General features: G+C 41.9%; 4 protein-coding genes and 1 pseudogene across 17 annotated transcripts; 1 reads left to right on the top strand and 4 right to left on the bottom strand.

Moving 5' to 3' along the window:
• Window positions 1–19,519: 19,519 nt before the first annotated feature.
• TMEM38B (transmembrane protein 38B) lies at window positions 19,520–43,354 on the bottom strand. Of its 6 annotated transcripts, XR_015261445.1 has the most exons (8): window positions 43,173–43,354; window positions 37,191–37,347; window positions 33,930–34,114; window positions 32,767–32,854; window positions 27,839–27,956; window positions 24,759–26,226; window positions 22,372–22,436; window positions 19,520–21,823 (listed from the first exon to the last, which is right to left on the bottom strand). XR_015261445.1 is itself a non-coding variant. In XM_086770624.1 (6 exons), the coding sequence occupies exons 1-6, from the start codon at window positions 43,276–43,278 to the stop codon at window positions 26,020–26,022; spliced, it is 861 nt and encodes a 286-aa protein (XP_086626750.1). In that variant the 5' UTR covers window positions 43,279–43,354; the 3' UTR covers window positions 19,520–26,019. The 6 variants fall into 6 exon arrangements, 3 of the variants coding, with proteins under 3 accessions (XP_086626750.1, XP_086626751.1, XP_086626752.1); XR_015261444.1 differs by having other exon boundaries at window positions 22,372–26,226; XR_015261446.1 differs by lacking the exon at window positions 22,372–22,436.
• Window positions 43,355–59,494: 16,140 nt separating this feature from the next.
• Window positions 59,495–59,848, bottom strand: TAL2 (TAL bHLH transcription factor 2). The gene has a single exon (XM_010121526.1). The coding sequence runs from the start codon at window positions 59,846–59,848 to the stop codon at window positions 59,495–59,497; it is 354 nt and encodes a 117-aa protein (XP_010119828.1).
• A 24,625-nt stretch (window positions 59,849–84,473) lies between these two features.
• On the top strand, window positions 84,474–85,784 carry LOC147596335 (E3 ubiquitin-protein ligase Topors-like; annotated as a pseudogene). Its single transcript, XR_015261474.1, has 2 exons — window positions 84,474–84,585; window positions 84,708–85,784. The product of XR_015261474.1 is annotated as an E3 ubiquitin-protein ligase Topors-like (transcript).
• Window positions 85,785–90,585: 4,801 nt separating this feature from the next.
• On the bottom strand, window positions 90,586–106,724 carry FKTN (fukutin). Of its 6 annotated transcripts, none has more exons than XM_086770199.1 (10): window positions 106,451–106,724; window positions 105,057–105,116; window positions 102,021–102,224; window positions 100,313–100,590; window positions 98,774–98,906; window positions 97,026–97,155; window positions 95,752–95,885; window positions 94,755–94,882; window positions 93,430–93,549; window positions 90,586–92,965 (listed from the first exon to the last, which is right to left on the bottom strand). In XM_086770199.1, exons 1-10 carry the CDS (start codon window positions 106,553–106,555, stop codon window positions 92,752–92,754), a joined length of 1,506 nt encoding a protein of 501 aa, XP_086626325.1. In that variant the 5' UTR covers window positions 106,556–106,724; the 3' UTR covers window positions 90,586–92,751. The 6 variants fall into 6 exon arrangements, with proteins under 6 accessions (XP_086626325.1, XP_086626327.1, XP_010118756.1 ...); XM_086770201.1 differs by having other exon boundaries at window positions 93,430–93,492; XM_086770203.1 differs by having other exon boundaries at window positions 92,829–92,965; window positions 93,414–93,549.
• Window positions 106,725–109,683: 2,959 nt separating this feature from the next.
• FSD1L (fibronectin type III and SPRY domain containing 1 like) lies at window positions 109,684–143,376 on the bottom strand. 3 transcript variants are annotated; one of them, XM_086770196.1, is made up of 14 exons: window positions 143,301–143,376; window positions 137,874–137,969; window positions 136,817–136,948; window positions 133,098–133,199; window positions 129,112–129,134; window positions 125,684–125,805; window positions 120,600–120,809; window positions 120,176–120,274; window positions 118,352–118,478; window positions 116,787–116,819; window positions 112,789–112,892; window positions 112,045–112,296; window positions 111,634–111,722; window positions 109,684–109,899 (listed from the first exon to the last, which is right to left on the bottom strand). In XM_086770196.1, the coding sequence occupies exons 1-14, from the start codon at window positions 143,313–143,315 to the stop codon at window positions 109,780–109,782; spliced, it is 1,524 nt and encodes a 507-aa protein (XP_086626322.1). In that variant the 5' UTR covers window positions 143,316–143,376; the 3' UTR covers window positions 109,684–109,779. The 3 variants fall into 3 exon arrangements, with proteins under 3 accessions (XP_086626322.1, XP_086626323.1, XP_086626324.1); XM_086770197.1 differs by having other exon boundaries at window positions 112,789–112,889; XM_086770198.1 differs by lacking the exon at window positions 143,301–143,376 and adding an exon at window positions 142,487–142,541.
• Window positions 143,377–144,179: the final 803 nt, after the last annotated feature.

Raw genomic sequence — 144,179 nt, 5'->3', positions numbered from 1 at the left:
TCTTTGTGTATGTCCTAGTGCAGGTCCCACTAACAAGAGGCTAGGACATCCTCCCTTCTGAAACCCATGTAATGGATGCCAAGTCTAAACATATTGTGCCACCATCATGAAACATTTCAAGGGGGAGGACAAGGGTCATGTTGTGATAAGGGGCTATAAAAAGACAGAGTAGTACTGACTCAGAGATCCAGGGAAACATCACCCCTGAAAAATTCAATGAAACACTAAAAATGCAAGCTTGAATTTAAGGATTTTATGTCATAAACATACTGGTTTAAACATCAGCACAGGCATACTTAAAAAACCATGATTTAGGCAAACATTTACACGTAAATACCTAACATGTTGGAGGAAGGGGCCAACAGGCACCCCAGGCAATTGGGGCAGGAGCAGCAGGCAGTGCTGCCTCAGCAGCAGTGCCAGCAGGGTCTAGAGGAGACTCATCAAGTCTTATCAGGGCACTAAGTCCTGCTTTGGGACCTTGGTGGGAGAGAAGTCAACAAACTGATGGGGTACACAGGAAGCCACCAAGTTGGTGAGGCTGGAGCACTGCCCTATGAGTTCAGGCTGTGGGGTGAGGGCTCGTTCAGCCGGCAGCAGAGATGGCTTCAAAGCATCTGACAGCACCACAGTGCCCACTGGGAAAGGATGGACGAGTCAGGGTCGGGCTCCTGTCAGCAGCATCAGCTGAAACTAAGGGGTTTAGGCTGGAGATAAAGACACACCTCTTTCCCTGAGGATGGGTAGGCAGCAGAGCAGGTTGCCCAGAGAGGCTGTGCTGCCTCCATCCTTGGAGATCTTCAAGACTCAGCTGGATAAAACTGTGAGCACCCTGGTCTGATCTCATGGCTGAGCCTGCTTTGAGCAGGATTTTAGACTAGAGACCTCCCTAAGTCCTTTCCAGCCTGAATTACCCTGTGATCTCCCATTATAAATGTCAATACAAATATATAAATACATACATATTGTGTATAGAAGTAGAGGCACACACAAATAACTATGTCCATATGTACATGTGCAGTACTACGCTGCAGTAAAAGACCACCTTCTCCAGCTACCACTAAGGAAGTCACTGTGCAGGTTTTGATGTTTATTTGCTTTTATTTGTAGACATTGTAATGCATGCTAGTTTTGAAAGAGAGGTGATATAAAAATTGTCCTCCCTTCTTTCAGCACAGATACCTATGTTTTCCTCGTGCTACACAGGGTTTTCAAAGAGTTTGGAGGACTTATGAAGATAGGCTGAAAAAGTGAGGAGAGCATAGGAAGGTGAACAATTGTCCTGTGCACGTGACTGACTACCAAGGCACACATATGGGATGCGCTGCACTCTCATATATATAGGATACACAGCTTCTATTACCCTTTCAGAAGCACAGGCAAAATAAAATGCAATTGAATTCAACATGTGAGGTCCAATAGAAGAGCAGAGCCTCAGATCATTAGGGAAAAAAAATTATATCTGTTACATTTTTTTTCCAACTAATGCTTATTATCAGTAAAGGCAAAAATAAAACAAAAAAAAAGCAAACCCAACAAAATCAAAATTGTTCCTCAGTTACACTCACACTGTGCTATAGAAGTCTTGATTCAGGGCAGAATTAGCCCCACTCTGTCTAATAGCTATCGTAAAAGTGGAATCACTGCACCCTATATGCAATTGGATTTGATGACAAACCTCACAGTCACTTGCCTTGCTTATTTTTCCTGCTGTCGGAAGTTTCCGAACAGCTTCACTACAGTGCAGGTTAGAAGGTGACTCACTGGACCAATGGCCAAGTAAGGAAATACTGCTTCTCATCAGGTTGCATTCCTAAACTTCACCAATTTGAAGCAGCTTTTCCCTCATATTTTAAAATATTAGACTTCTGTTGGAAGAGTCTGAAGAACAAAACAAAATGGTGTTCTCTATCATCTTGTAAAAATCACCAGTGGCAGAAGATTTTTCGCATTTGCTTTAATTCTGAGTTTCTTTTAAATCAAGACATCATTCTGGAAGAGCCTGGTGATGACCCAGTTTCAACAAACAGTACAGCAACTTGGGCTGATCTAGGTTAAATGCCAAGAGGGTCATTGTTTCAAAAGTAAAATGACACAAAGCAATCGTGAGTAATACCATGAGCAGCACCTGAGAAGCGGCACAGACGAGTTAACAGTAGGACAAACACGTGCTGGGTAAGGGGTGTTGTGATCTGTCTCCTTCAGCAGCACTGAAGACTTGAAGGTAAAGGAGGAGGGGGCACCTACCAGGGTTGCTACAAAGTCAGCTTTACTGCTACTGCCTTTATGACAACAATATAAAGTAACTCCCACAACACAGTGAAGATAAGCTCTTTAAAGAAAATATAAAAGCATTAGCTTGGCAATTCATCCGAACCTCATCATGCATCGTAGACATTTTTGAAGTTTAACAAAGAAAAGCACATCATTAAAGAATACTGCTCTATCACCATTCTTATGCAAATCCTTTCAGATAGTTGGGTGGAAAATTCCATCTAACACGCAGTGAGAAATAAATGTTGCAGGGTGGAAATTTCAGCTATACTGAGTGCATCTATCACTTGTATAATCCAAACTACTGTATGTGCCCTGACTACAGAATTAGTATTGATCCATTCACCATGTAAACATCAAGTACTTTCTATTATTACTTGAAATAGCATGCTATCACAATTTCTATTTCCTCCCTCTATCTTAAATAGAAGTATTGCACATTAGCTCTTCCCTTCATGTACTTTTTTGCACAGCTATCTAACTACAGTGTTCAAGGCTCTGCTGGGTTTCCTGCAGACATCTGCAGTATTACCATCAAAGTACTTTATTTTCAAGTCATCTCTGATGGAAGACAATACAACTCTCATTTACACAGAAACCTGTTACTGTGGCTTCTCTTAGTAAAACACACAAGTTCTTTGTTTTAAGCTCTCTGTTGTGACTACCATTACAAAAGGCTACATCAAGCAGCTTTCCCAAATGTTACTCACACACCCCTCACGAGTATCACTAAGATAACAGTGGACTGCAAGAGCCTGGATAGCTATGTCATTTGAGCACAAACAGGTGAGAAAATAAAATAAGTCGTGATTTCCATCTCATCTGTCTCAACAGAAAAAAAAAGCCGATGGGGCTAAAACACAGCTTTAGAAAGTGCTGGGAGATGCTTAGAAGCACATGTTTCACCAGTTCGAATCTTGCTTTGTCTCTGAGCATGGTGAAAAATTTAAAATGGAAAGATAAGGGTTTGTCTCCAGAAAAAGTAAAATTTTAGACTTGAGAGTTGGTCCTAAAATCTAGAGACTTCAGCAAGACAGCAATGCTGCCTTACACTCTTGTGGCACTGGAGGCAGATTAGCTGTTTCTCCAGTACGCCACAACCCACGCATTTTGCATTCTGGGTGCTGGGTCACATCATCAGCACATTTCACTTATTATTCAGTGCAAAATGAAGTGTCTTCAGCCCATACAGCTGCTGCAGTCAGAGAAGAATTTGCTTCAAAGATAATTTATAGATTGTGACAGAAACTTCTTCCCAAAAGAACGGATGAACTTTGGTGCCCACATCTTCCTGCAGCCCCAGTGGAACCTGAGCCCCCTGCTCTCTTAACAGTTTGAAAATCCCCATCTGCAGCTCCTGAAAACATTCACACATCCCTCCCTCCATTTCGTGTTGGTGTCCCCATGTACAAAAAATGTATCCTGCTGAAATTTCAGTCACAGTTGAAGCTGCTGCAAAAACAGAAATGTGGTGACACCCTGTCCAGAGAAAGCCTACAAGAACTTCCAGGTAGCTGTGAAGAAAGCACAGTCTGTAGGCCAACAAGGAGGCATTATAGTTGAAAACATTGCATTGATAATGCCCTGCTGCCTCCTTTCTGGAGCCATTGATTCAAGGCCCTGTCTGAGCTCAAACACTGCGTCAGATGGCTGAGATCATGTCTCCATGGCAGCCAGACCCCAAGCCCTTTAAAGCTGTAAATGTCAAAAGAGACTCCACGGATTGCATCAGGGAGTCCTGCAGCCTCCAGGGAGAAGTGCCACATGTTGGCCAGAGTAAACCCCAATGCCTCCGCTTACCTCTCTAAAACAAGAGTGGTGATAAAGACCTCGTGTAGCACTTCCAAAAGGGTCCACTGGCAAAAATGCGTAAGGGAAGGTGGCTTATGCAAAAGCCAGCGGTCTCCTCTGCTTCATGGATGCAAGAAAAGGTATGATATGCTACCACAGTCCAAACCATTGGTACCTGTTCATCCGTGGCTGTCCCTGATCACCCAGAGCAACCACAAGCAAAAGTCACGGGCCACGACCACTCTGCTCTGGGCAATCTTCTACTCCGTACACACAAAAGAAGCAGACCCCAGCTGCTCAGGCCTCCTTTATAGACAAGCGCCCACAGCAAAAGCACCCATGCATCTCTGCTCTCCACCTGCCACTCATGTTGGCAGCACAACCCCCAACAAAGCCTCCACATGACATGTGCTTCCTACCTACCACATAGCCATGCTGTGGGCTATCAAAAAATGCTCAGTCTTTCATCTCCCCAAATTCAGAAAGATCAGAAGGCCTAATAATCTAATAAGCACACAGGTTGCAAAGCCTGTCATCCCCAGAGAAGATGCTGAGGATGGTAGGACTCTATTTATGGGAGAACAACAGTGCATCTTCCAGCTCGCCTTCTCACAAGCAACCACAATGAAGCCTCCAGCCTCAAAGGTCACGCCGGTGCTTCTCACCACATTTCAGACGCAGGCTACCTGATGCAGCAGCACACCAGCATGTCAGCTGCAGTCAAAATTCCAGCAGCTCCCGAGCCCAGAAAACGTCTGGGCAACCTCAAGCCATTTAAAAGTGATGGCAGAGAGAGAAGGGTAGACAGGGCTGAGGAGGTACCCACGGACCTCCCCTTATGGGTTTCTTTCCCTCAGCGGACCTGTACCCCTCCCTGAGAGACCCACTCAGACAACAAAGGAGTGAGATGGTAAACGACTGTGGTTCAGACATCATTCTTTTTGACATTACTGGAGTGGTAATGATTTATGCCAGCTGATAACCTGACCACTGGGCATTGGGGTGCTGGGGGGGATGATTCCTCCCCCAAAAGAAGTCCATAAGAAAGCCCCTTTTCTGGGAAAAGTATGTAAACTTCAGAGTGAGGCATGTTTCTTATTGTTTATAAAGCATCGTATAGGTCTGCGGTCCCAAGCAACTGCTGACAGCCATCTTCTGAGTGTGATTCTTTTGATATGACCCACACAAGAGAGCAGCCTCTCTCCTCAGAAAACCAAATAAACCAGGTACCTGGGATGCACCAGGGATTATCAGAGAAAATCCCAAACAGGAAGACAGACTTCTGCCTCCAACTTCTGTCAGATACAGAAATGTTCAGGACTCAACAGAAGCATCTCTTCTTCAGCTCCTGGCTTCTCAAGTGTGTCTGAAAACCAATACAAGCAAGATGTCCTCCAGCAGTTTCTTCAGGCCCTGCCTGATGGTAAATTTAGATCTAAGCACAGCGCTGGTATTGTGTGCCTTGTCATCCAGACTTAGCTGTAGGGCTGCTGCAGCAATCAGTGACCAAATATCCTTGGAAGAAGATGCTGACAGACCCTGAAAATGAAACTGGTAACCCAGCAGTAGTAGTACTCAGAAGAGATGGGCAGCTAAACCACTCTAAAAAAGTAAGGGTGGGATTGTCAGATACATTGAAATTCATTGGTAGCTGGAGAAGTAACTCCCTTTAGACTTCCTGAAAATCCCAGTCTTTGGGAAAATGATCAGAGATAACTGTGTTATGAGCACATCACGGAAGGAGCTGGAAATGAAGAGAGAAGAAACAGAAGATGTGTAAGGAAGATGCAGGGGGTAAATGCATCATGTACTCCTATGATATGGTATGGATATGAATGGAGCTGCGTTTCACTGCCATCAGAAAAGCTGACAGCAAGCATACACTGTAGCATTTTAGTATACCATGACCAATTCGGCCACTCTTATCTTTCTCACATCTTCCAAGCTTCTCTAATCATGACCCCAAGACATTCCTAAAGTATCACCTGTGTGTCCTCTGCCCAAACCACTCTTTGCTAGACCATCAGCTTGCTCTAGTTTCTCAGATACACTCCAGACACCACGAATCTCAATAGCAGAGATCTCTGGACCATCCCTTGCAATTAAATTTATCTGTTTGTTTATTTAAAGCTGTGTTATAAAACACGCTGAAGTGTTCTTTTTTTTAATTAAGCAATGTAAAAAGAAAGAAAATCATGTTATTAGAAATTACTTAATAAGTCTTGCTGTTAATCTCATGCAACTGCTAATTATAAGGTCATAAAACCATTCTCCTCCCATTTCATAGAATCATAAAATGGTTAGAGTTGGAAGGGACCTTCAAAGGTCATCTAGTCCAACCCCCCTGCAAGGAGCAGGGACATCCCCAACTAGATCAGGTTGCTCAGAGCCTCATCCAGCCTGGCCTTGAACATTTCCAGGGATGGGGCTTCCACCACCTCTCTGGGCAACCTGTTCCAGTGTTCTACAACCCTCACTGGAAAAAATTTTTTCCTAATATCTAATCTAAATCTACCTCCCTCTATTTTAAAACCATTACCCCTCGTCCTATCGCAACAGGCCTTACTGAACAGCCTCTCCCCATCTTTCTTGTAGGCCCCTTGAGGTACTGGAAGACTGCTATCAGGTCTCCCCGGAGCCTCCTCTTCTCCAGGCTGAACAGCCCCAACTCTCTCAGCCTGTCCTCATAGGAGAGGTGCTCCAGCCCTCCTATCATCTTCGTGGCCCTCCTCTGAACCTTCTCCAACTGGTCCATGTCCTTCTCATGCTGGGGGCTCCAGAACTGGACACAGTACTCCAGGTGGGGTCTCACCGGGGCAGAGTAGAGGGGGAGAATCACCTCCCTCAACCTGCTGGCCACGCTTCTCTTGATGCAACCCAGGATGCGGTTGGCCTTCTGGGCCGCAAGGGCACATTGCCAGCTCACATTGAGCTTCTCATCCACCAGCACTCCCAAGTCCTTCTCCTCAGGGCTACTCTCACTCCATTCCCTGCCCAGCCTGTATTTGTGCCTGGGATTGCCATGACCCAGGTGCAGGACCTTGCACTTGGCCTGGTTGAACTTCATGAGGTTAGCACAGGCCCACCTCTCCAGCCTGTCAAGGTCTCTCTGGATGGCATCCATCCCCTCCAGCGTGTCGAGAGCACCACACAACTTGGTGTCATCGGCAAACTTGCTGAGGGTGCACTCTATCCCACTGTCCATGTCGCCGACAAAGATGTTGAACAGGGCCTATTTTTTAGACTAAAATAGGGAAGTCTTACATGTAACCAGGTACCTAAGAAGAAATTACTGCTTTATCACTCAGTTGTAGACCACCACTATCAATATCTGCTGCTGGAACCTAACATGCTCTTGAAAAAGGTTGGCAGAGGAACACTTGTGCCGCACTGCTTCTCTTAACATTATGGCTAGAGTCTCCAAAGAGTAAAAGGCAAAGCCTCAGTGCTTTCTGGGGCACTTATGAATGTTGTCTACAGCATTAATTGTAATTTTTTTAAAAAGGAAATAATGGTGGAAGCAGAGATTGGAGGCCAGATCCTTTTGCCAGCCCAGCAGCCAAACACTTTTCACCATTACAGCCACACTCTCTAGCTTTCAATGCAGCCTGCTCCCCCCACTCTTCACCCCTCAGAAGCAGCAGGGAGTAACTCATGTATCACATGAGCCATTCCGAAAGCTCAACACCTAGGAAACCTGGGTTTTGGGGTGTCCCACTGCCTCTCCTTTCTCTTACATTTTATTGTTCAACTAAAATGCGTGTGACCTTAGCCAGTGACTTCTATCAGCACATCTATCCACACATATCCTAATTCTCACGGCTGAAAGGCCTTTTGCATTCCCTGCACAGGTCTCCAAGGTGAGCGTGTTGGCCATTACCTTGCTGAATAAAAGGCTCTGAACTGCGGCACAGTAGCTTCCCTTCCCTGCTGACTTCAAAAGGGTGCTTTCTGTTCACTCACTTCAAAATAAATGCAAGCATTTCTTCTTGGGAGAAGATTTTGGAAGTGCCTGTCCAAAGCCCTGAGTCCACCACTAGCACTCCAGAGAAGAGAGATTACAAAAACCTCCTCTTGCATTTGCAAACTGGTGGCCTTTTGGGTGTTCCTCATTCAGCATGCAGCTTCCTTACGATCCCCTTGCCTTGTCAGACACTAGAGCCCAGAGGTCTAGCTGTGGGACCTGAATCAGAGCAGTCAAACACATTGAAGTTCAAAATTTTGCCTCAAAATTTAAAGCAGCCCATGTGTTCTCTGTTGGTCCCCACCCTGATGCAAATACTCAGAGCAGATCCTCCTTCAGCTGGTGCTCAGGTGCAGAGCACAGGGTGCTGATCGGGAGCAGTCACTTCTCTCTTTGGCTGTGGGCTTCTCATCAGCTTGAATTATGTTGGCACCCTCAGCTGTGCTTACCCTTCCATCTTCTGCTGACTTCATGTACAGATCCCTTGCGTCTGAGCTCTGCAGATGTGAACTCCAGCTGCATAGCCATCCCACTGGCAAAATGTAGCTCAGTACCACCAATTGCCCAGCCGTTGTGATCACTACTGCAATGCCAATTAGTATGAGGTTTCTGTGGGGGTATTTTCTGTCATGTAGACGTATCATGGACGTGTGTCTACACAAAGGCTTTCCCCAGGGAAGCCTCCATGAGGTTATTCAGGATCGAGTGACTACCAGCCTGCATCCACTCTAAAAATCAGGAGCAAGTGTAGAGGCAATGAGTTAGGTAGCTCCTTTCCCTACAGCAGGACTAGGACATGCACATAGGTCAATTAATTCGGCACAAGTCATAGAGAATCTGTAAAACAGTAATTGATAGCCCAAGCTCTGGAGTCTTAATAACAGACTGCAACAAAGAACTAAAGTCCAAATCCTCAGAGGTATTCAGATGTCTAACTTCCTTTGGTTTCAGCACCATTAATTATCCGGGCCTGACCTACAAAACTTTGCCTGCAAAAGCAAGGCCGCATTCACTGATAACATGATTTTCTCCATCAAGTTCATGAAGACTTCAGAATCAACTTGCATGGAACCACCGTAGTAGGTGGTCTTTAACAACCCTGGGACAAGCTACAAAGGCAGGCTAATTGAGAAGCATTCTTTTTTTTTTTTTTGTATAACAGAAAAACAGGGGTTTTTTTTGATTGCTGCCTGCGCTACTCTTTAAATGAATCCCACATAGACAGTTAGTTGGATCCTATGAAACAAGAAGGCTACACTTGGCACCTGCTGCTTTACAGATTGTGCCTGTGAAGTGGAATTTACAAGGACAAGACCAGAGAGAATGGCAAAAAAAAACAAGGAGCTGTTGAAATTATGTATTTGCTTACACTATATTAAGAATTCGTCATTAAGAATAAGCAAAGACTGCCACACACTTAGTGAAAAAGGTTACCTTGTGAGTGACTGGTGGCATTACCAATGTAACTTCACTATGCAGAACTGAAACCCAGGCACACGGCTAATTCATAGGTGTAAAAATACCACATCCCTAAACAAAAGAAGTACAAAGACTGGCAGACAGCCACCTGATGTTCGGCTTGTCCGTTGAGAGCGAAGAAGAGATCTCGGTAGGCCACAGCTGACCATTCACTTGAACATTTGTCAGTAGGGGAAGAACTTTGGGTCAACTAGCAGAAGCCTCCAGGGCAGGTAATGTGTGCGTGCCTGTGTGTAACACAAACGGGAAAGAGAACTGTGTTTGTGTAACCTGTTCCCAGTTTGTAAGCTTGCTCACATACACCTCACGTGAGTGAGTGGGCAATCATGCCCAGGGCCACTGACACAGTTGGAAGGATCTCCAAAAGTGCAGGATTAAAACGTGTAGCAGCTCATGCTACTGTATGTAGCAGTGTCCAATTTGTTGGAAAAGCACCAATGTCTGGAGTCATGTGTTAACATGGGATGCAACTTAAGTGTGAGGAAATTACATCTACGCTTAAAAACATATATATATATATAAAAGAAGGAGGCAACCAAAAGATTTGACAACATGAGCCTCCAACAAGTTGTGGAGCCACGGGAACAATGCTCCATGACTGGTGGGAGCACAGAAGACCCCCCCGGGCAGCTCCCAGCTCTTCGCGAAGCTGCTGCCGCAGCACGTGCTTCGCGGGTGGGCTGGCGGCAGCGGTGGTGCGGTGACACCGCCCCCTCCCCCCGCAAAGGGACGCGGGCGTCCCCGGGCACGAAGGCCCTGGGAGCTCGCTCGGTTTCCCCACCACAGCGCTCGGCCCTCAAAGCGACGGCAGAGGGCGGGAGGGAGGGAGGAGGGAGCGGGGAGAGGAACCGCCACCCGCTCCTCCCGCTTGCAACGCGGAGCGGCGGCGGCGGCGGCGAGCAGGGCGGGGGCGGGGGCCGTGCTCGCTGGCAGCAGGAGCGGGCGGGGAGGTGCACGGCGGCGGTGCGACCCCCGCAACCCCCGCCCACCGTGTCCCCCGCGGGGTGGGCAGCGGCCCGCTCGGTCTGGGTCCGGGTCCGGGTGCGCGTGCCGGACCGCGCCGTGCCCCGGCGGCCGCCCAGGCGGCGGCGGCGGAGGCAGCGGGCGCGCGCCACCTGCCGGTGGGCGCGCAGCGGGGCGGCCACGTGGCGCCGCCCGGGCCGGGGCGCGCCCGCGCGCGCGCTTTCCCGCGCCCGCCTCCCCCCCAACCCCCTCCCCGTTCTTCCAGCCCGCCCCTCTTCCCCCCGCTACATCCCCCTTTCCTCCTTCCCCCTCCGGTAGTGGCGGGCCCCGGGGTCCCGCGGGGAGGGGCCGTGCGGGAAGGCCGCGGGAGGCTGGAGGCGCCCACTCCCCCCGCCCCGTCCCCAGCCATCCCAGAAGTTTTTCCTCTGTTCCCAGCCCGAACTTCCCAGTTGCTCTTTGCAGCGTTGTTACAGCCCCACCAGCCTATGCTTTCATGCCTGCTGGACTTGCATTTCTTCCAACCCCATGTTGGTTCCCCAAAACGCACGGTCCCCTTTCAATTTTAGCCACCCGGGTGTCCCAGTTTTGTGAGTTTTTCCAAAAGAACAGTGACTGCACCATCCGGGGTTATCAAAGCGTTTGCAGCTTTTCTGTTAACGCTGAGGATGGCTTCCAACCCAGGGTCCTTTGTTTCAGCATCTGCAATCGGGACAGCACAGATTCAGAGGCCAAGGTGGCATCAGTTGTACTCTAAATATTCCGGTTGGATTGGCTTTGGGTGTACTTTTTAGTGTGGTTTGCTTGTTTGTCTTCCTGAAATAACAGCTCTGAGCTTCAAAATAAACAAAAACCCTGAGGCCATCTAGACTGTCTGTGGGCACAAGAAGATGCTGTGGCAGATCATATGCCATCGAGCAAAGACTTTTTGAGGGGAGAAGAGTGTGCAGAATTCACCAAAACAAATTCTGCAAAAAGAAGCCAAAGTAGACGAGATCAGCCTGGGAAACTTAGCCAAGTAGGTTATTTCCCACCAACTCCATTGCCAGTTGTTGGAGGGGGCTTAAACAAAGCTCATTAATCCAGTACAAAGCTTTAATCCAGTACTACTGCAGAAATAGAGAATTAGCAGAGAAATAGCTGTGCTCCAGAGTCTTGCTTGTTTTAAATCAGGGCAACAATCAACCGCAATGTTGGAGCACAGCCTTACTATCAAGAGATAATTGGAAAATAATTTTTGATAGTATCCATCTTTTAAGGTCTTTATTACAATGGATTCCCACCTGAAATTCCAGTGCACAGTAATTTCTAAGAATCAAGTGTCATATCCACAGAGATACTAAGGTGACTACCTCCCATTTATCAATCAGTTAGTGGGAGTTTCAGGATCAAAAGAGACTTGCAGGCAGGTTCCTCTTCATATCCCCAAGGCATTGCTTAAAAAAAGGAGCTTCAGCATGCACAAAAATCCTTGACTTCTGCTCCGATAACCGAAGGACGTACACCAGAGCTGTCATCTGTAGAATGAAATATTGGTGGTGAAGCTTCCCAGAGAGATCTTCCAAGAAGAGAGACTGTTTCGGGGTGGCAATCGATGCTACTTCAACCTGATCGGAGCCAGTAGTAGCAGTGGGGCAGGAGGAGAGAGTGGAAGAGGAAGGGTTGGTGGAAGAGGTGTTGTTACAGTTAACTTCTAGCATAGCCATAACAGCAGAGGTCCTTAGGTTCTTGAGACACCTCAGTGTTAAGGGTCTGCTTGGAAAAGTAGAAAGCATTGGCTGGTGAGGGAAGGTAGGATGGGAAAAAAAGGACACGAATGCAATTGTAGTGTAAATGTTCTAAAAAAAAAATCCTAACAAAGGCATATTTTAAACTTGTCAATTTTACACACAGGTCTTGGTAAGGTAAACAAGTCCAAGACCTATGTACAACACCACCACTGCCCTACTAAGTCAAATACACACGTCTGTGTACAAAGGGAAAAGGATATCTTACTTACACTGCATGGGAAGTACTGTCAGCATTACGCACAGCTCAGCCAAGTTTGTGGCAGACCTTGCAGCCTAGCAGAATGCCAAAATACATGACCTAATGAGTTTTGCAGTGTACATGGTCTCATATTTTATTTGGTGATGAATGTTTGCCATAAAATGTTTGTGGAGACAAAGAGAATAAAGCAAGAGTGGTATTCATGTTGTTTGCCAAGAATAATACCACAGTATTTGTTTATGTACTGTGCCAAAAATATAAACTATCACAATATATAGGCATTAGGCCAAATTTATCTGTCACTGACACCACCTATCCAGCTGACTGCAGCTGAAACCGGAATTTGGCCCTCTGTTTTAGATATTTCAAAGAATACACGGTATCTCTTTTTGATTTTTAAGTCAAATACTCTTTGCATACATATATATTATACATCACATACACACACTTTACTCTTGCAGGATACAACATGAACAGCCCTTCCAAAGAGAATGACATAGAGCCAAAGCCTGCTCTAGTTAAAATTAACAAGGAAGCGTAACCAGTACCTAAAGTGAACGTGTTCACGAGCACATGCAAATGAGAGTGGCATAACAGCAGTAGAAAGTTACTTTCACTGTTCTCCATCTTCTCTGGGATCAGCCAGCCTTGTCAGCAGGATTGTGAATGAACCTTGTGACACAGATAAATTTTGTTTACCTTGATTTACTTTTTTTTTTTTTTTAAACAGAGAAGAGGTATGACTTCAAAACAAAACTCCAAACTTGAAAAATGAAAGGAATTCCAAACTTGAAAAACAAAAGGAAAATTTTTACAACATAATCCAAGTTTAAATATTTTGTTCCTTTTTACTCTTTTTTAAATAAGAGTCCATAAGGATCAAGCTCCCAGATACAATTTCTGACAAACCTTGGAGCTAGACTGAGATTTTGTGACTGGACATTGCCCCCAGTGAGTTCCTAGATGAAGTACTACCACACTTTCAGGAAAGATGGTTTTATATCCCTGCCCAGAATGTGGAACTGAAAATTACAGCTAGATGAGGAATGAGTAGTGTTAAAAATTGTAAATAGGACCAATGCATTTCAAATTAGATTCTCGTAGAATATAAAACAGTGAAGAGGGTGAAACATCATTTGCAACAGAAAAGCAGAAAGAAATGAGAGAAAACCTGAATAACAAGCAATGGAATAATCACATCTGACACATAGCTGTATGCTGTAGAGGGTGAAATGATTCAAAGGATCATAGTTGAGCTGTATGACATAAGGTCCACTTCTGCTAAAGTCAGAGAAGACTTTGCTGCTGACTTTACGAAGCTAAGGATCATGCAGCTCAGAGTTTGAAGGCCAAGTGCCAGATATCTTTAAACTGATAACCTTGGAAAAAGATCCCTTATCCATTTAAATCACCTTGACTTCAAGGACTTTGGGTGAATTTTGCTAGCCTGCTCCAGGTGAGGATATGATCATCAGTGGACAAAATGACCATGGCAAAATGTGTTGCGAGGAAAGAAACTCATGATGTAACACAGTTTTAATTGTACTTAGTTAAATCGAGTATTTCTTACTGAAGCTGAGTAATATTTTCTGACACGGCTACTGCTGTCATGAGCAATGAGGAAGAAGAGCATTTGGTTTGGCCACAAACAAGGGCTGCTGAATTTCATCATATCTAAAAGGGAAGTTCAAGAGAGGCTTCTTGGCTCCAGATGGGCACTTGGAAGTGATGGGAACCCTCTGTGTCCACTGAAATTTTTTTTCTGAAACTAATCACTTTCCCTTTTTTAGGTGTGCACCTTAAGCACAGCACACGCCTCCCTCTCAAAGCTTTGCCATCAGGCTGTCCTTTTCAGCAAGAACAACTCAGGCTTCCCTTGAACAAAATATTTGAGCTTGAAGTCCTAAAATCCATTCCTCTCCCACTTGCTTGTCTCTTATTTTCCAATACTCATAAGCTATAAATAGAGACAGGTGAAGAGAAAAAAAAAGCCACTCTGCTCCCTTGAAACTTTTTGGGCTAGAAGAAGTTTCTAGCAGGAAGCGATGGAAGAATGATAACTATTTTGCATTTAAAAACTTTTGAGTTGTTCCTCCTAAGTGAGGCCAGCTGATGTGCAGGGCAGACAGCTGTTTTAGTACTGTCATGGAATTGGCCAAGGAGTTGCTGAAATACTAATTTCTTTTGACAGAAGCCCTGTAAGTCAGCTCCAGACAATTACCTCCAGAACTTCCGAAATGACAGACTTCAACCATGGTCAATTTTATGCGCGTAAGGGAAGGCACAGAGAAGGTGACTGTTACTTGCATTATTTTACCAGTTTCGGTGATGCGCAATGCATGTGGAGACAGGCTTTCACAAGGCCATTTTCACATCCAGATACTCATAGTCAAGAGGAGATTTGTTTTGAAAATCTGCTGTGGAGGATTGTTCTGAAGACCTGACGCTTGTCCTCTGGAACATCTCTGATGTCTGGCTATGCTTCAGCTAGTTCTGATAGTGCAGATTTCTATCTGCCCTTAAATTTCAGTGAAAGACAGAACTTTTGCATGCATATATGGTTGGAGACAGGTTGACCATATTTCTACTAGCAAAGCTGCTATATGAAAGGTTAATTGTAATTTATAAGCAACTTAAATTATATGCAATTTACATACTATTTAAGTTACATGTAGGTCTCAGTTCTAACATAAACCTCTTCTTTGGAAGTAACAGTTCAACAGACATGTGAATCAGCCATCAGATCTGCATTACTGTTGATGGTTTTCACCTTGCCTATTTTGTACTGATGTCACAAATGATGTGACAGGAGATGATGTGCAAGGCTTTTGTTTCTTGAGACAGGACCTCTATGCTGTTTGGTCATCGTATTTTCCATTCTGACAGCTTCTGGGCTAGGTCATCAGCCAAAATGAACAAGCCCAGCTGCTTTTAAAGCAAATACTCTGTTTTAGAAGAGAAGTAAAAATCAGTCTCTAGTTTTACCAAAAGAAATGATAGATTCTATGACCCCTTCAGATGGCTCAAGAAGCAGCTTTTACTTGCGTATGCAAGCCTGAACATGCTGCAGAATGTACGTACCCATTTCCTTTCAGACCGGGGCAGCAGTTGTATATGCAAAAAGTGAATTTACACAACTAGACAGTTGGTTAAGTTGGACTAGTTATCTCTCTCTGAACTGACTAGTTTCATGTTAAACTTTTACTCCCTGAATTGCTTGACATGCAATGCACAGTGCCATGTTACTGCCAGCTCTGTCATTACTGTCTAGACTGCCTGTGTTTCAAATTCGGTGTTCACGCAAAATGCCACAATGGCTTTTACCAGCAGATGTCTCTCCGGCTGTGCAGAAGCGCGCTCTGAAAGCATGTGCAGAGAGACAGTAAGGAACCTGAACAGCCACAAACCCTGTTACGGTTCCAGGATGTGACATATGGAAATTTTAATGAATGTTCTTCACAACGGCTGTGTATAAAAAGTATTGGGGCAAAGCCTAGTTCAATACATCTGACGCTCTACGCTAGATCTTGAATACCTCTTGCTGTTCAGCACCGGGGTTCCTTTGCTCAATTAATAGCCACCACTGCTTGTTTGCAACATACTCCACAATGGCTTGTGGCCAGACAAGTTAAAAAGCTAAACCAAGCTTTCTGCTCCTGTTTTCAGGGCTGACAGGGATTCCTCGGTGTTGCTCAGAGTACAATGCTGTATTAATACTACTGCCCGGAGAAGGCTGGAAGTGCCTGGACTCTACAGGTATTTTCAGAGCCATGGGAACACTTTGGAAGGTAGGAAACACGGTAATAAGGCAGAACAGATGAGAGTCTAGATACAATCCAGACATTGGGGTTTTTCTACTATATTTTTGCATATGAAAGTTAAAAGCCATCATCAAGGCTGTGTGTGCAGAGAGCATAGCGACGCAGACCTCACCAGGAGAAACGTGCTCTCTTGGCTGCAGACGCTTCCTCCCTCCGAAGTATGGGGGTACTGAGACTACCGGAACTGCAAAAACAAGAATGGAGCTTACCTCCCTAAATGAAGAGAGCAGCTTAGGGGTGTACTCCACTACCTCAAGCTCAGCCCTTCCCTTACACAGGTCTCAGTATAGTCCAGAGGGTATGTGTACCACCTCTTATGCTTCTCACCAAAATCCGTATCTTGCCAATCCTAACTTTAGCTTCTGAGGTGAGGGAATGCTCAACTGTGGAGGTGAGCCCTGCAAGACAAGTATTTATGGAATACTCCATGGATAACATTTCCCACATTCTGGTCAATGCTGTCCTAATTAATGATTACAAAGGTACCTGTGCTAGTGTAATACCTTCCATGCTGGCTAATTGACTTACTTGGTCTCTACACGCTGATCTTCAGGTTTACAACTGCTCCAACTGATATCAAGATAACTCCTCACTTCTTAAATCAAGCCTGTTGAGGGTTTACAGGCTCATGGCTTTACTTTCATGTTCCTTTTGTACCTTTCTCCCACGTCTTGCAGGATGACACTGTTGCTTACCACCCAACAATGTTTTGTGTTGTTAAAGCTCCTAAGATAGAATGTCTCACAGGCAAAGTCATTTCATTCTTTTTAAAAATAATTACCATCTCATTACTTTGTAATGTGAATGTCAAAGGAGATCAAGGAAAACAACCATGGGAAGGTAGAAAGAACAGTTTAATTTATCAAGCAATTAAAAATCCACCAGTCAGAGTGTGGATAAAGGGTTGCCATGGCTGTTAAGCAATAGCTCGTCACTTGAAACACGTTTAACTAGGCAAGCTGCAAATACAAAATTGAACAGGTTAGTTTAATCTGGTTTTGGCTTAAGACTGTCTTAGATGATGACAGTTAGGGGAGAGAGAGGGTAAAATGAGAACAGTATGTAAGTGTTGATGGAGGTAGCATGGCTTTATTACCAGCAGAGAAAATACGAGAGGAAGACTTTCTAAAGGACACTTACGCATCCAGCTTCGGTCCATGCCACTGGGAATTGTGGATGTCATTTCCCACTGTTCTCTTTCCCTCTCCAAATCCCCATGAGTAGCGAGATGTTCACAATAAAATGGAGCCAGGAATTGCTACAGCAAGACCTATTCTCCAGCTGGATCCTCAGCTATCCATATGGGCTTGTAAATACATGTTGGAAAAGCCCTAAATAGAGCGGTTACAAGACAGAATGCAACCACTCAAAGAAGATTTCTTGGCTGAGGAAAGAAAGGCTTTAAAATGTGCCCAAACATGCATATATAGCAGAGACTGTAATGGCTCCAGAGAACTGTCCTTTCCCTTTCCCAAATTATTTCTAAAAGCAGAGGCGGATGCAAACTCACAACCCAGCACCTCTTCTCACCTGACTGTGAGCCAGGGACATACAGTCCTTCAGAAAATACGCTTGGTCCTCGATCTCCAGGCCAAGATTATGAAAGCCTCTTTGGAAATTTGCACACTCAAGGTGAATAAAACACTCAAATGCTTTCAGCATCTCTCCAAGCATCCTCTGTCAAGTGTTCAGGCTAAAGCTTTAAATGAGCATAGATGCATCTAGAGCTTTCAGTGTACTGCCAATGTGTAATCACACAGAGATCTGCATTTTTTTATCTTACTACTGGTAACACATCTTAAATATTCTCGGGGCACATGGGGGCAATTTTTTTTATTTTTTTTTTTTTGCTATAGGAATGCCATCACAGTTGGTGATGATCATTCCAAAGGAGAATTTGACTCAAGCTTTCTCATGGTTTATAGATAGTTCCTTTGGCAAAGAGCTTTGGGAATAAAAGCAAAACTGTTCACATGGGACAATTGAACAACAGCATTCAGGCTGTTTCACAGGCGACATTGGAGGTGCTTAACCCACTCGTTTCACGCTGAACAGTCCTGCATTTAGTGGCTATACGAAAGAGCATACTTTTGTGTGAAGGGGAGCACACTAAGCGGCAAAACAACTGCACACCCACTAACCAGTCATAATAATAGGAGGCAAAATAATATCAGGCAAGTAAAGGAGAGGTTTGTAGCACTCTTCATAGCTCAGATTCAGTAAACGTAACAAGATAAATACAACAAGAGGTCAGGTACTCTAATGAGATCAAAGAGAGGCATAGAGGGTGACCCATGGCTTTTCACAGTTCATATCCAGGCCGACCTTCATGTTTAGCTAATGCTAGGTGCAGCAGACTGGCTCCCAGCCCTGGCTCCACTGGAAAATGGTTCCCAGGCTTTGCAGCTGTTCAGATCACACAAGCCACAATCCTGACAACCACCAGTTGATACCCTTGAGAGAGGCACCACAGGCCATAGAATAAAACTCACCTTCCTTTGCTGCAGATGTTCCTTCTGATTGCTGAGCTTAGCGCTGCGTCCATGCCGTTTCAACACTTGTCACATTTTGCTTTGTCTGCCAAGAGTGTTTATATTTCCATAAGACCAACCACAAGGCAGGTATGCAAATACTTTTCCCACTTGCTTGAGATACTCTCATGCCATAAAATGGGAAGTAGAATGGCATGAGTTTGTACAAGTTAAAAAAATCAATACCCTGTCACTATTAACAGCACTATGTGTACTGGTACTTCTAGCATCAGCTTAACATTTGAAGGGAAAAGGGACAGGATGTTGTAAATAAGACTAAGCTTTTTGAGGCCTTCCAACATGAGAACAATACTTATTCAATGTAGCTTGTATTAGAATATAACAAAGCCTTTTTAATGACCAGAGTATTGAAATAAAATACTTCTCTGCAACCTAAATAATCAAGGCAAGTCATTTGTAATATTACCACACGACCACAGCCTGAAAAGGTGAGAATTTTTCTCCTCACTACCCAAGATTTCAAAATAATGTATTATCACAGAAAATTTCCATCTGCAGTTTGATTATTATTTCAAAGACATATTTGGTCTGAAAATTAAAAATAAAGAAGGATACAATTGAGGAACAGAGCAACTACATGCTGAAAATTTTTGTTCATCTCAAAGTCTGCTTTCCCAATGAGATGAGAGTTTCAAAGTAAATTTTCTGCCAATACCCCATAAAATGAATAGAATGCAATTGAGGAAATCACTTTTCACCAAAAAAATTATTTTGTTTAAGATTTTTACCATTTTCCTGTCATGAACTAAACATCAGTTTTCCATTAACAAAAGAATGTTTTTAATTAAAACAAAGGGGAAAATAATTTTTCCAAAACAAAATCCAGTTTTTTTTTTAAAAAAAAATAATTTTCCTGGCTTTATTTGCTACTCAGTGTTAAAAAGAATTTCCACCAATATAGTTCTCTTGCAAAAAGATACTTCCTTTCAGTCAACCCCATTTTCAGCTGGAAAAAAAAACTCTCAAAAAACCCCCCATGCTCAACACTAATAGTAATAATTCATATGTCTAGAATGCCCCTTTTGCCTGGGCTCCTGAAGGCATTCTACAAATAATAGACTGAACTGCACAGAGGCAAAAGAAAGATTTGTGTTTCACAGGAGAGAAAACACTAACAAAGCAAGGGCTTAGTTTTCAGAAGCAAATATAAACATGACTGCTGCAATACAGGATTAGCCCAGCAGTCTCTCTAGCCCCGTAGCCTTCTGTTTGCCTAGTAGGGGAGACACCATGGTTGTGCAAGGTGGGTTTGCTAGGGTGAAGCCAATTCTTCACACTCCAGATGTGCTGATCCCTGTAATTTCCCAGGAACCTCAGCTGCATAATTTTTGGTAGGAGGAGATTGTCTGCACCTTTCCCTGGCTAATAGAGTCTGCTGTGAGTAGATGCCAAGAGTACAAGCCTAGAGAAAATCTAAGAGTAGGTCAGGCATGTACTATATAATGTACCCGTCATACTCTTCTACTATCTGACAAAACACCATGAGGTCTGCCTGAGTTAGAACTGGTATCTAATTGATTTCCATTTCTAGCATTTCTACGTGAGGCAATGAGTTCCACAGCTTAATTATATGTTGTGCAACTTAAGTAGTAGCGCTTTTTTTTTGTTTGCTTAGGGTCCATTACCTACCAGTTTCACCTGAAGTTGCTGTATTATGAAAAACCATTCTGTGTGCATCAGGTTCAATTTTGATTTTACAGACCTTTGTGACAGCTAGTTTTCTCCTCTCTCTTCTCTAGCAGTCTTGATTTGCTGAGTCAGTCACTCTCTGTGCCAAAGACAACCCATAATTTTTGTAAGTTTTCTTGCTCTTTCCTTTCACCATAAATAAGATCTAGTAGCCACACCAGTCTGATGCCCCTGGAGGAACAATAAGAAGCTTCATATTGCCCACACTAGAGGTGGTTAAATTCTTGTCAGGTATTGCCGGCCATGACTACTTTACAATGTACCAAGAAGCAAGGATGCATTTTACTAGGAGCATCCCGTTCAACACCCTCATTTATTTTTTTTTCTGACGTTAATGAACTGCTCAAACATAATCCCACTCTTCTCCACATCATTTCAGCCTGGGTTAAAAAAAAAAAAAAATCAGCACTGTTTAAAGATATCAGAAGAAGATCTCATTAATAACTTGAAATGCCTGATCACATTATTGTAGTTCATGCTGCAAACATATCCCCAGGGGTCTTACCCCGCTTGACCTTCTTAATCATTGCTTTTCCTTACAGCATTGATGCTCTAATTTCCTAGACATTCCATATAGACCAGCTACAGGCTCAGAAACACAGCATGTCACCTCTTAGGTCAGCACCAATAAGGTTGTACTAGTATTAGAACCATATTCCTAGTTCATTTCTGACAGCAGTCTGGATTTCCTCCTCTTGCTATAGTAATAGCATGCTCTATAGCATTTCCAGGAGTTACTCCACTTTGTCCTGCCTCCTTGTGTGCTTGCTTCAGTTTGGTTGGAAGCTCATTAACCTTGTGCTCCGTTCAGTTTGCGTTTGAGGACAAGAACACATACATAGCAATGCCCAATTTGGAAACTTGTTTCCTGTGTCCACATACAGCGACTCAATGGCGATGCATGGGTTTGTTTTCTGAAATTTCTCTGCTTTTCTTAAGTACAGCCTTTTAGCACTAAATTTTTGTTGGTTTTTCGTGAACTGTTTAGCATTTGGCATCTGTATCTTCTCACTTAATAGATATTAGCATTTAAACTTTTTTTTTTTTAAACAGCCTTTGTGTTTCAGTTTCTTCTAAATCAATTATGATCCAGTTCCTGCCAAACTTACCCACATAAAGCTTCAGTCTGAAGTAAGCAGGAGATTTAAGTAAAGATAAGGGAATTAAGAAAAACATCAGCACATTTGATTTCTCAGGAACTATTCTTTTGGGAAGACCACCTACAAAACATCTGGATTACACTTGGGAGAGAGGGATTCAGAAGAATCCAACTTGATCCTGAACTTTTTAATCCAGAAGGTCCACTATAAAAATAAAGCACATGTGTACTAGTTACAGGAGATGATACTCAATCCAAATTATCAGAACATAGATCTTTGGAATCATGCAACATTGCTTCAAAACTTGGATTCGAGTTTGGTGATAAGGTCACCAGCTCTCCTTAGCACATTATCAGACTCTGAAGCCTGAACTGATTTTAAAAATCCACAAACCCTATAGAAGAGGCTATTGTTAAAGGGACAATTCACTGCTGATCCTTCCTCCTGACATGCTGGTTCTCAGTGCTGCTGGTGGGGTCTGCTGTGAGCTAAACATATACCATAAGCTACCTCTCCTTGTTTTCAGCAGCTATACTGAATTCAAGGGGCCTAAAAATATATTGGATAATTGGATTGAAGCCAAGGAACATGCCCCAGCTAATACAAAGGCAGCTGCTCAGAAAGATGTGTCTATCTCCCGTGCTCCATTCTTTCCCTTGGCTCAACTTGAAAATATCAAGTAAACCACTAAGCCTCTCTCCTGCTGTTTTAACCTTTCATGAGCTGGAAAGCAAACATCAAAGAAAAATCACCTCCTTTGCAGGACAACGGCTCCCTTTGGGAGAGTCAGAACCAAGCTTTGGTGCATGATAGGTGACTGTTAAGTAAAGACAGCAAAGTTTTCTTACAAACAACATTTGAACTACATTAGTCACTCCTGTGAGAGAGAAGTTGCCACAAAACTGTACTCTTTTCAATACAAAACTAATTTCTTCACCTTTTCTGACATTCTGCTATGAAAATAGAAGAACCATGTAAGTTTATGTCTTCAGCTTGCTCAGCATAATCTTCTTGTTAAGTGTCATACTCAAATTCCAATGACAGACACTCAAAAATACTTCCATATAATTCCATAAATGGATGTAATTTTCAGAAAACAGAATGTGTGCCAAAGAGCTTAGGATTAAAAAAAAATCTTGCCGTGACTTTATTCCAAATTTGACCAGAAAAGCCCAACCAAAACTAAGAATCCATAAGACTCTCTAATCCAACCAAGTGTTTGATAGTGGTCATCTTTTAAGGGAAGGAAAAAATCTGACCAAACTAAAGGTGACTGATTGAAGTGACTACCACAAGGAACAATTTATATATAATTTATCATGGAAAAGTATGCCAGAAAGCTTGACAAACTTTCAGCCAAAGACAATAGAGTAGATGCATATTTCTTGCTTTTAGGATCCTTTGATAAGAACTACATGCCCCTGCACTATCAGCTTCTAGGGCCAGTAAAGCTGTCTCAACTACCTTGACAACATGCTTCAACAACTTTGAAGAAACTTTTTTTTTCATAGACTCTAAGAATCATAGAATGGTTTAGTTGGAAGGGACCTTTAAAGGTCATCTAGTCCAACCCCCCGCAAGGAGCAGGAACATCTCCAACCAGATGGTATGGAAATGAAGGGACTGTCTATATGATATCCTCCTACCTCCACTTCTTTCCAATAAAATGAAATGTAGAAAATACAGAAGAGGAAAGCAAAATGCATTTATCATCTAATGCAACTTTGGTTCTATTAATTAATCACATCTTAATGTATTTCTTTTTACAAAAATTGGGCATACTTAATAGAAATTAAGATCCAGAACAGCAATTGGATTAATCAGGAATAGGCCCTTCCAGCCAGAGAATTGAGCTGATAAAACAACTCCTTCAAGCCTTAGTTTATATTAGCACAAAAGAACTACTTCTAATTTTACCAGGCTAATGACAAAATTAGATACAGTCAACTAGTTCACCTATGCAGTTCTGCTGAATCTGACAAGCTTTACCAGAACAGATATAAGGCATTCTTACCAATCTCACACAGAAAAGTTTAGCAGAGATACAGAACTATAAGCAAGAAGTAATTGTTTATTTAAGGCATTCTGGACAGACTGTATTAAAGACTCTTACAGAATTCAGGTTAAACTCTGTGTAACTAGTTACCTTCTTCTGTATTGAAAAAAAAAAAAAAAAAAAAAAGTAGTTCTCAAAATACTTGCTTGTAACTTATTCAGTATGGAGTTCTTTCGAGCACCCACCGAAGCCCATGAGAACCTTAAACTGTACGTTTGTTTTCATGGTGCTTACAATGGGATTTCTTTCGGCACAACTTCTGTTCTGTCTCACAATATACATTTTTCATGTGATTTGTATTTCTTTTAAGGCATTCAGTCAAGAAAAACAACTTCTTTTTCATATTGTCATCTTTAAGTCCAAAATGAATACAAAACCATGTATTTTCCTTCAAATTGTAATTTTCAAAGAATTAGTCTAAGCATATTTTCACATTTATTAAGGCTAAGGGTAACCAGTATTTCACAGTTGTGCAACAAAGTTCCATACCACAATTCTGTATGGTTCTTGTGATCTAGTATACACAGTTCACTTTTTGAAAAAGATATCCAGAAGTTTTAAAAACCATGGACATACAACTTTTGCTGGTGTTGCTGAATAACTACTTGATCATTAACTAGTTAGTTGGCAGCTTCTAGTTTATCCATACATCCATGAAACCAAGCTACAAAAAACTGAGACACCCTGCAAGTGAATACTCCAAGCATTTATAACTGTACACCAAGTTTCAGGATAACATGTTAGGAATCTGACTGCTATTTTATCCAAAGAGGTGGGAGTTGGTTTTGGGTTTTTTAAAAATTCTTCTCTGTTTAAGAAAATACTCTTTTTAGCTTTCAGGCACATTTGCTATAAAGTTGGATTCCAAACTGAGAGTTCAGTGGTTTTAGTCACTACCATGGGAATGTGACTAGATAGGCACAAGAAATTTCTTGAGTACTTTTTACTTTTTCTTTTGTCTAAGCACAGCACTGGTGACAGTTTTTCTAAATTTAGATGTGTACCTGGAACTAGAACTTTGTCTTTTCAAATCAGATCTCCCTCCACATTCTCTTTGGCATCCCTGCACAAAGATTAACCTACCTGCTCTTGCTGAAGAATACTCTTCAAAGCAATACTCTCTGAAGACAAATTATCTAATTCTGTAAAAACAGTTTATTTATTCTAAAAATTGGCACATCAATGAAAGAGTCCTCTGAAAAGATTCTATTTTTATGAAATATAACATCTCTAAAACATCAGCATTCTCAGTTCCGAAGTGTATGCCACTTGGAATTGCTCCACATCATGTGCAAAAAAGATGTAATGAGCAGGAAGCAGCAGACTTCAGCAAACACTAATAAATAGTTCCAGTACTTCTGATATTAATAGTTCTTCATCAATAGCACCAGATGTAACTGCTACAAAATAGTGCTGGTATTTATTAACAGTAGGCATAATAGGGCTGAACTCATGAGAAACAAGGTAAAGTATTCTTTTTTAAAAGGAAGTTTGGCTTTGAAAATGAAAATAAAAAAAGCATATGCTTGGATAAAAGCACAGGCAGAGATGTCTAGTCCTGGTCAAACTGAAAGGTAACTACAAACAACATGTAAATCGCCGTTTAACACGAAAAACAGCTACATATCAAATGCTTGCAAATAAAGTGTCAAAGTAAGCCAACACTGAAAATATTGAAACGTTTCTACTTGCTAACTGTAAAGGGTTTTAAAAGTGCCAGATAATTCATTCTTATTTTAGAAAATATAAAAATTTGAAAAATATTTACTTAAGTAAATTAAGAAAATCTAGACCAGTGCAATGTGAATTACAACAGTAATTCAGTTATTTTTCTAGCTAAAGGCATTAGTTTGGTACATTTTCATGGTTTTACAGAACAATGTGATTAAGCCTTACTCAGCTGATGACGTTCTTATTTGGGACATGCTACTGTGAACACTTGGCAGTGCAAAACCATGCAATCCCAATGAAAGATAAGAATTTGGGGGTGCAGGGAAGAGGTGAAACAAGAAATATATCAGAAAAAATACAAAACTGATTGTCATATTTTGAAACTATCTTTTTAGCATCTTAGCATTTAAAGTTATCATAATACATAATATCATAATACAAAATTTAGTAAACTTACCACTAAAAATTTGTAGGTTTTAACTTACAAATCCAACATGTGCATTTAGACATCTGAACAGTAGTTTACAAAACACATTCCAAAGATGAAAAACACCACAGTAGTATACAGCCCTGTTCTCTCCTCACATGCACTTCTTTAAACAAATTTCTCAGCCAGCCTAATGTGAAACACAAACATCTTCAAAGGTTATGACCATCAAGGATTTTAAGCCACTTAATCAGTTTTTTTTGCTTGTCTTTTCTTAACACCATTACGGGGCTGTTCAGAAGACCGGTCACAGACTGAAGAGCCATTGGAAGATGTGGAACCTTCACCTTTCACTTTAGATGGCGTCTTTGGCAAGCCGAAGAACATATAGCCTAATGCAGCCTCAAAGGGAGCAAATGGAGAAGCTGAAGATCTTGTCAACATCATTGTTACCTATGAAGAACAAGGATCAATAAAAGTTTTAATTACTTCACAGCAACTGAAACCAAGTTCAAAGCTGAATGGATGTATGGCATTTCTCACTTCCTACACAAGCATAAGGCCATGCCACCAAGAATGAAAATACGTTCATTTCAGCTTGAATTGATCAAAGAATGTTTTTCTTTCTGACCTACACTCTTCACACAGTTACACACAAACAATGTGCAAAAAAAAAATTTCTATGTAAACTTCTATGTAAGTTTACTAAAACATCCAAAGAGTACACTACATTTAACGTCATACAACTAAGGTGAATAGCAACTTTTATGTCTAAGTTTTGTATTTTGTTCAAACTGAAAAACTGTAAACAGAGTGGCTACTTCCATTTAAATTGGAAGAATGCAATGTAAATACCTAAATACATATGCACAGCCAGACTTCAGTTAAAATTCCAACATCCACATTCATTCCATAAATTTGAGAGATTTAGGTGGAAATTCCTTAGAATACATAACTTGGAATCAGGATATAAAAAACTGTTTTGTAGATCCAGGTACCTGAAGAGTTTATATTGCAACAGTTTCTACAGTTTTCAGAGACATGAAAAGTTGCTAAAACAAGACACTACTACAGGACTATGCCAGATTCACAACTGTTGCTGTATTATTTAAGTGGATGCTCAAGCTCCTGATAGTCAGTATGACCATCAGTTTAAGAACTTATTCACTTCCATGCAGTGTGACAGCCAGCTTCTAAAGACAGCTATGATTTTTTTACTTCTAGAATAACATTAATTTCCTTCTCCATTCCCAGCATCCCCAGTTCACAATGCCTTTATTGGTTTAGGTGGAGAATCACGAGCATCAATCAGCTTGAAGTCCTGGCTTCCTAAAGCAACTTCTCTAGAATTAAACTTGTCTGCTACTTCACAGAAATGAGACTGGCAACCACTACTTTAAGACAGTCTCCAGTCTGTTCAACAACAGCTCTGAAGCTCTTAAAATTACCAACTTCTGCTAACACAGAGACTACACTTTCTTATTAGCTAATAATCCTGAAGACAGGCATCATCCTGGAAATGAACAACGCTGGAGGGATTAAAGGATTCAACAGAGAAGTAGTATCTATTTTATTATAAAAGTAGTTACAGCTCCTTCAAAGTGGTTTTGATACATTTTCTCTTTCCACCTAAACACTTAGGTTGTGGACACCTTAAGGTAGATGAGAACCTCGTTGTCTTGTTTTGTAAGCCCACAGATGACTGCACAAGAACAAGGAAGGCGTTAAGCAGCTAGCAAAAGGCAGAGAATAGGAGAGTTTCTTTGTACAAGAATAAGGTGTTTTTGAGATTATGGACATACAAGCTGGGCATATCAACTGTAGGGTGCCAAATTCCCCCCCACCTCATACATTGAACAGTATCAGTAACAGAACAGGTCTTCTGTTCTGCTCATGTAGAGAAGACTAAAAACAGTTTTAAGACTTCAGTAAAGGCTGGCCTTTCCACCCAGAAGCACACATTCTAACTTGTGGTAGAATGTTTGAAGGCATATTTTTTGCTCTGAAATAAAGAAATAAAATATTTCCTGTTATTCAGTTATTAGCAACACCTTCACATTCTTACCTTGGAGACAACAAGAAAGATGGTGTATGAAAACACGAGGTTGTGTCTTGCTATTGGCAAGTACTGGCTGTGTTGCAGGGTGAAAAGAACTGCTCCTATCAATGTTACCTTCACAGGGCTGGAAATCAAACAAACAATGTTAGTTTCTCTTCTGTACTCTACAGTGAAAGCTGCCACGGCCTAGAAAGCCATAAATGTTCTTAGTGTGCAAGGTAATTATTTCTGAACACAGCTAATGAAAACTCATGGTAACAGTGACAAGGTCCAAAACCTAACTATAATCAAACTAAGACTTTCACTTTATATACTGTTACTCTACTTTCTGTCTATAATATGCACAAGCCATAAGTTCAGTACTACTTTAAACACCCAGCATACTCATATTTGACAAATCCTTCTCAAATAATTTCCTCTATTTAGACTCTATACATCAGCTTGCTCCCCTTCTTCCTGTCCCAGTACCTTACTGAAAAGTTAAATCACAAATCTTGCACTACTCGGGATACACTTAAAAACACGTTCCTCTCCTGTCCTCCAGGTGCTAGTTACTCCAAGGAGTTGCTTAAGGTGTTGAAGAACAATGTAGTCCAAGTCTCAGTCCACTGTGACACTCAGCAGTTCTGGGATTGTAGTTGTAGTCAGCTTATATTTGACCTAAGTCAGGCCTATGTTACCAGGTTTTGCCAATTTGTTGACTTGAGACATGCAAAGATTTACATCTTATAGCTATATTCATTGTGGTGGGAAATCCCTTGCTGGGTATGCAGTCAGAAAACAAGAGAACCATGGTCAGTTATCTAAAGTCATCTGAAGAGACAGCACTCATATACTGGCAGAAAAATTCTGTTCATTTCTTAATCTGTATCTAATGTGACACTTACAGGTGACATTCCTGTTATCACAGAGCATCTAGCATAGACACATTCTTCACTGTCTTTTTAGTAACTCATAAGATTTACTGCATGAACTTCCTGCTTAGGAAGTCCAAAAAACAACTCTGTGTACACAGAGTATACATCAATTTGCAGAATGCTTTATCCGTTTAACTTTGTTAACTTACTTCTATTTAATATTCTTAGGTTTTATAGATTGAAACAAAATTTTTAAAATCCTTTTTGAGTTACTTTGAGTGACATCCACCATGCAGAAGGAAAATATACAGTCAGTAAGCATTGCTTTAGTGTTGCACCTGTAAGTACAGTGTTATTTGGGTTTACAGTGTTATTATTGACAGTGACCTCTTCCTTGTGGAAGTCTGCTTTCAAGACTGCCACTTAGGCACTGACAGAGGGAGAGAAATTCTAAATACCTGGAATTTCAGAAAAAGCCAGCAACTAACAAAAGCCTTAAAAAGTTGAAATATTGCCAAACGAAAGGCCACAAATTCCTCTTCTGTTCTGTTATTCTGTTGCTAAGAGTGGCTGCAGAAAAGAAAGATAACTTTAAAAAAAAAAATGTATTATTTCTAAATTTTGCTGATTTGTTTGCAACCTCAGACATTCCCTTTTCCAGTGTCCATCCTCTTTACAGTATGCACACTGATTTATTCCTAGAGGTGCATTAGATTCCAGGTTACCAAAGTTTTTAAAACCTCCTCTTCCCTGAATTCGTCCTCTTCCCCTTGTTATGCTCCCTGTTAAAACAGCTATTAACCTATTGTCTCTGATGCTCTTCTTTTGTTCTTCCTCTTTTTCCCAATTATTATAAACTTTCCACGCTGTTTCCAGCATTTTAACCAAATTTCTTGAGTCTTCTCCCTCTAATTTTTGAAGCTTTCACGTTATGTCAGGCGCCAATTGTGCCATAAAAATTAAGGCTAGTTGTTGTTCTGCCTCTGTTTCCAATTTCAAATCAGTATATTTCCTAAAGGCTTCTTTTAATCTTTCCAAAAATGCAGAGGGCGACTCATTTTTCTCCTGCTTTATCTCATATAATTTAGACCAATTCAAAGCTTTTGGCATTGCATGTTTTACTCCATACAATACTCATTTCTGATAACGGGTTAGCCTTTCCCAATGTACAGAATCATTCAGATCCCACTGAGGATCTCCCGAAGGAAAATTCTGCTCCAGTGTCTCAGAGAATGCTCCACCCACACCTATCGCCTCTGCTTGTGCTTTTTCAACTTTTAAAACCATCTGTTTTTCCATACTATCTAATAAAGTATACAATATTACTTGTAAATCATTCCAATCGGGATCCTGAGTTCTAATAATTGTTTTGACCACTCTTCCTACCTTTTCTAGGTCCTCTCTGTAAACCCCCGCTGCCTGTTTCCATGCCATTAGATCTGTGACAGAAAATGGTGTTCTAACATATACCAGCCCATGTATTCCCACTCCTTGTCTTAAGGGAGCCAGCATGTGAGTTCACTGACAAGTTTGTCTAGACACCGGAGTGTGAATTACTACCTCTGATATTTCATCAGCTTCTTTCCTCATACTATCCAGTTCTATTCGTCCCAAGTCACTCTTTTCCCCTGGATATAACGGGGAGAGATTCTGCTTCCCCCTTTCTCCCTGCAGTGGGGCTATATCTAGTTCTAATTCCATTTCATCCTCTTTTGGTACCATACACCTAATGCATCTCCTTCCAATATCACAAGCTGAACAACAACTCTTAGTTTTCTTATTCTCTGAAGTTAATGTCATCACCAAATTATCTCGGCTTATCAACTTGCACTCTTTTTGCCAGTCTGTTCTTTGTCTCAAGTAAAACAACAAATCCACATACGGCACCTCACTCCATTTACCTTCTCTTCTACAGAACAACATTAACTGTAAAATAGTATTATAGCTCAGAGTCCCATTAGCTGGCCACTTCTCCTGGTCTTCCAAGACATATAAAGGCCACCAGAGATCGCAATATTCAATCATTTGACTCTTATGTAAATCATCATGTAGTTCACCCCAATGTGCCAACAACCATCCCAACGGTGATGTTTTTGGTATCTTTTCATCAATATTAATACTTCCCATACTCTTACTCTTAAACAATTTAGACAATGCCATTATATTTGTATATCAAATATATCAAATATCACGTGCCAAATATTAAAACCCAAATGTCAATTACCAAATTCCAAGTTTCAAATACTAAGTATCAAATGCCAAATACCAGATAAATGCAAATGACAATTGTCCCAAATACAAAAACCAAACAAATGCAAATGACAATTGTCCCAAATACACAAATGTCCAACCCAGCAATAGCTTTCGCTTATGACTTACGGGCAGACGCCTAGGCTTCCAAACCAAATGGGTACCCTCTGAGCCCTAACCCTGCAAAGCTTTCGCTGCGCCTTACAGGCAGGCTATCCAAACCAAATTCCAGAAAAGAAGTGCCTTACCCTGATCCCAGGGGTCTTGCTTCGAGCTCTTCGGTCCAGGGATCGGAGGTTCTCCCCGAGAATCCCTCGGTGTGCGCTGGAGTTCCCGCGATCCCTCGGATCCGTTGAGGTTCAGAAGCAGTGTCCCATCTGGGTCGCCAAAACTGTTACCGAAATCCAGAATAAAACTCCTTAACAGCAATGTGAAGTTAAGAAGCAGGCACTTCTTTACTGCAGCACAGCGGATCGCTCCACCTAGCATGCGCACCTGTTCAATCCAACAGCGCAGTTAAATACACATTCGATATACATATTCACTAGATTTACGAGAAATGTTATACATAAACATCAATCTTCCGAGAAATCATTATAATACGTCTCCTCCCATTTGCGCATGCTCAGTCTTTTGAGTCGAGGGTCTTCTGGTGGTCTTGGGGGTCGTCAGAACGCCGTCTCCTCGAATTCACTGGTCAAACTCCTCCTTAAATCTTCCATATATAGTCTTGAGAACAGGGTCGCCTTGCCCTTGAATCTTCTGGCTTGAAAGTGATGGCTCAAGGCCCAAGCTGCATAGTTGGTACCTCGTTCTACCACTCTCCTAACTACCCCAGACATGTTAAGCTAACTTCCAATAAACGAGGTGTTGTAACAGTTCTAAGACTCCCCGTTCCCTCTAAGGATATTTCATATAAAATTTAACCCATGTGACTATAGTTCTATAGTTAGCAAGAATCACCCCATATTGATATACCAGAATCATATTAAGTATTTTCCTATTATCAATCATTGGTTATATCATTAATTATAATTCTATTGATTAAAGTCCTTGATACCAAGATCGAGATAGGAAGGGCGGAGAAGCAAACTAATAATCAGCTTGCTTTAACTCATAATACTTGTAGCAACATAAGAGTAACATTGGAAAGATCAAACAAATTTTAGCAAATTACCACAGGGAGCTTATCTTGACTTACAATAATAGTTTCTGGCTTTCTAGCCTGTCTCAGTTCTCATTTTACTGTAGAGACTAAATGGGAAGCCATGTAATTTTGTCATTCTTTGCTTCTGCAAAGAAGTAAGATTTCCTATCTTGCAGAACATTTTTGCTATATTGAATATCAATTATTTGCAAAGGTGCAAATTGGTTCTCTATGGAGGAAAACAGTACTGACAGAGAAAGTAAGAGTTACAAGGCTCAAAGGGAGACATCTTAGTGATGCTAAGAACAGGCACCAAAAATGCAGACTTCACTTGCATACTTCTGATACCACTGTCCTTTCATTTTGGATAGAAGACCATGTCCCTGTAAGAAAAATTGAGTCTATATTGCTTTCTGACTGACTCGGTGCTACTTTCTGTCAAATAATTTTTGTTGACTTTTCTTCACATTTGGTGCCTGTGCTGTGAACCTAAAATGATTTAAAACATCTGCTGAAGTTACCAAAGATCATCAACCAATCTTTCACAAGATATACACCAAAACATGGAGTACAAACATGTCCTATTGTTTGGGTTTTTTTAGTCTGAACCACTGAAACTGTCAACACAAGGAGTTAGCAAAACAACAGTTAACACATTGCAGTCTTTTTTAAAAACTTACTAAGACATCTTCAGTAGTTCATTGGTTTCAGGTTTCCACACTCCTCTCACCAGCTGCTCAAAGTTGGAAATTAGGCCACTACCAGCTCCTGAAATTGCAAAGATTTAGGATAAGCCCTCACCGATTGCTACCACTACTGCACAACCTATTATTGCTCCCAGCAAAACTTGTTACACCAGGTGCCAAATGTGACACCCAAAACTCAGACCTAAAGAGACTAATCCAATCTTTTATATGTACATGACTAGAGCGACCAAGATGAAACCTCAGAGGTTTAGCTACTTAGTGAGAACCTCAGGTTTACCTTTACGTGATAGCATCTTAACTGATGCACACATTACTACAAAGAAATGCCTGAATTGCCAATGTAAATCTCCAGAGAAGCTTAAGTAATTCCGTTCTTCATGTGATCATATAAGTACAGAGAGTGTGTCTATAAACTACAAGGACTCTCTGCGAGAAAAGTGGATACGTATTTTTACAATAAGAGCATACAAGACCATAAGAAGGTGTTAGGCACTCCGGCCAATGAGACTGATCTGTATTATAACCTGGGAAAAGCATACATTAGATTATCACATTAACACATGCTGTTTTCCAAAGCACAACAGAATCAAGCAAATAGAAACAAGACATGCACTACTACTTCCTGAAGTGGCTCTAACACTGTGACTACAAATACAGCTGCTAGGAAGGTAGCTTCCAGAGTCACAGTTCAAAAGCAGGCAAGCAGGAAGATTCATTCCTGTGTTTAAAATCAGCCAATGGTTACAACCCAAAAAGCTAAGAAAACAAGTTCTCTTCTTCAGCCACATGCAGCGAAAACAGCTTTGAGGAAATATGCTGTTAGAAAGTTTAGTAGTAACGCTGAAGCTACATGGGATATCTATTTCTTTATTGCCATCAACTGCCCATCCTACAAGCCCTCATAAGACCTTCTGAAGGGATAAGATGAACTTCCCTCAAAGGCATTGAATGTCACACTTAATCCAGGCAGAAAAACTGCTGCACAGGCTTTTTCCCTTGAGGGGATAACATACTTTTTTAGGACTATCATATCTAGCACTGCAAAGAATGGTGTTACAGTTACACTGAAGGGCTAGCCATTTAAATACCACTCCAAAACATCACAAACCATCAGAACAAGATGTTATGCATGTTACCTCTGGCCCAGCCCACAGCTACCATTACAAGCCAGGCATCTTTGAAGTGGCTGTCTGCATGCGCAACGCCAGCTGTTATCTTCCAAGTCCTAGTCACTTCTTTCATTCCTGCAACTAGAAGCCGAAGAGGCAGAAAGGCAAAGCACCGGTAGAATACGTCTTGTGGGCAGTAAAAGACAAGATACCTGAAAGGCATGAGAAAATCCATTAGCAGCATTCAAAAGTTTTTGCTAAGGAATTAACTTTTTAATAATCTTTAAAGGTATTTTTGGATTATGACTAGCAATGCGTGATGTAGTACTGATAACTCACTGTCTTGTGTGGTAGACATATCGGAACAAATGTGAAATGCTTTTGAGCGTGCTGGAGCTCTTGCACCAAAATCATGAAACATTATTTGAAATTGCCCTTACTGCCTCATCGTCCCAGAGAAGAATCCATTACTTAAATCCATTACATAACAAACCACTTAAATTTTACCAACAGTTATATAGCTTACATGTCATGTTTTTATAAGCAAAATTATTAAATTAGTGTCTGACTGACTTTGTGTGGATTGGTGGGTTATTTTTGTTTGGTTCATTTTTGTGGGGTTTGGGAGTTTTTCTTATAGGATTACAACAGGGTGGTAAATTACATGCTGGCACCATGCTTTCATATTGATGGCTACATGGAGTTATATAACTTCAGCAAGAATGCCTCCACTAGTTACTGTAATGCTAAATGAAATGCACAGCTATTTTCAAACACATTTCACATCTTAGTAACTACCAATTCTAGCTTTTCCAGCTTGCCAATTACATTTCTTTTTTCAAAGTACTGAAAGCACAGTATTCAACACTTAATAATATCTTTTATCAATTTGCTTTTAAAACAAAGTAAAGTTAAAAATGGCTAACAATGAAACCCTAAGTTGACAGTAAATTTTAATGTATTAGATTATGTGGTGTTTTATTATATCTCTTAAATCATAAAAACAATGCAGTTCTTACAGAGACATTGAAGGTCTCAAAAAAAACCAATATTAAGTATCTAGATTATTTCAGCACAGGAATAAGAGAGGAACAATTAAGTAAAAGCAGAGAAAGCCTTTAAAAGATGGGGAGAGTACCTTTTCATCTTCTAAAAGAACCCCTACTTTCCTGTTGGTTTAGGCTTCTGAGCTCAGTCCTGTCTACCAAGAATTTCTAAGGCTGTATCATTCTTCTGTTTACACAGGCTGCAATGCAGATATGTACCTCTTGTACCCAGTTTACTTCATTAGAACTACTAGCAGACACCGCAACTAGCAATAGTCATGCTTCATGGTTAAAGATTAGAAATAAGGAGAGCACTCAAAGTTTGGGGATTTTTATTGGGGAAAAAAGAAAAGCTTATCCTTTACAGCAGAATGCCAGGAAGTTCATCCCTCAGAAAGGCAAAGTTTAGCTGCAGTCCTGTCCGAATTATATATTCTCTTTTTCTGCAATGGATATAGTACCTTCCCAATGCAAACTTCTAAACCTTCTTCTTTTCAAGACTTCCCAGAGTAGAGCATGAAATAGCCTATTTCTCACATGCAAAAAAGTTATTGGAATTTACATTAATAGCTGACTACTGCTCTGGTGTTCAGTTTTAGCTTTACTTTTGAACTACTTATAGTCTTCCTTTTTCTCCTATTGTAAAATCAATCGCCGTTGTATGCAACCAAGCTTCAGCTGATAGGAAGTCAAAGAGGTATAGAAACTATGTATTTTCATAGCTACTAAAAGTAGCCGTTTAAGCCATGTACTCAACAGACAACACTAACCAGAATTAATTTACAATTGCAGAATGTGGGTTTAGGACTCTGAAGCACAGGTAACTGGATTAAACCTAGCCTTGCAGTCCCACCACGACATTTTTGCCTGTAATTTCTGCTGGCAACACCTGCTAACAGTAGATGTCGCTGTCCGACAGTCTATTTAGGAGTATTTCCTAAGCGTAGCCCACAAGCCCTTTTATTTTCGTTTTATGTATGGCTTGGGGAATTTCGTTTCACGTGATTTGGGACGGAGAATTAAAGTCATTATACTCATGAAGAGAGAACTTTGTAAAACTAGAAGCTTAAAAGGTTTCATAACATTCATAGCTCCTCATTAAAACTTCATTTTATTTGTGCACAGCAAATCACATTTGACTATGTAAAGTTCAACAGAAATCATGTTCTGTTTATGTGTACTCGTAACTCGTGTCATTTGTTAAAACAAGCAGTCATGTTGCCTGCACCAGGCTACTATGAATCATAAACAGATTCTATAAGCTTTGTTAATACTGCGCTATTTATTGCACATTATGCATTTCATCGATTTGCCTAAATGAAATCTGTCATCTTCCATCGCAACATGAAGATCAGAAGACTAATATATAGATATTCATAGATAGATAGAGTACTTAATTGAATTTTAATGATTTGCAATTATAAACAGGTAGTAAGGAATTTCAAGCAGATAACACTTTTCTAAGACAGGAATTGAGATTTTTTAAATTCAAAAATACACTGCTGCTCACAAATTTCATTAAGTCTGCGAGTTTCTTCAAAGAGCACCTTCTGGAACAAATGGAGTCCCACTGGAAGGCCACATTTATGTGAAAATAACTCCAGTGCTTTTTCTGAATTCCAAAGCAGGCCAAATTGCTGCCTCATTCACACACCTGACTTCCCAGTCAGCTCTCTACTGTCTTCCACTACAACACCCACCCATCTGGGAAAAGGGAAAATATAGAAGAAAAATTATGTCAGGAAGCAGAAACTAGAGGAGGGGAAGATGATCTGTGTCTTAGATCTCCAGTTACAGAAAAGTTCAAAATTTTTACATCAGCCAGGTTCTGGTCTTCAAGAACTACTGCTGAAAAAACTATACTGCGTTTTGTGACTTACCTATACCCACAAAAGCAGTAACTGAAGTCCACTTTATTCTAAAATAATGTTTTCAGCTGTTTGACAAGGAATATTATTAAAAAAAAAAAAATCTAAGGCAAGCCTAGTCTAGTGACTGAGCATTTTGTTATACAACAGCCCCTGCAAGATGCTCTCTTACAGGCATTTTATTCCCATAGAAGAGGATCATAACAGCTATTTTGCTTCAGTGAATTTCAGGATGAAGAGACATCATCCAAGTCTGTATCATTTTAAAGTTAAACTTCTGATTTACAAGGAAGCTTGATGGTATAATCTCAGTTTACAAAGCATAGCTTCCTCAGAACCAACGCTACTCATCTAACTCAATTATGGCTGCTTACCAGACTGAAGATGCCAGCAGAATATTTGTGCCCTTTGCCAGAAATGCTACTGGAGGTTCTGCAAGCATTAACGAAGACAAAACTGAACCACCAAAGCAACAAAGCATAGCACTAAACCAGCAGGCAACTGGACTTCGGACTGACACTTCCACAGCTCCTGAAACAAAGGGAAAAGATACATAAATAGAAATAAACATTTGAGAATCATGTCATGTTTTGAACATCAGAATTTTTCAAATTATTCAGTCCAATATTGTTCCTCTAGGTAATGAAAAATCCTGTAGAAATCCGTAGGTTTTCACGGGAAAAGTCTTCAGAAATGCAAACTTCAGAGTACACCAGTTTAAGCATTTGTTACCTAAATAAAAGTGAAAGAGTGACATTGTGTTCTCTAAACATCTTTTGTGGGTTGGTTTATTAAAACTATTTGGCTACCAAGAAGAAAAAGCTTTCAGAGCACGGCTGAGAGGTCTCATTGTTAATAATTTGGCATAGATATACACTTGCTTTCAAATTTATATTAAAAATACACAAGTGGCTTTGCTGACCTGGACAGGATTGATACTGGTAACTTTGGGGCATTATTCTACAAATGCCATTTCTGCTTTTGAGTGTTCATTAATTCAAGGTAATTCTTTTCCTTTTTCTTCATAAAGCCCCAAGAAATGTGTTTGCTGACCAAAATGAAAGAGTATCCAAAACAATTATTACATTTCACCTGCAATCCTGAAGAGAGAAAAAAGGTTACCTGAATAATGCTAAATATAAGTTTCCTTTGTTATTAAAAAGTTCACAGTTTGGTTTATTTTGTTACCTTAAAGTGAATTATAGAATCATAGAATGGTTAGGGTTGGAAGGGACCTCAAAGGTCATCTAGTCCAACCCCCCTGCAAGGAGCAGGGACATCTCCAACTAGATCAGGTTGCTCAGAGCCTCATCCAGCCTGGCCTTGAACGTCTCCAGGGATGGGGCTTCCACCACCTCTCTGGCAAAGATTATGCTGGAGAAAATGGGAAGCCTTAATCAGTTTCAGAAGGAAACACCACTATCAAAGCCAGAAATATCCTCAAGTACTTGGTTTGACGACTCCCTTCTACTTCAAAAATCCAATGCTGCCAAAGCTTCCCCTTTACACAGGTGCAGAGCTCTGTTTGCCTGAACTGGTTTCATTTACCATTGTTCAAAGGCTGAAGTTCACAAAAGCAGAGATGAAACCTACTGTCTGCCTCAAAATGAAATTTCACATATGTTCCTAATTCAGAGGAGGAGCTTTTGGTTTTTCAGGAATTTCTGTGGGAAAAGAAACTTCTTACCCAAGATGAGAAGCTCAAATGTATCAAAGAGAATATAGCACTCTCAATACAATTCACTTCATACGAAAGTTAACAAGATTGTTCCAGTTTTAGCGCTGGCACAGCTATCACGTATTGCAGCACTATCTAAATTCCTATGTAACAGCCAATTTATAAAATTGAGCACTCCTAAGTATTACAGAATATCTGAATAAAAAATAACATCTCAATTTTTTTTAACTATTGCATAATTTATTTTCCATACTGCAGTACATGGTGCTCCAAGTTGATCATGCTCAGCTTTGTTACTGCATATTACCACTTCTCCAAAGTAGCTATGAATTATGTTCATGTGCATAAAATTAACAGGAGAAAATTCTAAAGCCTGCTAATGTTACTTAATAGCAAAAGTAAAAATACAAAGTGGCTGTTACATCCAGATCTCATCTAACTGAATGTGGACCTATTTTCACCAGCATCTTTGAAAAGGGTAACCACTTGTAGAATATTAATGGTTTGTGCTTACTATACTGAGGTTTCCTCAATTAAAAAAAAAAAAAAAAAAAAAATCTAAAAATGCTGACAGCCATTACATTCAGAAAAAAAAAAAAACAACACAAAATTATACTAAGTAGACACTCACTAGTTCAAAAGAACTACAGTAGCTTCCTTCTCGCATGTAATTATACTCTTGTTTGAAGACACAGATGCATTACATGTACTACTTTATACCTACTTTAGCCTGAAAGGACTGAATTCCTTTCCTTGCAACAAGAGAATATCCTACCCCCACATTGAGCAGTACTCTCTCTCTTGAGTAACTCCACTAAAAGCTGCTGTGGTATTTTTAGCATAAAGTGACCATATAGAGAAGAAACATCTCAAACTTTACAGGAAAATGTGAAAACCCAGCTAACAGTGGCAGCCAGTATAAATCACAAATCAGAAGAGAACACGTGCTGGAACTGGTGAGTATTGCTAACAGATCAGCTGTTACGTTATGCATGAGCTTTAACTCCTGGAAAGATGTAATACTGGATGTAATCTGCACAGTAATCTGGTCTTGGAGTGAGATCGGTAACCAGATCATGACAGGACGTTCCACATCCAAGAACTGTTAATGTCCAGACTAGGTTAAAAAAAAAGTATCTACACTTCAGACACCCATTGTCACCTGGGTATGCACCAACCTCTCTTTCATTAGCATCAAGCTTCCCACCTTGCATTAACAGAAAAGTAACCATCTTAACATCTTGCTGGTGGGCTTCATCAGAATATCGAACGACCTCATCCCTCCACACAAAATGCAGCATGACTGAGAGCTAGCTAACTGAAACTCAGCTCCTTCTTCACTTCACCAGGTGTTTGGTCAGATTACTAACATAATGAAAGGAAACAATTGCAGGTGCTATGTCTTTGAAATTAACACATTGTATTTTCTTCTCTGTTGGTCAACATTAGAATTTTCTTGGCTCAAACACCAGTATTTAACAATTCATAACTGTTTTCTAACAAGGAATATACACAATATAGAAGGTAATGAGGCAAAAAAAATGCTGATACTAATTTAAGCCTCATCTTAGTGTTGCTACTTAAATTATGCCTGGGATGTAACCTTTCAGAAAACAACTCAATTTTAAGTGGGTCACATGTTTTTAAACAAGTTGTCATTTATATTTGTCCTCTGATGCATCCAGTAAAGCTAATGAGGCATCACACAACCATGCAAAATATGATCTGCCAAAAGGCCACTAGTTCTGCAAATGATATACTATGGAAAGTAAAGATAAGGTTTCAAAATGCAAGGACTATTGTTGAATACAGTTTTAAATGTCGTTTCTAGACAATAGTAATAAAAAACACCTTGCCAGCAAACTATTTCTGTCAATAGGATAAGATCTGCTTCAACCTTTCCAACAAGTTCCAGACAAGCAATCAGGAATATATATCATATACACATCTAACGAGCAAACCAGAAGGACTTGCAGAAGTTTTTCTAGCACTAAACTAGTGCTATTCAACTAAATAACATCAATTAAGCTAAAGGATTTATAAAGTCAGATTTAATTTAGCAAAACTATGCCAAAACGAAATAGTTCCCTTCAAATCACCAGAATGTCATAGAAAACTTGCAAGAACAAAACCAGCATATTACTTCCAAATATGACACATCCTCAACCCTCAACACCTTTTGCTGCCTGTCCATCCCAAAAAAAAAAAGAAAATTGCCAGTTCTACAACTGAGTGGAGTTACAAATGAGCAACTCCTAAGCAATCCTAACAACATCCTAACCAACAACTCTTAATTTAAAATAGGCAGAAAGCAGCATGTTGGTTGTCACTGCTGTAGTTCACCAGAACTCACAAGTGAGCAAGAAAATCTAAACAGAAGGACTGGAAAAGTCCCAGTTAGTGTGCAGCCATCCATGTTACAAATACTTACACTTAATCTGATTTTAAGCAGTGCAAGGGATTAGTATTTTAATGAGACAGTAAACTGGAATAAAACAAACAGGACTCTGACTTGACCACATAGTTCTTGTATCACTAGTCACTTAAGGTTACCCAGTTATTCCCCTGTGAAATATAGCTACTGTTTTAAGTTACTGAAAAGAATATATAGTAACCCCTAGAGAATATTAATCAAAGATAATATATCCATCCTGAGTTTTCAAACATGACTGCTACTTCAGTTATGCTTAATATTCAGTTCAAACTGCTTGCAAGTGAGCAGCAGACCAGCATGCAGTCATCTGAATTACAGTTATTAATTCAAAGTATTAGAGGATCCTCAAGAGTTCTGAACTTTCCAGCTATTAAGCCAAGAAGAAAAAAAAAAAAAAATTATCGGCATGGATCTGACCAGACTTCTGACAGCACTACTGTTCAGAAGTGATATCTCACTAAAGCTATATTGATGATAGCAAAGCAGAGAGACTCCTCTTGGTCTTTAAAAATGTGTCCATTCCAGAGGAAAGTTTAAAGGTAGTGCATGATGATAACATCAAATAGGTTTATATCTAAAGTCTTTTTTTTTTGAATGGAACAGTTATATTACACAATGGCAAAGTCAGCACCCAGAAACAATTTTAGCAGTAGTAACAAAATTTGGTGACAAAGCTAGCAGATGTAAGCATTTTATATCAATCTTCACACTTTGCTAAGTGCAATTCACTGCCTCAGCAGGCAGTCAAAATTCACCTTGACACATTTAGGAAGGGACCAAAGAATAAGTTCTCACTAAACAAACAGCACAGAGTCTTAAAAATCTGAAGCAAGCAGAAGCTCCCAAATCTGCACTATAATACTAAAAGTCAGCTCAGTTTCCTACACAATTACCATGTGGGATTCACAGTTATTGTAACTGTCCAAAGCTACACCACAAGCAGTTATTCTAAACATTAAAACAAGGCTAACGTCTACATTTGTGACAACTGAAAAAAAGGCTTGAGGTTAACAATCACAGTGCAGAAAATTTTCTAGAAAAGAGCGTGCAGAAATGGAAGTGTCATTACGTGCACTCATACAAAATGCATAATCCTGTTAGCAGGAGTGAAAACCTTTCCTAATTTAATTTTACAATCTATGGCTACAATGTGAAAAGTTGCTAGCATACAACCTACCCATTAGATTCCCAGGATATGTGTCCTATAAGATCGAATTACCTTAACAGCTTCCTGCATATCCAGGGTGTGTGAAGGATATAAACCTATGAGTTGAGGAGCTCTTCTCTCACCTCTCAGATGTAAAACCAGACAGCAAGTCACTGGCCTGTGATCTGCATTCCTCCTCTGCATGCATAAACCTGACTTCAAGAGGTTCAACCCTTTTGTTCTTGGGACTTTCAAGCTCTTAAACTGCAAAAAAAAAGGTTTTCAGCAAAACGCCTGGCTGATCTCACCAGTGCCTCTAGTTCTGAGGAAGCAAGAGAAGTTCGGCTGGGTGCTTCCTATGTGGTTTCTGCAGTCAATTAGACGTTGTTTATTGACAGATGGACTAACGAAGACTGCAGACAAGCCTATTGGCACGCTCACGGATGAACATCTGGATTTTGATGCAAGAGGAGGACCCTCAGCAGCACCTGGCCGCAGCTCTGTGCCACGCTTCGCCCTGAAAGCTGAAACTTTTGCTGACGGGGCTCCTGCTTCGGAGGCCACGAGAAGCGCGGACAAACCTCTCGCTGCACCAAATGAAACACAAAGCACCTGAGATTTTGTGGAATCTGGAACTGAGGCTTTGCCACTCGCCGCCATTAAAAACAAATAAAATCCCAAAGTAAATAGAAGAAGAAAAAAAAAAAAAACAAAACAAAACAAAAAAACAACGCACAACCCAGCACCCTGGCGTTTTGCAGGCTGGACGGGCCCCGAGGCAACCCCGGCGGTGCTCCAACCCCCCACTCCCGGTGAGAGACCTACAGCTCCGGCACAGACCCAGCGGCAAAATCCGGGCAAACGCAGGTCACCCCGGCACCCCCCGGCCCAGCCCCGCTCCCCTCAGGCACCCCCCGCCATCTTGCGCGGGGGCCACCCTCGCCCAGCCAGGGCTGGGGCGGCCGGCGGCTCCCTGGCCCCCGCCTCTGCGCTGGCCCGGCTGGGAAACGGTGGACACGGAGAGGGGAAACACGGGGGAACGACAGGGGAACACGGACGTCGAGGGGGAGGCTCGCCCCGCCCGCCGCCCCGCTCACCCCGCTGCTCCTTCAGCGCCATGACAGAGGCCACATAGTGCGCCAGGTCGAAGAAGGGGAACATGGGCAGGCGCGAGAAGAGCAGCGGCACCTGCCACAGCTCCATGGCCGGGCGGCGGCCGGACGGAACACCGCCGAACCACAGCCCAGCGCGGCGGCGGGCGCTCTGGAGGAAGCTTGGCCTCTGCCGGGCGCCGTCAGCGGGGGGCGGGGGGAGCGGCTCTGTTCAGGCAGCGGCGGGCCCAGGAAGGGGGCGGTGCGGCAGGCTCGCCTCAGGCGGGGCTGTGGCCGTGGCCGTGCAGCCGTTCTTCCTCGGTGCCGGTGCCCTGATCCATGTGCGCTACCTGGCGCCGTTGGTCCGGCCGAGCCGGTTCCGAGGGATGATCCCGCCACCCTGCCTGCTCGGGGACAGCGCTGGCTAACCCCTGCAAAAGCCGGGGCGGGGGGCTTGCGCAAGCGTCGCCGTTACCTCTCTGTCCAAACCGCCACGGTAAATGTGATACTTTACCTTTATCCCTTTTTCTTTCGCCCACCCCCCACCCCGGCCCCCCGTACGATGTTTCTTCAGTTCATCAAGAGTATTACGATTACCAACGCGGATGCTCCAACGTGGTCTTTCCCTGGTTGATGTCACCTGTTTATCACCTGCCTAATAATTAGTGAGGGTGTTAGTGTATACCAGATCCTGGTCAGACCTCAGCAGGAACTCTTTTAATACATTTCATTGATTTTCATCTTACCAGTACCATATTCACAGAATAAGTTCTCCTGATTCTCAACGCCTCTTCCTTTCTGTTTGTCCAGTGACTCATTTTCTCCCTAATGCTTATGCCATATGCTTGTACCTGGTTTCTCTTTTCTAGACATCTCCGCCCTGCATTTCTTCATGAAGAGCTCAAGATTCAGCCAAAGTAATTTCTTACTAGTCTTGTTATTAACATTTCTAATTCTTACTTTCTCTTGTGCTTATGTGCAGGCATGGAAACCACAGTTTGTTTTCTGGAGCATAATATTGCTTTGCGACAGTTGATAGATGGTAAGACATAATAAACTAATAAGCTGCATTCTCTGGCAGAAATCGGTTCAGCATCATTTTGTTTCCCACTGAACAGTGACATGTGTCTATGTAGCTACAGGAACAGAGGAGCTACTGACAGAGTTTTATACAATGTAGCAATCCTCTATCCAGAGGCTGTAGAGATGTTAGCTCGTTTCTACTCCTTGCAGTACTGGTGTATTCCCACTGGGTGGCATCAGGTTCATTGCTAGAAAGTGAAAACTATTCGGACTATCTCGTGTATGATGACAGAAGGCCAGGGAGAGAAATAAAAATGGCAATGACCACAATGGAGCTATAGTGACACGAAATAAACTCGTCATTTGGGCCAGCAACGTGTTGTGCCTGATGGCAATGTCTGCACTGCAGCTAACACAATGTCTGTAACTCATGTAGATATACCCAAGTTCTCTGAAATGCCAGCAATGATTTCTGCCACTGCTGCTATCGTGTAGCAGATTGGCAATAGCTACCTCAGGCTTTAGTCGGTCGTCAAATACATACTGCATCCTCTTTTCAGGGGGTCTTCACTGGACCTGAAGCATTGTGTTCCAAAGCAGAGATAGCTAGTGTGAAGGTGGATCTCCACAAACCACCTTGACAACAGTTAGGTGGGAAATGTGTGTTAACTGACACAGCTAAACTAGAAAGAAGTTCTGGCGGGTTTTCTACCTCCAGTACCATCAGGAAATAAGAATAGCAGTTTCTCTAAGTTTGCTGGTAGCTAAGGAGAGATTCCTGAGCTTTCTGTGCATTCAGGGTAGCATCTTAGCAGAGCATAGGACAGAGGAACCCATCAAAGAGAAGCCAAATCAAGGAACACAGTCTGTGTAATAAAAGTAGAGTAACAGATTAAAAAAAATATATAATTAGTTTTCCAGCTATATGAAATGTTTCGGGAGTAATTTAAAGATAACAGAGGTTAAGCACCTCTGAAATAATTCTGGTCATTCTTAGACCAAATATGCTGATGCTGAGAGAACTGTATCAGTGTGAGAGGATGGTATTAGGGTGTATGCTAGGTACATATTTATGTGTCTGTATTAGACAATTTTTTGTGTTTTGCTGATTTCAAACTGGAAGAACAGATACTCCTTTCTTCATTTCTTGGGGGTAGGCTGAACACACTATGCATGTAAGAAATTTAAAGATGGACTGATTAGTATTCTGCTCTGTTGCATGAGTGTAAAGCTCAACATGAAAACAAAGCACAAGCCTGAAATTACTCTCTTGCCCAAGGAATGTTAGCATGACCTAAAAAAAAGCACTGTAGACACCTGATTAGCTAACCTACTTCCACATGCACCAGAGTACTTTTTGGCAGGATTAGTTGTCCTTTCCAGGAGGACACTGATAAATTAATATAAATATTTTTTGAATTTGCTTCCAAAAACATTCCAGCTGTTTATGAAGTCACTACATTTTTCCATCTGAAACGGCTATGAAAGCCTAGGATGTTACATGCCTGTCATCTCTTCCTGCCCTGCTGCGTGTCATAACTGATCCTGGATAGACAGTTGTTCTTGGTCCATTCTAGGCAAAGCTGAAACCACCACATAACACCTGACAGTAATAAGAAGAGAAGTAACAAAGACAGTTGGTTTTAAAGTGAGTGCATATGCACATCTTTAATCTCCATGGAGCATGAAATCCGTAACCCATTAACCCCTAGATCTTGCAGAAGTCGTGGGTAATGTGAACTAGAGCTGTCATACCTGATGTATTTGTTGTGTCCATTTTGTATGGCAATTAAGCTAATTTAGTGTTTGAAAAGAGCGTCTGTGTACCTAGCATGGAAGCATGGCTGGTGAAGTTGTTACTAAATGTGGGATATGTTTATTTAGTGTTTTATTTCATAATGTCTGGGATTCTACAGACATTGACCTGGAATTCAAAAATGATGCCTTAGGGAAAAAAAAAAAAAAGGAGGAATTCTTCAGTCATCAGTATGCCTCAAAACTCATACATCTGTACTCTACTTCCCCAAAATAGAAAATTAGAACAATTCCAACTTTATGGATTATTAGATTAAATTTATTTACGTTTCTTAGAAGGTCTCTTAATCTCAAGTCTATTCATCAATATCAATTCAGGTCAAAATGGTAATCTTTGCCACATATGAAAATGGACATTCCCATTGTCAGCTCTCATACTGCCATGTTTGTGATTTGTAGTCATCTGCCACACTGCTATCTATCTTCATCCAATCTGCTCCATAGATTTCTGCCTCTTTCATATTTCCCCATTTTCCAGCAGTCTCGTATACCCCTCAAGCTGCTTACTTTGATCTTCTAGTACATTTTTTTCTCTTTCCTCTCTCTTTAGCACCATATATTCATCAACCTTGCCTATTTCTTTCAGTGTCAATCCTCACAGTTACTATCACATTCTTAGTTTCCCTGATTTTCTTTGTGTTCTCCATGCCATCTTTAGCATTTAGTCATGGCTTAGTACACCTCTTAGTCTCTTGTCCCTGTTTGAGAATCTGCCTGGTCATCCCATCCTTGTGACCTTACTTGTGCAAGCTTTCAAAGAATGCTTACATATTCCAGCCTCACCTTTACCTCTGCATACCTTCCAACTTTGTGTTTCACCACTATTACCCTCCTTTTCTACAATCCTCCTCCAGCAGGTGACCTTCTCCTGCCTCCTTTCAGTTTTTTCTATGAACTTGTTTGCTAAAGTGCTTTGAAAAAATTAGCTGAGAAAATAAATCGTAGGAAGTTCACACAGCCATTTATCTTCTAACACAACATTGCTTTGGTTTATTTTCCTTATATATATCTAGATTGGTTGGTGCCAATCTGGATTGCAAAGTGAAGAAATAGAAGTTTTTCTTAAGCTGAGTGGTAGTGTTGCTTAAACTTGCATCTGCCTCAGATCCCTCCTCCTTCACACTAGATTAGATCCTCAGAAATATTTAAGAATGTATTTAAAATTTATCTTCTCCTACAACCTTTAAAGCAGCAGCATTGTGTTGATTCCTAGGTGAAGCCAGGGACTGGGAACTGGAACAGCTTGTAGGCAGTGCTGCTGGCTCTATCTAGGAGCTCACTAGCATATAGCCTTAGGTTATGTCCACACAGTTAGGCAAAGCTTGTGCTTCAGGCTTCTGAGTTACATACTCCATGTATTTTCTATCTTTATTGCAGCAGTAAACTCATGACTTTGTGTAGAGGTGAATTCAGGTACTACAGGTATCCCATACAAAAGTTATGATCTTTGCTGCAGGGCTGTAGCTCCTCCAGAAATTATGACTAGACTCCCAAGTGCTCAGTTCTTTTCATCTCTGCTTAGGTTTCAGTGTTGGGTTAAGACGCTTCTTAGCACATCTTGTTCCTTAACTGTGTGTTTTTTGAACAGAACTGATTTCTGGAGTGGGCTTGAACTCTTACATTCTTTATCTCCTCACTCCATCGTTAGATGTATCACTAGATGCTTAGTTCACAGGTCTGAAACAGGTTCCAGCACTCTGTTGATCCAATCAAGGTTCAAAGGTGTCTTTCCTTACAGTCGTGACTCGCCTTCAGCAGACACATGGGCTGAGGCAGGAGTGCCACAGTGTCACTTTCCTGTAATGTTCTCTGGTTAAATTTCTAGCCATAGTATTGACTTGTGGTTCAGTTCCAACAAGCTCTGAGCAGCCTCTCTCTCCTCTCATTACATACATGATTCCCAAGAGTGTGTGCTAAATACACCGTCTGTAACTTTCATCTCTACACGACTGTCCCCGTAGTTAATTGACCAGTCCCACTCTGTCCACATGGGTCTGCAAGTTGTGGGCCTACTCCAACCAACTTCTCTTTTTTTCCTGGAAAAATCCATGTTACTAATAATCACTACTAGCTAGATTCAAGGTTTTTTCTAATAATGGTGTGTATATATATATATATTCCTGTTACTATAATTGTTACTGTATTAGTGTTATATGTCATATTATTACTTAGGAGTTTCAAATTAGGCCAAAGGCCATTGCATTAAACTCCCTATATATACATAGCAAGAGAAACATCCTTACTTTTTATAACTTGCTATCTCTCTGAACAAAAAGTTAGGAAAAGCAGTGGTCTGGGGAAGGTCATCTCTCAGGTCAGGAGAAAAACAAGGTGACGGAGCAAGACCTTCTCCTCTAGATTATGTTACTTATTCTGTTTATCTCCTTTGTCAAATCCTCACTAGTCTGCCCTCACCCAAGACCTGCTGTCGAAGGGAAGAAAAGGATACAATAATACCTCATACAGTACAAATCACCATGCCTCAGACTACTCCTGTCCAGTAAGTCCTGCTGCATGTACTGACTTTTCTCTGTTAGATGTATCAGTAGGACAAAAGCCTAGGTCTTTAAAGTTCGTTAGATACCAGTGGATTTTAGGTGTGCCAGTGTCTTCAATAATCTGGCCTTCAGGGAACATAGGATCTGGGATTACTGATTGTCTCAGATTTCAAGCTATTTCTTTAATCAGATGTATTTACGTATGATATGACACAGTTCATAAAAATACTGTTTGGTTTGGCTCACATCTGATAAGCTTCCCTGCTTCCCCGCGAAAAGAAGAAAAGCAAGGGACATTTCCGTGCATATTAGGAACATAGCAAATGAGATCTTGGATATAGAAGAGCAATGCTGACCAGATACTGAATATTTTCTACCCTATCAAATGAATGACACGTAATCCTCTCTCTGAAACATAATGCAACTGCGGCTGAACCTGAGACTGGACCTGAGACAACAGCTTTAAGACAGTCATTTTTCCTCCTCCATTTGCTTTCATAAAATGGTGTCCTGAAATATTATGCTTAGGGCTGCAAGACTGAAAAAATAGTCTGCTTGGCATGAGAAAGGAGAGCCATCCTATGCAGAGCAAATGTCTTCCTTCCATCTCACCTTTTCCCTCTCATTTGCAAATTATTTATCTTCACCAGAGGCAGGAATTTTCTCTCAGAAACTAACCTTCTGAATTTCTGCCTGAAAGGAAAATAGAACAAAAAAACAGACATTAAAGAAACAGTCAATATTCCCTTGTATGCCTTTGGCTAGTAAACAAAGTTCACCATAGTTTTAGGGGCAGCAAGTTCAAGCCCATCTCTTTCTGGAAGTGTTGGAATGCCCCCTTCTCTCTCTTGTCATCTCTGCAGGCATGTACATATAGACAGTGCATTTACTATGTGTGGAAACAAGGTGCCTCCCTCCAACGATTTCCAGTTTGAAAGACAAAGTATAATTCTGGTTTGTGACAAATAGACTCAGCAGAGGCAGTGGTAGAGTTGTGCTCACTCACACTGTCCTTGGAACGCGCTTGGACCAACACTCAGTCTTGATCCCGCACTGATATCAGTATCCAGAGGAGCAATCAGGATCCTGCAAACAGGTCAAGGGAGGTGATCTGTCCACTCTCTTCAGTATTGGTGAGGCCATATCTGCAGTATTGTGTCCCGTTCTGGGCTTCCCCGTACAAGAGAGACATAGACTTCCTGAAGCTAGTCCAGTGGAGGGCCACAAGGATGATTAAGGGACTGGAATATCTTTCATGGAAGGAGAGGCTAAGAGAGATGGGACTGTTCAGCCTGGAGAGGAGATGGTTGAAGGGAAGCTTCTAAATGTATACTGATATGTGTTAGGAGGGCTTGACATATAAGGAGCCAGGCTCTTCTCAATGGTGCCAGACAAGAGGCAATGGAAATTAATTAAAAAACATGAAAATCCATCTGAACACAAGAAAAAATCTTTTTTAATATGAGGGTGGTGAAACATGGGAATGGTTTTCTCAGAGAGGTTGTGGGCTCTCCATCTGTGGAGATATTAAAAATTTGACTGGGCACAGCCCTGGCCAGCCAGGTGACTTGAGCAAGAGAGTTGGACCAGATGATCCCAGGAGGTCCCTGCCAATACAAACAATTCTGTGATTGCCAGAACTCTACCATGGGGTTGCTATTATATTGAAAACAACGTTTTGCATATCCTTTATGTATTTCTTCTCAGTACTGTTTCTTGACGAATTCCAGTTGTAGCAAAGGTAATGGTGAAACTAGACTGGGGATACTGTCATCTCCTGCAGAGGAGGGGTCTGTATTTAGAATTGTGAGCGTGTGTCTGCAGAGTCACTGCCCATTATTCAATAAATCTCAAGTGCAGCATCAGTCTAGTTGGACAGATGAGGTTGTATGTGCTCAGAAGCCGTCTGGTGCCATAGCTACCCTCCGATGAACAATTTGTGGACCATACTTCAACTACTAGATTCTGGGAAGGATTAGTTAAGGAGAAAGAAAAGCAACCTTCAACAGGAAACAGACTTCTCATTGTGCCTCTTCATTGTATATTCTTTGTGCTGCCTTTTCTGCTCAGTAGCACAGACCAGTTTGGGACACTCTAAATTGTCAAGAGCAGCAAGGGGCTACTGGGAGTGTGCTTTGTTTGGCAATAGGGATGGCTTTTTTTGTTAACTGAGTTAAACCCATTGTCTGTCGCCGCCTCCTCCTCCCATACCCTCTCTCCTGTCCTCACCACCCTCATCCCCAGCCTAGCTCACCCTCCACAGATCCCCTTACAGTCTTCAGGTTCATGAAGTACAAATTAGCATAATCAGATTAGCTGCATGGGGTTGTTCAGCAGGGAGCTGAAAAGGAAGAAAAAGAAAGTGATTCACAAAGAGAAGCCCTGAGGAGGGCAGAAGGGGGTGGTATTGCTGTTGTGCTGTGGTGCTGAAAACTTGCACCTGCATAGCAAGCAGATCATCTTCTCACTAAGGACTCTTAGACGGTAATAAAGCATAGGAATTAATTGGGGGAGGGTTAGGAGGTGGAGAAAGGATGACAGGAGAGCTGGGATGGAGAGGAGAGTTTCGGAGAGGTTCAGAGAGATTCAGAGAGGAGAGGTTCAGAGAAGTTTGGAGAGGAGAGGTTCAGAGAGGAGAACAGAGGTTCGGAGAGGAGAGGAGTATAGCAATAAGGTAATTCAATTATCTCAACTGGGAGTATATAGTTTGCTGACAGTGGGAAACATAGTTTGATGCCTATTCATCATGGAGAGGAGATCAGCTTGGAAATCTAGTCTATCAAGATATGAGTTTCAGGGTCTCTGCAGGAGACTGATAAGAAACACGGAGGGAAGAAAGCAAACTGCCTAGGAGCATGGAGGGTAGGTTTTTGGGGTTTGTTGGGGTTTTTTTTTGTTGTTGTTTTTGGTTGTTTTTTTTTTCTGAGTGTTTTCTGTGGTGGGCTTGCATCGCTAAGAGTAGTGAACAATCTGGTTGATTGCCTTAGTGCCTCCCAGACTTTCTCCTTTCTGTCCTTGCTGGGAGAAGAACCATCCCAGAGGACTCAAGACACAAATCCATAGCCACACATTTTAAAAGCAGCTAGGGGCTTTGTATGCTTATGTATTCAGGAATACGAGATGAAATGTGTTGAATGTGCTTGTTTTAAAAAAAAAAAATCTTCAGATACTTTCCAAGGCTGCTTCCAAACTGTCAGCTCTTCCACCTGAATTCCTTGACCAGTCACCCTCGTCTTTCTTAGGTAACTTAAAAGCATGCACAGTCAAGGATTACAAGAAAAGCATCCCAAAAAGCAGTCATGACAACCCTAAAATGTTTTAAATTGATCCCTCAAGATCAAGAGTCTTACTGACAGCCTTAGCCTTAGACTTTTTCAGTACTTCACCGAGTCAGGAGAAAAGCAAACATAAATGTCAGGATAAGTCAAGCTTTGAGGCAAGCCCCTGGCTGACTTGAACCTGCAGTTTTCAAGAAGAAATACTATCTTTGGTTTGATTTACCTTAACAGCACATGGCATAGAACTGCTGGAAGTATTTAACTGATGAAGTTATGATAAATAGAAAAAAAAAAAGCTTTTTTTTTGCTATTTTAACAGCATTTTTATTTCTTTTACTTTAGACATAAGCAATTAACTTACAACTATATCGTTAATGGAAATATAAGACATATTTAGATAATCTAAAACATAATCAATGTTTTTATGTGTTGGTTCAGCAGCCTATACTCTTGGGAAATATTTGAAATTAAGAGGAGCCCCTATATCAGAGCTTTTAGAATTATCTAACTGGCAGTTTGACTTGTTAGATGTAACAAGTAGATGTAGAGAAGTAATATAGAGGAAGTCTACCCCCCCTACAAGAGTAGTGTCCATCCAGGTGTGTCAGACATGGAAGAACAATCCTACACGCTTTCTCCCACTTCCACTGACAATTTATCTTGTTTTCATTCTTGTCATTTTTCTTTTTCCTTAGTCTGAAAGAAGAATAATTTGTGGTTTTCCTTCTGCATGTGACCTTAAGTGAACTTCAAGGCAATGATAAGGGTAAGATAGACTGATAGAAAGACAGACATATATATATATGTATGTGCACACACATATATATGTTTTCTAATTTGCTCAGCTCTTCCGTTCAAAATTGATAGGTAAAATTATACTGCTGAAGTTACCTTCCATGAATGTCTCCCCTCACTTCCAAATCCGAGAGCTGAGGAACACCCATTTGCATTCCACATATCTGTGCAGAAATGTGGCCTTTGAGATTGGCCTATCCTGTGCCAAACAGTGTCTGGCATGTTCACCAGACAGCAACTGGCCTCTCTTCTGTGCCTGAAAATTGAGGGAATTTGCAGCATAGCTCAAGAGGAAGAGCCAGATTGGGCAGCTCCCTTCAGCATTGAGTTATTTCAGTTCCCATTGAAGTGGTGGGAACATTGCCCACCCAAGTGGGCAAGTCCAGTCTGTCAGGCTCACTTGCTCTGCCGGGAACTCTCAACTGACAACCAGCTTTTTGCCATTCAGTCACACAGAGATCACTGCAGAGCCTCTTAGCTGGGCCAGATACTTCCTTCTTAAAGACCTTTTAACCTACAGGCAGCAAAACACTTCAGGTCACAGTCAGCTGGCCGGAGCTTCTATGGTTGGCTAGGTCTAATAGCCTGCACTGAAGGTGCTTTTAGGCATTGTAGTTTCCTCTTGAGAGTCTTCAGGTCTTTGCAGTTCATGTAAAGCTTTTTGAAGTTTGAATTTAATACTGTGTAGTCTTGAGTTAGCGGAATCTGTAGGTTATGTTTTGGTTGGTTGGATATCTATGTATCAGAGCACAATAATTCTGCTGTGACTTGAAGGGAGATTTAATATTGCCTGCTCTTAGCCTTTCTCAGCTCCAGGACTCAGTACTTCTGTCTACCATGGTTTGCCAAATACAGTCACCAAGAGAAAATCAATGCTAAATGTTGTCTACACCCAAGGCTGAAGGCAGAATGCCTCCTTGGAGATTTGCTGACTGTGGGCCATCATCCTTTAGCTTCCCATTAAGGTTTAGGCTACCTAAGAAGGAGTCTGTGTTTCAAGGCACAGAGTAGGGAGTTTCAAGGAAAGTGAGTGATCTTTGCCAGGTCTGAGATACTCAGTGTTGTTCACTGTGCTCCCAGCCAGCTGTAATGGGACAGAAAGGTGGGTGCATGGGAAACCTCTCCTGCCCTGTACTTGTGAATATCTCTCTGCATCGCTTGCCAGCATAAAAGCTGGAGACTTCATCTGAGGCCCAATGCAGTCTATGCTGAGATCCACAGGAGTCTCACTGACTTCTTTCTGCCCTTCATCCTGGGCCACTTCTGTGCTATTTTGTGGCGTTGATGCTCAGCAAAGGAGATGTACCCACGGGAAGGTTGGTTGCTCTTTGCCTCTCTTTTTGGCTCTCAGTGCCTGGGGGGTCCCTCTTCCAAAAGAGGCTTATCATAGGGTCCTCAGTTGTGCACTCTTGGGATTGCAGTCCATGGCAGCGAAACAAACCATGGAGGGACAGCATGTGCATTCGTTTACACACATGGGAAGGGGGTAGGAGGAGAATACAACGGGATGAGACTAACTCTTTCTTGTAGAAAAGAGCTGGACCAACTCAGTGTGCAATGAAAATGCTACCCATGGCTTATGGACAGAACAATAATGAATAAATTCAACCAGATACATGTATCGACCAGATATAGGGCAATCTCTACCTTCTGTAACCCAAATATTTGTTTGAGCTTCTTCCTCCACCCACCTTCTCCCCTCTGATTGTCTCAGCACCTGCTGTATTAAAAATACAATTTTATCCCTGAAAAGTGATGGATTTAGACTCTGACACTTTGTCAATGACTTAGATTTAAGACCAAGTGACCCATGCCCCACAGGTCAGTAGTTAAGTCTCCCATTCTCTCCACCTCCTTTCATCACCCAGCCTTCAAAGAACAAAAGTCAGATCTGCCTTGCTCACACTACTTTAGCCATGGTCACTGCATATCATTCCCTAGCAGCAAAGAAATTTGTAGGAGCCAGTTAGATATTGGAAGATAAATTACTAAATGTTTTATTAATTGTACGCCTCTGAAACACATCGATCCTGCAGCTTCCACTTCTTGCTCAGAGCAAGATGCTAGGATGGATCTTGGTGTCCTAAAACAACTCTGGCCATTTAATTTTTCTAGCCCAGGAATCCTGTGAGACTCCCTCTGCTATGCTCATTGTACCCTCCTCCTCCCTGATTTATACACAGTACAACTAACAAGGCTGCTGAGTATATGCCTCACCACAAAGTCTTCCTCAGTGTGGGCAACACTCCAGAAAAAAACAAGGCACTATGCAGACCTAGGATTTTGCTGTGCAATGTCCAGTGCTAGGTGCAGTGTGTTCACAACAGCCAACATTTGAATCCACTGAATCTCAGGCCAAAACCCTCATTGCAGATCTGCCCTTCCTCTAACCACAGGCTGGCCGTCACTAGGATTCATGCATAAGACTGCAGCGTCCTTGCAAGACACAGTTGCAATATATTTCATTCCCTACCCAACCCAAATATCCAACTTCAGTTACACTTCACAGCCACAAAGGAGATACTGAGAAAGTGGACATGTGAACAGCAGTCAGCACAGCAGACTTGGTCCTGGTGATGCATGGGTTATTTTTAAGGATGGCGTACATTTCACCTCTCCTGGCATCAGTTCTCTTAGGTTCTGTGATAGCTGAAGAGTGGCACTTGTCTCTAGCACCCAGCCTCTGAAGAAAGTAACCCTTGCTTGTTCTCAAATGTGGAGCTATATTCTTCCATTGATCATGTTGGAAATTCCAAGTAAAGGAATATTTCACTGGGATTTCTGCATCACAAAGACATGGAAGGACACCTCACACCTTCTGTGCAGGCTAGGAGTACCATGGGTTGGAGGGAGCCATGACTCTTCTAGCTGCATCATGCCTTTTTGTATCAGGAGACACCAAATATGCTTCTAGAAGATACCACCTTAGCTGATCTTCCTGGCGATATTGACAGCCATATCCTCACCGAAAAAAAAAAAATATAAAAGTAAAACAAAAGTGCTATTCTTACAACTCTGTTTAGCACTGCTAGTTACAACTAGGAGACCACACAGAGGCCTTAAGACTAGGGACATTTTTGCCATTTATACTAAGGTTTTGCCACTGCTGCAACGTATGTGAGACATTTTCAGCCAGCTCCAAATGACTTGGTACATCTCTGTGCCACAGGTCCCATTATCTCACAGCACAGCACCATGTTAACATGGCTATACGGTGCCCGCTTTCAGGGGAAGCACTGCCACATGGTCCTGAACGTACTAACTCATCTGGCATCACTTGCTGCATGCAGAGGGTCGTCTCTAAGGTGGCATTGCCTTGCTTAATATAAATACATATTTTGCACCTCACATTTGCTGATTTTATGACTTATATGTATAATCTCTTGAGATTATACCCTTTTCAGGCACATATTGTGCAGAAATCCCTCTCTTGGTGTATCACTGAGCAGTGTCAGGGCTGTGAGACATCCAGTTAACCATGAAACTGAAACTGTGTCCTAGTGATCTTTTCCTCACAACTTCTGCATGTGTCATCCTAGTCCTTCCTTTCTCAGCCTCATATGCAACTGGGGATTAGGTTGTTCCCACCAGGTGTTAGCCAGAAATAGCAGCTTTACATCCTAAGCTTCTCTCAACTTTGGATGAGTTTTTATATCTGAACCTGGACACAAGTTTGAATCTGTAGGTTGTGCCTATCTGAATATCTCCAGATAACAATAGACTCAAATTAAAGTCCAAATTAATTCTTTAAGGTGACTTCTGCTTTTTAAAATTGAGTTGGTTAAAATCTATTGAATTGTGAATATTTGGAAGACAAACACAACAGTGTTGCACAATGAAATTTTATTTATCTGCCTTTTTCAAGAGTTGGTAAAAATCTTCTTATCATATAGATTGAAATGCAATTCAACCAAAAAGTGTAAGAAATTGTAATAAGCAAAGAATTTCTGTCATTCTTCATCATCTGATAACGTTGTTTCTAACATCAAGACTCTTGCATGTGTGCTGAATAGTAGAACAATCCTCTACTGGAAATTACACTGTAAAGTTTTTGGTATCCTTTACCAAGTGGTATACAAATGTAAAATGAAATTTTAGAGAAGTTTAAAAAGACAAAGATTAGTTTCTCAAATAACTTATTTGGAATATATTAGATGTTAAATAACATCATATACCACAAAATGTGGTCAGTTATACCTTATTTGTTCATGATCAGTCAGGTAAGAAATCCACAAAACACAAAGGAGAAACTTGGAAAAACAAAAAATCTTTGGTAGATAGATCTAGATAGATCATGGGAGTCAGGAGCTCCTAAATGGAAAGGAGAACAGAGTGCTGATATGAACCAAAGCAATAACAAAGAGGAAAGTTTCTTAGGATAGAAAATATAACAAGCATGTTATGTTACAAAATTGCCAGGTTTTCTTTCCCCTTCCCTGGACAATAACTCTGCTCATAAGATGTGTTGGCTTGCCTTGGTGACATGTGTTTCCTAGGATAGTAAGTGTCTTATAGACCAAATAGCACCACCACACCTCACCAATAAGTGCTCTGATTTATTATTTACTTGACTAATTTATCTTGCTGTAGCTCCCAGCAAGTCAATGGAAAGCTAGGAGGAGGACTTGACTCATTACCTTTGAGGCGCTGTGCAGAAGAGGCTGTGACTCCATTCAGTAACATTAAAGTGGGCAGAGGCAGGGAGAAAGCAGTACCAATTTCATGAACCGGGCAAAAGACTGTTAGTGCATTTCCAGTCAACTGCTCGCCAGTGCAGTTGTCAGCCCAGATAGCTCAGAAATGCAGCGATAAGCAAACTGAAGATTAGCAGTGTTCAAAAACAAAATGAAATCACCGTGAACCCTTTCAGCTTTTTTTTCCCCCCTTTTTGGTCAAAATCTCTCCACTGGCACACCGGTACCTTAGAGCACCAGCCCTGGATGGGGTGAGCTGTGTTCCTGTCAGACGTTGGTCTTTGTCAGTGCACAGGACAGCCCAATACACGCTTAGCAGGAGCCAGCCTTGGCTTCTTTGGTGCAGCTGCTGGTTGGTAAGTCTTTAAAAGCAGCTCAGCTTTGGGTGCCAAATCCCCTCATGCAGAAAGTCTATATGTGTTACATGCACAAACCCTATCTCTGCTTCCTGAAGGCAGCTCATTGTCTCACGAATAAACAGAAACAGCCCAGGAACATGCTTTGGCACATGGGAGCTCCATTTCTTCACCAATGGTGAATAGTTGTCTTTCCTAAGCATTGATATGTACCTTGGTCCACATGGAAATCAGAAGGACTTGTAGCAGTGGGAGCAGGATCTGACCAGGAAGCAGTTCTTAAATCTGGTGTCATTTTTGTGGCCGCTCCAAGCAGCTTTATAACTTGCATAAGCAGCCCAGACCTTTGCTGGCACAGATTATAACTCAGTTGGGAAATTCATTTGATTTGTGGGCAACAACCCACATTAGTTGTCTTCATTAAACCTTTTTTTTATCCTGCTTATCATCTAAACACCTACAGCATGGTTCCTTACAGGGAACTGATCCACTGAATCAAGTGGAAGACATTTACACCAATTTCTTTGTCCTTGCTCCAGCAGCCTATTTGGGATAGTGTCCAAATGGAAGAACCTCAACAGGTTTCCACAGGTGAAAGTGGGAATTTTAAAGGCAGTCAGCTGGGTACGCAGGCAGCATGCCTCTAGTCTTGCCCATGGTCTTGGTACCCACCTGGGGCAGACATTGATCCAACTTCGTACAGTCCAGCATCACAGCACCAGGGTCCTACAGGAGACAGCAAGGATGTGTGCACCTTGGTTCTGCCTCATGCAGCAGCAAAAGGAGGGCTGGTTCAGGAACTCAATGCCCAAGACCTGTGGCACACAGCCCTGTGCTGAAGGGGCACTGCAGTGCACCAGCAGTGCATGCCCAGCTCCTTCTGCCAGGCTCAGACATGCTCCAGCTGCTCTGCACCCCAGCACGGGAAGGGGCACTGCTCACTGCCATTTCCAGGAAGCTTTTCACAGTGCACTATTGAGGCCTTTCTCCTGACACCTCCCTCCCAAAACGAGACCTCCCTCATTGCTACAGCAGCTGAAGAACAAAGGTGTTTAGCCACCAACTCGTTTGATGGGCTTCTAAGGCAACTGGAGCACAGCTGACCAGATACCTTAACATGCACATTGTCACTGGTGTGGAGGAGGTTTGCTCTGTCTATTGAACCCACCAAAACCCACCTATGACTATGTCTTCTTTTCTTTTAAATTGGCATTTTTGCTTTAACCTAATGTTTAATTTTGTTTAATAGCATTTCGCTCTGACACTAGGAATCCCTCTGGTCTGATGGAGAAAGATGTAGCCAGGTTCAAGGGCTAGGACTTGTATTTAAAAAAAAAATGAAGCAAGCTGGAAATAAGATTCACAGGCTCAACAGTGAATGCAATTAGCCCTGGAACCACTGGTGGATTACTGTGGCAAGTATCACATCTCTCCAAATCTTTCACTACCGAGGCCAGATGTCTACCTTGGACAAATTTTGTGGTGCAGTCATAATTTTGAGCTCAGTAGTGTTTCCTTGAAACAGTATGGGAGAATAACCTCTTTCCCTACCAGAAACATTGGATGAATTGCTATGGCCTGATTTATGGAGGAGACCAGGGCAGAAGGCCTGTCTGGCTTGGACTCTGCTGTGACAGCAGTTAGTCCTTCCAAGTTCCCAGGGGCTGCAAGTTCTCTGTCTGGTCTTCCAGGTTGTTGGCTGACCAAGGATCCAATGACCAATCCTCTCCTATTAAATAAAAATGCATACCAAATAAAACAGTAATAAATATAAATAAATAATCACAATACATAGAGAAGCAACCCACAGATTCTGCAAAAGGAGGGAGACTATCAGACTAGCACCAAGACTGGGTGTCTTATTGTCTGCTAGGGAGATGATGTCTCTGACCAACACTCTACTATATTGCTGCTCATGCCAGGAGAGGAGACACCACAGTTTTCGATCAGTGCCAGCTCCTCCATGCTCTGCAAGCATGGGGCTTGCTGGAAGAACCCCAGAATGCTGCCCCGTGCTGGCCCTGCAGTCTGCTGTAGGCCTGGCTCTCCCAGGACCTTGACAAGGAAGTTGATATATCTCATAGCTAACCGAAGTGTCTCATTCTTGCTCAGTTTTTTGTCTGGTGGGTGGGTGGGAATGAGTTTCCTCAGCTTGGCAAAGGCGCTGTTGACATTTTGCTGCCTCCATCGCTCCCTGGTATTGGTGAAGATCTTCCTTGTCATTCTCAAGGTGCTGCAAAGCAAAGGAGATGGTGAGTGAATGCTAGATACCCCTGGCTTTCATGCAGGCTGCTGCTCTGGGGAGCGAGGACACAGGGGTGGTGCTAGCCGTTTCTGATTTTTGCCCTCTGTGGCTGATGCCCTTGTCCTGCACATCCTGCACAGATTCACCCTCTCCCTAAAGTCACGTCCTCTTTCACAGCCATGATCATAAGCATTGCAGCTGCAACCAGATGCCAGCGTCCAGTAAGGACTTCACAAAGGAATACAACTGTTTGGGTGCTGCTACGAGCCCAGCTTCTCCAGGCTCCTGACAGTTCCCCTGCAACAGAATTTCCAATAGTCAATGCATTAGTCATCCCACCAGGCTGCATGAGGGACACCCAGGTGATTTTTACAGGGAAAAGTGTGCAGGGCCAGGGCAGAACATATCCATGCTTTCCCAGCCCCAGTTCACACCTTCGTGGAGGCTGTTCCCAGCTTGTCCAAGCTTAGTGACTCATGGCTGGAGCTAAGCCAGGTGGACCTTCATTATGGGCCTTTAGTGAGCAGACAGCCAACATTACAGGCACATGTGATCATGGTTATTTCAGAAGTCTTCTCCAGGGAAGCAACAGTCTGGTGCCCTGCCCAGCCCACACTGACTACTCGCTGATGGTCGCAGAGACTTTTCAGGCTTCTGCTTTAGCCTCTGAGAGCTGCCAAGACTAAGCCACTTGTCCACCCTGCCTCACAGAGCTCAGCAGCAAAGGGAACCGAGTGCCCAGAGCAGACCTGGTAACAGAAGAGTGCTGTGCAAGGATTGCACAGTAATTTTAAATGCCAATTACCAGAAAGGTTGTCAAAAGCTCTTGGGGTTGTCCTAATCCTGCTCCCATGACCACTGGGAGGAGTCCTCCCTTCTGTCCCACAGCCCTGCAGGAGACACTCACTTCTCCATTTCCAAAGCTGCTTTCTATGCCAATGGCACACAGACAGTTGGAGCAGGGAAAAACGATCCACAGCCAGGAGACTAAAGGACAAATGTTCCCACTTACCCTCTTATGCATGTGAAAACCTCGGCTTTTTATATTCATTGGCAAACCCATCCTTACAGCAGTCCCACAGGGGACTGGGGAGCAGGAGGGATAGCACCCTTCACCCCTAGAAAGAAGAAACTTAGGGATGACAGCCCAGCTGTGATCCCGTGTCCATGTGAAGCAGCCTCATACTGTGCAAGATGCTCAGTGTTCAAGAAATCCCACTGTGACTCAGAGGTTAATTGGGGTGTCCTGGCAGGGAGACAAGACATGCATGGTAGACAGGGAAGTTCCCTCCCAGCTCCTTCAAGTCCCAGTCCAGCACTGATTACAAATCACCAGGGAAACACAGTTACAGCATCGTAAATTATGTCAGAGCCATGTTCTCGGTCAGAGACGCAGCTAATACAGATGCGCCCATGTACACTATATATGGCTGTGCTCAGGCCAGCCATACCTCATGGGCTCCTCTTGGCTGTAGCTGTTACCGAGCTAACACATTTCTATTTTGGTAGAAGGCTGAAATGACTGTCAGGCCCAGTTGTCCGCTCTGCCTTTAGGAGACGAGAAAATTGTCTCATCAAAATGTCCTTGCTTCATGAGAGGCTCATTTAAAACCAAATCATCATATTTCATGTTGCTGAGTATTTTTTGTAGAATTATGTTGAGACCCATTGCTTGATCTGAATGGGGATTTTATCTCTCTCTTTTGGTTTTTTTTTAATTATTCTGTTACTCCATGTTTGTGCTATGGGAAGACATCCGCATCCGTGATACAGATTTTACACTTTGTCTTCCAGTGCTCCTCTGTAGTGTGGTGCATTCACTCCCTAAAGCAAAACTTTTGCCTTTACAGTTTTATTCTTCCAAGCAGCTGCTTGGATGCATGTGAGATTCAGAGTACCACCTGCTTCTCTCTCTTCTGTTTTTGGTGTTCGGTATTTTGTTGTTGGGTTTTTTTTAAAAAAAAAAAAAGACAAATTTATCTGTGTACAAAGGCAGTTATAACATAGGGAAAGTTATTTGAGTTTCCTTGTTCCTTCTAATGGGTTGGGTGGATTGTATTTTGCCAGGCCTTTCAGTCTCTGCACTGTAATTCTGGTATGTGGGTCTGGGTTTGCTGGATGCCTGCTTACATCTCAGCTACAAATACCAACAGAGGTATCCTTCTCTTTCTCCTGCTGCCGACAGTCCCTAGCGCAGCACTCCAGGGAAGCAGGTTAGCATCCAGCCCTGGTGCTGTAAACATGTCATCTTGTCCTGTTAGCTGTATTATTGGTGGAAAAATAACCCCAGCCTGCTCCCTCACACTATGCTTTCTTTTGTCTCTCTTCTCTGGCCTTTGGAAAGGACAATACTACATTTGTGGTCACAAGCCTTGTTAGCAAACAGATGCCTTTGTGAGATCAGCTCCTGCTTTCCACTTTGAAAACGTGTGTGTGTATTTCTGACATTTATTCAAGATCAGCAAACACAGCTCCTTCCCTCTCCCAGTGCCTGCTCTTGCACTGATAGCTCTATGGGGAGCTGCATTTCAGGGGTAATCCACCTCGGTACATCTCTCCACCTTAAATTCCTCTCTCCTTTTTCCCTTTACTGGTGTAGGTTTCCTGTTGTGCTCAGAGTTTCAGCTAGAAACATAAGAGAAAAAAGGAGCCTGGTCCAATCCTGCAGTAATTGTAATGTTTCAGCACAGCTTCTTTTCTCGTATCGTCACCTACACATCCCTTGAGTTCTCTGTAACCACAGCACCTTCCAGTTAAAATGCAGCTGGTTTACTGACAAAGGATCTGATTTTTATTTCTTTTGTCTCATTCCCTTCCTCCTCTTCCCTCCTTCTCTCCAACCCCGCTCCCCACCCCCCACCCCCCGCCCCCAAGCTTGGCTTTCAGCATGATATTACTTGCAGCTTCAGGTCTTTGCTGATGTTGCACATCTGAGCAATGTATTCTCTAGCTTTCTCTGCTGCATTGTATAAAATATGTATTGTCTAGTGCCTGTGTGTGGCTTATATCCCACGGGTCTATTTTAAATCTGTGCAGAAATCACTCATTTGTACAGACAGATAGATTGCATTAACCTGCAAGCCTAGATTCCATGCTTTCTGGTCACCTTCACTAACCACAGATTAACAGCTCCACTTTTAGCTGACAATAAAGAAACCCAGGAAGACAGCAGCTTAAACTCAAGAGGATTAATTCTGCTCTCAGGAATGTAAATCTGGAAGGTTACACCATTTTTACTGGAGGAATTACTCTGAAGGGCAAAATGTTGCCCCTGAGGACAGGATTTAACTCACATCAAGAAGACAAGTCCAGAAGTAGTAGCTAAGTGCAATTTCATGAGCTAAGATATACATCTGCAGCGGGTAAAGAGAATTGTGCAAAGAAATAAACCCCAACCCAGCAGTGAATCTGCTCCAACAGCCAGAAAGAAAAAAAAAACAAAACACCACCACCCACCAAACAGATAAGCGAAGCTCTTTCCACCCCTCAGCCTATCCCTTTGAAAAATATAAAAACTGGGCGGGGAGGAGGGGGATGGAGGATGGAGCAGGGGGGTGGGGAATAGTGGCTGTTGGTAATGCAGCCACAAGTGCCACCAGACAAAATACTAAACAATAGAAGATGAAGATCTCTCCCTCGATAGCAGCAGTTCTCACAGCCTCTCTATGTAAAAGCCATTCAGGCAATTCTGACAGCAGCCGCAGAGCAGCTTAGGCACAAAGCACCATCTCTGCTAGGACACTCCCTGGCAAACGGCCCCTGAGCCAGCGGTTAATGTCTGAGGGCTGGCAGGGGACTCACCGGGAGCTTGGCACTCAGTCATAATTAGCAGGCTGCTATTAAATAAAGATCTTGGATGAGAAAGTTCCTCCCTCAAGCTATACCTTTGACCTCGGTGAAGTTAAATCCATGTTGAAACTGGCCACTGGAGACCTACTCCTGCAAATCTTAATCAGACAGCAGATGCCTGCTGCCAGCAAGAACTGGAGTGCTTCTAGTAAACCTGCAGTGCCACACAGTTACTCCATGGGAGGAAACCCACTGCCTGCTAAAACTGGTTATTTAATACATTGCATTGGATTTTGTGAAGTCCCCTCAGCCCTTAAGTAAATGGCAACAGAAGAGCAGATGGTGCCTGTTTCCTATATCAGGCAGGTGTTTGTGAGCCTGATCTGCCACAGGGAGCAAAGATTCCCCAGCTATCACTCCTTACTGCTGTGCTTTGTTCACTTTGCATCAGTGTGATCTGGAGAAGAGGAGAAAGAGGAAGCTCATTGTTTCTCTCTTCAGATTCACACAAGCCTCGGAGCATGGGATGCCACTGCCTGCAGAGGAGATTGAGCATGGATGTCATAAGACATTACACTGCCTATCTGTAATGTATGACTTTTTTCTCTCCCCACTCCCTAGGAGGAATAAGCTCAAATTCTTTGCAGCTGAACCATCCTCTGTTTGCTGCACAGTTGCTTGGGTTGCAAGGACTTCCTTTGGGTTGTGGGGGGAAGGAAAAGCAAAGGGAACAATGCAAGCTGGGGCTTGACAGCTTGCAAGAGAAGCAGCGCACCTCTAGCTACAGGCTCTTCCCTCCCTGCTTTACTCAGGTCCCTCTCTCCATCACCGCCTCCGGATATCTCAGCACTGTACCCCTCCCCAAGTACTTCCCACCTGAAATCCTACAGATGCTGGTGGTGGACAAGGACATAGAGAGCGAACACAGCACAGTGAGCCAAACGCTGGGCTGGCAATCAGGGAATTGAACTCCTGTCCTCATTTCTGCTGTACCTTCACCTCAGGCAAATTCCGTTTTGGTTTTTTTTTCTTTTCTTTCTTTTTTTTTTTTTTCTCTTGCACCTCTGTATTCCTCCTGCCTGTAATTAGTTTGTGTTAGCTGCAAGGTTTGTGGAAAGGAAAGCATTTGTGTGTGTGTGTGTGCGTGCTAGAGTGGCTGCCAGCACACGGTGGCCCAGCCTTGCTCAGAAGAGCTCTTACAGGGCAATTCCTAGCACCAGCAGTGAACTTCATTTTATTTCAAATAAGATGTGGGAAGAGGAGCTACTTCAGGAGTAAACAAGGGCTCCTTTCACTGCCTCACACCTCTGTTGGGAGTGTTATCTGACAATCATGCCACAGTATAAAGTACAGCAGAGCAACAAAAGCACTGTAAAAACCAGTCGGTGCTGACAGAGTGATTTACCTTTTTAGAGTCTGTAAATCTGGGACAAAACGCACATAGTCGAATGTCTGCTTCTGGGTGCCCTCCCGTCTAAGGGCAGCATTTACAGAAACTCTCACAGCTGCACTGTGCTCTCCTTCAACCTTCAGAAAAAGGAAATCACTGGAGTCTTCAAAAGGAACTGTGGAAAGGTCCCAAGCTTAAGTTGGCCTTCATGTCTGGGGATACTAGTCTGTATGGGATCACAGTTTCAAAAGGCAAGTTTTTCATCTAACCCATTGTTGCCCCTGGGTTGCTCAGCTTTGTGATGCAGTTGTTCTGCAGATCTTCAGGAGGGGAGCAAATTTGCTGCTGTCTGAGAAACCAGCCTAGCCTGCAGACTTCATAACCTGGAATCATGTCCCCTGAGGCTGCCGCTGGAAAGGTGGGTCCATAGAGCAATGAGCTAGCACCCAGCAGGCACTTGCAAGGGCACAGAATATTTGGTTAAGAATTTACCAATAGTGATGAAGCTATTTACTCAATGTGCAGAGTAAGCACACGGGAGTGGTTTGGAGTTTTTTTTAGTTTTCCTGTGGCTCCCTTCTTGTCAATGCTTTTTATGTTCCTTTGCAGTAAAGTCAAATTACACCACAGCTCTGTGCAGAACAAAGAACCCACTCACAGGTGGCAGCAGCTCTTGCTAAAAGGAGGCCTAGCGTATTGGCATGGAGAGGACAGCTCGCAAAGCTCAGCAAGGAGCACTCTGCCAGGAGATTAGTTAAAATTGCACTTCTGTTATTTTCTGTTCAAGAAGATCTGATTGGAAAAGTGCTTCTCTGTCCTCCGGGTGTCATCTCCAGTAAGGCACTCATGTCAAAATCTGAACTACCGTTCCCCTGAGTTTCCTTTAAAAACAGTCTCTGCCAAACTAACTTCCCAAATATGACATACAGACACTATCCCTATGCTTCAAGGTTGATACAGAGAAGAAAAACAGCTTGGTGGTCTTCTGCGAGTTCTTCAGGGACTCATTTTCTCACATATCTGTTCCACACAGATACCTGCTCCCACCATGTTGCGCACTCATTCCTACATTCCTCTCTCTGTACCTGCCACTATGAGGCAGCCAGGTACCAGTTCATAGCAGAAACACATCCGTTTCCTCTAACTTCCTTGCCTTGCCTGCGTATGTAGAAAAGTCCACATCCTCCTTGCTGAAAGGCTGGAATGTGAAGGAGGGGAAACCGGGTGCTTACAACTTGGCAAAGATCTGTCTGCTCATGCTCTTAGAAGAATTGTTAGGAGCAGAGAAGGGAAAGTCCAGTGCTGTAAGGGATATTTGCATCAGGGGAAGGTAGATCTTGTATTATGTTTGGATATGACCCCTAGATAATATTTGCTTCTGCATTTTATCCAGGTTTGCTCTGAGGCTGGGGGGACCTGATAGTTAATCTCTCTGTGACTTCAGCAAAAGCAAGACTGAAAGTTTGTCAGCATCCTGATAGCAGCATGCAGTGCCCTGTCTTCCTACCAAAAACAAGTTTAAACCAGTCTACTGACCACCATGGCATCACCCCAGGAATTAATTGGGTCTGCTGTGCATAAGACTAGAGGTCACCATAAGCACAGAGAAATGTAACCACCACAGCAAATCATAACTTCCAAAAGTGTGATACAAACCACTGCAAGACAAGGACCACAATCCTTTTTTTTCCCTAAATGTCATGCCACTAACCTCTGTGGGAGCTGCACCTGATAGAAAGATCAGTATGATCTTTCATCATCATCCCTGCATCAACCACGCTCTCGTGGGCACGAGCATTTAGTCCCCAAGTCTCCTACCTAGCATGCTGACTCTGTGAGCACTTAATTTCTTGGATCAGCTGCTCGTATCACAACTACTTTAATGATTTATGTAAACAGGCAGTAAAAACAAGTTGCATTTATTGTAGTTATTTTTTTGTGTGTGAAACTATATAGAAACACACAGTGAAACGAAGTTCTAAAAATTGTATATCATCCTATTCTGTTATATGGAAAACAGAAGGGATAGAGACAGCTACTTCAGAAAAAATGCTTATTTTGTTGTTTATTAACTTTCTCAGGCAAATGCAGCTTTACATAGAAGGCTACGCCTGGAAATATAAATGTTTCATACTGGCAGTTTTGAAAGTTTTTTACAAATCTGAGAGTGAATAATATTTACTTGCAGGAAGGAAATTAATAAAATTGCTAAGCTTTTCCTCCTGAGTGAACTTAGGAACAGAGCAAAATTCAAATGCCTGTGTATTTTACTTATGCATCAGCTGTAAGAAAATCGACCAATAAAGTAGCGGAAATATTTTTAAATATGTGAGGAGTGGAATTTAAAACTGTTTCTTTATGTTTTTAACTGTTGTCACTGTCACAGGATTTCCATACATTCTAGTACATAAGCATGCAGTGAAGTCTAACAAATGCACGATTATCTCTGTTTTGCAAATAACTTATTTTAAATATCAAACACCATTGGAGAATTCTGTTAAATTTTAGTTCTAAGCTCCGAGAGTCTGTGATGCTCTATGCAAATATTTTGCACCAGTGCAATAACTCTGATTTACAGCACTTTGCAGTGGTACAAATGAGTTTGCTTAGTATATGTCTTACAGTTATGATGTAAGAAAATCTAGGAATAGTAGGAACAGTGATTTTAAAATCACATTAGTTTTCTCCACATCTAAGCATCAACATTTCTTACAAAAGCAGTAAAAGCAATTAATAATTTCTCCTGGCATAAGGTCTGATTCACTGAGTCTTTGTGGATACTAAGAATTTGGAAAGTCCAGGCACAAAAATAGGGCAACACATTTACTTTGCAGCCACCTGTAAGTGGACATTTCTGTAACTATTCTCTTTGTCAGATCAAGTGCCTTACTCTTAACTTTTTGATGACAAGACTGAGAGGTGCCATGATAATAAATAAAAATGCAGTGGATGGGAAAAGACTATTGCAGAAATTCATTTCTTTAAGGATATTCCCTGCTCCAAGAAGAAACTTCATCATTCCTAAGAAAGTTGCAAGATAAGCCGAAAAGCAGGGAGGCAACACTGTAAAGAGAAGAGGCCATTGTTACTTACTTTTCTTGTTACAGGTGCTTCTGGTTATTGAAACCTGGTCAGCGGGTAAATGGACAGCAAAACCAGATGCTTCCTATTTTTCTTTCCCAACTGGTCTCGCAATGCCTGGCCACAGAGCTTGCCCTCGCTGGAGTCAGCATCGCGCTGGTCCCAGCTGCCTCATTTATAGAGTAGCAGGTCCTTTGTCTGGCGCGTGTCACCACTAGTCCTAGCAATCCAGGGAGCTTGTTTTGCATCTCCCAGGAGATTCTCTCTATCCTGCCTTTCCCCTCCTCACCACACACCCTCTGCCCTTTTCTGGGGCTGTTACGGGGCAGTAGCTGACAGTGTGCTTACTGGCCTTAGAGCGACTGCAGCTAGGTCAGGTGCACTTTGCGGGAAAGGATGGAAGCTGCTTGTGGCAAGAATATAATTTTTCTCTTTTTTTTTTTCTTCTTTTTTTGGGGGGATTTTTTTTTTAATTTATTTAGTCAGCTCTGAGCTTATAAATGTTTCCAGAGACAGAGATGTAGTACATGCTCATTCAAAAGCCATCTTTAACACAACATACTACTGAGGAGCAGTTTGTGTATTTGTTGTATTCCTAAGGAGGAGATTCCCTCTCTGCTCTGACACTTAAGTGCTGTGAGGTTGTGGGGGTAACTGCGTGCAGGCAAATAGATCCTGCACAACTTTTTCTGTGGAAAGCTCTCTTTCACTTAAGAGTCACAGCCAGCGCCTTCTGCAGCCTGGAGGACAGCCACAGCTGCTGCAGTCTGTGCTGCCCCAAGCCCTGTGCTGGCCCTCTGCCCGAGTCCGCGTGACAACAGGAGGCTGCAGGTGTGAATTCACACATCTACCAGCTTGCCCTTCATTTTGAGGCCTATGCTGTGCACTAAGGGTAGGTTTAATTCATGCTTTTACAGCAAAGATGAGCCAGCTCCATATGCCTGTGGCTAGGACGGAGGGTCAGTGAAACAGAGACTTTTTTCTCTGCTGCTGAGGTGCCCCTAAAACTTCCTCTCAGCTCAGGAACAACAAGCAAGCAAGCTGGCATCTGATTGCGAGAAAAAAAAAAATTGCAGACTACCGTCTCCATTACTGGAGCACACACCTCTTTGTCCATGACAGAGACTGCTCCATCCAGCCTTATCCTCCCTCTGGGTAACAAGTCTCTTCCTAGGAAAATAGTTGTAAAATTGTCTTGTCACAAACATACAAAGCCTTTGGGACCCATATAATCTTATCTGCATCTCCATCCACTTCCCCATTAGGTGCTGGGAGTTTGCTTTGGGTAGGTATAAGAGTAAATACGGAGAACAAGAGGAAGATACCTACTTTCACACTGCGAGCCTCAGGATCCTAAAGCGGAACAAGGGAAGGGGAAGGAGGAGCTCCAGCTAATCGCTGCAGTCACGGGGCAGGAAAATACCTGTATCCAGGATAAGGCAGGTTTAAGCACGCTCTACCACTTTTCTCTACAGCTTTCCTCTGCCACCCAAGAAAGCTCAGCTGTTACCCACACCACCTCTCCCAAAACAGCAAGCTGGCTAGGTAGGGCTCACCTACTGGGTTTTTAAAAGCACTGCAAGTACTTCAGTTAACAGCATTGCCCCCATAAATATTAACAACTCAGTGGTGGAATGATGTGGTTGCTCTCCGGAGGGAAGGAGCCTCAGGTCCTCGCTGGGGCAATTCGTTCCCTGCAGAGCTTGACTGGAGGTTCAGCCCTTTCACACGGTAAATTAACAGCGGCACTACAGCCTGAAAGCTGTGTCAACCGCTTCATTTAGCACAAGTGTTATGTTAACTAAAGGCCGTATTCCAGAGGGGCCTTTGGCCTCACAGAAGCCTAATTTCCATGTAATTTACATTGGAAAGTTGCAGAGTGCCCCTCCTCTCTGTTACTTCCTTCAACCCGCTATTCACCCACAATCTGCCCTGAGATGCGCCAGCCAGCACACAACACTGGGAAAGGGTGCTTGCCAGTCCAAAAAAGGGAGGGAGTTGAACCTCTTTATTCCAAATTGCTTGTATATTTCACTGCCTAGGGCTTTCAAAACCTGGCCAGACAAAGCACTATAAAATACACAGCCAGGAAAGTGTCTGTCCTTGCAGGGAGAGGGGCTGGATGGGCTGCTATTCATTTTCACTCTCGTATCCATGCAAGAGTACTGGATCCTACTCCTGTTGCTGTCAGATACGGGTTTCACTCATACCCTGTCCAGAGGCAGGCTCATGGCGAGAAATCTGCCTTACTGGGGAAACATGAGGAGAAAAAGGGACATCCTAGCCCACTCCCAAGTACTTCAGAAAAGCCATCACCACATCTCTTTAGTGCTTCAGCCACATCCCCAGGTCTCCCTGTCTTCCTCCTGCTGTACAAGGGATTTGCTCCTCCTGAATACCACTGTAGTAGCTGAGCTGAGGCTGTACAACCCACAGCATCTGGGAGGTCCTCACCTTCCCCTTGCTCTCCTGCTCCCCACTGTCCCCGCCTTGCAGCCCCACTGCACAGTGGCACTTTCATCTGCACTGCTGGGACACTCTGTGACCCACTGTCAAGTCCTGGACAGGAGGTCCCAGGTGCCAAGCTAGCATTGGTGTGAAGTCATTGGGAATGCTGATGAGATGGCATGGGGATTCTAACATTTACACCAACTTTAAGGGTCTTTTCCACACTCTCAGGTTGCTCTGGAAGGGTCGTACATGACAGTCTGCTTCATGGTCTCTTTACTAAGCTTCCTGTTGAACTGTGATTACTTGGCACCGATGAACCACACCAGCCTTATTCAGCTTCCTCTGCATACTTAGCAGTAACATGGCAGCAGGGAGAATACATTATCAATATATCCCTGCAGTCCTGGGATTACTCTTCCCTAAAGCAATCCACATCTGCCAGGATAGTACAGCTCAGCCAGGGGCAAGGAGAGAGGAACAAGAGCAGTGAAAGCAATATTGTATCCTGGGCATGCTGTTGCTCACAATAATTTCTTCCAGGATCCATCCTGACAGTTTCCTGGGAGTCTGGGGCAATACTTGACCTGCAACAGGTCTGTTTTTTAGCAGCCACCCATTATTGGTTCATGAAAAGTCAATGGGAAACAAAATGTATTTTGTAACTTACACACTGCCTCCAGACTGCAGCTGACATTAGCGTGTTTGCTGGTCACATTTTCCCTCCTCAGATGCTTCTTTCAGAACGTAGGTTCCCAGTGCCCTTACAGCACTGACGGGGAGAGGAAGGTGAGGAACACAGGGTGTGCAAATGGAGTAACTAGGGACACACAGCTGTTGTTTCTGCAGATGCAGAAACTGCTGTTTTATTGTAGCAGTGCTGGCAGACCCGTGCTGAAAGGCACACATTCTTCCAGCAGAGAGAGAGTCCTCGGCAAGTTTGATGAAACAAAAGCAGAGAGAGAAGAGAAAATGTAGTCTGAGCCCCCTCATGGGTAAGAACTGAGGCTGAAGAGGAGAAGGGGTACGGACCCCCTCTGGAGGACACTGTCTTTCCCTATTTGTGCTATCCTACCCAGCATGTCCCCCCACCAGAGGCAGTGCTGAACCCACATTTAGTGCTCGCTTTCTGAAAAGCCATACTTTGGTCAGCTCATCAACTGGCCTCAGCACCGCAGATACCGGTAAAAGTTAGACCCAGATAAACCAACAGACTGCCTGCATTTTCTGTCATTTATGCATTTACTTGTGTAGCCACTTTGAAGAAGTCAAGAACACGTGGGTGGTTGCAAAGTATGAACATCCTCAAAACTGGGTTTCTTACATCCCTTTTTGAAATTCCGTGTGCCAGCATTTAAATTCCAGCCCCTGAAAAATCCTAGGGGAATAAATATCAGTTATTCCTATTTCTAAAAGGAAAAAAAAAAGCTGTTCCTGGCATGTGTGACTGTGTGGTATGCAAGCAGGAGCAAAACGCTTTATCCGGCTGCTGCACAGCTTCCAGGGCCAACAGAAGCCCCTCCAAGATAGAGTACTGGTCAGACAGGAGAAAAAAAAAAGTTTGCATTTCACCCTGGGCCAGACCTCAAACCCTGTCTTCTCCAGCAAAACTATTACTGCAGATGAACAGGAAATAAAAAAGAATCCTGCCTAAGTCTGGGCAGAGATTTCAGAAGACGAGCCTGTGTTCAAATTATGTTTCCCCCTCTGTGGGGTGATCCCTTTCAGTATGATGAAAGCAGTACACAGAAAGTGATGGCCAGAAAAAGGACAGCAAGAGGCTGCAAACACACAGCCACATTATCGCTGTGAGTTCAGAGCCATGCTCTACAGACGGAAACAATAAGAAGCAATTATACACATCTGGGCTCCTGCCCTTTACAATAAAAATTTAGATCAATAGATTTTTAATATAGCGAGCTGGAGGAGGCTGCATGAGGTCCAAACAGCAGCTGCATGCAGACTGCTGAAATATTAAACTTCCATCATCTGAAGTTTTTTGTAATGTTTTGAGTTTCTTACTAGTGTTAACAAACCACTCACAACAGGAGGTGCTTTGAATTCTGGCCACACTTTTCAGCTTAATTCCAGAAGCCAAAAATCTTCTCCTTTTTAATAGTGAAACTTGCTGATTGCCTTGAAGAAAATGTTTAGCCGCAGACAAAAGAGACTGAAAACCTAATGTTTCTCTAAACCTTCCACTGGGAGCAAGAGAGAAGAGACAAGCAGTTCATTTTCCCTTTGACACAGACGTACCTAGATATTAAAAGTTCTCTGGAAATCACCTAAAATAGATAAAAACAAGGCAGTCATCTCAGAGAATCGGCAGCTGCCATTTTCGCTGGCACACAATGCTGAGCTCAGCCAGGTTGCATGCAGCAATAAGGCCACCACATAAGCACTGCTCAAAGCAGGGATTCAAAGAAACATGGAGTTGAATGTAAGAAAACCTCCCTTGCCAGATTATAAACCCCGAAGGGTCTTTGCCAATGATGTGTTTGAGCCTTCTACAACAGTCTTTTAACTAATGACAAAAAGTAGGAACTGAGAGATTTAATTTCCAGTATTACTTGGAGCAAAACACTCAGCCCTCAGCCATGTGCATTCGTTGCGTTGGGAATCACCAGGCTTTTGCACATTCTGACAAGTTCTCTCTCTTCATGTGCAAGTCTCTGAAAACATGAGGCTTGCTCTTTGAGATGAGCTCTTTCAAGGAACAAAGGAATTTGCTCTGAATCTCCCTAACGTATCTTCTTCATGCAAGTTGCTTCTTGGGAATGGCAGAGTTGAAATTCTTGTGGGAGAGGTCACATATTTGGTGCTCAAGACCACTCCGCTTGCAAGATCAGCAGTGCATGTATGTGCAAAGGGAAACCCCAAGAAACCCAGCCTCTCAGGGGTTCATTATGGTCACACAGTTCATTTCAGATAGGAAACCCAGGCCTGCTCACTACTCTGGCTCTGAAAGGTAGCTGTCTTCCTTTGCTTTTAAAGTTTTGCCATCCTATTTTTTCTCCTTTATGAAGGTATGCCCTTATTGCTGCCTTGATGATAGAGAAATGGTAAAATTGATTACAAATTTCATTTTCAATTGCTTTGTTTCCATTGTTTTTAAATACATCTCTATATTTCAGATGCTCAGCTGGTTTAAGGTGATACACTATCAGTGGCTACTATAGAACAGCACTGATTCGCAGTATGCAGAAACCACTCCATTACTCTTCCAATTCACTTGTATTCCATCTTAGAATCATAGAATACTTTGGGTTGGAAGGGACCTTTAAAGGTCATCTAGTCCAACCTCCCTGCAAGAAGCAGGGATATCTCCAACTAGATGAGGTTGCTCAGAGCCCCATCCAACCTGGCCTTGAATGTTGCCAGGGATGGGGCATCCACCACCTCTCTGGGCAACCTGTCCCAGTGTTCTACCACCCTCATTGTAAAATTGTTTTCCTTATGTCCAGCCTGAATCTGATTCCTTCTATTTTAAAACCATTACCCCTCATTCTATCACAACAGGCCCTGCTAAAGGGTTTCTCCCTGTCTTTCTTATACGCCCCCTTGAGGTACTGGAAGGCCATTATAAGATCTCCCCAGAGCCTTCTCTTCTCCAGGCTGAACAGCCCCAACTCTCTCAGCTTGTCCTCATTGGAGAGGTGCTCCAGCCCTCTGATCATCTTTGTGGCCCTCCTCTGGACTTGTTCCAACAGGTCCATGTCCTTCTTATGTTGAGGGCTCCAGAGCTGGACACAGTACTCCAGATGGGGTCTTACAAGAAGGGAGTAGAGGGGCCAAGTCCTTCTCCTTAGGTCTGCGCTCAATCCATTCTCTGCCCAGCCTGTATCCACGATTGGGACTTCCTGATCCATCTGCAGGACCTTGCACTTGGCCTTGTTGAACTTGATGAGGTTTGCATGGGCCCACCTTTCCAGTCTGTCAAGGTCCCTCTGGATGGCATCCCTTCCCTCCAGCATGTTGACTGCACCACACAGCTTGGTGTCACCACCAAACTTGCTGAGGGTGCACTCTATCCCACTGTCCATGTCACCAGCAAAGATGTTGAACAGGGCTGGGCCCAACACAGACCCCAGAGGAATGCCATTCATCACCGGTCTCCATCCGGACATTGAGCCATTGACCACAAGTCTTTGAGTGTGGCCATTCAGCCAATTCCTTATGCACTGTGTGATCCATCCATCAAATCCATGTCTCTCCAGTTTAGAGACAAGGATGTAATGCCGGACAGTGTCAAATGCCTTGTACAAGTCCACACAAATGACATCGGTTGCTCATCCCTTTTCCACCAGTGCTGTAATCTCGTCATAGAAGGCCACCAAATCAGTCAGGCATGATTTGTCCTTAGTGAAGCCATGTTGGCTGTCACCAATCACATCCTTATTTTCCATGTGCATATGACTGTGCTATACATCTTTTTATTTTCCACTGGCTCTATAAAAGCCAACAGCAGCCAGAGGAAGGAAGACAAACTTTCGGCAAAATTCCTCAAGGTGAGTATTGTACAATCTGCATGTCTGACCACTTGCATTTTCAAAATTATTTTGCAAGATAAGCCAAAAGCTCCTAATCGATTGGACCAGGGTGTCCATTCCCCACCTGACAATGAGTATTCTTCCTGCAGAGCTAGTGTCCCAAGCCTCTTAGGTCAAAGCACAGGGAAACAGCTTAATTAACACCAGTGAAGTCCTTTGTGGACACATTAGTCTATTTTTGCCCCAGCGGTGTCACCTGAGCCCATGAAACCAAGACATGCTCTGTGATTAGCTTGACCCATCAAACCAGCAGGTTCTGAGCAATATTTTTGCAATATTTTTAATAGCCTGTAAGTAGCCCTTCAGATAGTTTTGCCTATCCACTGTGAACAAGAAGTGAGTATCAGGGTGTGGGTTCACAGTGTGGAGAAAGGCTGGGGAACAAATTCTCTTGATCATCTGTGAGTACCACTGGAAAACCTCCTCTCCAGTGTGTTGCATCTGCCATGAGAGAGGCAGCCTCATCTTTGTCACAAACAAGAGGAATTGCTTTCAGCCAGGAGTATTTTACAGCAAATGTAGGTCAGCTCAGCTTTCTGGGTGGCTTTCAATGGCTGCACAAAGAATAAATAACCTCTCAGCTCATCTGTTTTAGCAGTAACTGCCCTCTCTTGCCTTCCTCAGCTTTCTACTCCAGCTTGTAAAAATAACCACCACCACTCCTGGCTTTATGAAAATGTGACATCCTCAGAGTCCAAGTGCCATAAGCCACGTTTTGAGTAGTGGTGAAACTTGAGTAAGATGCTGTTGTGATTTCCCAGCCTCCTGGCAAGTGTTTCGGGAAGACATGATTCTATATGAAACCCAGAGCCAGAGGTTGTAATTACCTTACATGCACTAAAGCACAAGTGCAGGTTTTAGGTGATAGAGTGCCTGCGTGTCCAGGCTTTGCAGACACAGCTTCCATGGCCATGGTCCCTTCCATTCAGTTTGGTCACTGTGTTCAGTGACTAAGTCCAGACTGCTGACAGCACCTCTCAACCCAAACCTTGTTTGGGGTACTGGGCTTTACACTATGAATGAACTCATAACACATAAAGAACACAAAAGATATGGCAGGAACTCACTTTGCTCCAAGGAGGTCAGGGATGCTCTTTCCGTGCACCAAAAGTAACATCCTGGGGCAAAGCGCTGGATGCTGGGAATGCACCAGCATTGCCCTCCTCAACCCAGTGCTGAGGCACTGTTAATACACAGGCAGCACCCACTCCTGACCTTTGATTTGCTGGTGTCTCCCGCTGCTTTGCCAAGCTGGAACCCCATCTGCACAGAAACAAAGCCCTGCTCCACTGCTTCTTGTCTCGGCAGCCTCTGCCCACCCTTTTCAGCAGCACTGCCTTTTTGCAGTTTAAATGTTTCTTTTTAGAGTGCCTTTTATTTCGAGCTTGGAGAGCAGGGGGACGAGAGATGGGATAGAGATGCTGAAGTAGTGATTTACATAATCTGATTAACAGAGGATTATCCAATGGCTGCTGAACAGCCTTAGTGTGCTTGAGCTAAAAACCTTACTATTCATTACTCTCACCACCCTGCAGGACAGCTGCACCTGCAGCACCAGCTAATTCTCTCCTGGGGACTTCAAGGAAGGAGAAAAGCGGGGGCATATTTTTATTATTATCTGGGGGAGGGTTGAGGAGCTGCAGCTTCTTGTGTGCAGTCCCTAATTGATCTGTCTGCATTAGTCTTCAGGAAGCTGAAATGAAAGCTGAGCTGGTTGGCATTATCAGGAACAGACATCACCTTTGAAAAGGGCCAGCTTGTGTGGCTCTTCCCAGTTTTCCTGTGGGTAGTTCAGTGGGGCCCATCCAGACCCGCCACAGAAAAGAGCTGGGTGGAAGGGTCCTGCACATGCAAGAACCAAAAGCACAATTTCCCCTATTCTCACTAGTACCCCACTCAGCTGGGAGCAAACCAAACCCAACCTTTGCTCTAACATCACCAGAGAGCTTTTCAGGGTGTAGCCCACACCTCTCCCTGGGGTGACATGGGGATAAGTTTGCTCAGGGCTTGCAAAGAATCACACCCAACTTATCTTTCCATTGCCCACGAGCTGCCACACAGTCCAGTTATCCAGGGACTTGGCTGAGGTGTCAGCTGTGGGAAGGGCAGCAGGACCCACTAGACCAACCCAGCTGTACTCTGGGGGAGAAGGAATAAACCTGCAAAACAAGTCTCTCACAAGCACAGCCCGAGATCCCCACAGAGAGGAGCCACTAACTATCCTGTAGCAACTCAGCAGGCAGGCTAAAAAATAAAGAGAAGGGAAGATGAGTGCCATAGCCCCTTAGACGTACTACAAAACTCAGCAACAAATAAGGGCATCAACTGGGGCTGAGTCAAGCTCTCCCAAAAGGAGATGGGGAGATGGATAAAGTCCACGTCCTGGCAAGACAAGAAGAGTTCCACTGCTGGTTCCAGCAGAACCAGATCTGCACCCTAAATGTCCACCCATGATGAAGGGTTGAGACTCCAAGCTGAGAAATATGTTAACTGCAACTGGAAAGAACTGGGGACACAGATCTCCAGATTAGGGGAAACAGCAAGTAGCATGAGCTGGACCCTCCGAAGCACATTCACTTCAAAGCCAGGGAAAGAGGAAGAATTGGACATTTTTCCATTATACAGAGGGACATCTGTAAGACCAGGCAACCGTAAGAGGTTTTTGAGCCTTCCAAGGAAACAAAACCTGGACTTTCTATAAGGAAAGAGGCACAATTAAATTTAATCCACCAGTAGAAGTGCTGCAATATAATCACCCAAGACTAATTGTAAGTCTTTGTTTCCAGAAGCACACTCCATCCTCACAGCTAGGTCTGGAGATGCTGGTGTTGCTTTACATATTCACTCATGCCTGCTGTATTTGTCCAGGGGTCTCTGAAGACCTGTGTGACAGCTGCCATTCACAGATGCCACCTAAAGAGATTTGCAGTGCTATGTATCTTTGTTACTCCTGCCAACAGCAGCGTGAATGAAGTGGCTACAGAGTGGTCTAGTTAAATGGGGAGATTGCAGAGTGTAATGAAGTCATCCTGCCCTTTTTTTTTCTTTTTTTCCAATTTCTCCTCCTCTTCTGAAGCAAGAAGGGGAAACCACTTCTGGGGAAAAAGCACAAGAACAAAAGCTGGGAAGCAGCCACCAGATGAGACTTTGTGTGCGCTGACGGCGCATGCAGTCTTCTCCACTGAGTGGGTTTTTTTTGGAGGAGCTGCCATACCAAGCGCTGCCCTTTTGCTGTATGTTGCACAGAGACCAGGACTCAAACCTTAGTGCTGCCTACAAACAATAACTCCTCCCAGCTGCTGGCTGATATGATTTGGCTTGTGTAATGTGCAAAGCTGGACACCAGTTGCACCTGTGGGAGGTAGCATGTCGCGCAAGTGTTATTGTATGGTAGCAATATCTCCATGCTCCACGGTAGAGGCATCACCAAGGTATTTCCATGCTTTGATGTAATTAGTATTCCTGGATTTAGCAGTTAACTAGTATCCATATAAGGGATAAACTGCATCCTGGGGTACAAAAACTCTCCTGCTTTGTGGAAATTCATCTCTGTTGTTAAACTAATCCTTCATATTGGCATCTGCTCAGATGCCAAGAGGAAGGAGAGACTGACAGCAGCTCTGCTAGCGTTTCCCTGTTCCGTGTGCTGTGGGAAACCTGTTTCTTGTAGAACCTTATTTCTCTGAGCAACTGTGGTTAGTGAGGTCCCCTTGCGTCAAATGCTGAATCTAGACCCTTCCCTCTTGAGCAGAAAAACATTCAAAAGGGAAAGAAGCAAAATAGAAGTGAGGGGTCTTGCACATGTTGATGGATAAAATTCAGGCCCCTTCTCCACTAGGTCTTGTCACTTAGTACAGCCCCATTCTGTGTTTTGGAATTAAAGGGCTAGGACCCGGTGCAGATCTTCTAGCATCTCATGGTATCCCAGGAAGGGAGAACATTGCCACAAATCACAGACACACAGAGACAATAGCAGCATGTGTTTGCTCCATCATGTGTTCCCAGAAATGGACTTTGTATAGATATTCCCCAGACTTCAGCAGCCAGAACAATAAAACTTCCTCACAGCTGCTATTGTTTTTTTCCATGCTTCTGCTTCCAGAAAAGGCAGAAGAGCTATTTAGCTGCCATCCGTTCGCCAGGTACCCAAACTTGACCCAGAGGAGGTACAGAAAATACATTTACAGCATGGACAGAATGAAGAAGAAACCTTCTCCTTAGCAGTGGAGTTTCTCATCATAAATCTTCAACACAGAAGCAGCAGCTTCTCCCCAGCACACAGTAGGCAAAGCTACGGAGCAAAAAGCATGCTAAGGAAGCATATTCAAATGTCAGGGGCTGGATTCACTGACAACAATTAGAGGAAGGGATGCATCTGTGTGTGTGAGGTGATCACGCCATCTCTAGCATTAAAAGCTGGCCTGAACATCGACTGTTCTTTTCAGAAAGGTGCAACAAACCAGGGACTTCTTCCTTTTTTTGTTCTCCAGCCCTGTCCCCATGCACCTCCTGGCCAACTCAGGCTCCCTGCACAGCTGAACAACTGCTTCAAAACACAGGACAGCTCAGCTCTGAAGCCCCTGCGTTATTTATGAGTTTGGAAATCAGAGCCATTCGGTTCACTGCCAGTAAATGGCAATGATTGGAAGAAGGGAGGGGTAGGCCTGTGTGCCGCTCTTCATTCTCTATTCATTGTGAAAAGGGGATCACTCCAGCTAACTGGCCCATGGAGATAAGGATTTCAGACAATCTGTATTAGCCTGATAAGCCAGGTTTTGCATTGCATAAAGATTATTCGTTAAGAACCTCAATAAAATAAAATACAGTCAGAAGCTTATCTGCACGACTCATTTCCACTTACAACCCCCTACCCCCCTCGCCCCGCCACTGACATTTTTTTCCCCCTGTGAATAAAGCTCTCTGCTTGTCTCCCAGCTCTCTGGGATGGAGCACAGACTCGGGATGAGAAGTAGTGGGGGAGGGCCGGGGAGGACAAGGAAGAATAGCCTGAAACCTCCCAGCTGCGACTGGTCACTGTTAGAGCCATGGTCCTGATCCGCACTAGGTGGGAGGGTGGTGGGTGGTTTGGATTTGCCCCTCCTGGTGTAAAGCAGAGCAGCTGGGCTAGCATCAGCAGCCTTCCCTCTTTGTGCTAGCTAAGGATCAGATCAGGACAGAGGAGTTTATACATGTGTCCTTCTACTTCATATTCCCCCCTTTCCTCACATATTAAAAAAAAATGTCCCCTAACATGCAAAGTACTGGGGAGTCCCAACCCCCTGGCAGTCTTCTCTTTTCTCTATACAAACAGGCATTTTGCTGTAAACCAGCCTTGCTGAATAATAGAAAACTATTAGAACAGCCCCCTGTGCTCCCCCTTCTTTTCTTCTCAGCACTTTCAGAGTTAGCAGGGAATGTACCAGACCCAAGACTGTTCCATCTTGAGCACTGTTCAGGTATCACGCAGCAATTCAGATTAAGTCCATCTCCAGTCCACCCTGGATCTTGAGTCTCAGGGGAAAAGCAGACACCCAAATACAAACTCAAAACGATATTAACAACACAAGCTCTTCTGTGTTTTGACAGCCAGCTCAATTACAGTCACTTAACACATATAATCTGTTGTTTCCAGCTGCCATTGCTGCACACGCTTTTATTAGGGTTTGTCGGCAGAAAGACCTTAGCAAGACAGAAAATGTGCTGGTAGGGCTTAGCATTTCTGCCTGAGTACTTGCTAACATCGTGGAGTAATGCATCAATTAGCATTACCAGTGGAGAGAACTCTGTCTTACTCACATCTTCTGTTTAAGGACTCCAGCTCTTTGCATGAGCATCAGTGACCATCCACAAGACTTGCTTAGCCCCATTTCAAACACAGGTTCCTCCATTTCAGGTCTGTACGTAGATGGAATCTGGGCTTGTGTGGCACCAGTGACAAAGCCTTGTATCTCTTCAGTGGAAGTTCTGCTACCTTCTGGACCCTTCCTTGTCTTGCCACAGGAGATATTGTGGACTTCTAGGTTGGAACAGCTCTACTGTACAACAGGGAAATGCAGGTCTGAGGAGCGCTGAGGGGCAGCAGATTGATTGGGTGACTTCATTAGCTGCTTGTAGTGAAGTAGCCATAAAATACCTGTAATGAAGAGGCTAACAATGGTCTCAGCACCTTGTCCCCTAGCAACAATTTCATCTCAGCAGGAAAAACAGCTACTTTTTCTGAACAAGCAATGAATGCAAGCAGCCACAGGGAAATGCAAACATCAGCAGGATGCCTACAGGCAGCACATGCCATGGTCTGTGCCGGAGGTAGGCCCAGAACTCCTTAACTGGTGGTGATCCTGTGTTCCAGGTATGTTACTTCTCTTTATTAGGCTAACAGAGCAAAATGCCAACATCCAAGAACATCGCAAAGTCACTTCCAACTCTCAGCCAAAAACCCTGCTGACATCCTTTTCCCCATCTGTGCTAGGACTACCAGTCACAGAAACGTGCCTTTTCTTTCCAAGTGCAGAGCAGGACACCATTTCCTTGGGATGTAGAGGGGTAAAGCCTACACTACACTGCTGCAGAAGAAGTCAGCCCTGGGCCAAGAAGGCACACACCAAGAAAAATCATAGAACCATAGAATGGTTAGGGTTGGAAGGGACCTTTAAAGGTCATCTAGTCCAACCCCCCTGTAAAGAGCAAGGACATCTTTGACTAGATCAGGTTGCTCAGAGCACTGCCTCCTTTTCTTCCTAATAATGCACCAGAACCCACTGCATACCCTTACCTGGCAGGATATAGGGGTATAATCTGTCCTGGTATAACTCCTCCTTTGTGGACCAGAATCTGAGTTCAGATTGCAGCTGTGTGCTTGGTTTACTCCTTCTCCTACTAAAGCATATCTGCTCTGGAATGAATGCCTGCCACAATCATAATGGGTGTCCTTGGGAATACTATTGCTTACTTCAAGCAGTGTCTTTTCATGCACAGACAAGACCTTGGGATTTCTGTGTACTTCCTCTGTGAATATGGCTGGAAAGGAATGTGCAAAAAAATAAGTTTGCAAGGCATCCATGTTGTAAAAGACTGTGTCAAATATTTGTCTCAACATTGTTGAAACATCAAACCACCACCCGAACAATGGAACTTCAGTTGAACCATAGGACTAGAGTCTTCCTGTTATCTTGCAAGCCAATTCCCATTATCTTGCAAGCCATCTCCTGTTGTCCTGTGAACCTGGATGCAGGGCTGATTCTGAGAAATCTAGCCTTAAACTCCCCCCCAACCCCCCCTACCCTGCCAGAAAAAAAAAAAACAGAGGGGCCCAGAGACGGTAATGGGCATGCATATCACCGCCAGGTGAGGGGTGCGGCCAAGCAAACCCGCTCTTGGAATACAATGAATATGCAACAAAACGAACAATAAAAGGACAAAAGCAACCAACATGAAAAAGGGGAACAAACATCAAGGAAACAACACATCGACGAAATCAACATCAGACAGAACGTTCCCCCACCGAGTGAACTGGACTGTCAGGACGCCGCAGCTCCGTGATGGTAGCTATTGCAACTGAAACTCTTTTCTTTTCTCTCTCTTTCCTTTCTTTCTCTCTTTTCTCTTGCATTTGCGAACTTTTTCTCGGGTAAATAAAGTTACCTGGCACTTGTCTGCATTTTGAGTCTTAATTCTGTTCCTGAGAATATGAGCAAAACCACGCTCGCTGTGTGAGAGGTTGGTCCAGCCACCCCTCGCCTCCCAGACTCGTCTGTGGTCGGCTAGAATGCAAGGGGGCCTTCCTCTCATCCAAAATTGGAACATGACACATGTGTATAGATAAAGAAAAACAATTCTCCCAGGGGATAAGGCACCATATGTCTGGTCAGTCATGGAGGGCCCCCTCCCCCATGCCACAAATGTATCTTGGCTTCCCAAAATAAAATAATCTATTACGGAATCTCAGCTCTGGCCTGGCTCCTGTCTTTACCGGCTGCCACCTATTTAATCTTCTCTCCCTTTCCGTGTTTGTTCAGAAATCCCTCTTTTTCAGTGCAGCTGGAAAGGTTGTTACTAACGGGTGATCAAGCCTGAATGCTGACAATGTGAGATGATTACAAGTGCCCAAAGAGCAAACACACAGAATTTTCAACAGAAGATGCTCCTGCTGCCCCAACAGGCTGCTGAGATACCGCTCCGGACAGCAGCAGTGATAAAAAAGGGTTAGTGTCAACTCAGGAGTAATCACTCTGTGTGGAAGCTGCTATACTCAAGAGTTTTTACTTTTCGGACAGAAGGTGACTGGGTAAAAGGTCCTGTAATTAGTTGCTTTGTGTCAAGGAGGGGCACTTGCTTTGTGTTAGTTTTGAAGTGGTAGGAAAGGAAATCACTGAGCTGGAGAAAAGCAAAGACACTGAAGCACCATGACCGTCCAAAGGGAGTAATTTTGGCACTCCTGGTTATGAGTCCACACTGAGGGCCTAAACCAAATAATAGAAGAGTCATGGCCTTGAACTGATTGTGGAACAGAACGAAAACCCATGGGACATGGCCTGCAGTGTGGGAGTTCCTGCTGGAATTTCACATGATAACGAACGGGGAGGACTGTTTGATTCATGCTGCCATCCAGAGGGACCTCAGCAGCTGGAGAAATGGGCTGAAAGGAACCTCATGAAGTTCAACAAGAAGAATTGCAGAGTCCTGCACCTGGGGAAGAAGCCCAGGCACCAGCAAATGCTAGAGACTGCCTGGCTAGAAAGGCTCTTGGCAGAAAAGGAGCTGGGGATCCTGGTGGACACCAAACAAAGGTCCCACAAGAATACCCCTGAGAGCTGCCTGTGACCTGACCTCCCACATAGGAGGAAGCAGGGGAGCCCAGAGGGCTGGCCAACAGTGCTGGGGTGTGGAGAGAGCCTGTGGGACCTTTTGTCCTGCAGGGAGGACAAAGGTGTCTTTGGTGCCAGGGAGGCAGGGGGTGTTACCAAAGGGAGCCTCTTGCCGCATGTGCCTGGAGACATCTGCCCTGGCCAGAGTGACCTGATGGGGCTATGGGAAGACCCAGTCAAGGCCTTGGTGACCGGCGTGAAACACGGCGTGAAACAATGCTGAGCACAAGACAAGCAATGAAGGGATGGATGGGGCAACAGCGTTGCAGTAAAACCATGTGCAAGCCACCATGGGTAAAGAAACTCCATTGTGGTGTCCCTAAGTCTGTGACACACAGAGCGATGGATTGTGACCACATGTGCATTGCTGCTTGTATCTGGGCAACGAGTCTCACCCAGCCGGCCCATGTCCAGACTCCAGCTGAGTGAGCTTGCAAGGTTTGGAGTCTTGAGCAAGGCCTCGGTGCTGGTGTCATGCTTAGGGGTTCACTGCAACTCTTGGTGTCCAGCCCCAGAGCCACTGAAGGATTTTCCCTGGCCCTGCCAGATTGAGGCAGCCAGGACAGCCAGGAGGCTTGCTCGCCGCGGCAAAGGTTTGCTGGGAGGGGAAACCTCACCTTGGGAAGCTGGGAGGGTTTCCTTCTTGAGGGACCTGGGCATTTCTTCCAGCCCTCCCTGCACCACCCAATGACTGTGGCCTCTCCTCCTTTTGTAGCGCAACACTCGCCGCTGCAAGCCAGTGAGAGGGAGCGGTTCGACATCGCCAGCTCCTTACAGCCCACCGCACCCCAGTGAGTGGAGAGCATGGCCACTCAGCTGGACAACCGCTGTCCCATATGTCTGGAGAACTGGAAGGAGGCCAGCTACGTGATGCCATGCCTCCACCAATTCTGCTATGAGTGCATCCTGCGGTGGGCTGACAGCAAGCCTGAGTGCCCCCTCTGCAGAAGGAGGGTGACCTCCATCTTGCACTTGGTGCAAGTGGAAGATGACTTTCAGGAGCATGCCATCCCGCCACCTTCAACACCATCCGTTGTTGTCAGCCTGACAGGAGGAGCTCCTGGGCACCCAGCTGCCCACAATCTCCATCACCCTGCAGCACCCCAGCCATCAGCTGCGAGGCTGGTGCCCAGGGCTCCTGTGGGCAGCCTCCAGCCCCTCATCCGGGCCTTCCTCTTCTGAGAGGACCCAGCTCTGCTGTGGCCCCTGCTGCCCTGGCTGCAACAGGAGCTGTGGCTGCTCTTTGAGGGTGACCTCTCAGAAACATCAGCAGCACAGTGGATCATCTGGGCCACCCTACCACTCTTTGGCCTGGATGAGGAAAGCCTGTTGCAGCTGCTGCAGCCATTCCTGGGCAGGCACACAAGCAGCTTTGTGCGTCGGCTGATTGACACTGTTGTGCGCCGGTACAGTAGAGGGCCAACGTCGCATGGGCCTGGGGAACGCCCGTGCTGCTGAGGAGCAGGAGGGCAGCCCCGCAGCTGTCCCCAGCCCTGCTGCCTCCCAAGGAGGGTCACCTGCTGCCAGCCCAGCCCATCTGAGGCCGAAGATCCCAACACCTCATCGGCTGCCCTTTGCAGGGGTCCTGGCAGCCCCTCCTCTGCCCCCATTCCTGCCAGCGGGGAGCCAGAAGAGCAGCAGGAGGACTCAGAGGAGGCTGTGCCCAGGGCCTTCACTCCCAGCCAGGGAAGGCAACACCCCCCTGGGGGCCCCTGGCGAGCCCCGAAGAGGAGGGCTGGCAGCCCTCAGGACCCCTCCCAGCCTCCCAACAAGCCACCGCTCTATCGGTGACAGTGGGAGGCTGCCTCAGGGGACAGCCAAACCACATCTGGGACAGCAGCTGGCACTCAGGCTGGTCCCCAAGAGATCCTGGCCCCCCAGATCTCATTATTTCAAAATAAAATAAAGGCATTAGAACTGCAGAAAAACTCTCAGTATTGCAATGGATCTCCGTGGTGTTGCTATCTCCACCCATTCCACCCATGCTGCCTTCTGCCCCTTCTCCTGCTGCTACACACCCACCCTTGCCTCACATGTTCACTAGACCCTAACACCTCCTCCACTCCAAAGCCTTGCAAACTCAGGACAGAGCCCACGGTCTGCTCCTAGCAGCGGCACTGCCATGTTCCTGGGCTATGGGACTCAAGAAACTGGGGACACCCTCTGTGTGGTCCTGTTACATCGTGGGGCAAAGGAACAGGGGCAGGAGACTGAATGCAGCTCAGGTCCATGAAGGAGCATAGACACAAGCCTCTGCCTCTCTCCCCCTCACAAAAAGTGGCAATGCCTGGCACCTTTTCCTCAGGGGTGCTCTGCTTGAAGCACAGCTCTTGTTCTTTGGAAACAGCCCCACACCAGTGCAATCTGTCAGTGTTACAAATGCTTCAGGGAGGTGTGTGTGGAGCCCTGGCATCGATGCCCTTTGCAACCCAAAGGGAGCGAGCACTGTGGGTCAGGGACCCAGCAAGGCTTTCCTCATGCCTGCCAACATGTAGACATTGCAATGTCATTGGGCCGCTCTGTCTTCTCATCTCTGCAGTCTTTCCAAGTGTCTGGGTGAGCTTTCCTGGGAAGAAATCCATAGCTTATGCTTGACTTTGGGTTGGAAAACCAATGCCTGCGGCTGGAAAGGACACGCTGGGGGCTTCTTCTGACCTGGCAGTGGAAAAGCTGGACAGGTCACAGCCAGAAAGGAGATCAGTAAGCTCTCAGTAGCAGGCTGGGTCTGATTCTTAGACAGTACAAGAAAGGAAAGGATCGAGGACTGCGTGAAAAAGGCCTCAGCTTGCCTAACAGTGTTGAAGAGTGGGATGCTAATGGTGATGGTTTCTACGGGCTCACATGAGGATCTCGCTGGCATCAGTATGATTTGCTAACGTGCATTCCATTCTTGCCCTTTTTTCTTTGTCATTTTTCTTCTTCAGGATTGAGATTAAATATGACGAGCATTCACACACGTCACTGTTCTGTGACATGTTTTGCACACCCTCCAGCATGCTGCAGGCCCCAGGAGCTGGGGCTCTCTTTGCTGCACAGGACCATCTGTGCTTGTGTAAGGTGGCAGTGCACAGCGACCACGTCATACCCCTCACCTGCGTACCCCATATTTCATTTTCTGATTTTAACACAATGTATTATACACCAGAAATTCGTTCCAGAGCAGGGGAATCATGGCTTCCCTTTGTGCACAAGATAAACCAGCTCCAAGTATGCACAAGTAATTCCTTTACCTGCCTTACATCTCTGCCCAGTTTGACCTTTTTAAATGCATTCTATCACTTTCTCTTTGTCTTTCCAATACTTTTGAGCCCACTCCTTCCTTGTTTGGGAAGGAGCACATTTGTGTCTTCACAGCAGTCTTTCTAAGGCTATCCTGCTGACTACAACAATTTTACTGTCACAATAAGACACAATACTGTGTCGATAGAGGACAGAGTGGGGGGGGGGTTACCTCGAACCTGCTTAAATTTGACCAGCCTGCCAGTTTCCCAAGAAAGACGAAACCATTGTACCCGACCAGCCTGCCACACTCTGTTTGAGGAGAAGGGGGGTTTCCTCGAACCCTTTGCAATTTGGCCAGCCTGTCAGGCTTATGCTGGCAGCAACATGAAGACAAATCCCTTGAATCTTCTATATCCATTACTAAAGTTTCCAGAAACTTGTATCCATAGATATATAATTTTTTTATGTATGTTTGTGACAGGATCAAGATTTTAAAATACCTGCTGATAAGACACTGACTGCAAAAAGTAACTTGAAACAACATATATACACAGAACTGAGCATAAGTTTTAATAGCTAGCAAGATGTAAATATCTAAGTGCGCATAACACAGAGCTCTTACCCAACAGGCGTCCCTGTGGTGAGGGAAAGAGAGGGTCAGCCCGTTGACTGGTCCCAGATGTTCTGATGGAGGTCTTCCCCAATATCCCCCTTTCCTTAAGCCATTTTTATACTGGTTTTTACTTTTAGGTGGAGCTCAAGTGACTCTAGTCATGCATACCTTTGTTAGGATTGGTGTAAATTTTTCTGGCTTTGCTTTTAAAGTTACAGGCTAGAAGAAATTCAGAATGCATGCTCAGTGAGGGGTGGTCGCACCTCAGAGGCGAGTAGCTTTCGGGATGGAGGTGTGTTTTGGTATTATAATGACATTATAATGAGCACAGTTCAGATACAGGACACAATTTCACCATCATTCCTGAGAAAGTAGTTGTGTTTCATCTTCCTTGATAGCAGCTGTGTGGTTATCTTTGCCAGTCTTGATAATAGGGATGAGCTGTGGTACCTCCACATCACTCTGTTCCCCATTTCAAGGGGGGGAAACACCCACATTCCGTTAGGCCACAGTTAGCCTTGCCCATGGCAATCGCATTCCGTTCCCACGAGCAGCAACTGCATCCTACCTCAAGACTGTTTTTCCTATTATAGCTTATGTTAAGATTGTAGGCTGAACTTTGGGAAACACTACTTTTCAATTCCCCCCATTTCTGCTGGTTTTCCATATCAGCTGACATTAATCAGCTGCTGGTGCTTATTTACCAAAACAGAGCATGTAAATCATAAAATGCAAGTGCTAGCCTTGTACATGTTTGCATGCACTTTCCCAAGTTCCCACATTTGTTCTGCAACACATAGTGTTCATGAAGAAAAAGAAAACAAGCCTTCACAGTGAGGTAGCTGCCCCTGATTTTCTTGAACTCCTTTGTGAACTCAAAGAATTCTGTCAATGAATAATAAAGGATAGAACTAAATTCCTCAAAGTCATTACACTGTGACAAGCCAGCCCTTGAAAGGAAGGAAGGTATTATTACACAGATGCTACTCCTTTAACATCTCACTCATCTGTGCAAAATAAACAATCCCAAATAACAGTGCAAAGCAGAGACTGTTTTTGTCTTGAGTTGACAGACTTTAAGACTTACGACAAGGGGAGAGAATTCTAAAGCAGCAAAGGATGCAAGCGGTTTGTTTTTAACACTGGGAACCAGCAGCTCCCAAACTCTGTTCCAAGGGAAAGGGTGTAACAAAATCAGCTACTTCTTTTTCATTTGGACAGTAGAGAAAGACTCTACCATATTTTCAGGACGCTTTCCTATCTGTAGCATCACAGTTTGTCTACCTTCCATTTCTGACTTTAAAAGGAGTAGGGTAGAACATATCCAGGCTCCTCTTCTATCAGAATATCCCTTTTGGACATATGAAAAGAGCTGGCATCTCCCTTGGATGCTCACTGACCTGTGCAGCCCAGCATCACCTGTTCTGTGCAGGAATTACAAGATTGTTCTACAGCCTCAGTTTGGTTCAGGCACATCCCTCGGAAAAGCTTCACTACACTCTTGTAAACAATCACATTTGCAAGTGTTCAAAATGCTGCGTTTTCCTATAATTTCCGCAGCATGGCGATTCACCATCACTCCCAATAGGAGCTAAGTGGGTACTGAGCTCTAGTACCTGATTCTAGAAATATAACTTTTCTTAAGCTCATATACAAACGATTATTCCAATTTCCATTTTGTAAAAGTAGAAAGTTATTGAAAAGTGCTACAGAGTCATGGAAAATAGGAACTTGCTCCAGCTGGAAGATAGGATTAGCTACAGTCAATCCTTAACTGCAGTCAGACTTGTCTGACATTTATCCAATATGTTCTCAGAGACTCCCTTAGTCAACAACTTCACACATTTCCATAAGCAAAATACTCCAGCAGTCTACGCAAGTGACCTCAGTTTGCGTTCCTCCCAGGGAGCACATACATCCCTTCCTTTTTGTAACCACCTTTTATGGCTTTTGAAATTGGCTCTTTATGGTCCCTTCTCTTCAAGCAACCCTATTTCTTCAGTCTTTCCTTGCAGTTATTCTGAAGTTTTGAACATCTTGCTACCCTCTTCTTGGCTCATGGGCATTCCTTGAATAGGCTCTGCTACCCTAACGATTCTACGATTCTGTCTTTAACAGCAACACACATGTAACATGCTTTGCTACATGAAAGTCATGCTTTTGTTTGCAACATGAAAGTCAAGGTACTTTGCATGTTGTTGCTTAAGACCTTAAATGCATGCCATTAAGAGAATTTAGAAATTTCCCTCCTCTCCAGAGCACTTTCAAAATGAAGGTGGGTAGTAAGTTATGAAGGTAACACAGAATTAAGAATCCATTTTGGATGAGGCAATTCAGGAGACACTAAGAGGAAAGAAATGCCTAAATCTGGGTGTTTCTGTGGTGAACGGTAAGGCTTCAGCCTCACAGCATGCCTTCAAAGAGCACCATTTCTATGATGTTTACACTGCTCCTTGGGACACAATACTACAAGGAAGAAATCTGCAGTCAGGGCACTGCACAAAGCATGACAGGAGACACGCTGAAGTGCAACATGTTTGTGCAATTGCAGGATCCTTTTTTCTACATATGGGCACTTGCTTTATACCATTTTGTTGTGCCCTAGTACCCCTATTAAAAAACAAAAGCTCAAGACAGACAGTCAACAAGTAGTGCAAGAAACAGTTCAAGAATTTTCTCTCTGCGTTATGTCACTGTAACTGTAATAAAGTGTGGTAAATGCTGCCCAAGATGACAAAACAAAGGATGAAACAACATCTTGAGTTGCAAATTAGACTCTCCCTTCTTTTAATGGGTGTTAAATATACATTTGGATCTTTTGAAAATATTTTAACCCAAAGAATAATTTACAGGTATAACCAACTATTTAAGATATCCTCTCTTTCAGGGACATGCATTTCTTTCAGTTTTTCAGTCTACAAAGTCAAAAATTTGACAGGATTCTCATTTTCTGATAGTATCTTTTCTTGCACTGTTAAACATCTGTCACATTTGAAAAACTTACAGGCTTATTGTACGTTATTAAACAAAGAAGTTCGTGACAACAGAGTTATGAATGTGAAAACCATAAGGATGTTAGCTTTTTTCATTTTAAGGAAAAAATACAAAAAATTCAACCTGAGAAATTATCCCTTATGATGTAATTTTTACAGAGTAAATTACAGGTTGCCAGAGAGGTGGTGGATGCCCCACCCTGGAGACATTAAAGGTCAGGCTCTGAGCAACCCAGTCTGGTTGGAGATGTCCCTGCTCGGGTTGGACTAGATGACCTTTAAAGGTTCCTTCCAACTCAAACCATTCTATGACTCTATGATTAGCAGCATTTTATATCTCTCTCTTTTTAATTAGGCAAAGCTAACAAAGTTACCATACCAATTAAAAAGCCAACATGAGAAGCTGTTGCCAGAATAACTTACTCCACTGCTTCAATAGCAGGAGACCGCTGGAACTGACAGCATTGGCAGGAAATAGCATGCATCACACTCTAGGACAAAAACAGCAGGGAAGCCCCAGAGCGCACCTGGAATGATACAGTAGTAAAACCGCTGCACAGCAGTAGCTATTTCATCTCTCCAGAACTGTAGACATTTGAATACATAGACAAAAACTGAAGATCAACAGAACACAAACCACAGACTCAACTGACCTCTACCCAGTGAAAGGTGGAAAAGCTGCCCCATAAGCCTTCCTGCTTTAGCAAGGAAAGAACAGATACATATTTGTTGCAAGTAAGCATGAGCTCCATTCAGTACCTTGACAAGGGTTCATAAGTACTCCTGGGTCTCTACCGTATATTATAGTGGTACCTCACTAGCAGCTCTAGCACCCTTGTCCTCACTGCTCAGCAAGACTGGAAGAAACTTGGACACACATGCTCATATTTTCCCTCTCCAAAACACTGAAGAAGAAAGCTTACTTCAGCTGGTATTTGTACACACTTCTGCTTACACTTAAGATAAAAGAGCTGCAATTCTCTGAGATCTCTGCTCTGTGAGTCCATGTTAAACAGAAAATCACTAATACTCTCATTTCTATCTACTCGTAAGAAAGCAGGGATAGCTATAATTTTCTAAAATCTAGTCAAAACTTTTACATGGAGAACACCATAATTGGGGCATCAAAACCAGAATATTTATTTCCTTATGGGAAAGACATCCCTGTGGCATACACCTTGATGTTCTTAAAAAAGAAAAAAAGAAAAAAAAAAGCAGGTAACATTTCCTGTCATAATTGCATGTAGTGGTTAGTTCACAAAAAACCCAAATGTTATTGGAAGATCTCCAATGTGTATAGTTTCTCCTTCCATTCATTTAGTATTATACCATTACTCAGTACCTCCTACATGTAAAGCAGCTGGGTCACAGGAGTTCTGTGTAATAGAAAGAGTCCATTCCCAAGAGCAATTGTTACACTGCATAGGGATATATCAGTCTCAAATCAAGCATATTTGAGGTACCCATAACTCTGGTGTTTAAAAGTTGAACATTCACAGAATTTCATCTGAAAAAAAGAGGAACTTTTCTGGGATTTTTCCATCCTATCCCTCTCTTAAGTTTGAGAAATGAACAGTCCCAAGGTTTTGATGATCCCAGGAAAGTCTAAACCACTTGGCCACTATTTACAGTTAAACAGTCAACTCCCCATAAGTTTACTACAACACTTCTTCTCTATTCCCTTTGTCTAGCTTTGCTTTCAGCTTCCCTTCTCTTCAGTTGCCAGGTCCTAACTTTAATCTTTTAACTACTTGAAAAATGCAGGATGAAGGTGAAAGAAAAAAAAAACCTGTTAAGCAGAATGGTAAATGCCTTCTTAGAAAACAAATGAGAAGTTGTGAAAGGAATGGATCTTGATGCCTTCGAGACATAGGAAATCACAAACTGACAGCTTGAAGGATAGCAGGCATTCTCTATTGGCAGTCATGTGATTAGTAGATTTGAATGACATCGTCCCATTCATCGACAGGCCAGACACCATTGTACTGCACGTTGGATGGCGAGCTCTTCCAGTCCCACGTCTTCACAGGAACTTTCCAGTCTGGGCCATAGTTGGCTTCAACATATTGAAGGGTTTCACAAGGCACGTGTACCTTCAGTTCTACAAATTCAGTCCAACACAGAGTAAACTTTGGAAAGAGATACCTGTGTCATAACAAAAGAACATGGTCACTGGCAGAAAACCGAAATACACCTCTAAAGAAATTCATGGAGAAAGCAAGCAATTGCAGTGAGTGGCCGTGTTACATTTATAATAACTTTTTTCTTATTTCACAGCTTCTTATCTATAAAATATTATTTACATACTGGGCAGGGGTGGTGTTATCAACACTAACTTGTTAACATTTGCCACATGTTCTTAGGAAGGAGCATTTCTAATTCTTTTGCTGCTTATTCCCATATCATTCTGCCACCTACAGGAAATCACTTAGTCACTGTGTCTACTTTTCCATTTACAAACTGGATTTAACAGTTACCTCATCATAGAAGAGCGTCAAGACGATGATACGTGTTATGTGGTAGGGGAGCTTTTGAAAAAGCAGTGTTAAATACTTTATTATGAGTCAGGCCTTTTTTAAAAGCAAGTTTTTACCTTTCTTCAATCTTACCAAACAAAGCATGCAATTTCCCTTCTGTACCCATGTTTAAATGTGGTGCCAGACTTGGAGCAGCTGCAAAGAATTAAGATACAGTTGCCACTCTGTACTTTCTGAAACCATCTCAGCCCACTGAAATTTAAAAAAAATATATATATTCTACCAAACTGGCCTTGTTCCGTACCTGCTTTTTTTTTCTGTAGAAGGGCCAATATAAGCCCTGCCTATAAGTATGCTTACACCAGTGGAAGTTCACAGGTAAATTTTACAGTTTGATCAGAACTACATCCTATAGGAGTCCAGTATCAGAGTCTATGTGTTAAACATAAACTCCTGCAGAGGATCACTCCCACTTCTGAAGCTGTGAATATTTCTGCAGGAAAAAAAAGTGACCTTAAAACTCCTTTTCACAGGTTAAAATGAAACTATAAGCACTGAGACCTTTTGAAAAAGAAGAGGGTTAAAAGATCTGTGCATTTACATGAATTAGAAACTCAACATATTCCTCCAAGCATAAGGACTCAGACATTATCACCACCTGGATGACAGTGTTCACTAAGTTCCCATTTGCTAAATATAAGCAAATACAGCTCAGGCAAAATACAAAAGATAATGAAATCCTACAGAAGTCAACAAGGTTTCCAACTAGTCTGCAACTGTCTCTTTTTGAGTTAAGATCGGTGATGGAAAGAAACAAATCTAATTATCAAAACCTATATTCAGTTTGCTGAGTATTTTAGGAAGCTGATGTACTTATTTGCTGATTTAATACTGAAAGGTATGAAGAAAGAAATGTGGGATCCTATTTCAAATTCCACTTTCAGAACACGAACAACAAGGTCTGCAGTAGTCATCTGCATTGCTGTCACAACATTATAGTCAGTAAAGTATTCCAAATCAGTTCCACAAAATCCAAAACAATGAGGTTGACTTTCTGCCATAATGGTCCATCTTTGAGATAGATGCCTAAGGATTCATTTTTTACTGCAAAATGTGTTTGTGCAACAAATACAGTTTTAGAAAGTTCTTTCTCATCTTAGCTGTTTATTTAGTTCAGAGCTTGTCACAGCCCAGATAAGATCTGCTTGATGTATGACATGCCAGCATTGCTTTCAATTTCTTGAGGGAACTGACATTTGACAAGCCCAGCACCTCTCTAGTAAGGCACAGTACTGCTCTCCTTCTACTTCTCTGGTCATAAAGTGCAAAATCTTCACTGATTCTCCTCTTTCCAACAAAGAGCACAGACTTTGCCAGGCAACAACACACAACATGCCAACTCTGAACACTGACTTGTTCAATTTCTTTCCTATTAGAGGTACAAATCCAGTTCATACTTAAATTTCTTGCCCGATTTGGCCTGAGTTCCTCCATTCCATATGTGGTCAACCTCTTCATAGAAGAAAAAAATATCAAGTTTCACACCATCTTCTCCCTGGAAAGAGAGTTCCAAGCTGTCTTCTACCTGCAACACAAAAATACACACTGTATATACTCATAAAAATACAAGGCTACTTATGTCAGCAGGTTTCAGAAAACAAATTTATTTTGGTCAGGTATGCAGAGTGACTCCTATCCTCACCTTTTTTTTTTTTAGTGCCTTGAGAACACTGGAAATTTTCTGCACCTCAGTGGCACTACCATCTCTCTCCTCCCTTTTGCCCCAAAAGCCTCAGCACTACCTCCTTGTCCTCTGCCACAAGCAAAACAATCTCAGTCTTCATTTAACAGATTTCCTCTACGATAAAACACTCGCTAGAATCATCAACGGTATTTGAACTGTGGCTGAACCTTCCTATTTTCATAATTTTGTTTCTTCTCTCTACCATTCTGCAGCCTACACTCCAAGAAAGCTAAATAAAGATCCATATAAGCTAATAATGAAAAGCCCAGTGCCCATCTCAAGCCATCCTTCCCTTTCTGCTAGTTTTATATACATAATAATCTCAAGCCATCAATAATGTCAAAGCCATCACCAATCCTCCTGTAAAATGAGGCTCACCCAATCTCAAAGACTAAATTTTACCGTAGTTCTTAAGTTTCCCCAGCAGCACTGACATAGATTAGACCCCTTTAAAATTTATTAAAAATGTCTTCTGAGGTGGAATTCAGTTTCCTCAAACAGGGCTGAAGCTATTAAGAAAGGTGCTTTCTCACACTGTCCAAGAGAACACACAAAAATCAACATGTTTATATGTTTAGACAAAACCCTAATGAGTAAATGTCTGCTGAGGAGACCTCAGATACCCACTTCTACCTAAGTGATCTGCAGCTGTACTTAAACTTATAAACCTGCAGAAGACAGATGAAGCAAATTGTTTGCTATCTATGTACCTTGCCGAATTTGTGCTTCAGTGGTAACCCGGCTTTCTGAAAGGCTGGAATGATATCTGCTTTGTAGTCCTCTATAAAGACTCCCAAATCCACATCTTTGCTGTGAGGAATCACATTGCACTGCCTATACCAGCCTGAGGGAAAAAAAGAAAAAAAAAAAGGAAAAAAACAAACTAGTTAATTCAGGAACATGAGAAATATATCAACAGAACAAAAGCAACATAAAAATGAACTGCTAAGGTCATCAGGCAGAGATCTTTGAATGAGGCCATAAATAAGATTTCTGACTTTCTCTTGTACGAAATGAACTACGGTGAAGCAAACAAATACTACTGCACATACAGTCAGCTCCTTCTTCCAGAAAGCCAAGAATGAAAGAAAAAACACTAATTCTTTCAAAGATAAAATATCTTCAGTTTTCTAATTTAAATGTCTTTAAAAAAAAATAAATTCTTTATCTGGGCCTTAATCTAATCAGCAACGAACACTTACAGGGCTACAGCTGTGCTTTTAATTTGAAACTATTATTTTAAGTAGCATCTGAGACGTTAATAGTCTTTCAAGTACTACTGCAAAACAGTAAGACAAAGAGTGTGACATCCTTTTCTATGTTTAATTAAAGCAGCTTTTAGTAACTGTTCATTCAGAAAATTATATTCCCTAGGACTAAATAAACACAAATGCACACACATGAGTTTTCAAAATCTACTTCAATAATAAAAAAACCTTCACCAGTGACAAGATACTACTTTTACCTTCAGCAGAACTGAAAACTTGCAGTACCTACTCTAACAGGTTGATATTTTATTAAAAGGATGTGGTTGAAAACAAATAAATAAATGTAAACTGTATTTTAAAAGTCAGTTATAAGCACCAAATTGCATGGGAAGAAAAATCAGGTGAGAGTCTACACGGACAGCAGAAATACATGCCCATCGCTGTGTTTTCCAGCTAGCACTTCAGTAAATTCCAGGTCAGCAAATTCAGGGAACTGCTGATTACGTTCTAAGCAGTGATCAACACAACACAGATAATTGCTAACAACATTAAATGCCTCACTGGAAATTTGCTCAGTATCTCCAAGACTCAGGTTTCTAAAGAAAAAGCATTTTGTCAGGAGCAAAAAGGCCTATTTCAAAATAGCTAATGCCACATATTACCTTCCAACTTGGTACGTTTAGCTGCTAGCCTCAGCTGATATCACAAGCAATATAGGATGAAATATTTAAAATTTCAGATGAGTTTAAAAATGCAACTTAACAGAAATGTTTTACCAAGACATGTTCCACTGCTGAGCCAGAACTTTACCCCTAAGTTATTCAGTGTCAGCGCAGCCAGATGGAGCAAGGATTTTGCTTTTTTTCTGAACTCCACCGCATCGAGAGAGGCATCATCAGGATACAGCTGGAAGGTAAAGGAAGAATAAGCAAGCTATTGTCAGACAGAAAACTTCTCCCTTCATTTTTCAGTGTCCTAAAAATCTACCTAACTAATATCTGGGCAGTGTCTGTTTTCACATATACAGTCCAGTTTGAGAACATACACTGGAATGACAAGTTAAAATTTAAACTCTGAAAGATCAATCCTCACTGTTTCCAAATTAGCAGAACCTAAAATGCAAACCAGCAGAATGTAAAGTCACAGTGAATATATGTATTAGACATTGATCCTCAGCACTTGGCAACAACTAGTTCTGCACATACTGAAGTCCATGGTCCAGGGGAAAAACAGGGATAGAATCAAAGTTACTTCCAGCACATTAGTTTATTTGGTGCCACCAAGTGTTACAACTGGATGTTGACAACTTCTGCCATAGAGCAGAAGCAACATGAACAGAAAATCATGCTCATCTTCCAGCTACAACTCTGACAAGATCTTCTGTTAATCCAAAGCCAAAAATAACACGGCAGTCTGAACAAACATTACCAAAGCAAACACAGGAATAATGCACCACTCAGCTTCACAACGGATTTTATTAAGAGCTCTTGCACGACAAACAGTTGAAATAAATACTTTTCAAAACAGATGCCAGCTGCTTATTTCAATATTAAAGCTCCAGTAAAGTTCAATAAACCACATTTTCTCTGCCAGTGGCAATTACTGCCTGAAGGTTTTAGAGCTGAAGTGGAGCGTGCTTACAACTTCTGTCCTTTACAGGTGACTTGGCAACACACAGCTACTCTCGGGTACAGTAACCCTCTGGCTACATGTATAGAGAGCTACGACCTACTAGACTGAACAAGGATGGTACTCTCTTCCCTGAGAAGTCTCTTACCCAAGATCTCAAACGTCTGAAGAATGGAACCTCTAGTGTCTTCTTTTTTCCCCTTCCATTAAATCAGAGATGAGTCAAATTCAGTGACCTAATTCTCACTTCACGGTTTTAACTGTGGTAACTCTTGACCACTTTATACCTCGGCCCTTTTCAAGTTAGGACAAAGTGCTCCCTATATCGCAGCAGAAAGTTTTCGACAATTCACTACATCAGGTAGCAATATTCTAAGAACAATCCTCTAAATAGCGGTGAAAACATTAGCTCACATGGTGAAAAAGCAAAGAAGTAAATAATTTCAGAATGAATATACTATTCCAAACTAGGAAGGTGGAACTGCAGCTCACAGTTCAAAAAAATATAAAATGAAATATTACTCAGAACTTAATTGCCGTAAGGAAAATGTTCAGCCGCAAAGATACACAAGATCTTAGTCTTATTTACATGAAATCTATTTAACAGTAACAATGTCTGAGAACTATGGACATGTTGGTTACTTCTTTTCAACATTTTGGAAAACTGAACAAAAATGTGCTCACAAGTGAAAAAGAAGATTGTGACTTTCAGTTAAAAGTTTTAATTTTATTACCACTTAACTAAGCTCTGTGGATTGAGTCTCAGAGGCTGTATTCAGCTTTATGTGTGCAAATAGTCCCATCTAGGTTAAAAACAACGAACTGTTTGTACATTTGGGTCAATCAGTGAAAACACACATGTGCATCTCAGAGAGACTACCTGGTTACCACTAACCTGAAAGAAAGCCCGAGCTTCTCTGTACCTACATTCAAGAAATCTAGAGTGTGACATCTCCTCTAGAAAACTGGATGGATTTTTTGGAATTTGAACTTTTAAGTCATCAATGGAAACAAGCAGAAGTTCTGGCCTGCAGGGAAAGAAAGACGATCCATTAGCCCATTCAATTCCTTTACAAACCATAAGGCACTATTTCCTCTAGCTCAGGTTAAAATCCTCATACATACTACTGGCAGTGGTTTCTCTGTCCAAATACACCCAAAACTGATTATAAAAGAAGAGCAAAAAGAACGTTAACAAATTCCCCATACAGTTCCAAATTTTGTTTGAAAATAAATTCTATGCCTATAATCCCATAGACAGATTGTCACATCACTGATTCCTTTACTGACTCATGACTTGTGCTGAATTTGTTCAGAGCTGAGTGTATTTGAAAATTCAGGCTATTTATTTAGTTATGTAAGTATGCTATGAACTAAAGAACCAAATTTTACCCTGTACATTTAGGGTATTTGCATTTACAATTTAAAAACTGTCCAGCCTTCACAATGAATAAAGGGTGATATTTAACAGCTTACACAGTTGACTGCAAATGCTTAGGCACATAATTGGTACAGATTCCATGTACGAAATGAAGAATGGTATCAATTTTAAGGAAAAAGTTAAATAGATTTATTTTGACCTATTAAATGGCTGTTTTTCTCTGATTTATGGCATATACACAGAAAAACTGGTCCCAAAGCCTAGTGCTTGGCTTTGAAAATAGTGACAAGTTTCACCATGATCTGTATTTTTGAAATACTGCTATTGAAAGCACTGTAAGAAAAGGCAGACAATTACAGTAACTTTACCAATGTAATACACAGTTTAAGGATAAGATTATGGACAAATAACACCACCAATTCCAACACTTATGCAAGAAAGGAATCCCCTCAGCATGTTAAGAGCATCGGGTAGATGCAATAGTTGGCACATGTCTTTGTGGGACAAATGTCACTTCTCTTTATTCAAGTTTTTTAGCACTGATTATTTGGACTATTACTGAATGGATTTCTGTAGCTTCTCCTTTCACTTAATACATCACAACTGTACTGAATTTTCAGATACGTATGGTTATAGAAAGAGCACCAAGTATCTATCAGCCAGTACTAAAGCTCTTACCACTTCTACCTTACCCCTGTTGATAGCACAGACAGCCATCAACAGATTTCAAACTTTAAATATATTAATGGCAAACCACTGACACTAGCAGAAGATCCTCTGGAACACTGAACCTCAGTCATGACTTCTTTGACTTCTCTCATCTTTCTGCCTGCTTCAACCTGGCAATACAGCAACTTCCTCTAAAACATAGTTCTTAATTTATAAATGGTTGGAAGCTCTTGTTTTCAGTTTTACCTGCACTTTGAGGGCTGAACCATACACGAGCTAAATGTTACAACCCAACTTCAGGAAAGAGAGTAATTTTATATACAGGAAAAATAAGTTATTTTCAAATTGCATTATGGCTTTTTCCCTCCTCTGTTTTGAACTCACTTTTCATACGCTCCAGGGTAGCGACCAAAGTGGAGTTTCCGGAAAGGCACAAACTTTCTGTCCGTATGTTGCTTGAGCCTCAGGGGGCCATGCCAGAGATAATTACCACTCCTCTCATAGAAGATCACCAGGTGAATGGCATGAGATGCCAATTTAAATATGTAGTGCAATGGAATTTCAATCCCAGATAAGTCATCCATCCCATCCAAGCGGGGGTCCTTGTTTATAATCTTTAGCCATTGGAACCCCATTTTCTCAGCAGTTCTAAAAAGGCCTGCCTAAAAATGAGAGTGGCAGGGGAGGAGAGAGAGAGAAAGACAAAAGCTAAAGATTAGAGAAACAAAAACTGAAACCAAACTACTCAAAAATTTCTAAGACCTTTAGGATCAGCAACTACAAGCAATTCCAACCACTGTATTTCCTTGTCTTAAATTTCACCCTTCGAACTATTCAATTAAATAATAAATGAGTGTTGTAAGTCACACTTGAACTCAGTTTGCTCCTTGCCCTATTACCCTTCTCTGCATCCTCAAGTTGTTCTCTAAAGCTATTCTTGTGCCAAACTTGGCTTCTTAAGTCCTTGAATAACGATGCCACTAATACAAAAACAATTACTGCAAAATCTTATTTTATTATGTACAAAAATATTTGTCTAAATCTCACCAAACACCGAACATTGCACTAGGTAACAGGCTTTCCTATTTCCATAGAAAAAGGGAATGAAATTCTGGCTGGTAAGAAAAGAACCAATCAGCATCTGAAGACCCTTTCAATTACCCTCCTTGAAGTGTTTTGTACAGGCATATCAGTTTCTCCTCTAATGCTAAAGACATCACTAATGAGCCACAAAGCAACGGGGAGAAGGATTTATGTTAGCTTGCTGTCACACAACCTTATTCTCAGTTTCTTTAATTCCCTTAAAGCTATGGGAAAACAACTGCCTGATCAGATCCAGAGTGGCATCACTCTTCACTTGAGTGAGACTCCTTCAGTAAACCAGTCACAGACCATTTTAATGTCTTCTGCTTTTTCTTAAAAAAAAAAAAAAAAAGAAAAAGAAAAAAGAAGAAAAAAGCTGTTTGTCACTCATATCTTTAGTCTGTATAAATTACTCTATTAAATATTTCCAGATGATACTTAGTCCTTCACCACATGCTACACCTCTATTTTTAACACATCCATTTAAAATTCTCAGAACACCAAAGAAAAACACAGATACCAATACAGTAAGTGACAAAATAAAATGGTGTTAAGTACAAGGATGTACTAAAAGAAACGTAAACTAGCAGACTATGATAGTCTTTCCAGCCTTGTCACATCAATACCCACATTTCCTCCTTGACAGATCCCAAAACTTGAGATTTATTACAGCTATACCTACACTACAAGCTTAAGGTTTTCCTTCTTCCTTTCTAACAGATCACCTTCTTTTTTCTTTTTGGCATGGCCCCTTACTAAAAGTGTTTCTGAATATTGCAGACAGCTTCTAAAAACTTTTAATTATCTGTAAATCACTCCTAATGTATGCAGGCTAGTGCCTGGATATCTTTTACTTTTAAAAAAAGCTTCCTCTAAGAATACCTTTACAAGATTTCCACATAATGAATTGCGAGGCCTTGATACAAACATGAAATCCTTTTGTCAGAAAATCATGGAACAGCTGAATGCATTACAATACACAAAAGTGAACCGAACAAAAGGCACTTACTTCATGTTTCCATGTTTTGTCCAGTAGTGCAAACGTAGTAAAGTCTCTTGGAGCACAGAAATATTTGCATTCTGGACTAGGGCCATTAGGAGAACTTCTGATTTGTTCAATGTCTTTATCAACCAGTCCCAGAATCAAAGGATCGATCAAATAAACTGGTATATTGTGACTAGATATTAAGCCTAGGAACTTCTTAACCACGTGCTGTTTGACAGAGGATAAAATTAGAAGTTAGAAACACCATCTTTAAGTGTACAAAGACTAATACATTAAAACTCTTTGAGAAAAGGAAAAAAAACCAACACACTGACAAAAATAAATCTTATCTTCCAATACATTTTCTAAGTGCACACTTTACTTTCAAGAGCATTTCTGGAAATGGAAATTTTCTCTTTCAGAAGAACAGGCTGCTCTCAGGCTTTAAAGGTCTCTAGGACTAGAGGAAAAATCTTTCAACTCCGATTAGAACTCTCCACAAGTAAAAGCACTCTGAGCATTAGACCTGAGAAAGAACTCTAAACTCTAGATTCTTTCCAGCTCTAGATTGAGTTAGAAAGCACTTGAGTAAACTAGGGATTACAGGATGAGATGTGATGCACGTGTGGGTGCTGAGTGAGCTGGCTGATGTCATTGTGAGGCTGCACTGCAACAATTTGAAAGGCCATGGTGGTCAGGAGCTGTTCCGCAAGTCTGAGAAAGACAAATCTCATGCCATCTTCAAAAAGGAGGATCTGGGGAACTCTGGTCACCTTATTCTCAGCCATCAGGAAGCTTCTGCAGCAGAAGTCCCTGCAAAATCACATCCAAGCACATGAAGGACAAGGATGTGATTGGGAAAGCCAGCCAAGGGCAAACTGCACCTAATCACACCAACTGCCTTTGAAGAAGTCTTGGGCAAGGCGAGAGCAACGGACACTGTTCACACCTTGACTTTAGCAAGGCTTCTGACACACTCCCAAACAGTATCCCCAGATCTCAGGCATGATGCCTACTGTATATGAAAGGTGATTCAGTGAGAAGGTAGGAAGTGAGTGCTATCCAGTCTTTGGATATTAGTGTACCCAGGGCACTGAACCACAGCAACATTGCATAAGCGGTTAAAAGCTGTAGCAAGAAGGCCCTGTGACTGGTGAGAGGATTTGTTAACTTGACTCAGTAGAGTATTTTAATCAAGTACATTTAAGTGTCCATGGCATACAGAAGATTTACACCAATCATAGCCATGCTGCTATTTAAAATGTAGCCTCTGCATTTAACTGTAACAGTTAAACTTAATGACTTAGAAGTACCATTCTAATCAGAAAAAAAAATATTGCTTAGAACAGCACCGTCAGGCTTTCTCTGTTATATCTCAAGGTTTCTAGAAGAGGTGTGATGAGGGAAAACAACAGCCTACTGCCCAAGCTACCCGTCCAGCAAGCTGATCCTGGCTTTCTAACTGAAGCTCTAACCTTCCTCCTGCCCAGCTGCTGCATCTCTTCAGACTCTACAGGCCAAACTTCAATTCTGGCATGGAGCTTTGGCTTCAGACAGATATAAAAGTGTGAATGAAAACAGAATGTGGATCATAAATAGAATCTAGGCAGCAGCACTACATGTGCTGTACAGGCAGAGGCAAGGTCATTCTCTTAGTAATTTCAGCTATATGGAGCTGAAAGGTAAGTGATATGCTAGTATTATTTCTGTGACTAAAACAAGCAGATCTGACTGATGAACAGGAAGCACACCTGTGCAAAAATATCTACTTTTTTTCCCCCCCGTCACTTCTCCAGGGAAATAGATGCTTTTAGTTGACACTTAAATAACAGGTAGAAAGAGATGGCAATGATGTCAAGTAGCTAAGAGAAATGCATTCAAATAGAGTATTTTGGACTTGTCACACAGGGACTCTGAAGAAAGCCTGGAGTGCAACAGGTCTCTAGCAGGACCATGGAGCATTCTGCTTTTTTATTAATGATCCCATAAGATCAAGTTAAAGCTTAATGAGAACTTGGTCCACAGACCAGCAGACTGGAAGCCCCCTGTGACCATGTCACCTAACACCTAGTAGGTAGTTCCATGGGGCCACCTCCAAGAACAGTGAGACATTCCTGGTGCAAACAAGCAGTCCACAGAGCAGCTGGTTTGGATTATTCCCAAGAACAGCCCTTAACCAGAGCAGCTTTCCTCTTGCTTAGCAGAAATAAGGCATTTAAACAGCCATTTTGCTAACTAGCAACATTATCATACTGCACCCAAAGCGAAAGGCAGCCAGCTCCCAGCGGATCTTTCTCTTTTTTTTAACCATCTGTGCTGTTCCTCTGCTGCGAGATCTGTTAACAAAAGACTTCTGTAAAAGTGTTTCCAAACAAATGCTAACTACAAATATCATAAGAGACCTTCTGATTCCCTGAGGCCAACCTGATGTTTTGGTTTCACTTAATCCTGAAAACCTTAAGTAAGACACAACAAAAAATACCCCATTTCAAGTATCTGATTGCACTCCTAACACTGCTCCTGAACGCTGGAATACAGCAACTGGTGAATGCCAAAAGGTAGTATTTTCCTGCTTGAAAAGAGCTTATGACCCAGCATAGCCAAGTGACACAAAACAATGAGCAGCACCTTAAACAACAGTAGCAAGCGAAGAGGTATTCTGTGATCTGAGACCTGCAGCCAATTCTTTTACCATGCTACTCACTGCCAAATAAGCTGCAAGTCAAATAAGTCAATCTTTTCAATACTCAGACTGAAAGAACACAAAAGTGTTGATCAAAACTTCTATCAGAAATAACAAGTTTTCCTTCTTAAAATATTGACAACACTGCTAGGGACTACAAAGGCAAAGGCTGCTAAGCTGTAACAGTTTCTCAACTCCATTTTAAACTGATGTTTTGAAACACCTCATAGCTTTACTCAGTGAAGAAACTAGCTCTTAGTCCTTAATACTAGAAAATCTCCAGTGAAGAGATACGAACTGGACTCTGAGTTTGCAATTCCATATCAGTTCTCTGAGACATACAAAAGAACTGTATGAATCAATGATGCTGTACATACCCATCTAGTGCTGTCTTGGCCTGACTGGCCTCCTCTGACTTTTGAAAGAACTGCTCCATTCTATCAAAACCAAAGAAGACAAGGGAAAAAGAAAAGGAAAAAAAAAGTAAGTTTCAGTTTAATTCTTGCTTAGGATTTCTTAACAGGACATTCAGGGGCATTTACCCAGCTAGCATTTTATAATTAAGGCTGTGGTTATGCCTCTGGTCACTCAACTACTGTACTGAACGTGAAGTCACAAACAACTGCTCTTGCTTAGTGCATTTAGAAGGACAATGCAAGCCCTGGGGACTTACAGACACGCAAGGACAGCATGATCAAGTCTCAGGTTTCTAAGTCAGTATGCCAGTAAATGTAAAATAGGAAGATGACAAACACAAACACTGTTAGGCAAATACCACTGGAGAAAGACAGCAGGACAATGTCTCAGTCTTTCCAGATGTAATCCTAGAGAATTAAATTTGAAAGAGAATGTATTCATATCATAAAGCCAAGGCAGTTAGTGGCCCAGCTTCTAGCTTTTCAAAAGCATTAAGAATTTCTCATTCACAGCTTTGTTTACAATCAGAAACTGCACGAAAGAAGTCAAAAGTTCTGGCACCATCTAGCACTAAGACTGTCTGCTTTTATTAAGAATGCCCTTACCAAAAGAAAACAAACTCCAGAAATATAATACCTATGCAGTTCTTCGGTAAAAATAAAATGAAGGCACACAGTTGCAAGGAGTTCATTTGTTGAATCTGCATGCAACTGCAAATTATGAAGCCATCAAAAACTCAGAGTATTTTATAGTAACATTTATCTCTTTTCCCATTACAGAAAAGCATACTCAGCTAAACATTCCACAGGTGGTATAAAAAGAGGATTTAAACTACAACTTCTAGGAAATTACAAACATTCAATCACAAAGCCCTAAGACACATACAAAAAATGCTACATTTTCTTCTAAAAACCCCGCTATTGAAAAATCTGCAGCCAATAATGCTATCTTCCTTGTTTCTTCAGAAAAGCCACAAGATAGCGCTTGGTTTGCCTTAACTATCAATAAAAGTTACTTAACAACAAGAGCAGGAAGGCTTGTGAAGACTGAAAGTCTTGGTGGCTGAAACCTGCAGCCAAGGACTCGGAATGGCATCCCATTTTAGCATTAGCGTGATGGCTCTTGCTGACATAATCACTCGATTATCAGGCTGACAACTGAAATCTGCCCGTACCCCTGCTGCCAGAAACGCACTCGGGCTCCCTAGCTTCTTCATGTCAATACTGTAAGAACTGCTAGCCCCATGAGGGAAGTCTGGGGGTGGCATTAATGCTGCTAAAGGGCTCTGAAAAGCGCACGTATCATACTCGGTTATTCCACACAAGCAAACCTGTGCAGGACAGCTCTCTCTTACCTTCTGCGACAAGTAGAACTTGTAATAGTACAACTGGAAGAGGAGGAAAACCAGGCTCGTCAGGGACAGGAGCGCCAGGACCACGTTCTTATTGATTTTCTGCATTAGTCTTCGGGGCGCTCCCGACCACCGCCTGGAAACAGCGCGGCGTCGCTCATCTTCTCCGGCCTCCCAGCTCCTCCCTGCGCGCCGGCAGAGGAAAACAGGGCGCTGCGCAGGCCGCCCCGGCGGCCCACGGGAGCCCTGCGGACCGCGGCGAGGGCTCAGCTACCAGGCCCCCGGGGACTGTCACCTGCCCCGCCGCGCCTCGCCCAGCCCTCCGCGCTCCCACCCCACGGGGCCACGGCACCGCAAGCTCCCGCCGGCCCGGCCACCCCTGCCCGCGGCGGCACTTCCCCGCCGTAAAGCGCCACCCGCCGCCGTATGCGCATGCGCGGCGGAGGCCGAAGCGGTGTCCCACCGCAAACCCGGAGGCAGAAACAACAGAGGCAGGTGAGATTTCAGATTTCTGTATTAGTACAAAAAGCTTGCATCACGCACAAGTGAAAGACACCACAACACTCCGCGGGCGTCCCCTTCAACAGGGCCTTCAGACTGTTCGAGTGAGGCTGGGGCGGGGGGAAGTGATCAACGGTCTACCAAAACGTGAGTCACGGCCAGAACCTGTGATCCGTACCAGACTGGGGTACCGCCGAGACAGAGGGCACCGGCTAGGCCCCTCCGTCTGTCTGAGCATGAAACTGCAGTATGAGGGGAGAAGGAGTGGTAGGAGGAAAGGGGATTCGTAACTTTAACCCTCCTCTAAAGACCACCAGGGTCCAAGCGTGCAAGTCTCACTCCCTCATGTACTGCTGAATTCATACCAGCTGAGCCCCTGAACTGCCAGTCGTGTGTTCAGTGCAGTAAGAAGGGGAAAAAAAAAAGTGAGGAAGAAAAGTTTAAGATTACTACACAGACCATTTGGATAACAACACTTGTCTGAGCCTGTTTCACGCATGATCTACTGGGTTCATCTAAGAACCACGTGACTCTCCAGTAGCTTTGTTTCAAAACACTAAACTGGCCGAGGAAGGTACAGTTAATCAGGGAATGGTCTTGCACTTCTCTCTGCAAAAGAGATTACAGCTAACATTGTTGACAATGCAAATATTTAGAGATGCTCAATTTCCAGATATTAAGTGAACAGTAAAGATCCAACGATCCTGTCAACTTAATGATTTCTCAAGAGAAACAAAACTTGCTAGAGCATGTATTTAAATTTTCTTAATTTAAGTTTTCCACTGAACATCATAGCTTATTATCAGTTGTTTCAAAGAATTTCTCCTTCTCTTGAGAGATCTTGATACACACAAAGGACCCATTGATGCTAACAAGATTTAACATTATTAGATGGTCATGTTTTCACAGACTACAAGATACACAGAAGAAAAAGTACTTTGGCCCCAAAGGAAAGGAGCCAAGTCCTGATGGATCCTATCAGCATGAACTTGAAACAGTTCTCAGGTGATACTAGGAAAAAAGTGTCAGTTAGGAATCAGTTGATTCAGGTCTGTATCTGAAAATTATTTCTAGGCTCCTGGACTTCATCAGAGGGAAGAAACCAGATTTAAGCAGTCTATAATACACAAGTAGTACTCACTGAAAAGTTGAGATTTTCCACAAAGAATATAACATGATTTTTTTTTAGCTCTCCCACTAACAACACAATTTTTTTTTAGCTCTCCCACTAATACCAATCATTTGACTATTTTTATTAAGCTTTCAACTAAGAGCTGAGATGATGGAACAGGCAGTCTCAACATTTCACTTCATTTGTGAACAAAAACATATAAACTGTACATCCAAAAGCAGATTGTATGTTAGCCAGCAAAGCATTTGCTCACTTTCCATTTTTTCTTCCCCTTAAAAAAGGGGAAGGTGTAAGTTTGGAGCCTATAAAGAGATCCTCTAGAATATGATCCTCTGAAAGCCAGTCTCATAGCCACATATACATGGCATATGGTAGAAGCTAGCAAGTTAAAAGTAAGATGCTAGATATATAAGCTACATTTCTGCTGGATAAAGAAATCATGCAATTTTTAGACTTCTCTGGTTACTCACTAAGTTCCAGGAATCCTCACTAGGCTAGTCAAAAGCAGGTAGCAAAAATGTGTGCCTGACCTCAGAGGGTACTGCCCTATCATGAGGGATTTAGTGCCACTTCTGCTCAAAGCCAGCCTTGATACTGACACAGCTGTTTGAGAAGCCTTAGCCAGCCTTGAAGTTGGCTTGAGAAAAAGCTACAAGATAGGAGTAGACCCCCCACCCCCAATCTTCTCTGGGGAGATGCAGTTAAACTGAAGCTCTCACACCCTTGTTCCCAGCCTTGACTGCATTGCAGCTTTGTTAACTGCCAACAATGATTCTACTTGTCATTTGCATCCGATGGAACAATGCAAATTGCTGATCATCAGAATCCAATTAGAATAATATCACAAAATTGGAAAGCCAAGAGATGACCCAAAATTAAGAGCTTCTGAGACAGCAATACCATGCTGTTGTTTTTTAAGAAGTTCTGGATTTTTGGTTCTGAACTGCTTAACTGAAATACTTCCTAGCTCAATGGCTGGCTATCATAATGCATCTTCACTGAGGATATAAGAATGTTTTTAAATACCCTTGAATTTTTACATTTTCTGTAATTTGTGATAAACAGGAGTCAAACTCTTAAGTATATGGTATTTAAATGAGTTACTAATGGGAAATCAGAGGATTTTGTAACAGAAAAAATATCACAGATTGCTCTTATTGTTTCTTCATATCAGGCCTACGACTTCTTATAATATTATTTTGAAACAATACTGCAGTGATATTTTTCCAAGCTAGGCTAGCAAATGGATAGTCTTTTGAAATGCATGTCTGACATAAGTTCTTATGGGAAGCCTGGTAACAATAAAAGCTATAGTAAAGTAATTCATGTTAGGAGAGCTAAGAAAATGCTATTTGTTACATTCTTCATAGAAGAATAATAGTCATAAAATTAACATTCAAGTCCATAACAAAATGCTTAAAATACAGTATTAGAAAAGTACATAGTTACAGCTCTTGATATCCCCACTTATTTTTCAAATAGGCAAACAATCAGTTTTCTGTCTGACATTTCTGTCTGGATTCACAGTAGGTTCCTAACACTTTAGCCCCAAACATTTGCATTATCAAAGTAAGTACTTAAGTACTCAGGCCTTAAAACAGCAGTAGGTAGCAAACTCAGTTTAGTCCAATGCTCACAAGCTTCTGTGAGTAGCAGCTACACAGAACCATTCAGCAACAGAAGTGTTTAATAGACATTACTAGGCAATACTGTTTAGGCTGCTTGTTGAACCACTCAATCCATTTTCACTCTTCTGGAGCGTTATCATAGCAGTTGGCACCTGTAGTCCAGTACTCACTGTAAGCCCACCACACCAGATCTAAGGGAGGGGGAAAAAAAAAAAAATTCTAAACATTATGAAGCATCTACATCTCTCTTCTCCCATCCCACAACAGAACTAACACAAAACTTCTCACAGCTGCTTTTGTCTTCTATCTTGCTCTCTAGTCACAACACTCTGTAAAATCTTTTTGATCATACAGAAGCTAATGTTTAGGACCATAAAGTCTAAGATGCTTCACATACTATGCTTTATGACTCTAAGTGTATAACCAAGTCCATGATCTAATACTAAAAGACTTGCTCCTAACAGGAAAACTTATTTGAAGACCAGCGTGCTAGCAGCAAGTACGTAGAATAACAATGAAGAGCAATATGCTCACTCTGCTCTAGTGTCTGAAAGCAATGCGTAGTCACTGTACAAAAAAAATTAAGTTCTGAGAAGCTTCAGGGGCACAGATGCCAGTGACCTCTATTCTACAACTGAGTTACATAAAATAATGTATCTCCATGTTTATAAATACATTTGATAGCTGTAATTAAGTAGTTTGTCATTTTTATTTAACTGTTCAGGCTAACACAAGTAGTGTCTGTAAGACTGCTGTCACTACGTACTCAGGGCTGTATAAGATGCACACTGAAAGGCAGAAGTGTGATAAGCAAACGTTTCCTTGGATGCCTTTGGAACTGACTTGAATCAGTCAGCCTTAGCAATACATTCACTCAAGAGCTAGACAGATGAGTAACAGACATATCCTTACAGTTCTGATCAGTAAGGCAACTTGCTTAGTCACCTCCAAATAAATAGCTATTGAAAACCTAGCCTCCTATTGTCAGTACATCTAGCCAGTAGTAGAAATTGTGAAAGGAATTATGTCTGAAAAGTGAAAACTCAGGTGTTTGGAAATGCTAGATGTAAGGCTGCCTGGGCAAGTTATACCCTTCCATTCCTTTTCCGTGCCCGAAAGAAGAAGAACTTTATTAACTAACCTAATCACACTTTAAAATTACCATGCTGTGTTTTCTATGGGCTGAATTACAAGAGCTAGAGATCAGTGCCTAGGCAGCTGAGTTGTCAATATGAACTAGCATGCTAGCCTCCTCCAGATTCCTAAGATTGCAAGCAGGGTATAGGTCTAGGAAAAGTATGATGCACTTGATCGCACCTTAACACAGCTGAGGCCTCCAAATTTAGTTAAATTACTTAAATCATTAAAGGAAAACAAATATGCAGTAACTAATCCTTGTCCTGTGCATTTTTTGCAAGGTTTGAGTCTTTAGAATTGCAGCAAGTTTTCATCAATTAGCTTAGAGCCAGAAAAAAGTTAAACAGACCACTGACATGACTGGCAAGAAAATCTCACTGACCTTTTAAAGATCTGAAAGCTAGAATCTTGTAACTCAGAGGGAAGCATCTGGTGGTGTTCTGTCTCATGACACCTGCTCTGACAGCTCACAGCATCTTGGGCTCCTATCTGCATCACTTCAGTTATTGTAGCAGGTTCATCACCTACCAGAATGTGCTATTAATTTACCCTACAAAAATTTAATTACTTTTATTTACATAGCTAGGACATCCAGGCACAGGGTTTTCTTATCAGAGTGCTATTATAAACACCACATGAAATAAAAAAAAAGAAAACAGTTAAACATTTTGAATAATTATTAGTCAGTCAAAAACAGTGCTCCCGAGTTTCCTTCTTGAAAAAATAATTATGTCTTCAGGAAACTGAGTTCAGTGCTAGAAACTGAACAAAATTTTATAGATACTGACCATGAAGGCTGGAAATAATGGTTGGGTAAACTTTGTTCTGAAGGTGTGTAACCGCTTCTTTGAGCTTGCATTACAAAATGCGAGCTGACCTAGAAGAGGCAGAAAACAAGCTGAAATACATGTTTGAATGCTATTGCTATGTAACTTTTTGTAAAATTGACTTTTTTGCAGGGAAAAGTTTCCAGAACACACTAAATACAGTCCATGTAACTGAAAAATTCTCAGTTAGTAGCTCTGTCACATAGATGAACCCAAGTCATTTGATATTACAAGCACTATTACACAAACAGCTCTGGGCCTTATTTTCACAAGAGACTATATCAATCTGGAAGCAGTATATTACTTTAGCCTTATATTGCTTTCAGCTTGACACTGAGCACTAAGTAAGTTTTTAGCCAAATCTCAGTTTACCTCCATCAAAGTCGCAGTATATTCCTAGTCTGTCTGGAACAGGTTTATCTAGAGTCTTGGCTTTATTATTATGTTTTGCTGAAAATGTGGTTTGCAGCCAGTTGTTAACATGGATGCACCAACTCGATTTAGTCTTTCCCAGCTGGTCAAATTTCCCCAGGCTTTCGTATGCTACTCCGATGCTGTAGGATTTGCAGTCCTTCTGGGCTCTCACCTCCCAGTAATGCTGTCCACTCTCAATAGTGTTGTCTCCTACAAAAAGAAAAAACAAAACAAAACATTTAGTCACTATAATTAAGTGTACCTTACAATGCTTGCTTCCCTATAGGGACCAGTGATGTGTTCTCTGTTTTATTTTAAGGTGAAGGCTTAGGAATACAAAAATCTGACCTACAAGGAACAAAAACAAACAAAAAAAAAAACAACAAAAAAACCTGATGCACAAGAAAGTATCATACAAACATAATGAGACAGTTTTTACTTACTGAAACAAGATACTTTTAACATCAATTCACATTTAACAGCAGTGAATGTCAGTCACTAAGAGCCTTGTAATAAAGTGCTTCAAAATACTTGAAGGCACTTGCTGTAGGATGAAATTCTAGTGTTATATAGGCAAAACTACCTCTCTATAGGACATCATCAGGTACATAGCCTTGAACAATCACAGTTTTTCCCCTGAAATTCTATGTAATTTGCTCTTCTACAGCACTACACCTGTAACAGAAGTAAAGTTTTCCTTACCCAACACTGTGTATGATTCACCAGTAAAACGATCTCTGGTGCCTGTGGTTTTTGTTGAGGATTTTGCATTAACAGGTGTCCTCTTTGGAGAGGATGGACCACTTCTAAGAAGAAATGAACCATTCAAGATTTGGATGCAGTTACAGATGTGCATACTCAAACAAGTTTTCTTGAGTCAATTAGGGTGCAATAAACATACATAAGCTATTGAAATGACACATTAGTTCAGCTCCTTAATACCTCTAGCAGTATGCATGCACAAGAACTGAGCGAGATGACAGCCAGAAAAAAAAAAAAAAACATGAGATACTAACAAACAAGTTCAGAGGCAGCTGACAAAGGAAATAGGAGGCAAAAAAAGCAGATATGTGGCATGTGGTTTGAATGAATGCCTGTACTATGCAGAAAGAACTTAGGTTTCTGGTTTTCCATATAAGATTTCTAACAAGTCTTGTAGGTCAGCTACAGCAGATACATAGAATACACTGCTGACATTCAATGCCAAAAGACCTAATTTTCAGTAGAATTTAAGCATCACCGAATGGGAAAATAACAACAGTTATGTTAAAGGTAGGTTTTTCAGCACATGTATGGATTGTATAAGCAATGACTGAAATCCTTACAAAAAGTGTCACCCAATGAAGAATGAAAGGAATAAAATTATTATAATTTTACTTCAAAATACACAACTGAAGATGATACAAAACCCAAGAATGGATTTTATGTTAAAAAGAGATGAAGTGAGACTTCCAGAGTTTAATGCATCACAACTCTCCTCCTCCAAAAAAAAAAAAAAACCAAAAAAAAAACCAAACGACCACCAAACAGATATTGAAGGGTAGGGATTTTGTTTAGTATTTTAACTCTATCAAAGACTACAGAAAGGAAAATTGTATCACAATACATTCTGCTGAGAAGCACACAGCAACTCCAAGAGTCATTATAAAATTTAAGAATCTATCCTAGATCAAGAAAGGCTTAGATTTTGTAATCATACTTTTCAAAAGCATTCTCAGGAAGAAATAGCAAAATAAATGAAGATACATTTCACTCTGGAGAATACTCTAATGTGCACTCAGTTGCATAAAATAATACTTTGAACTAATAAGGTTTTCAAACATTTTATTTTACCTCAGTTATGCCCTCAAAAATAATTCCTAGCCATTTAACCATTAAACAAAATGAAGGCTATTTGCAAATTACAGTGAATATCAAACCTCAGTATCCAGGGAATCATGGCTGGTTATTATTCTAAAGGCAATCAGTTGTAAAGAATTTCAACTTCTTAGAAATCCATGTAGTTTACAGTTTAATTTCATTGACAAAAAAAATTAGAAGTACAACTCAAACACACGTGAGAAGTCACTTTCAAATCCTCATCCTCTGCAGTCCATCATACCTTAGCCTTAGAAGAGTAACCACACACAAAAAGTTCTCTCCAACTCTCCTTTCAGCTACAATTCAGTAAAGCTAATTGCTTCTTAATTGTCCATTAATACATTGAAGTTTAGCTTGTTTCCTTTCTGATTCATTTAACACTGATTTCAAGTCTTCTAGAATTGTTCTCAAATACCATTTCATAAAGGGTTAGAAAATGTCCCTTTTGTCTGATCCCTTCATTAAAATAAAGTCACATGGGAATCAAAAGTTGAGTGGTATTTAGCTGTCATACATAAGTATACTAGAATCTCTGGTTCATCTTTACGACTAAGTTTGTTTTATTCCAGTAACAGAAGTCTACAAGAAATCACTGATAAAAACGCTGTCTACTTTAACTTCACATATAAATTTGCCAGTACTGATCAGAAGACAGTTAAGCTTCTAAACTGTTTGCAAGAATAACACAAAGGGGGTAATTGTATATTGTGCAGGTGTGCCACATCAAATGCTTTTGATTTTTGTTAACATAGAGGAAGCTGTAGTTTACTTACCAGAGAAAAAGGTAACAAGTGAAAGCATGGGGAAAAAAAAAAAAAAAAGCAATGCCAAGAATTAAAGCATAATTTCAGGGGAAACCATCACCTTTTGCAGATTCCATCCTGCTTCAAGTGCATCAAAGACTGATCACTCACACTTCAAACAAAAGCTGCTGATATTTTTCCATTAGATTCAGTATAAATGAGTTATGCAGAAAGCAAGATGGCCATTTAGAGAATCACCATGAGAAAAAATGCAGGTGCTTTGCTAGTATTTTCTCAAAGTCAGGAAGACATTAAAAGGTCCTCAATGTCACTTATTTTCTTCAAGTCTTCTGTAAATGGCTGCTGCGTGTGCTTTTTCTGCTCAAAATCTAACAGCCTTTAACAGTTTAAACAATGATGTTAAATATTTAGCATAAATGTTTGAAAAAAACCCAGTTTTTTCCTGCCCTTCCCCAGTGCTTAAGTCTCACTTCCAATAGGGAAAGGTGGGAAATTTTAGAGCAGAAAGTCAGTTTGGTGTCCATTTTCCAATACAGTACAGTTTTCGTTACCTAGTAGAGTAACTGATGCATTTCTTCCACTATTCGGTGACCAGATAGTCTCATCTTATGGTTAGGACTGCAGTTAGTCTCAGTTTTCTTAACCACTTCAGCAAATAAAACATTCCAAACAGTATATATTCTCTTTTGGAGGAGAAAGGCCAAGGAGCAATACCAGACATCATCCATGGAGGAATAGCAGAAGTTATCGAGAGGCTTTATTCTAGTCTAATCAATATGTTACAAATCATTAAGCATGTTATCACCATCCTGTCTTTCCAGCCCTTGAAAGCTGCACATTTGATGTTTAAAACAATTACACTGCAACTTTTTCCACCAACTATGGAGCTAGCTTCACATTTTCCTGCTAATGCAGACAACATTGCAGATACTCTTAACAGGGAACCAAAGTCTCCTGCAAGAAGCAAAGATCATCTAAATCTTCTGCTAAAAAAGGTCAGACTGAGATGCAAAGCTGAACATGTGACCATGTCCTTCTGCCAAAGCAAAGGCCCGAACTAGGGAAGTTCTTTACTGACAACTACAAAAAGTGATCAAGCTACAAGACTCTCAGTTTGCTGAGCAAGTAGCAGTATCTCCAAGACAGTTTCAAAACTTAAATCTGCAGAAATTGATATACTTTGCATAGTAGAACTATGAATACTGTACAGCTTCAAGAGCTTGTTTTGTGTACACAAGTGGTTTTTTACTGCTGATCTCAAGCCAAAGATATATCCACCTGACGGATGAATACAGAGGAGTAAAAGCTGTGAGAATTTAGGAACCCGGGCATTTGATTTTGTCCCACAACTTCTAAACCAGTGAAAGAGCAAGAGAGCAAAAATAGGAGGAGTAATTGCTCAAAAAGGAGTTTTACTAGAAAAATAATGAAAAAAATTACACTCAAAAAACAATTGCAGAAGGAATAGGACAGTATTTTAGCTGCCTTTACATAGCAAAAAAGAGGCTCTCTCATTTGAACAATTGGTTCCGCAAGTAGAACTGCCATGAAGCAATCATTCTAAACTTCATCCTCTTTGAAAGTGTAAGAACATTTTCTACATTTCTCTGATGTCTAGTAACAGCTATAGCACAACTTCAGAGGCAAAAAGGTTTTCAGATTCAAAAAGAACTAAAAAAAATTAAAGTTCTCAGAAGGGAACTCTTTACTGCATTTCTAAAAAATTTAGCGTGCTATCATGTGCCAGAAAGGTAAGGAAGCATCAGTGTATCTGTAAATAACAAGAGATCTTTGGATGAACACTGGAATACATAATACTCTTCCAACCATTGCAAATCAGGTACCTCACACACTAGGACACATCCTTCCAGGAAGGCTGTTTTCCTGTCACTGGAAAATATATACATAATCTCTATGAATGCAAGTTAAACTTTTAAGTATTTTTTAAAAGTATGTGTGTACTGTTACCGATAAAGGCTGCTAGATTTATTTCTCATTATATCAAGCAAAGGAAAGTAGCATAGGCTCCCAGCAAAACTAGGTGCTAGATCCTAGGAATAAGAGGTATATTATCACCTTCTATTGCTCTTCAGCAGACGATTCTGGCCACTGTCAATAGAAATAAGGAGTCATTAAATGACTGTTACATTACTACAGTAAATTATACCCATTTTTAAGATGCCACTAAATCTTATTCTACCATGCTTCCAGCAGTATATGCCCACAGGGAAGGTATTTGTTCATAAATTATCTCAAGCAGTGCTCTTTATACCAAAAGCACATGTTTAAAGTCTATTAATTATCTTTGAGGAAGAAGTAGCCAGCTCTGCAGACACGGCAAGAGCAATGGACACTGTTCACATCTTGACTTTAGAAAGGCTTTTGACCCATTCCCACACAGTATCCCAATACTGAGTATTGGGCCACAGAATGTGTACAGAACCAGCTGAACACCAGGCTGACAGCTATGGATAGCTTTCTCCAGATGAGAGAACCCCACACAATAGGACAGGCTGGGGGACAACTGAAGAAAGAGGAGTTCTGCAGAAAAGCAGCTGGGAGTCTTGGTGGACAACAGGAGCTGACAACAGGTGGACAACACGATGCACTGTGCCCTTATGGCAGAGGTGGCCAACCACATCCTGGGCTGTAGCAGTAAGACAGCAACCAGGAGGCCAAAGCAGGTGACAGTTCCTCTTGATTTGGCACCTGTCAGACCAAGCCTGAAGTCCTGTATCCAGGTCTGGGCTACTCAGGACAATATCCTGACATACCAGAGCAAGTCCAGTGGAAGGCAAACAACACAGTTAAGAGACAGGAAGACAATTGGGTTTGCTCAGCTTCAGAAGAACAAGCTATCTTTAATGACGTAACAGAAAGGTACAGAGAATAGAGCCAGGCTTTTCTCAGAGGGGTGCACACTGATAGTTGAGAGGCACCTGGTACTCACTACACCACAGGAAATTCCAATCAGAGATCAGGATATTCCTCCCCTTTCATTAAGGTGGGCTGGAATACAGGCCCAGCAAGTTAACACATTCTTCATCCTTGGATATATTCAAGGCTCAGAATATACTGATCTAGTGATAGTAGAGGGGTCAGGGGAAGGTATTTTAAGATTTATTCTTATTTCTCATTGTCCTACTCTGACTATTGATTAGCAATACATTAATTTAAACTTCCCCAAATTGTGTCTGTTTTGCCCGTGACAGTAACTGTGGAGTTATCTCCCTGTCTTATCTTGACCAATGATCCTCTTATTGTATTTTCTCTCCTACTGTCCAGTTGAGGAGGGGAAGCAATAGACCAACTTGGTGGGCACCTGGTGGCTAGCCAACATCAACCCACCATATCTACAAGTGTATTCTAGTACCTTGAATGATACAAGTGTATTCTGAAGAGACTTAAATTCTATTTAATGATTCAGATACATTTCTAGCAGCTTCCATAAATAGCCTCCACCTTTGTGTGACAGGGGAAGGGAAAGAAAAAAGTTAAAACTTCTTCCAGAGAAAGATTTGAGTGAAAATTCCTTTGGTATCCCACTGTCCTCAAATGCTTTAATTGCCCCCTGCCCCCTTCCCCAATTGCCAGATAAGGCATCTCAGACAATGTAAACGTTTACCAAACAGAGCTCTTACCTGCTTCTGTTCTCCTTCCCTTTTAATTTTTCTTGGCCTTTGCCTCCAGTAGCATCCCATTCAACATAAGCATCTTCAATTCTCAAGTTCAGATGAGATGAAGTACCGTCCAACCTGAACACAAATGCTGGTCAAGACAAAATGTGAAACAGTGAAATGGCATAATGCTCTCTCCCAACAGCAGCTATTCAAAGAAAACAATAGAAGCAGTAGTAAAAAATTGTAGCAGAGCACTATTCAACTTAATAGAAACATCAGGTATTTAGTCTGATACTTGTCATTAAGGTAAGAAGCCCTTTAAATAAAGCACAACTATCTACCTTCAGCATATAGGTTACATCAAAGTAAGTTTTTTTCATCTTTATAATGCTGTAATATCAGTAATTAAATTCAGTTAGTGCTTTCTGCTAGTTACAGCCTACTCCCTAGATGATAATGATTTTTAAAGGTATGCTTATTTTCCACACTCTGCAGCAAGGTGTTTCCATGCCCTTCTCCAACATGGTGTTTATAAGGATTGCAAACTTGGAGAATATTAAATTGACAGGATAGCACGTACAGGCAGACAGAGTTGAAATGTGAAGTCAGCTGCAGATACAAGAACCGTACAGAAAGCATGCAGCCAGAAGAGATTTGGTATTTGCTGCAGCCAAGTATTTCATCCAAGAAAACAAAACTAATACAACATGCCAAGTCCCCTGAACATGTTTACTTACAGATTATTCTGTAAGTGTCCTAATACTATCAGATATTATAGTCTGATTCTGGAATAAAGTATACTTAAGACTTTAAGCATTTAGAGCTCAACAGTACACAGGTCTAAAAAACAGTAAGGTAAGCACATGGACAAGAATATTGTGTTTCCATGGACTGACTATTAAATAAAGTTAACTAAATCAAAACAATCAAAAGCAGACTTACTTTTCTAGTACTGGAATAAGGAATGTAAGTGGCTGTTATTAAGTGTATACCATATATCTGAGAATGACTGTTGCTTAAGAAGATCAAAAGTGTTTTAGAAAAGTTATCAGAATGCAAATCAGCTCATTCAAATTGCATATAGCTTTGTTTTTATGAAGTAATATTCACAAGTAACAGAATTTATATTTCAATTACTCAGTTCATATCCATCATTTTGCCCTTTACACTACAGGCTTGGCTACAGCTAAAGCCTCGGGATCATTATTTCCACCATAATAGTTAAGATTTGTGTTGTCACAAAACATCACTTCCAATAAATTTTTCTTCTAATTTATTTTCAGAATGATGTTAGGAAGCCATCCTCAGACTAAATGATTTCTAACACAATCACTTAACATTAGCAATTTGGAGCTGCCTTTTTTGGAATATTGACAGTGATCAGAATCTGCAGAGTAAAAAAAAATTATTGGTACCTTCTATTTACAGAAAACTATTACCTGTCACATGCTAAGTACCAATAACCAGCCAATGATACAGCAAATGTTTAGATGCCCTAAGAGTCCTACTGATGCTCAGCCACAACATTTGCCTTCTCTTGCTATATGCTGGCATGAGATAGCAGCACATAATACTGTCAATCCACAGTTCAAAACAACCAATGTCAAGCTCTGTTGGAGAAAGTTACGTCACTACCTCATGTTTAGTGTCTGAATGCTAGAAGACCAACTTTGTGCCAGTAAGTTTCTTGATCCTCTTCAGAAATGGTTGTTTTCCTTTCCACTTACAACACATTTCAGCAGCGCTGACACAGAAGCAGACAGAATATACATGTTTCTATACAAAGGCAGAACAGTAAGTGCAGGGCTTTCACTACATCTAAGGTTAGAGTCTTTCAAATTTTACCTTTGGTTTCCAGAGTCACAGGATCGGAGTATTCCCCTGCCACAGCTTTATTGCAAGCTTGTACTCTAAGGTTCATGTATTTTGTATCAAATATCAGACCTAAAAAGTGAATGTTTAGAAACTTGAGTTGAGATTAATTAATGACAGTGTTTACAAGACTAAGATCTGTTCCATGTGGCTGTCTTCCATTTATCTGTCTGAAAAAAAAAAACAAGCTTAAGTATCAGTGTGAACTTCATTTAACACAATTTTTTACAAAACCTCAAAGACAAAAAGGCAAAGCCATTATTGTACAACACACACCCAAGACTAATGTGATACAATAGAAGCTTCATTATGTTGAGAAAAATGGGTATTCTGCAAAACTTTAAGCATAAACAGTTTTAGGAATATTCTTGGTTTTGAAGTATAAAAAAACCTTTACCTGATAATGTGTATCCAGTAGTTTTAATATTGTCTATCAGTTCCCAAGGCTCTTCATGTTTTACTCGAGGAAGTCCATCAAAGTTGGTCTTCCTATACTCTAGTATAAAATGATCAATTCTGCTGTCTTCTTCAGGCATTCTCCATGATACTGTTATGCAGTTATCAGCAACCAGACATGCAGCTAGATCAATCTCTGGAGCTTTAGGGACTGCAGAAAGACAGATACACAGATTAGTTTAAATAAGAGAATGGACTGAATATTAATTTGTCCTTCTAGGATTTATAGAGTTCAGAAGTTGCCCTTGGTCCAGTAACATTCATTCATTTTAGAGGATCTATTCCATTAGCAAAGCACAATAGAAGACTAGGCATATCACTTTCACTTGAAATGCATTTTACAAAATGAGAAATACACATTAGCTCTAGGGTAAATATTTGTATCACATTTTCCAGATATTTGTTTTGTCAGTAAGTTGGGCCAATCCCCTTCTGGAAGCTGTAAGAAGGGCATGGTAGAGCAGACTGGACTTAAAATTATGAACCTACATTTAGAATAACACTACACAAGAAGAATATTAAGCAGCAAACTTTGTATTTCTGAATCTTCAGAAGGCAAGTACAGCTGCAGCCCTCAAACAGCATCACTTAATTTTACTTCCACCACTACAGACAAGTAACAGTGTAATAGTTTCCACTAGCCAGTCAGCAGTTATTAATTTTCCTTCATCTTTTGTCTTGGAAGAAGGGGAAAGAATTTAATATTCACTAAACAAAATACTCAAGTTTTGTTTATAAACAACAGAAGTCTATTTTCATTAAATCTAAGAGCACTTAAGTCACTGGAAAATGTTTTTCATTTCAGAAGGCATTTGCATACTCTTCATAGTGTCCAAAGTACATTAAAGGAAGACTTTTGCTGGAGGAAGTGAAAAAGATGTTTTATTGTTTGCAGTTTTTGGAGGAATGATCTGCAAAAGCTTTTCCTTTGTTTCAGCGTTCACAAGAGCTTGAAATAGATAAAAAAGTGGCCTGCAATTCAATGTATCTAGCAGGAATATAAAAAAAGTACAATACTGATGCACCCATGGGACTGATAAAGCTGCTCAACCTTTTCCATAACACTCAACTGTGTGGTTCAGTATAGTTACATTCCAGCGAGAAAGTCCTAATTACATACATGTTGCATTTATGCACTTGAAACAACTATTTCTTGAACAGATTGTTACCCATTATTCTCCTCCACAATGACTGATGACAGTCAGCATCATATTAATTATGGTTAAGTCATTTGAGATGAGTAATTTTACCATGTAGATACAAACACCTCTTAGCTATAACAGGTCCACTAGAAACAGAAGGCCTAGTTTGCTTTATACACACTACTTCACACCTTCCCATTCCTTCCCTTCCTATCTTTTAAAATATGTTGACCTAGAACTACTGAAACGCATCATTTTTATCCTTACATCCCTGTAGTTTAAGCCAAGCAGGAATTACACTGAAACTGGTGGTGTAGGTTTAAAATGCTTAAGAACAAATAAACTGCACAGAAAAGACTGAAAGCAAGAATATTCAAGTCTGTACCGGTTTTGGCTGGGACAGTTACATTTCTTTATAGAGGCTTGTATGGTACTACACTTCATATTTGTGACGAAAACAGTTTGATAACACAGCAATTATTGCTGAGCAGCATCAAGGCCTTTTCTGCTTCTCACACTGCCCCATCAGTGAGTAGGCTGCAGGTGCTCAAGAAGTCGGGAGAAGACAAGGTTGGGACAGCTGACCCCAACTGACCACAGGAATATCTCACACCATATGGCATTGTGCTCAGCAATAAAAGATGGGGGAAGAAGGATGGGAGGGACCTTAGGAGTTATAGCACTTTTGTCTTCCCATGTTACCAATACGCATGATGGAGCCCCACTTTCCTGCAGATGGCTGAAGATCTGCCTGCCAATGGGAAGTAGTGAATGAATGACTAGATGACCTTTGAAGGTCCCTTCCAACCCTAACCATTCTATGATTCTATGATTCCATGAATTCACTTACGCACACAGCTTTTGCTTTACATAAACTGTCTTTATCTAAACCCGCAAGTTTTCTCACTTTTACCCTTCTGATTTTCTTCACCATCCCACTGCAGCAGAGGGCAGTGAGCAAGTGGCTGTGTAATGCTTAGCTGCCTGCCAGGGTTAAACCATGCCAAATTCTGAAGCATTAATCACACACACTTGCCATCAAATTTCGAAGTCATCCAACAATAATTTGAGAATAATATTAGTAAAATCTCTTCTTAGGCAAAACAAAAATTAAGATGACAAGTATTTCAGAACACATGCCTGTAAACCCCTTCTTAAACAGAAGATGAGGACAAGTATCCACAGCTTTAGTTACATACTCCAGTTATTTTTGTCGTGGTATAAGCTACCAGATAGAGAGTCTTCCATGTGTTTGGAGTGACCAAGTCTTCAGCTTAATGCTAGCAGTGTTCAAATACCTGCATTACTGCAACACCAAACCTGTTTCAACTTCCCACAACAGGACCTTAGTACTTCCTGATATATGAAGGTCTATCAATGCTCAGTGCAATTTTGCCTGCAAGTTTGAACCATGAGTATCTGGTGTCAAAGTAACTGATAGCTTGGCACTACAGTAGAAGAAAGCAAGACAGAAGCCCAGACAGTTAATTCTCCTGTTTACAAATAAAAGGCCCAAACAATTCAAATTCCTACGTATTTGATAAGGAAAATGCATGTATAAGAAGGGCTATACTAAGTAATATCTTCATCAATAAAAGATTTTGTTCGTGCTTGCTGTTAGATCTTAATACTCCCATTCCTGTTAAACAGGTGCACTGTGACCAGCTTATCTAGTTATCTAGTTTGTTCTCCTATCTATGAAATACAGAGCAATGATTGCCACCCAGAGTCTAAGACCAAAATATGAATTTCTGCCTAGACACTGCTAGCTGACCACTAGGAATAATGTTGCTAATTTACAACACTTGCTACCACATACTGTATCTGCAGCATACAAGATAAATGGGCAGAAATGTAAACTGATGCTGACAAGTCCTTAACAGATTTGGATTAATGACCTAGAGATGAAAGAATTTACACCCTTGCCAGCAGGGATGTAAATTCTTGACAGTATATTCTTGGCATCAGTCAAGGGCAGAGTGGTTTAAATACGAAAGCAGTATGAACAAAAAGATATGGAAGACACATATACTAGAATAGAATCATAGAATCACAGAATGATTAGGGTTGGAAGGGACCTTCAAAGGTCATCTAGTCCAACCCCCCTGCAAGGAGCAGGAACATCCCCGACTAGATCAGGTTGCTCAGAGCCTCATCCAGCCTGGCCTTGAACGTTTCCAGGGATGGGGCTTCCACCACCTCTCTGGGCAACCTGTTCCAGTGTTCTATAACTCGCATCGTAAAAAATTTTTTCCTAATTTCCAATCCAAATCTACCCCCCTCTATTTTAAAACCATTACCCCTCGTCCTATTGCAACAGGCCCTACTAAACAGCCTTTCCCCATCTTTCCTGTAGGCCCCCTTGAGGTACTGGAAGACTGCTATCAGGTCTCCCCGGAGCCTCCTCTTCTCCAGGCTGAACAGCCCCAACTCTCTCAGCCTGTCCTCATAAGAGAGGTGCTCCAGCCCTTTTATCATCTTCGTGGCCCTCCTCTTGCACTTGGCCTGGTTGAACTTCATGAGGTTGGCACAGGCCCACCTCTCCAGCCTGTCAAGGTCCCTCTGGATGGCATCCCTCCCTTCCAGCGTGTCGACGGCACCACACAACTTGGTGTCATCGGCGAACTTGCTGAGGGTGCACTCTATCCCACTGTCCATGTCACCAACAAAGATGTTGAAAAGGGCCGGGCCCAGCACGGACCCCTGAGGGACGCCACTCGTGACCGGTCTCCACATGGACATTGAGCCGTTGACAACCACTCTGAGTGCGGCCATCCAGCCAACTCCTTATCCACCGAGTGGTCCATCCATCAAACCCATGTCTCTCTAGTTTAGAGAGAAGGATGTCATGTGGGACAGTGTCAAAAGCTTTGCACAAGTAGATGATGTCAGTTGCTCGTCCCTTGTCCAGCGATGCCGTCACCCCATCATAGAAGGCCACCAAATTGGTCAGGCACGATCTGCCCTTGGTGAAGCCATGTTGGCTGTCACCAACCACCTCCTTGCTCTCCATGTGCCTTAGCATGGTTTCCAGGAGAATCTGCTCCATGACCTTGCCAGGCACAGAGGTGAGGCTGACCGGCCTGTAGTTACCCGGGTCTTCGTTATTCCCCTTTTTAAAAATTGGGGTTATGTTCCCTCTCTTCCAGTCATCGGGGACCTCACCAGACTGCCACGACTTCTCAAATACGATAGCCCGTGGCTTGGCAACTTCATCCGCCAGTTCCCTCAGGACCCACGGATGAATCTCATCAGGTCCCATGGACTTGTGCACCTTTAGGTTCCTCAAATGATCCTGAACCTGCTCTTCGAGTACAACGGGCGCTTCTTCATCCTCACCATCCACACCTAAGCTTTCTTTCAAACAGTAACAAACAGACATATCAATACACATTTTGTGTTATGGTATGATCACTGCCCTAGCAGATTACCTCTCTCTTGCATTTCAGACCCTATCACCACTCTTGTAAGCAACATAGCAGCTTACAGTTCCATGCATAACACTACTGCAGATGACTAAGACTTCAGAGTGTCCCTAAGCATCAGGCTAGCAGGTACAGTATTGAGAAAATTAAGATAACTTCAGGAAATACAAAGGAACTGACAACTCAACAGAAAACGTGGTCTGGAAGACTCGTTCTCACTTCTGAGATCAATGTTATTTTCTGAAGTGCTATATTATGTAGAAATTAAAACAATACTAGAAAACTCTTTTACCCTCAAAGTATTCAGCTTAACATCCAATTAATAAGAACGAGTTTAGGTACTCTGAAAAATTTGCTCATGAAGGTGCAACAAGTGTGTATTTGTTTGGCTTGTTTTTTTTAAATATACTAAGTTATGCATGTAGTAACAAATTAAACTCACTCCATACAGTTTTTACCTGGCAAAAACTTTACAGCGTGGAGCATGCGCCTTTCCTGAGTGAAGTCCACCATCAAGTGAGTCATGCTATCACTGACCTTTGGTTTCAGAGAGATGTGGAACGCTGAAGCCATTGTGACTCTAAAGTCAAGAAAGCAGCATTAGCAAAATGTAGTTTGCATTAAGTTGTATAGCCATTTTCAAAACCAGCAGATTATGTGCATTATTAATTTCAAATTGTTAGCCAAAATACTGATCAAAGACCAGAACATTTTTCTAATAGATAACTGTTTACCATTCAGCAGATTTGAAAATATTGTTTTGCCAATGTGACTGTCTCAAAGAGAATATGGTGCGAGCTCCCAATTGTTCCCTATTACTAGGCAAAGAAATACTAGAAGTGACTAGAGAAGAACTTAAAACTTTTTACTAGTGAAAAAGCTTGGATAAGAGACAAAAAAAAAAAACTTGTATCACTCTATAGAAAATCAGGAAGCATGAAAAATCTAGAGCACTGCAGAATCAGGATCATGTTTTATACACTTAGACATTTGAAACTTAAAACTTCTAGATTAAAAAGGTCCAAAGACCTCTCTGCTCAACAAGATCCATTCATTACCCCTAAAGTGGGATACTCAGAAGGCATTTATAAATAGCAGTGAACAAGTCAAATATTCTGATTTCCTGTCTTCCTCTGATCTTACTAGGGTATGAAGAAGTGTTTGGGTTGTAAACACCATACTGCTTTGGAACATGCAAGTACCAGATCAGTCTTACAAGAGACAAACACAGCTCCCACTTCAACTTTTGAAATTTTACCTCAGTCTTATTCTGCATACTCCTAAGACACTCCTGTACTCTATGAACTAGACCACCAAAAAAAAAAAAAAAAAGAACAAGTCTGCTGTACAGTTCTGTAACTCTGAAGACATCAAGCTACGCAGCAGAATTCGAATAACATTAATTCAGAGATCACACAGGTCCTAACTCCTGCTTTAAAAAAAAAGAGATTCTTGACCAGAAAGTAATATACACATCACAAAAGGAAGTTAACTGCAAACACTTGATTCAATTTACACCCACAGATCTGTGGCACCTTCAGAACACCTAAGATGTATCACTTCCTGTGAGCTATTAAGTGTTTCACTATTATGTAAGAGATTATATGCTAACTCCAGGTACATTAAAGAATGGTGAAAACAAAAAAAAAATAGGTAATGAAGAAGGGAGAGGAAATATGAAGTTAAGTATTAAAGATACAAGCACGTTGAGAGTGACAAGCATTATAATTTTGGGATACAAGACAATTATGACACTGAAATGAACACTATAAATGAGACAAGTCAACTGATTTTCAGTTTTCATTCTGAAATTCAGTACAGGCTGCTTAGCAGATTCCATTGCTTAGCCAGACGCGTGGAGTAAATCTCTCCCTAAGAAACTTCTAATCGGAGGATTAATCTAAGAGAACACTGAGCAGTCAGCCTCAGACAGCTTTTAAACTTCTGTTTAGGCACCAATCTTAGACAGAGAACCACCAGTCACAATTGGTTCAAAAGGATTAGATCACACAGCATTTCAAGAAACTAGAACAGAATGCTTATTACAGAAAAAAAGTATTAAGATTCCTATCACAGCCACTATCCTTCTGATTTAAGGATACTAAATCTTTACCCTTGGAAAAGCAAAGATTAATTTCTGTAGCAATTACTAGCGTGAAAACACCCTGTGAGCTGTCTTTCAAAATATTACGCACATCACAGTAAGTTTCCTGAACTAGAAGGTCAGACTCTCCGAATGTAGTTATTCTTCCAAGTGAAGAAAAACAGCCTTAGCACTTATTTCGAAGTAGTAAAGTTTTGCTTTCTAAACAATAGTTTGAATATACAATTCAAAGAAGAGCTACCAGAAATAGCAATTTCACTGACATTAGTCGCAGTGACAGCACTAGAAATATTTCAACAGCTACACGACTTAAATTCAAAAGGAAAATTAGCTAGCAAAAGTCTGTAAGTACTTAAAACAAACAGGCCCGGCGCTATTCAACATCTTTGTTGGTGATATGGACAGTGGAACTGAGTGCATCCTCAGGAAGTTTGCCAATGACACCAAGCTGTGTGGTGCCGTTGACACGCTGGAAGGGAGGGATGCTATCCAGAGGGACCTTGACAGGCTGGAGAGGTGGGCCCATGCAAACCTCATGAAGTTCAACCAGGCCAAGTGCAAGGTCCTGCACCTGGGTCATGGCAATCCCAGGCCCAAATACAGGCTGGGCGGGGAATGGATTGAGAGCAGCCCTGAGGAGAAGGACTTGGGAGTGCTGGTAGATAAGAAGCTCAGCATGAGCAGGCAATGCGCCCTTGCGGCCCAGAAGGCCAACCGCATCCTGGGCTGCATCAAGAGGAGCGTGGCCAGCAGGTCAAGGGAGGTGATTCTGCCCCTCTACTCTGCACTGGTGAGACCCCACCCGGAGTACCGTGTCCAGTTCTGGAGCCCCCAACACAAGAAAGACATGGACCAGTTGGAAAGGGTCCAGAGGAGGGCCACAAAGATGATCAGAGGGCTGGAGCACCTCTCCTTAGAGGACAGGCTGAGAGAGTTGGGGCTGTTCAGCCTGGAGAAGAGGAGGCTCCGGGGAGACCTGATAGCAGTCTTCCAGTACCTCAAGGGGGCCTACAGGAAAGATGGGGAGAGGCTGTTCAGTACGGCCTGTTGTAACAGGACGAGGGGTAATGGTTTTAAACTAGAGGGAGGTAGATTTAGATTAGACATTAGGAAAATTTTTTTTCCAGTGAGGGTTGTAGAACACTGGAACAGGTTGCCCAAAGAGGTGGTGGATGCCCCATCCCTGGACATGTTCAAGGCCAGGCTAGATGAGGCTCTGAGCAACCTGATTTAGTCAGGGATGTCCCTGCAGGAGGGTTGGACTAGATGACCTTTGAAGGTCCCTTCCAACCCTAACCATTCTATGATTTTATTCTGTTCTGTCCGTATCAATACATGATATCGCTATTCAGATTATATGGTTCTATGATTTTCTCATAATTTAAAGGGATAGATTCACACTGACATATTATTAAATTTCAATCACGAGGTCTTAATTAATAATAATAAACCAGTCGTTATTATTAATAATTAATTATATACTTATTATTTTTCATTAATTTAAACATATATATAGTTATTATTACAGCTGCTGCAGAGGTTTACTTCCCTGTTTTAAAAACAACTTTCTTTTTATTAATGTATGAAAGGCCCCCAGCCAGCAAGGGAAAACACTACAGCAGAAGCATGAAAGTTTTCAGTATTCTTTCAAAAGTTATCATGTCACAATAAACACAGAAAGAGTCAATTTGATTGAAGCTGACTACAACCCTTTCAAAATAAATGCATTTTCAATGACAAGATACATTCAAAGACACAAAAGCGATACACTTCGTACTGTACCTATCTTGGATCTGCGTGGCAGCCTTAATGCATGTCAGGGAGAAAAGAGAGAAAGTAGTTAGTATTTTCATGCAAGTATCAATGGCAGTCACATGCAAGAAGGCTGAGTACAGTCTCAGCTGTACTGCTCAGATTTGAAGATCAAAATGAGTTTAACATTTGCATCAAAATAAGTTTTCCCATAAAGCATGTTAATAGTATTGCTTAGAACTGCAACAATGTTTCACCTGGGAAAAAAGGACCTTAAAAACCACACCAAATCAATTCCAAATTACTCAATTTCCTGTGTGTGACTTCATCTTTTCCGATTTCTCTTAATCAGTTACGTTACTCTACATCACATTTTAAAAGAGCTACACAACCAAGTCAGTAAAATTTAACTATGTTGGTATTTTCTGTGAAACCATAAAGTGCTTATTAGTGGTATGTAACCATACTTGACTTGTTTGGCTATCCATCATAGGATGTATGCTCTGACAAACAAGAAAAAATAACTTGCTTTAATTTTTCCTCTGAAAGTTACTGTACCATTACAACAATGCTTCCTAAAAGGTTGTCTCCATATGTCACTATTTCAAACCACAGAACATAGTTTCTCCCAGTTTTTAAATGATCCAACTGAAGCAGATGCAGAAGGGGTGATGACATATTTCAAAGAGAAACATTAGCTGGCATTTAGAAAGACAAAATCCTGGTCCTTCACAAAGAAGAACTGCAAACTTAAGACGAAATCTTATTGTTGAGTAGCAATGGCTTAGTTAGGTCTGTTGATTCCATGTTTGGAGTTAACATTGGTACTTGATCTAGATGCCATTCAATTGAACTACTTTTTCTTCTGTCCTGGTTTCATCAAGAACGGAGTTGATTTTATTCTCAGTAGCTGGTGTGTTTTGGATTTTGTGTAGGAAGAATGTTGGTAAAACACCCTGATGATACGAGTTGTTGCTAATGAGACTAAGGACACTGTCCTGCTTTCCAAGTCTCACTAATGTGCAGATGCAGGAAGCTGGGAGAAAGACAGACAGAATAATTGATCCAAACTGGCCAAAGAGAGTATTCCATGCCATAAACATCATGCTCAGTATATAAGTGGGGGTTGGCTGGGGGTGTATGTGCCTTCCTGGCATCCATCCCTCTCCCTCGCTCGCTGGCACAGTTCCCTCTACCTTGCTGGCTCCCTTTCACTCCTTTGATTGCTGCTTGGTTTCATTTCTATGACTGCTGCTCAGGACAGGCTGTATCAGTCATTGGGACATTGGGTGGTGAAAAAACATACATTGTTCATTTTAATATCCTTATATTCTGTTATTGCAGTTTTCTTTTGCTATTTGAGTAAACTGTCTTCATCTCAACCCATGAGTTTTCCTTTGTTCCCAATTCTCTTTCCCATCCTGCTATGGAGTGGGAGGGTGACTGAGAAACTGTGTGGTGACTAGGGCTAAACCACAACACCTTCCAAAGACAAGAAATATTAGGTATCTTCCCGGTTGAAAAGTCAAACAGAAGTGAAGGACTTCCAATTTTTTCATTAAAGACAAAGCACAAATGAAAAAAAAAAAACAAAACCAAACCAAAACCCTCCATCAGCATATCACAGTTGCCCCTGCTATAAAAACAATTTTATATTCCCAAAGTGGGAAATGGAAAAACACAAGTGTTTAGAAATAATTGAGCTTAAGAGGTAGCTTTGTTTTACCTCAAAGTTATTATAGGAACTACTGACTGATTTTGCTACATAACAGCCTTAGACCAAACAGAGGTACTTAAAAACAAAAGCCTTATTCATGTCTATGTCCTGTAGAATATGCAGTATCTGGACACAATGAACAGTCTTCTGCAAGACAGTCCTGGCTTAACTCCTTTGAATTTAGTTTGCTTCCAGGCTACTGAGAAAGGCAGCTATAAGCCCATCTTAGATGAGCCACCCAGCAGTGTCAAATAATTTCCTGTCTAACCACTGAACCTTCCTGACTGCTGGCATTCACATTCTTTTGACTTCCAGGTAAGCCAATTCAGTGAATAAAGCCACCAAAAAGCAGAGACAGAAAAAAAAAAAATTAAAAGTAATAAATAAAATCTTAGTTTAGTCTTATGCTAGTTTCTCCTGAATTGATTTACTAGAGGATCCAAAGAAAATCTGACAAAATCTGTGCCAACATATTGTGTTTGCATGGCAAGGTTTTGTAATGAGCTGACCACAACTCCCATTCCCTATCACCCTGTGCCGCTCAGGGGAGGAGGCAGAGAATTCAGGAGCAAAGCTCATGAAGAACACAGAGGTGGGCGGAAAGTGCTTCTAAGATTTAGTTTTATTTCTCAACATTCTACTGTTATTTGATTGGTAATAAGTTAAGCTATTTCCTCAAGTCAAGTCTGTTTTGCCCATGATGGTAACTGGTGAGTGATCCCTCCCTGGGCTTACCTCAACCCACAAGCTCTTTGTTGTATTTTCTCTTCCCTGTCTAGTTGAGGAGGAGAGTAATAGAGCGGCTTTGGTGGGCACTTGCTGTCCAACCAGGGTCAACCCACTACAGCCAATAAAAAAAAAAAAAAAAAAAGAGTCGGGGCTGGAACTGCCTTTCAGGAACACTTGGTATTCCTATCAGTAGAGCAAAAGATTTAGCTAGCTAATAGCAAGGCAGCATTACCTTAAAATGCCATAACCAAAGGCGTGTTTACAAGTGCAAGGTAGTATAATACAAGTTTCTATCCTAGATATTAGAGTTTACTGAACTGGATTTCAGTATCTTAAGCCTCAGACTTCAAATTTAAAAGTATTTTCCCTCCACCAAACACTCAAAATAATTTTCCTTAGTACTAATTTCATTGAAAAATGCATTAGAGATCTGAAAAGAAAACTTACGATTAACTCAAAGCTATACTCTGTGTAGTGCTCAAGAGCTAACTTAATCTTTACACATAATCATGACAAGACAGAAAGGACAACTCAAACTGAAGTGCTAAGAAAAATACTCAGTTTAGGAACTATCACTCTTCAAGGCAAATAAATAAAAGCTGACACTCAGGAAGTGGGACAGTATACAAACATGTTGCCAAAAGGTATAACTGACAGCTTTCCTGTCCACTCTTTTAGAATAATTTGTCTTTGTTCCTGCTAAAATACAGAAAGAAGTAATTTGGTCTTGGATTTGGTGTGGCTGACTCCACTACTAATGTGAGAATTATTATAGTAAGACTAGTGTACCAAGTCACTGTATATGTAGAACTGTTTTATTAATTTCCAAGTATATTCTTAGAGTTAGATACACATTGCCTTATTTACAATGCTGTGGTAAAGTACACATCATTTGTATTGGAATCACAATCTGAGGCCCAAGTCAGGCTCTTGCCTACACAGCATACAAATGCCTTAGAAGGCTCCAGGGAACAGAGGAAGAGTTGCCCTGAATTCAGTTTCGTACGACCTTTCAGGACAGCTATAGAGTTCAGAGATGCAAATTAAAGATCCACAGCTTGCATAAAGTTCTGCAAAACAAACATCTTGTCATCCATGGATGGCTGCAGCTAGAATACAAGGACTCTCTGCCAGTATGTTTAACAGTGCTGGCCAACTGACAGGTTACTTGCCATGGCTTTGAGTGCTGGCCATCACACGTTTTGTAAGTCTTGGTTCAGTCTTAGAGAGATTTATTTCACCCTCACTTTCTGGTTTCACTTACCCTGCATCAGTGCAGGTTTGCTTAATACTAACAGTTGTCCAAGAGAAGGGATTCCTTTCCCTCTCCCATCATTCTAAAGAAAAAAACCCCAAACTTACTTTATTAAAGATTGCGTAAAAATTCAAGACTATAGTGCTTGACTTGGCCTCCTCAACAGAACATTAACGGTATTTTTATGTGCATCTCTATCCTTACTCTCAGTATTCGTGGTAAGCTTGCAGGCTTCAGTATAGTAATGCAATAGATATTTCAAATTGAGACAAATATCAACATCTGCCTTACGCACATCCATTCAGTGGTTTCTACCTTTAAGAATTCCACAGGGTCCTTTATGTCCAGCGACTGCGTAGCAAGTTCCAGCAGCTCTTCAGAACTCTCTAGGGCATTACTACACTGGCTAAGCTGATCCTGTAGCAACACGAGAAAGCAAGAATAATGTGATGTATTCACATTAAACAAGTGGTTTATAAACTATCAGAATTAGAACCACATGGCTTTGTTATGCATTTCTAACAATGTATTACCCTATCTAATCAAGGCTATTACCTCTGACCATCACATTAACTACAACTTCACTGTGCTTGATAAGTGCACAGTGATACATGGCACATCTTATAAATCCAAAGGGGAAAAAGTTGGACAGGTGGTGAAGTCTAATCTAAAAGCTAGATTTCATTTTAAAGCCTGTTTCTCCCAACATCAGAATTTGAGAAGCAAAGAAATATATGTGTGCACTACAGTTTCTATTTATAGAACTGCACTTCATCAGTGAGTGGATATTGTTTAATGTAGCAGTAGCCTTGAAAAATGCAATAGTGTTATCCCTGACCCGCTCTAGAATTGTCACAAGACAATCCTGAAAATCAATACTGCTGTATAACAAATGGGGATAGTAGAGGAAGGAGAACAAAGGAAGAAGGGTAGTAATTTATTGCAGAATTACCTAAAACTCTGTCATTAGTAAACTATCTTTCTAGTACACAAAACAGTCCACAGAAAACTTCTGGTGTTGCATACTATGGGTATATCCCTAAAAAGATTAATTTTGAATACCCCGCAGGATCCTAAACATACTGCAGGTTAAACAAGATGCATATTTTAAACCTGCCAGCAGCTTTTGCATCACCATTCAACCTACAGCTGTTTTCTACTCAAATGATACTCACTGTAGTATCTCAGAACAAGTAAACAGTAAGTAATTATTTTTCTTTAACATTTCAGGACAGACACTTTGCTCTAAAGTAGTCACTGTCTCAAAAGCAACTAACAGTTGCATCATCTTGGAGATCAGACTGGTCTCAAGCACTTCGGAAGTCTAACTAGTTTTGGCAACTGTGGTGAGTTGACCTGGGCCAGCTGCCAGATATCCCTCAAATTTACTGTTTGAGGATGAAATAGCAGTAAGGAAACAGTCCAACAGCTAGAAGTTTGTACATGGTTTCCAGATAACTTCTGAAGCATGCTATTATGCAAGCTGTCATTCTTCTAATACAGCTGCTCTCTTCTTTGGAGGATATCTAATGCTGACAAACTCATATATACTATCATGCTGCCAAAATGTCCCAGGCACACCTCAAAAGAGAGAAGCAAATGCCAGAGGCATTTTCAAACAGCATTCTTCTGCAAAGCTGAAATAACACAGTAACTGGATGCATACATTAGCATCTGCATTCAGAAGTCAAAAATAAGTATTTTTGTGTCATTAAGATATACTGCCCCAAAATAAAGCAATGTATTTTCAAAGCAAAAGTTTAAGGAGAATTTCTAGTTGTCCAGCTTAACTTCCAAGGAAATTATTTGGGAAGGATCAGCCTAAAAATTAAATCCTCACCCTTTTCCACTGTTATGTAGCTCCAAGTATTTTAAGTTACAGCTTGTTCTCAACAAGGGCACCTAGTCAATTACAGAAGACTAACTACAGCACAAGCACTTTAAGGGGACAATAAATTAAGCAAGTCAATTCCTTTAAACAGTATGTTTGGACCTCACTAAAGTTCCTTGGTTTCATCATAAAAAGTTAATTTGCATTTCTAGTCAAAGAAAATGGCTTGCACTAACACATTCAATGCAACAGTTTTCTGTTGGTTTGGTTTGGCAGATTGGCTGTTAGAAAAAGCACTCTCTCAGTGCCTTAGTTACAGAGGAAGCTTGATCTGTAAAGAGAATGTCCTTTGGGCCTGTAGTTAGGGAACAGCCTCAGGTGAGAGACAAGTAGAGTACTTAACAACCAAGTCAGCGATCTGAACATTCCACTTGTCTTCATCCTCTTCTCACTAAGTAGCAGCTCAGCTGTTCAACACAGATACCAGGCAGCAGTTCTTGATACTGTAGTATCACACCGACAAGCTTTCAGAACAACTTGGTTCAACCTCATCTGAGCTTCATCAGATTAGATTAAACTTTCTGTTAGTCTCTGTTAATTTTCTGACAATTTAATGGTCAAGTCAAACTGCCAGATGAGTAACTATCAAAACAGGTTCCAGTTCCAAAATCACTAGTTGCAAGATTAACTTCAGTTTTTCTTCACTAGAAAGCAGAATAATTGATATATGCCACTGTTGAATTTCTCCTGTGGGCTCTTCATTGAGAAGCACTTGTTCTTTAAGCGTTCAAGCCCTCCATGTCCCTGGATGTGGTTAGACCTCTGTCTGTTGAGACATGTCAGAAGGACTTAAGACAGATATACAGGGAGAAAGATTAAATTGGATGTGGGAAAGTGCACTTAAGTACTTAAGCTGTGCACCTGCAAGTTCTAGAATGTTTTTAGGAGGGCCTGTTGTGATAGAACAAGGGGTAATTGTTTTGAAGTAGAAGGAGGTAAATTTAGACTGCATACAAGGAGGAGGAGTTTTGCAACAGGAGTGGTGAAGCACTGGAGGAGGTTGTTGAGAGAGAGGGTGGATACTCCATCCCTGGAGGCATTCAGGGCCAGGCTGGACAGCGCTCTGGGCAGCCTGATCTAGTTGAAAGTGTCCCTGCATGGCAGTTGGACCAGATGACTTTTAAAAGACCCTTCCAACCCAACTACTCTATGAACTAAGCAGTTTTACAGCCAGTCTTTAAGTATGAACATAAAATAAACCGTATAAGGAAGCCTGTGGAATTTGTTTCAGGAAACTGCTCCTATAACGTCTTTAAACTGACTAGACACAAGAAGGTGAAGTTTCTCAGGAACAAACATCTTCTTCATTGCTTTACATAAGCAAGAAGAACTAGACAGAAGAATGCTGCAACTAGGATAATTTAAAACAAGAAAGCTGGAGAAACAGCTTCTGCTTAAGAGATTTATCTGTCCTTTGGCCCCACGCAACTAGTCTTTCTAAAATATAGGGACAACTTGCTACAAGCTAATAGGAAAATATGGACTTTAAGTGTTTCAGAAAGTTAACAGTTCTGTTTCTACTTCTCTGAAACCCACTGGAAAGATTCTCCTGCATGAAATTATACAACTACAAGCTGATGAAGTTCATGCAGCGGGCTTAGTAGCAGGCACCAGTGTAACCTGTGCCGAAGCAATTCCCATATGTCTTCCTGTGTGTGTTTGCTTGATGTTAACAAGTGGAGGACGGCCAGCTCTGTCAACAGGAGACCAGCCTTTGTGTTTAGGATGTGATTCTCAACTCCCAAGTTGAAGCCTGAGCAAATCACTTTGGCAGTTCTACAAGCTCAGATACTCATATGCCAAACTGGAGAAAGAAGCCAATTTCAGTCCAGAAGGTATTCATTAGTTTGAAGGTATTAAACATACGTAAGTCCTGCTCCTATGCAGTCACTTTTCACCTGCAAGTTCTACAGATATGACCTTCTTTCTACACAACAATGTTAAGAACACAAATATATAGAGAACATGAAGTAACCTAGAAGAAGGGAACAGAGAAGTACCCATATCAAAGAAAACATTCACTTTACACCTACTGCATTTCTTGCAATACTACCAAAATCCCACTTTCATGGAGACTTAAGATAGCAGCTTAAAACTGCTTCTACCTACCTGTGAAAATTTACAGATATAGTTACACAGTTACCTGCAGGGCTTGAATTTTACGAGCCTCTTCTTGCTGAATAGTGTTGGCCATACTCCCCTTCATCTCATCCAGTATAGAATACAGACCATCAAATTCTTCAGCCAACTCACTGATTGCGTTAGAAGAGTTTACCTGAAAAACAAACGGAAACTGCTGCAATCTGTATTGGAAACAATGCAGACTAGTCTTTTAGAGTGAAAGTCACATTGTTTGCCCAAATGTGCTTTGCCACGGCCACTATGTACTCGTCACTGCTCCTCACCTTATCAAAAGGGAAAAAACCTTAAGAATGATAGACATCTCCTAAGTAGACTTTAGATCAGGACACTGAGGACTGAAATCCATCAAAATTCCATGCTACTCAAATTTGCACAGAACCAATGTACTTGGCAGCATTGTTCCATGCCAAAAGCCTTGATTTCCCTCTCAAGATTATATATGGATTGCTAGATGTTTGTAAAAAGGTAGTTATCCAGTTCCATATAAAATTGTTTCATTTGATACTAAAAACTCCACTCAAGAAGCCAGCTTAAAGATCTGCTGGATGATTTCCGCTTATGCGGTTAACTCTGCTCAGCTTTAACATGAACAAACAACTTTTGGCTTATTGATAGGCTGAAGGATCCCAAACCTCATCCTAGTGTAGATGCTGCAACAATTAGGTCTAAGTTTTAACTTAAGTCCAACAATTTGCAACTACTGGGAAAAGTAAAGTATTTTCTCTCAGGTGTCAGGACAGTCTCATTTTTCAGTCTTTCAAGCAGACCAGGTAAGTCTAAAAAAGATAGGCTACTTCCAGCTAACAAGAGTTTGAGGTCTTGCATCAAAATCCAGATTCACTCTTCCACACAAACCAAATCCTACAATAGCTTTTCACACAAAACCACCATACCTTTCAATTAGAGACAGACTTAAAATCCACCTGGTTCCAACCTGAAGATGTATTTTAAAGCTGATGTATATAGCCCATCCCTTACATACTACCCAAACAGTTTGAGACTGACAAAACTGGAAAGCTCCCTTCCCAGCTACAACCTAGGAGCCTTAATATATATACCTGAACATTTGTTATTGTATGTTTCAGCATGTCAATGAAGTTGTGAATTTCATCAGTTTTGTTTGCTAGAGTAGAGACAATCCTCTGCAGAGTCTCCTAGAAGTACAAAAAAAAAAAGTGAGAGAAGTTGTAAAAGAACATTGTAATTTTTTTTAACCATCACCACTTCAACATATATGGAAGTTAATGATACACATGCCAGTTGTAGCAAATTCAAATCTTATCCTGATGAGATCAGGAAATACATTTTGTTAGAAAACAAAGATTATCAAAGGTCTAAAAAGCATTCCACCAAACTAAAGATCTTTGGTTATTAGTTTAAGAAAAATCAAGATTCTGTTTTATGATCTACCACTGTTTCACATGCCTTGCTACCAACGTTACTGTAATTCCCAAGTCTTCTAAATCAGACTGCCTCCTGGCACCAGACTCCACCATACACAACTCCTCTAGATAAGAAAGCTAGTGCTTGCACAACCCAGCAGAGAACAAAAAAAAAAGCTAGTAAAAGCTAACTCAGAAGAAAAATTAGTATTTTATATTGTCAAAAGAAGCTAGTGTTAAATAACTGACAGTTTAGTCTATATACAGAATAAACCTGTAACAGTTATCTGTAAACTCATCCTACAAGTATTAAAATATTTTGGCGAATAATTTACATATTCCAATTAAAAGCGACCTCAAACAGGAGAGCTTACTAACAGCTGGGAAATAGAATCAAGGTTATTTCAGTGGTGTACTACCTACAGCCATTAAAAAGCAGTAGATTTAGCTTAGAAAACACATACTAAGCAGGCAAAACTGTTAAGCACATCAAAATGCATTTTTAAACTATATGAGACTACCAAGTCTTGTATTCTAAGAATTTGACAAAAATACATCAACAGTTATTACTTTAACCTAAGTCAAGTTATATAACTAAAGCTCAGAGCATATGTAGGTAAAAATAAAGGACCAGGTGAGGATGTAACTAAAAATCTTCGGTTATTTAATTTGGATTTAATTTAGGCTAGTTGATAAATTCTAGAAACAAATCTGACTCTAAAATGCTAGATTTGGCTCTTACAAAAAAAGTTAAAACTGTCTTAATTACAGTTAAGACATTATTAATCAGTCGGAATCAGAGTTTCAAGTTGCTCAGCTTAACATTGTTACTTGACAACACTGAGGAAATCAAGGGATGGGGAACTAATAAGCACACCTTAAAAACAGCCAGATAACCAAAAAGATATTGCAGAGGTCCCTCTCATAAGCAATTTCTTATTAACCATTTACTACTTACATCACATTTGTTTACTAAAAAGCAAGAAAAATATTTTATCCTTTCACAACATCCACAGCTAACCTCAACAGTACATCCTGTATAAAGAATCCCTCCACTAGTCCTGAGCCATGCTCATATCTCTTTCTTCTGATCTCCTCCTTGGCAGTTTTCAAAGAGTCTCCAATGATGTATTTATCAGTACTCCAGTCCACTGCCTGTTTGCATAGCGTGATGCTCACAAAGTTAAACCACTAGCAGAATAAAGTGAAATTTTACTGCTTTTACCACAGGTGTTGTGATGCTCTTATATAAGGATACAATGCACTGGCTAGCAATGACTGAAATTAGAACTCTAAGAAAGAGAAACAAGATATGACTGGCTTTTTTCAGAAACAAAGAGTAAAGCAAGTCTTGATCACTTCATTACAGAATCTTTTAATTTTCTGGTTAAAACTGAACACGTTTAAAGACAATTTTGTACACATTAGACCAGGAGATAAAACACCGTTGTCCAACCAGCTGCTTCTGCATTCGCTATTGACTAGGAGCAATTGTTTTTGCATGTCAGACAGCCTGCAGTTAAGCCTTAGATCCTATAAAAATAACTGTCAATTTGGATGAACAAGAAAAGTCTCAATCCTCTTTCAACCAGGATTTTAGGGCTTATTCTGTTCCACCACACGGAAAAAAAAAAGTCATCTTGTATATAGTACTGAACAATGCTTTTGGTTTTTACAGCTGTGTATGATTAAAGGAAAAAAAATCTACATGTGAAGAATGCTTAGAAAGCCTTTACACGGCCAAATATATGGTAGCAATGGGAAGATAGCTGTCAAATAAGGTTTTCCACTATATCTAAACTTAAAGTCAACTGACCAAACAGGGATCAGTAGGGTTCTTTTTAAGTAAGCCACAAATTTTTTCAAATAGAAATTCCATCAGGTTTGGTCAAACTCCAGTAAGATTAGACGTCTTCTACAAATGCAGATTAAAGAGGCTTGAAAATACCCACAAGCAGTATACAGAATTTTTCTTAAACACCAATGCACAAGCCACGAGAACCAAAAGTCAGCTTTTAGGAATCACTAACATATAATATTTTCTAATCACTAATACATAATAAACAGATTTTCTTCCAAAGAAAGATAAACAGATTTTCTTCCAAGACATACACCAAATCCAAAACACTAAGATATACAAGAATGAATTTTTTATGAAATTTACATGAATGAGTTTTTATGGCATTTTCTATTAGGTAAGGACAATTAATATCTTGTGAAACAGAATCTGGCTTGAGCAAGCCATGTTACTTTGTACAGACAGTGCATACTCTACTAACGACTATACTCTTGAAGAGAAACTAAAAAACTGATTAAAAAAAAAAAAAAAGCCTTGCCCCAGAAGGTGCCGAAAGCTGGATAATTGTCAAAGAAGCAGGAAGGAGGCCAGGATCTGCATGGGAAAGGGAGAACCAAGATAAGCAAAGAATAACACGGCAGGCATGGCTCTGAAAGAGCAGGACGATACCATAAATCTGCTGCAACAAAGAAACACCAAGACAGGCTCAAGGAGAGCGGACCTGCTAGAGAAGCTCGAACAGATAAGGAGGGATCTGGAGCTTATTAAACTAAGGGGATATGTATCCTTGCAGGTGCGTAACATTGATAAAGGTTGTGAATGGTCAACAAAATTCCACTACTTAGTGTCCTCAAAGTGAGCTCTCATTATAATACAAAAACCACACCCCTAGCCCTGAAATCACCCCCTCCTCAGATAAAGGCCTCTACTCTCCAAGCATGTGTAGCAAATTTAAGAAGTATTGTATCTCTAAAATAACATGAGAACTAACCAATTGCAATTAAGTAGGTGTGACAGAATGGCATAACTGTTATTCTGAATTTTATAAATATGTAATTCAATTGTAACCAGGTGTCTAGCTTTGTGGATTTACCACCTAGCACCCATCTCTGCACAGAAATTAAATAAATAAATACCTCTGCTCTGTGTGTAAGACTGGCATACTGCACACTGGGTAAAAGAACCCTGATTTGGGTCAACTGCACTCTTGCTATTTCTTCCTTTAACGAGAATTTCTAAAAAGTCACTACAAGTATATGAGATGAAAAGGGTGCTAGAAAAGTTACCAATGCAAGCAGCAGTCGAGGCTTACATTTTAAGTTACTTCAAGAAAAGAATTACAACACTAACCTCAGTAAAGCTTCTTGGTATTTCTACACTGAAGAAAATTTAAAGCTATTGCTCACTGACAGACACAGTATTTCATAAAATCCTATTACAAATAATTTTCCTTTCATTTTTCTCCCTGGCTAGCATGTGTTAATTCATTTGTCAAATGTCAAATTCATTTTCCAAACATTATGGCATGTTTATTACAGAAGTAATTTTTGCTGCTGTCAGAGAGCTTCACAAACTCTGGATCTGATACAGTCTTTGCAGGAAAAAAAAAATACCAAAAAACACGGCATTTGTAAAGTAACACTGTGGACATACAAGGGAAGGAGAACATAAAAGGATATCAAAAAGGACAGGAAGCCCTGCAACATGTGGTGGCTTGTAGTCTTGCCAGAAGCACAAGCGTAGACAATACTCCCTTCTTTGAATAGCTAGTAACTAACATCACAGAGCACCTGTTGAAGCAGATGGACACCTCATAAAAGTTAGAGAGTAAATGTCAATAAATTAAACAATTACATCAGTTTGGTTTAAGAAGCAAGTTACCAGCTTGCTCAAGATCACACTGAAGTCTTATGATATGACTGGATGCAGAACAGTTTCTGAAGCAGCCTCGGGCCTAAGACAAAGTCCTGTGTCATACTAACCTTCATGTGTAGATCAAATTTCAGACAAGGGAACATACTTAGCCTCCATTAATTTAATCTTCTGCACTTTTCCACACATTGAAGTTGACAGAGTTTGAATGGGTAGTTGGGACAATACAAATGATAATAGCAAATTAGCAGACAAAGTATTGTAAAATATGAGATCAACTGCAAGTTTACTACTGTATTCAGAACCTCTGAGCAGCACTGAAATTCAAGTATGAGCAATGACACCACTCAGGAACATCCACCTAGAGCACCAACAACAGCTGCAGCCTCATTTACTCCTTCTCCAAGAGAACAATCTCACATAAAGTAGGCAAAGGCAGATAGATGCAAATTCACATAATTTCTACTAGAAGCACAGTTTTCTGGCATTTCACATCTCACCTCTCAAAGTATACACGCATATGAAGTGGCAGTGTACAAATACTTCACTAAAATAGCAAACATCTCTGATCTGTAAATTTCAAGCCATTAGTAGAGATACTTATTCAGATGATACTCACAAACCAGCTTCCAAGCTAAGGAAAGCACAGTCTTCACAGAGACAGTAACAGAAGCTCTTCTGGATGCTAGACTGACAGCCAAAAGGCTGAGTCAGAACTTTTTGCAGAGTATCATTTTTAGAAAGCCCGGCCCTTGGCCAGGCATACTCTGCTCCTCAGCGATTCCCTGATGGGGCAGATAGCAAGTACGGGAAGGAGGGAATTACAGGGCAGTAGCCACAGGGCGGGGGGGGGAGGGGGACGACCCAAACAAAAAAACTAACTACGAAACGCTGTTAGTAATTAGTTCCCTTCAACACAGGAGTATATCAACGGGAAACAGAAAGGCCTATGTTCACACCTAATTACTTATGACAGGAACACACAACGTGAAAGAGCCCCACGCAAGGACGGTACTGCACTACGATGCAGCAACTGCCGCGGGAACGGCAGCTCCCAAAGCAAGCGGACGTGGAAAGGCCTCCCCGCGCCGCGCCGCTCCCGAACTCTTACGGCAACCCGGGGGGAGCAGGGGTGCGGGAGCAGGGGTGGGGGGGCGGGAGAGCGCCTTTGCCGCGCTGCTGCCTCTTCTGCGAGGCGGCGGGGAACACTTAACCTCCTCGGCCGCCGGCCCCCTCCTCGGGCAGCCGTGCCGAGCACCGGGGAAACGCCGACACCCCGGGGAAATGCTCCGCCTGCCTTCGCGGCGGCTCCCAGCTGAGGGAGGGGAGGGGAGGGGAGGGCAGGCCCACCTCCCTTCCCCTTCCCCTTCCCCCCCGTCTCGACCAGCTCGGCATGACCCGCGGGTAGGCAGGCTCCCGCCGCCGGCACTCACTCTCTGCTCGTCCATGATGACGGAGGGAGCGAAACGACCACCACCAGCCGCCTCAAAGAGCAGCGACACCAGCCTCCGCCGCGCTCCGCGGAAACCTTCCCCCGCCCCGCCCCGCCCCGCCCCCGCGGCCCCCAACGCAGGCGCACTGGCGTGCGGCCACGGCCCTTGCGCATGCGCCCCGCGCCCCTCTCCCTCTCGCCCCGTTCCCCCTCCGCGCACGCTGGCGGCACGTGCGCCTCGCCCCACCCCCTCTCGGGGGCGGGGCGGGGACTCTGGGCATGCGCAGTCGGTGCTGGCAGCGCGCAGGGGGGTCGGGGGAAGGGGGAGTGGGGAAGGCCGGGGGCGGCGTGTGGAGGTGTGTCTTTCACCGCGCTGTTGGAAAGGCGTAGTAATTTCACAACTGTGGCGTTTTACGGAGACGCAGCCAAAAAACGGGCTGAAGTGTGGCTTTATGGCCCTATAGCACTGCACTGACACTAAAAAGCAGTGCTTTCCTCGCAGGGCACACAGCAAGGAGAGCCCCCTTTTCTAGCCTGGAAATTTGTATCCCGGTGGGGAGATTTCCCCCCCTGCCAGTGGCAGTATCACTTCAAAGGTGGCCACCGCTACAGAACTGGGCAGCCTGCAGCTGCTGGGGGATGTGGCTGGCGGTGGTGAACAGGAAGGCTGTAGGATTGGGTGATAACGGGGGCTGCTCCACTGCAACCCATCCAGCCGTCCTCCCTTCGTATACATCCTTTCTGGTTCAGACCAGGCTGGCAGCAAGCCGTTTCAGTTTTGGGAGTGGTTTCATCTTCTTAGTTGATGACACCCTTTCAGAACAGGACTTGCCCATCGTATCTTCCCAAGGGTAGAAAACGTGCTAAAGCTTTTCAAGGA

This window comes from Chlamydotis macqueenii, chromosome Z (genome assembly GCF_036417535.1).
Source record: "Chlamydotis macqueenii isolate bChlMac1 chromosome Z, bChlMac1.mat, whole genome shotgun sequence".
NCBI classification, from domain to species: domain Eukaryota; kingdom Metazoa; phylum Chordata; class Aves; order Otidiformes; family Otididae; genus Chlamydotis; species Chlamydotis macqueenii.
This window is presented reverse-complemented; position numbering and strand designations above follow the sequence as displayed.

Bases quoted from the DNA above. Each gene is read 5' to 3' on its own strand.
- TMEM38B (XM_086770624.1), bottom strand. From the start codon at position 43,278: ATGGAGCTGTGGCAGGTGCCGCTGCTCTTCTCGCGCCTGCCCATGTTC. The intron at 34,115-37,190 runs GTAAGCAGCCAT...CATGCCTTTCAG, and splicing joins CTGCTGGCATCTTCAGTCTG to GTATCTTGTCTTTTACTGCC. The intron at 26,227-27,838 runs GTAAGAATGTGA...TGTTCTTCATAG, and splicing joins TCTTTCTTGTTGTCTCCAAG to GTAACAATGATGTTGACAAG.
- TAL2 (XM_010121526.1), bottom strand. From the start codon at position 59,848: ATGACAAGGAAGATCTTCACCAATACCAGGGAGCGATGGAGGCAGCAA.
- FKTN (XM_086770199.1), bottom strand. From the start codon at position 106,555: ATGCAGAAAATCAATAAGAACGTGGTCCTGGCGCTCCTGTCCCTGACG. The intron at 95,886-97,025 runs GTAAAACATTTC...TTTTTCCCTCAG, and splicing joins CAGCAGTGGAACATGTCTTG to GCTGGTATAGGCAGTGCAAT. The intron at 94,883-95,751 runs GTACATAGATAG...TTTGTGTTGCAG, and splicing joins TGAAGCACAAATTCGGCAAG to GTAGAAGACAGCTTGGAACT.
- FSD1L (XM_086770196.1), bottom strand. The intron at 125,806-129,111 runs GTACAGTACGAA...TCTTGACTTTAG, and splicing joins GCCACGCAGATCCAAGATAG to AGTCACAATGGCTTCAGCGT. The intron at 120,810-125,683 runs GTAAAAACTGTA...GTCTTTCTGCAG, and splicing joins CGCTGTAAAGTTTTTGCCAG to TCCCTAAAGCTCCAGAGATT.